This window comes from Drosophila mojavensis, unplaced genomic scaffold (assembly GCF_018153725.1).
Source record: "Drosophila mojavensis isolate 15081-1352.22 unplaced genomic scaffold, ASM1815372v1 contig_72, whole genome shotgun sequence".
Lineage (NCBI taxonomy): Eukaryota > Metazoa > Arthropoda > Insecta > Diptera > Drosophilidae > Drosophila > Drosophila mojavensis.
The window spans coordinates 3,154,336-3,262,180 of NW_025318897.1; the positions used below are offsets into that span (position 1 = coordinate 3,154,336).

Below are 107,845 nucleotides of genomic sequence, written 5' to 3' on the forward strand. Positions count from 1 at the left end.
AATGAAATACAAAAGTCACTTAATAAAATATAAAAAATATTTTGAACCAATAAATTAACATAAGTTGCACCGCTCGGGATTCGAGCCCGCGACTTCTCGATCGAATGTCACGCAGCTACTCACTACGCCACCTCACTTGCGAAAGCTGCGTTGGCAAAAGTCAAATAGATTCACTGCTGCAGCGCCATCTACCAAAACTAAACCAAATTAACTGCTGATGTAAATCTAAGAATCTGCTAGAATAACCAAACTTTTAAAAACGCACATTTAGTATGGTTAAAATTTCAATTTCGGTGTATTTAAAAATAAAAATTAAATAGAAAACTCATTTATGAAAATATAAAAATATTTTGAAACAATTAAAAGAATTAACCTCAGTTGCACCGATCGGGATGCGAACCGCGACTTCTCGATCGATTGTTGTGCCGCTAACACACTACGCCACCTTACTTTTGGAAGCTCCGCTGGCAAAACTCGAATAGATTTAGTGCTGCAGCGCCATCTACCAAAACTAAACCAAACTAACAGCTGTAAGACACATAACCCACTACCCAGCACTAGCTAAGGCAAAACCCAGTGTCCCACACCCAAGCACAGAAGAAATCATGGACGCGAAGCAGGTGCAAGGACTGATCATGAATGCTGTTAGCGAAGCCCAGCAAGAAGAAAAGTTCAATTCTCAGCAAAACGATGACAACGAAGATAGATAGATGGAGGATTGAAACTCCGAAAATTAAAAGTTATCAAAGAATTTTAGTTCAGCCAAGAATTCAATGCGATATTCCTCTTGAAATAATAACATCTGTCCACAAATTTTGTGGCGGCTCCGACGACTACATAGCATGGTGGCAGTCAGCTTGCGATGCTTATGAACCATTTAGGTCCTTTAATGGCATGCGCACATTACCAAACAGTCGTGATAATCAGAAAGAGGATTAGAGGGGCAGCAAGGGCAGTCTTGGTGCCCCACAACACAGTGCTAAATTTCGACGCAATAATAGCTCTTTTGCTAACAAGACGTCGCTGCGTCTCTTAACCCAAGGACTTCAGATGTTTAGATAGGGTGATATAAGCCTTGCGCAGTTTTATGACGAGGTAGAAATGCAACTACCCATTGTTACAAATAAGATTGTCATGTCGCATGAGCCAGAGCAAGCCACAGTACTCAATGAGGAAGTGAGACCAGATGCGCTTCACGCATTTATATCAAGCTTGAGGAAACCACTTAAAACTGCGGTTTTCCGTTGTTGTTTGCCACGAAAGTCGAGTGAAGCATAGAGCGAAGCATGTTTTTGGATACGTATACCAAGGCTATAGCTGACAGAGGACAATCGTGGGAAGCAAATAAATACCACCCACAAAACTGTAAAAAAGAACAAGTAAGAAAACTCTAGTCGAGAGTGCTCGACTAGATACTACCCTGAACCCAACAAATAAAAATGCCCATTTAGTATGTCTGGAATTTCAATTTCGATGTATTTAAAAATATAAATAAAATACCAAACTCATTTAATAAAATATAAAAGTATTTTGAAACAATTAAAAAAAGTTACCATCAGTTGCACCGATCGGGATTCGAACCGCGACTCCTCGATCGATCGTCATGCAGCTAACACACTTCGCCACCTCACTTCTGCAAGTGGTGCTGGCAAAACTCAAATAGATTCACTGCTGCAGCGCCATCTACCAAAACTATACGAAACTAACAGCTGATGTGATTCAACGAATGTTTCTAGAAGAAGTTTTAATGTATGTGTGCACACGCATACGATGCTGTTGTAGCTGTTGCACGTGCGTTTGTTAATTGGCCAAATATTTGATTATTTTTTATTAATTTTTGACTGAACGGAATTTAATGAAACTTTCAGCATATGATCTATATATTATATTGAATATTTGAGAAATTTAAAAAAAAGAAAAATCATTCACAATTAGCTATAGTGGCATCTGACTTGAACTTGAATGTTTTTACTCGATAAAAACATAACGGGATGATTTATCGAATTTTAAAAGCAAACTCGACGTCCGCGCTGTATATACGGTCATTTATATCTTCGGAAATCGACGCGTTCAAACATACGGACAGACGGACGGACGGACAGACGGACAGACAGACAGACGGACAGGGCCAAATCAGGGCCTCGTCGCCCTGATCAAGAATATATATACTTTATGGGGTCTGCCCCGCCTCCTTCTGCCTGTTACATACGTTTAACAAAACCATTATACCCTGATTTCCCATTGAAAATGCCGCGTCCTAGAAGATCTAATTTTCCCGGCGGACCCATAATGCAATTAGGCAACGGAATATCGCGAGTCAATTATCTGACGAAGAGCGAGAAATCGCCCGGTTTTTTTTTTTAAATAGAGCCACGCCCCCACCCCTTTCGCTTATAGCATCCATCCGGTTATTTCAACGAAAATTCTAGTCCCAGACAAGCTTTTACCGTGAATATTATTTTAGTTATAAGTTTCTTATTCCAACTCAATACAATTCATTTAATATTTTTTTTCATAGGTGTCTTCAGTATCATCTTCCTCTTTTTCGCTTTTGGTTGAACTAGGAATTCTTTCAAATGTTTCAGAAGGTTCGAAACTATATGTGTCTAGAAGTGCAATATCTTCTGTAGGCATTTCTTTTTTTCTCATTTGGCGAGCTCGTTCTTTCAAACTGAGACTAGAAATAAGTGGGTCTGATGAGTCTAGTGCTCTATTGAATACGCCACTTATAATTTGTAATCGCCTGCACTTCCTAGCATGGGATTTTCGATTGTTTTTGTAATTTTATTTAGTCCTTCAAATGTGCTCACTCAAGCTCTCAACTGGAAGTATACAGATGTCCATGCACCAAAATGTGGTGGATAGTTGCGGGCATTGGATAGCAAAAATATTATATATAAAATATAATATAACAAACACAAATTGAATGTTTTCTCACACAGAGCTTTAAATTTCCCGGAGTTCACCATATGCTCGCAAGAGATAGCAATTAATATTATAGAAACGGTTGATAAGATTTATTGGTCAAAATTTAAAGTGATAAAAAAACAACTCAACATTTCCAAAAGCTCTTCTTGCTGCGTTGTCGTCATTAGATTTACCACTTGAAAACTAATGTTGTATCCTTTTCCGTTAATTTTTTAAACGAAACTAATGCAGAGAGGCGTCGTGTTATCATACTCTGAGGCAAGCTCAGAAGCCGATTTCTCTTTTAATCGTGGACCAGCATCGTTATAATTTAATTGCTTCCAACCTGCTCTTTTAGGTGATCTGGCGTACGCATTGACCTTGATACTTGACTCTAATCAGCAATCGATTGCATTTTGTTAAATGATACTTGATAAATCCAACAATTTTTTTTGCTTTATAGTTAATTGATTTATATTTATCGTCCGATATTTTCTCTTTACTTATTTTTTAACGAAATAATCTTTTGTCTTTGTTGTCGCTTGTTGCTGCTCCACACTTCTAGCAGCATGGAATTGCAGAGCTCATCTGTAATTGCTCATCTGTAATTTTGTGAAGGAGCAAGAAGTCTTTTTATTATTGGATTTAGCAAAGATTTATACACAGCTTCCAATTTAATCATTTCAAATACCTTTGAGAGATCAAAAGTTATATCTAACGAAGCACACATATTAATGTTAGTTTTTATCTACCAATGCACAATAGCAACACTTTGCACAATTGGACTATAAGTCACAGAACTACAACAAATTTTTCACTCATCTTATTTAATAAAGCTTCCTGAATCATTTCCATAAAAAATATTGTATACTATTTCAAACACCAAAAGATTTACACACGTTTAAAGTAGAGCATCATTTCCCGCGCTTTCTTCAATTTACCATGTAACCTTAAATCAGCTACCTTTGACGAAGCTTAAAACTTTATGGGTAGTCCGCAAAATTTTATAAAAATTGTTTTTAAGTCGGCTGGAGTTTTCTAAATGAGAATATGAAAACAGTTGGCGGATACTAAAAAAACAATTTTTTTGATTTTTGCCAAAAAATCGGACTTTTTACCCATAGTGTATTGGTCCAATGGACGTTGTTTGCCAGCATTGTGGCGCATCGAAGTTTGCTGGTGAAACGACCGGTTTGTGCTGCCTTAGTGGTAAAGTGACATTGCCATTAGTGGTCCCGCCACCAGAGCCATTGCGTTCCCTACTTTTCTAGCGAGCACTCAAAAATACAATGCCTGTTTCCAAATGACTTCATTTGGGGCGAAAATTATTGAAGAACACGGATATAATCCAACAATCGATGAAGTGGCATTCCTAATTGTTGCTGAAAACTTGGAAGCACGTGATATTGTGCTTACACGACGCAATACTGGGCAACAACAAAGAATATATGAAACGCACCGTTCATATGACGTGTTACAATACCCGCTGATGTTTTGGCAAGGAGACGATGGATATCACTTTTATATCAAAATGATTAATCCATTGAATGGTAAGATCAATATCATTGTTTTCATTTTAACTTGATATACTTTTTATTCTGTTTGCTCTTGGTACACAAAAAAAGTTGTCACTCTTAATTTAGTAGAGAGTAGCTTATTAGGGGTTCTAAAATACAATTTTTACTGTATTTGTTTCAGGTGGGGAAACTACCAAGAAGGTTAGTTCGATGAATTATTACGCATATTGTTTGATGATTCGTGAAAATTCTAACAATTATCTATATTAATATTTTTTGTATTATTGTATTACGTTCATAGAAGCCTAAATTAGTTTAGCTAAAAGATAACACGACATTACTTACTGATATTATTACAAAAATTTGACAGCTCCGAAATTAAAGAACTTTTAGGGAAAATAACGTATTTTTCAAGTATTCCCAAATTTTTCAGTATTTATACTCATTCACGAAAGTGAATCAGTATATTGGTTTTGTGCAATGTCCGTCTTGCTGTCCGTCCGTCTGTCCGTCTGTCCGTATGAACGAAATCTATTTCGGCGCTATTGAAGCTAGAGACTTGAAATTTGGAACACATACTCCTGTATATCTCCGATTTATAAAGTGTTAAAATTTTCCCGATCCGCCCACTAGGGGCGTGGCAAATCGGAAAATGCATTTTCCGATATACCAGAAATCATGTTAGTTAAAGAGCTAGAAAGCTGAAATTTGGAATATAGATCCGCATCGACCACTTAGGATCACGAGCTATGGCGGATATATCTACGCCCATTGGGGGCGTGGCAAATCGGATAAAACTGTATCTCCTAAAGTTGTAAACCTAGAATGCTGAAATTTTGCACGTCAGCTAATGGTATGATTCTATAAAGTCTGAAGATAAATTATAAGTCTACACCCATTGGGGGGGAAAATCGGACCTGAAGATATAGTGATTTTTTAAATTCTCCTATATTTTGGACACTATTGATGGCAGAGACCTCAAATTTTGTATATATACTCGGACTGATCACCCAAGACCAAAAGGTTTTGTCGGATATATGTCCGCCCACAGGGGGCGTGGCAAACCGCAAAAGTTTATATCTCCTAAAGTATAATAGTTTTTGGATAGTTGAGTTACTGGTAGCCTCCTCTATCGATTCCCCAAAAATAATTTTTACGCCTCTTTAGGGGCATGGCATATCGAAAAATACCCTGTAATTTTCACATTTTTTGAGGGTAAGCATTCAAACTTTGCAGTTAGGGTACCGTTATTTCTTTCTAAAAACTGACCAAAAATGAGGTGTCTACGCCCAGTTGGGGCGTGGCAAATCGGAAAAACGTGTATATTCTACAGTATTAGAGCGAAACTTAACTACTAAATTGTTGATGGGATGTGAATGAGTATTCCGCAGTCGGTAACGCCCGACTGCAACGTTCTTACTTGTTTTAAAATACATACTGCTATTCGGGGCGGAGACAAATCCAACAAATCAAAAAACCATGAAAATTGGTGCAGCAGATCTCGAATTATAAGTTTTGTAACAAACTCGACTTTGTTTTATACATAGCTCGCAAATAACTGTTAACACATTTTCGTTGTCTGCGAAAAAGTGTCTTTCACTGACACAGTCAAAAAAAACTCAGACAGAAACTGTTTTTGTCGCGTCTGGCTTAGCTCTCTCGCGCTCTGAGGGAGACAGTTGTTTCTGTTTTCGTTTCCTCAAGTCAAACGCTGATCGTTTGCTTGAGTTAAATGAAGTAACGGTAAGTTGCGTTTGTATGGGTAATCACGCGCGATTGCTGCGTTCTTTTTGTATGTATGTATGCGTGTATTTACATGCACACGAAGGCAAAAACATTTTCTGCTGAGTTTTTTAGTCAAAGTGTTTTTTGCTTGTTTTTTGTCTTTGTGTGAGGGAAAATCGTGTTAGTTTTACGCGACACTCATGTGAGAGCGTCACACGAATGAGTCATTGCATTGCGTCTGAGCGAAACAGATGCTAAAGAAAACAGAAAGTGACGCTCAGAGCGAGACGTGTCTGCACAATTTTTTTGGTTATGATGCGAGGAAGGGAATAAACGAAAAAACGATCAACTCTCATTTGCAAGCTCTGGTTTTATATATACATGTATAGAGACTGTTAGGCGGTACGAAGTTCGCCGGGACAACTAGTAATATATATTTATATCCATATATTGGATACCGGCTTCAAGCTAGCAGCAGATCAGCGCGATTTTCCTATACGTGTGCACACACTCATCGTCTATTCTATGCGAACAGACAGAAGCGCGCCTTTTCTCACATTCTTAGAATTTTGATTGATTTCTGGACTTTCTAGCCGTTACTGTAGTTTTGTCTGATGACGCTCTCTTAATAAGCTATTCTATTTTAGCAATTGGCTGGTCAAGCAAAGCAGTGGTGCGGGTGCTAAAGGCGAAGTAATGTTAGAGTAGGAGGCTCGAACCTCTTCGGTGTTATTTTTTTTTTTTTTTCATACATATTTCGTTTTTTATAAAATAGACATTTTATTGGGAAGGTGCGAGCTTGAATGAATGGCACTTAATACTGTTCTTTTTCTTAGTCGAATAATTTTATAAGTTTAAATGTGTTTATTTTTAAATAGCCCTCAAATACATATACGCAAACACATACATATGTATATATGTATATATGTAAGTCTGCACGCATAGCATCAAGCATTCCAGCCTTATACACGCGCTCATTTGTACGTGGGTATGTATGTACACATAAATGCGTACTCTAGCATATTCTAAGAATCTCAGTTGCGATTGATTTGTCTTTGCACTGTTTTTTAATTTCCAGCCGCTACACTGGCTTTTCGTTGCTATGTGACGCGGTGGTGCTGTAGGCTGAAGTGCCCGCGATCTTTAGTTTAGATATTTTGACATGAACATGCTATTCGGCTTGGGTGCGAGTTCAAATCCCGCGGAAAACTCGTTTTTGTAAATTGAAAATTTTTTTGTTATTTTAGCTTTTTTATATTTTATTAATTTTTATGTGTACAAATACATAAATAGATGGCTGACGCATATAAATGCCGCAATATGGGCATTATAAATGCCGATTGCCACGCCTCTAGTGGCCGTAGACTTCTCATTTTTGGCCAGTTCTTAGAACGAGCAACCGGTAACCTAAATGCAAAATTTGAATTCTTACGCTCAAAAAATGTGAAAATTACAGGGTATTTTTCGATATGCCACGCCCCTAAAGAGGCTTTAAAATTATTTTTGAAACATCGATATAGGAGGCTACCAGCAACTCAACTCAGCTTCTAGCTCTTAAACTGTAGGAGATAGAAACTTTTGCGGTTTGCCACGCCCCCTATGGGCGGACATATATCTACCATAGCTCGTTGGACGTGGGTGGTCAACCCGCGTATATATTCCAAATTTCAGGTCTCTAGCTTCAATAGTGTCCAAAATATAGCCGAATTCGAAAAATCACTATATCTTCAGGTCCAATTTGCCACGCCCCTAGTAGGCGTACATTTATGATTTTCACCCATCTTTATAGAATTAAAACATAAACTTACGTGCAAAATTTCAGCATTCTAGGTTCATAACTTTAGGAGATACAGTTTTGTCCAATTTGCCACGCCTCCAATGGGTGGAGATATATCCGCCATAGCTCGTGATCTTGGGTGGTCGACGCGGACCTACATACCAAATTTCAGCTTTCTAGCTCTTCAACAAATATGATTTCTGGTATATCGGAAAATGCATTTTCCGATTTGCCACGCCCCTAGTGGGCGGATCGGGAAAATTTTAACACTTAATAAATCGGAGATATACACGAGTATGTGCTCCAAGTTTCTCTAGCTTCAATAGATTGCGTTCATACGGACAGACTGACAGACGGACGGACAGCAAGATGGACATTGCACAAAACCAATACACTCATTTCTCTTTCGTGAATGAGTCTAAAAAGTACGTAGATCTATGTACGTATTTCAGCAACGTAGATTTTGGAGCCTGGCTACGTAATTTTCAAATTTTGACTTGACATCGCTGGTGCTTTCATATGCGTACGAGTGTATATACATACATACATATGTACATATGTATGTGTGTATGTGCATTATTTGTTCCTCCACGGATTGAGTTGATCTCCAAGTCAAGCTGTTTCGAGTACACCTTTCATAGATGTTTTTATTTTAAAAACTTTATAAATAATTTAGTACATAAATGTTGAAAATTTTGCGTAGCATATGTATGTATGTGCATACATATCTAGTATCGATTTTCACAACAGCAATTCTTAATAAGGGCATGTTCATAGCAGGACTTCGCGTACAAAAGTGAGCAGTTATAGATTGCGCATTGAGTGGGATGCAACTGATGTCCTGCGGATAAAATATATTTAAATGGTTTGTGCTTTGCCACAAAATATAGACACTCACCTGGAATAATACAACAACAAGCATCATGTTCCACCTGGTTCGAGCAGTAGGAGTAGACGGAAGAGTCACACAGTGGACAGTTCAGAAATATCCCGATACCAGGATATCCTAAATTTAATTGCAGTCCAGTCGGTCCTAGGCTTTCAATACCCATTGTGTGACCCCAATATTCACGTACTGAAAAGGTGTTGTTCAAAGTGTTAGAGGATTGAAATAATATGAATAAACAGTAATAGTATGATATAAATGTATTATATAGTAGGATACAAATATATTATATTATATATATAAATAATAATGTTAAGTGAATAACTTTTTAACATTTTACTATGAATTTATAATCTCAAGCTGTTTATACACACATTATACAGTAGAATTCGGTTATAACGACGCATAGTTGGACCTTTGCTCATTTTGTGTTACATAAATCATAGCTTTGGAACCAAACAATATATTTAAACAAGTAAGAAAGCTCTAGTCGAGACTGTTCGACTACGAGATCCCCTGAACCCTTCGAGCAATAGATATTTCAATCATTTTTCGCTTCTTTCTGCTTACACAAGACACACGCATACACACACAAACACACACCTGCGTACACACACACGCATACACACACATATACAGACACATACACACATACACACACACACACACACACATAAACACGCATGGGCTGCAGTGTGCGCTTACTAAGATAACTCAATTGTTTAATAACTTTCAGATTATGATTATAGCATGCTTATGCAAGTATTTGCCAAAGCACAAGCTCCTAGTATTTGAAATACGCCTTTCACAGATGTGTTGGTGAGGCGGTGAATTAGAGGTGGGGATTATATTTTGACAAAAACCGAAATTGTATAAAATGCATATAAGTATACATAAAAAATTTGGAGAGTCTAGCTTTAACGATGTAGCAGATATGAAAGCGTTGGTGCGCATAATGAAAATATTTTCGCGATGAGCATGCATACACACTCTCGCTTGCTACATGTACTATGAGCATTTGTATGCCTGTGTGTGAAGCTCTTGCTGTCTATAGCAATTTTAAATCCCAGCATTTGCATTTGTCGATCTTGTGAAGTGCTCACATATATATGTATGTATGTATGTACATATATACATTTGATGGTGTGTACGCATGGGATGCGCTGCTCACAATTATGGGATATAACTTGTAGAAGCATTTGTATGCCTGTGTGCCTTTACATGTGCGTGTGTGTATGTGTTTGCATGTATGCATGGGAGATGAACATTGGCGTATGCCTCCCTCAACTAAGAATGGTGTAAGCGATTTTGGTTTTTAATTGAAGAGGCGCGCTTACATTTAAGTATCTGACTAACTAAAGTAACAAGTGCACTTCCCATTACTTTTATAGGTGTTTCTTAATTGCATGATTTTTATTACATCTAACTGATGCACCCTTTAAAATGGGTCCATTTCGCCAGTATATGTATGTATGTACATACATATGCTCTTTATACCCTGAACCCATTGAAAATGGGAAATCAGGGTATAATGGTTTTGTGAAAAAAGTATAAAGTATAAATATTCTTGATCAGGACGACGAGCTGAGTCGATTTAGCCCTGTCCGTCTGTCTGTCCGTCCGTCCGTCCGTCCGTCCGTCCGTCCGTCCGTCCGTCCGTATGTATGAACGCGTCGATTTCAGAAGATATAAGAGCTAGAGACTTGAAATTTTTTTTCCTAGGTCCGTGTATATCACGCGCATATCAAGTTTTTCTTTAAATATCGATAACTACTCCCGATATTTTATTATCGATCAAAAACCTTATCGAATGCTAGTTATTTAATTATATCTCCTACACCTTTAGAGCTAGAGCTTCCAAATTTTAAATGTAGACTTATATATATTTTATATAATTTCGATTTTTGTTGTAATTTCCCCCCCACCCTTATATCTACCCCCTCACCATCACCTTTGTAAAAGACGTATTTCAAGTACTAGAGACTTGTGCTTTGGAATGTACATACATTTAAACATTATGATTATGTTCTGAAAGTTTCATTAAGATTGTACGTCTAGAAATTAAAGTATTCAACAAAGAAATTCTTATAATGTTGCCCACACTACAGCGCAGCCCAAGCGCAGTCGCTGCTTACTGCGCAGTTAGCAGAGCGCGTTCTAATACGTGCGTGTGTATGTATGTGTGCCGAAAAGAAGTGCAGAGTGAATATCAGATTAGAGGGTTTAGGGTATCTCCTAGTCGAGCAGTCTCGACTAGAGTCCTCTTACTTGTTTAATTTATAGATTTTGGATACCACGCCCCATTTGCCCCCAATTTGTAAAAAACGCATTTCAAGTACTAGCGACTTGTGCTTTGGAATGTACACACATTTTAACAATATGATTACGCTTTGCAAGTTTCATTAAGATCGTATGTCTACAAAAGAAATTATTAAAGAAATAAATTCTCATAATACTGCTCACACTGCAGCGCAGTCCAAGCACAGTCGCTGCTTACTGCGCAGCTAGCAGAGCGCGTTATTATACGCGCGTCTGAATGCATGTGTATGTATGTGTGCTTAGAAGAAGTGCAGAATGATTAGAATATCAGCTTGGAGGGTTCAGGGTATCTCCTAGTCGAGCAGTCTCGACTAGAGTCTTCTTACTTGTTATACCCTGAAACCATTGAAAATGGGAAATCAGGGTATAATGGTTTTGTTAAAAGTATGTAACAGGCAGAAAGAGGCGTGTCAGGCCCCACAAAGTATATATATTCTTGATCAGGGCGACGAGCTGAGTCGATAAAGCCCTGTCCGTCTGTCTGTCTGTCCGTCTGTCTGTCCGTCTGTCTGTCCGTCCGTCCGTCCGTATGTATGAACGCGTCGATCTCAGAAGATATAAGAGCTAGAGACTTGAAATTTTTTTTCCTAGGTCCGTGTATATCATGCGCATATCAAGTTTTTCTCTATATATCGATAACTTATCGAAAGCTAGTTATTTAATTATATCTCCTACACCTTTAGAGCTAGAGCTTCAAAATTTTAAATGTAGACTCATATGTATTTTAAATAATTTCGGTTTTTGTTGTAATTTACCCCCACCCTTAAAATCACCCCCTCACCTGTCTGTGTGTGTGTGTCTGTGTGTGTGTGTGTCTGTGTGTGTGTGTGTCTGTGTGTGTGTGTGTGTCTGTGTGTGTGTGTCTGTGTGTGTGTCTGTGTGTGTGTCTGTGTGTGTGTCTGTGTGTGTGTGTGTCTGTGTTTTTTTTTTTTTTTTTTTTTTTTTTTATATTCATTTATTGACAAAATAACAAATTGCAAGTTGCGTGGCGGCTAGGATAGCGCGCGGTGCTTGCGGGACGGCCGTAAAGCATTGCTTCGCAAGCACTATGCGCTACCTTAGCCTGGGACAGCTCGTCTTCTCAGTCGCTCGACTCTGCGGAGCTCCATCATCACCGTGGCCGCGAAGGTGCTTGTTAGTTCCCAAGCTTCCTCCGATTCCAGCATAGCGTTGACTAAGTTGTCCGCTCTGATGGAGCGGCCCACTGCCGCTTCCAGACGACGCCTCTCCTCCAGGGAACCGTCCACATTCGAAAAGAATGTGGTTGGCGTCTTCCACATGCCCTCGCTCGCACCAGGGGCACTCGTCAGATTCCTCGTGGCCAAAGCGCTTCAAATAGCTCCGAAAGCATCCATGACCCGAGAGGATCTGCGTAAGGTAGAAGTTAACCTCGCCATGTTTGCGGTTAACCCATGGTTCAAGCTCCGGAATGAGCTTGTGCGTCCACCGCCCTTTAGCTGAGCTATTCCACCTTCTTTGCCATCGTGCGATGCTGTTCGCCCTGACAGCGTTGAGTCGCGTAGGCCCGTGCGAATTCCGCTCCACGGCTTCGGCGACCAAATACTCCAGTGGCACCATACCGGCTATGACGAGCGCCGCGTCATCGGAGATAGTCCTGAAAGCGCAGCTGACTCTGATTGCGCTCAGCCTGTAGATTGCGCAAATGCCTCGGCTGTAGCTCGGCGTTGCCATCGGTCTTGCCCATATTGGCGCAGCATAGAGGATGACAGACCTAATGACGCTCATTAGGGAGGAGACGTCGTTGCTGTTTAGGTCCCCGCGTGTTAAGCATGATTCTCGAGAGAGCTCTACAAGAATCAGCTGCCTTTTTATGCACATATTCTAAGTGCTCGCGGAAAGTTAATCTTGTGTCTATCATGACACCAAGATATCTTATCGCCCTCTTTGACGCAATGGTGACGCTGCCGATCTTTATATTGGCAGTTTCCACTCTTTTGCGACTGCTGACTAGTACAACTTCGGTCTTGTGTGCCGCAAGCTCGAGCCCAGCTCCTGTCAACCAGCTTCGTATGCGATTGATACTTTCGCTGCACATATCCTCTGTATCTTTGAGCTCCTTTCCTATGGCTACGACAGCTACATCATCAGCAAAGCCAATGGTGTGCGCGCCTGCTGGTAGTTCCAAGCGCAGTACGCCGTCGTACATGATGTTCCATAGGAGAGGCCCCAGCACTGAGCCTTGGGGTACTCCAGCTGACACTGTATGAGTTTGGGGACCCTCACTCGTGTTGTATACCAGTGTTCTTCCTCTGAAGTAGCTCTTTATTATCTCTCTTAGATATTTAGGGATATTATATTGTGACATTCAGTATCATATCCCAACTAGCTGTGTTGAAGGCATTCCTTACATCCAGGGTCGCGATAATACAGTATTCCTTCGTCCCGTGCCTCCATCTGGTGCCTTGAATAGCGGAAGTGGCCAGACCAACAACTTTGTTAAGCGCGTCCGTTGTTGACCGGGCCTTCCGGAATCCAAATTGGTTTGGTGACAGGCCTCCGGCGCTTGCAATCGCAGTCTCCAGCCTAGAGCAGATCAGTTTCTCAAACACCTTTCCCATGGTGTCTAAGAGACAGATCGGTCTGTACGAAGATGGCTCATCTGGTGGTTTGCCAGCCTTGGGTAGCAATACCAGATTCTGGGCTTTCCATTTTGCCGGGAACGTCTCTTGGATCAGGCATTCGTTAAATAATTCGGCGAACGTACTTGGGTGCAAGGCGAGGGCTAGCTTTAGCGCACGATTTGGGATCCCGTCCGGCCCCGGAGCTGTGTTGGTTCTAAGACCTCGGAGAACTACTGATATTTCTTCCTCTGTAACTAAAACAATTTCAGCAATTTCAGTGCTCGTTGAGCCCTGATCAGCAGACTCGGACTCAGGGGCGTGAATGGAGCTTAAACTTTCTGGAAAGAGTGTTTCCACAATCGATTTAAGCTCCAGACGATCCGTAGGCTGCACCTGTCTACCTGCGTATAGTCTTTTAACTACTATCTTATATGCCCTGCCCCAAGGGTCATATTCGGCTGAGTCGCACAACTGTAAAAAACATTCTCTTTTGCTTGCCCGAATGGCCTTCTTCAGCTGTCTTCTAGCTGCCTGGTAAGCTAACTGTTTCTCAAGGAACGTTGGCCTACCGCGAGCCCGTTGGTAGCTTCTTCTCGCCTGGATGCATTTGCGACGAATGTCACCTATTTGCGTATTCCACCAATACGTAGGCTCATGTTGTCGCGTGAACTGCTTGCGGCGTAACATGCTGCTATTGCAGGCACTCTGTATTTGGGCTACCATTTGGCATGCTCTGGCCTCAGCATTACCAATTGTACCCAGAGACTGAATGGCCTCTGAAAAGACCGCGGGATCAAAAGTATCTAGCCGATACGACTCCCTCCACAATGTTGACGCCCTGGCAGGTGGCTCACCTATTGTGAACAGAAGTGCCGTATGATCGCTGCCTGTATAGCTATCGCAATGGCTCCATGTTGCTCCCCGAAAGAGGGATGAAGTGACAAAAGTAATGTCGATAACAGACCCGTATCCCGCCCGACTGAAGGTGTACTTATGGCCAGTGTTGAGCAGTGCAACATCTAGTGTCGCGAAGATCTCCAGTAGTATACGACCTCTGGCATTTGTTGTTGGGCTACCCCATTCTAGCGCCCAGGAGTTAAAATCTCCAGCTATAATGGCCTTCCGACCCCTAGCATCCTCGGCAAGCTCGTCGAGCACCGTCGTGAATTCACTGAGCTGCATGCTGGGGGCCAGATAGCAACTGTAAAGCCACAAGCTACCATATCGGCCACGTACGAACCCATTGAATGACTTAACATTCGAAAGTACGTTCGTTGAGTTGCCGCATACCCACAACGCAGCTTTGCCATTAACGTCTGTTGACCATGTCCTAGGGCAGCTGGTTCTACAGTGGTGAGGCTCACTGAGAAAAGCTACATCTATACATTTGTGTGTGTGTGTGTATGTATGCCTGTGTGTGCGTGCATGCGTGTGTATGTGTGTGTGTGTGTGTGCGTGTTTCTTGTGTAAGCTGAAAGACGCGAAAAATTATTGAAATATCTATTACTCCAAGGGTTCAGGGGATCTCGTAGTCGAGCAGTCTCAACTAGAGCTTTCTTACTTATTATACCCTGAACCCATTTTCATTGGGAAATCAGGGTATAATGGTTTTGTTGAAATGTATGTAACAGGCAGAAGGAGGCGTGGCAGACCCCACAAAGTATATATATTCTTGATCAGGGCGAAGAGCTGAGTTGATTTGGCCCTGTCCGTCTGTCTGCCCGTCTGTCCGTATGTATGAGCGCGTCGATTTCCGAAGATATAAGAGCTAGAGACTTCAAATTTTTTTTTAAATGTCCGTAATTACAGCGCGCATATCAAGTTTATCATTAAAAATCGATAACTCCTCCCGATCTTTTTTATCGATAAAAAGCCTTATCGAAAACCAGTTATAAAATTATATCTTCTACACCTTTATTGCTAGAGTCCAAATTTTTAATGTATGCTTATATGCAATTTATACAATTTCGGTTTTTGTTAAAATTTACCCCGACCCCTATATCCAACCCATCACCCAAATATTTATAAAAAGCGTATTTCAAATACTAGAGACTTGTGCTTTGGCAAAAGCATGCATATCCATGTTATAATCATAATCTGAAGATCATGAAGATCGTATGTCCATAGGAAAAGTTATTATACAATTAAGTTCCCATAGTAAACGCACACTGCAGCCCATGCGTGTTTATGCGTGGGTGCTTGTGTGTGTGTATGTGGGTGTATGGCTTGTGAAAGCAGAAAGACGCGAAAAATGATTGAAATAGCTATTGCTCGAAGGGTTCAGGGGATCTCGTAGTCGAGCAGTCTCGACTAGAGCTTTCTTATTTGTTTTAATTGTTTCAAAATATTTGTATATTTTTTTAAATGAGTTTTTTATTTCATTTATATTTTTAAATGCATCGAAATTAAAATTTTAACCATACTAAAAGGGCATTTTTATTAGTTTGGTTCAGGGTAGTATCTAGTCGAGCACTCTCGACTAGAGTTTTCTTACTTGTTATACCCTGAGCCCATTGAAAATGGGAAATCAGGGAATAATAGTTTTGTTAAATGTATGTAACAAGCAGAAGGAAGCGTGGCAGACCATAAAGTATATATATTCTTGATCAGGGCGACGAGCTGAGTTGATTTAGCCATGCCCGTCTGTCCGTCCGTCCGTATGCTTGAACACGTCGATCTCAGAAGATATAAGAGCTAGAGACTTGAAATGTTATACCCTAACCCATTGAAAATGGGAAATCAGGGTATAATGGTTTTGTGAAAAAGTATGTAACGGGCAGAAGGAGGCGTGGCAGACCCCACAAAGTATATATATTCTTGATCAGCGCGACGAGCTGAGTCGATATAGCCCTGTCCGACTGTCCGTCCGTCCGTCCGTATGAGTGCGTCGATCTCAGAAGTTACAAGAGCTAGAGAGCTGAAATTTGGCATGCATATGAGTTTGCTTTATTTTTTCGATAACTCATCCGATAACTTTTTTATCGAGAATAATCGAAAAATTGATTTTGTTTTTTTTAGCCTATTTTTAGACCTGGAGTCTTCAAAATTTGCGTTGTTTACAGATTTTGGATACCACGCCCCCTTCTCCCCCAATTTGTAAAAAAACGCATTTCAAGTACTAGAGACTTGTGCTTTATAATGTACACACAATTTAACCATATGATTACGCTCTAAAAGTTTCATTAAGATCGTATGTCTACAAAAGAAATTATTCCAGAAATAAATTCTTATAATATTGCCCACACTGCAGCGCAGCCCAAGCGCAGTCACTGCTTACTGCGCAGTTAGCAGAGCGCGTTATTATACGCGCGTCTGAATGCATGTGTATGTATGTGTGCTTAGAAGAAGTGCAGAATGATTAGAATATCAGCTTAGAGGGTTCAGGGTATCTCCTAGCCGAGCAGTCTCGACTGGAGCCTTCTTACTTGTTTTCCTAGGTTCGTTTATAGCACGCGCATATCGAGTTTAAAACCATTATCGAAAATCAGTTTTAAAATTATATCTCCTTCATCTTTAAAGCTAGAGTATCCAAATTTTTATGTATACTTATATGCATTTTATCTAATTTCGGTTTTTGTCAAAATTTACCCCCTACCCCTAATTCACCCCCTTACCATCCCATTTATTAAAGGAGTATTTCAAATACTAGGGACTTGTGCTTTGGCAAATACATGCATATCTATATTATAATCATAATCTGAAAGTTTCATGAAGATAGTCCATCCACAAGAAAAGTTATTAAACAATTAACTTCCTATAGTAAGCCACCACTGCAGTGCACTGCAGCCAGTCTCGACTAGAGCTTTCTTACTTGTTTGTCGTTAAAAACCCATATCGAAAATCAGTTATAAAATTATATCTCCTACACCTTTAGAGCTAGAGTCTCCAAATTTCAAATGTAGACATATGAATTTTATACAGTTTTGGTTTTTGTTAAAAATTACCCCCCCACCCCTATCCACACCATTGTAAAAGGCGCATTTCAAATACTAGAGACTGTGCTTTAGCAAATGCATGCATATCCATGTTATAATCATAATCTGAAAGATTCATAAATAACGTTCATCGACAAGAAAAGTTATTAAACAATTAAGTTCCCATAGTAAGCCACCACTGCAGCCAATGTGTCTTTGTGCGTGCGTGCGGATGCCTGTTTGTGGGATCTCATAGTCGAGCAGTCTCGACTAGAACTTTCTTACTTGTTACTTTTACCATAGTTGGTACTTCAATGTCATTAACGTCTGTGAAGTTTACACTTTCACATTCGTGGTACTTTAACTGCTCTGATTTGATTAGTCCTCTTACAAATGCAATGCTACTTTCGCTCGCGTTAGCAAGTCAAAGCGTATACTGGCCCAATACATTCAATTGACATTTTTTCCCTATCTTGCTCAAACCGTGAATCGAGTTTACGGTGAAGGGATTATCAACGGGAGCTACGCTTTTCAACTCCCTTACAGGCGTGACGTAGTTTTTTATCGCCCATGTGTCTATTAGGCTTTTTATTGTTTTCCTAGGGAGTGTTCACTAAAAAATTAATTGAGTCATTTTCTGCCTCACTTTTGTCTTCAATATGAGTAACATAGGCCTCTGTCGCTTCTGTGTTTCTGCCCTGTGACTCGATCGAACGTATTTGGTCTTTTCGACGCCTGTTCTGCATTGGGCTTGGGCTTTCCCATAGTTAGTTCGCTGCCTGAATCTGGAGGACGAGTATAGCTCCATTGGTTCAGGGCTTAGGCCCGCCTCCTCTCTTTTGTTTTTTTTCTGATACTTCATACCTGGTGTTCATGCTTGCTGTGTTTTTATACTTTATAATGGTTTTGTTTAAGTGTATGTAACAGGCAGAAGGAGGCGTGGCAGACCCTACAAAGTATATATATTCTTGATCAGGGCGACGAGCTGATTTGGCCCTGTCCGTCTGTCTGTCTATCCGTCTGTCCGTCTGTCCGTCCGTCCGTCCGTCCGTCTGTCCGTATGTTTGAACGCGTCGATTTCCGAAGATATAAGAGCTAGAGACTTCAATTTATTTTTTTAAATGACCGTATATACAGCGCGGACGTCGAGTTTGCTTTTAAAATTCGATAAATCATCTCTTTATGTTTTTATCGAGTAAAAACATTCAAGTTCAAGTCAGATGCCACTATAGCTAATTGTGAATGATTTTTCATTTTTTTTTAAATTTCTCAAATATTCAATATAATATGTAGATCATATGCTGAAAGTTTCATTAAATTCCGTTCAGTCAAAAATTAATTAAAAATAATCAAATATTTGGCCAATTAACAAACGCACGTGCAACAGCTACAACAGCATCGTATGCGTGTGCACACATACATTAAAACTTCTTCTAGAAACATTCGTTGAATCACATCAGCTGTTAGTTTCGTTTAGTTTTGGTAGATGGCGCTGCAGCAGTGAATCTATTTGAGTTTTGCCAGCACCACTTGCAGAAGTGAGGTGGCGAAGTGTGTTAGCTGCATGACGATCGATCGAGGAGTCGCGGTTCGAATCCCGATCGGTGCAACTGATGGTAACTTTTTTTAATTGTTTCAAAATACTTTTATATTTTATTAAATGAGTTTGGTATTTTATTTATATTTTTAAATACATCGAAATTGAAATTCCAGACATACTAAATGGGCATTTTTATTTGTTGGGTTCAGGGTAGTATCTAGTCGAGCACTCTCGACTAGAGTTTTCTTACTTGTTCTTTTTTACAGTTTTGTGGGTGGTATTTATTTGCTTCCCACGATTGTCCTCTGTCAGCTATAGCCTTGGTATACGTATCCAAAAACATGCTTCGCTCTATGCTTCACTCGACTTTCGTGGCAAACAACAACGGAAAACCGCAGTTTTAAGTGGTTTCCTCAAGCTTGATATAAATGCGTGAAGCGCATCTGGTCTCACTTCCTCATTGAGTACTGTGGCTTGCTCTGGCTCATGCGACATGACAATCTTATTTGTAACAATGGGTAGTTGCATTTCTACCTCGTCATAAAACTGCGCAAGGCTTATATCACCCTATCTAAACATCTGAAGTCCTTGGGTTAAGAGACGCAGCGACGTCTTGTTAGCAAAAGAGCTATTATTGCGTCGAAATTTAGCACTGTGTTGTGGGGCACCAAGACTGCCCTTGCTGCCCCCTCTAATCCTCTTTCTGATTATCACGACTGTTTGGTAATGTGCGCATGCCATTAAAGGACCTAAATGGTTCATAAGCATCGCAAGCTGACTGCCACCATGCTATGTAGTCGTCGGAGCCGCCACAAAATTTGTGGACAGATGTTATTATTTCAAGAGGAATATCGCATTGAATTCTTGGCTGAACTAAAATTCTTTGATAACTTTTAATTTTCGGAGTTTCAATCCTCCATCTATCTATCTTCGTTGTCATCGTTTTGCTGAGAATTGAACTTTTCTTCTTGCTGGGCTTCGCTAACAGCATTCATGATCAGTCCTTGCACCTGCTTCGCGTCCATGATTTCTTCTGTGCTTGGGTGTGGGACACTGGGTTTTGCCTTAGCTAGTGCTGGGTAGTGGGTTATGTGTCTTACAGCTGTTAGTTTGGTTTAGTTTTGGTAGATGGCGCTGCAGCACTAAATCTATTCGAGTTTTGCCAGCGGAGCTTCCAAAAGTAAGGTGGCATAGTGTGTTAGCGGCACAACAATCGATCGAGAAGTCGCGGTTCGCATCCCGATCGGTGCAACTGAGGTTAATTCTTTTAATTGTTTCAAAATATTTTTATATTTTCATAAATGAGTTTTCTATTTAATTTTTATTTTTAAATACACCGAAATTGAAATTTTAACCATACTAAATGTGCGTTTTTAAAAGTTTGGTTATTCTAGCAGATTCTTAGATTTACATCAGCAGTTAATTTGGTTTAGTTTTGGTAGATGGCGCTGCAGCAGTGAATCTATTTGACTTTTGCCAACGCAGCTTTCGCAAGTGAGGTGGCGTAGTGAGTAGCTGCGTGACATTCGATCGAGAAGTCGCGGGCTCGAATCCCGAGCGGTGCAACTTATGTTAATTTATTGGTTCAAAATATTTTTATATTTTATTAAGTGACTTTTGTATTTCATTTATATTTTTAAATACATCGAAATTGAAATTTTAGCCATAGTAAATGGGTATTTTTATACCCTGAACCCATTGAAAATGGGAAATCAGGGTATAATGGCAGAAGGAGGCGTGGCAGACCCCACAAAGTATATATATTCTTGATCAGGGCGACGAGCTGAGTCGATTTAGCCCTGTCCGTCTGTCCGTCCGTCCTTCTGTCCGTCTGTCCGTATGTTTGAACGCGTCGATCTCAGAAGATATAAGAGCTAGAGACTTGAAATTTTTTTCCTAGGTCCGTGTATAGCACGTGCATATCGAGTTTTGCTTTAAATATCGATAAATTGCCCCGTTCTTTTGTTATCGATTAAAAACATTATCGAAAACCAGTAATAAATTTATATCTCCTATATCTTTAAAGTAAGAGTCTCCAAATTTTTTATGTATACTTATATGCATTTTACACAATTTCGTTTTTTATCAAAATTTACCCCCCACCCCTAATTCACCCCCTCACCCTCACATTTGTAAAAGGCGTATTTCAAATACTAGAGATTTGTGCTTTGGCAAATACATACATATCCATGATATAATCATAATCTGAAAGTTTCATGATGAAACTTCATCCACAAGAAAAGTTATTGAGCAATTAAGTTCCCTTAGTAAGCCACCACTGCAGCCAATGCGTGTTTATGCGTGCGTGCGTATCTCTGTGTGTGTGCGTGTGTATGATGTGTGTGTATATGCCTGTTTGTGTATGCGTGTGTGTGTGTGTGTGTATGTGTGTGTGTGTGTGTCTTGTGTAAGCAGAAAGACGCGAAAAATGATTGAAACAGCTATTGCTCGAAGGGCTCAGGGGATCTCATAGTCGGGCACTCTCGACTAGAGCTTTCTTACTTGTTATACCCTGAACCCATTTTCAATGGGAAATCAGGGTATAATGGTTTTGTTGAAATGTATGTAACAGGCAGAAGGAGGCATGGCAGACCCCACAAAGTATATATATTCTTGATCAGGGCGACGAACTGAGTCGATTTGGCCCTGTCCGTCTGTCTGTCTGTCCGTCTGTCCGTATGTTTGAACGCGTCGATTTCCGAAGATATAAGAGCTAGAAACTTGAATTTTATTTTTTTAAATGACCGTATATACAGCGCGGACGTCGAGTTTGCTTTTAAAATTCGATAAATCATCTCTTTATGTTTTTATCGAGTAAAAACATTCAAGTTCAAATCAGATGCCACTATAGCTAATTGTGAATGATTTTTCTTTTTTTAAATTTCTCAAATATTCAATATAATATGTAGATCATATGCTGAAAGTTTCATTAAATTCCGTTCAGTCAAAAATTAATAAAAAATAATCAAATATTTGGCCAATTAACAAACGCACGTGCAGCAGCTACAACAGCATCGTATGCGTGTGCACACATACATTAAAACTTCTTCTAGAAACATTCGTTGAATCACATCAGCTGTTAGTTTCGCTTAGTTTTGGTAGATGGCGCAGCAGCAGTGAATCTATTTGAGTTTTGCCAGCGCCCCTAGCAGGAGTGGGGTGGCCTAGTGTGTTAGCTGCATGACACTCGATCGAGAAGTCGCGGTTCGAATCCCGATCGATGCAGCTGATGTTATTTTTTTTTAATTGTTTCAAAATATTTTTAAATTTTCATAAATGAGTTTTTTATTGAATTTATATTTTTAAATACACTGGAATTGAAATTTTAACTATACTTTATGTGCATTTTTAATAGTTTGGTTATTCTAGCAGATTCTTAGAATCACATCAGCAGTTAGTTTCGTTTAGTTTTGGTAGATGGCGCTGCAGCAGTGAATCTATTTGAGTTTTGCCAGCGCCACTTGGCGAAGTGAAGTGGCCTAGTGTGTTAGCTGTATGACGCTCGATCGAGTAGTTGTGGTTCGAATCCCGATCGGTGCAACTGATGTTAACCTTTTTAATTGTTTCAAAATATTTTTATATTTTATTAAATGAGTTTAGTATTTTATTTATATTTTTAAATACATCGAAATTGAAATTCCAGACATACTAAATGGGCATTTTTATATGTTGGGTTCAGGGTAGTATCTAGTTGAGCACTCTCGACTAGAGTTTTTTTACTTGTTTTTTTTAAATTACTTCAAAAATTTTATTAGAAATGGAATTATAAAGTTGTTTAATATAATTCAAGGATATAGTTGACCAAGCGTGCTCAATACCTTCGATTAACCCTGTCTTTGGTACGCCGGACCAACCATCCCCAGACGTTTCAATGATATTAAGGTTGAGTGAGTATGGTGGCCACTCTATGAGATCAATTTTTTGGCTCTGAATCCAGGACTTCACGGATCGGGCGGTCTGAATTGGAGCATTATCATGCTGGAAAATCTAACGCCCGTTTTCAGACAGGTTATAGAAATGCGAAACAGCAAACACGGTGTTATAATCCTATGCGTTCATGCGCGATGTCAAAAATTGAAGTTTGCAAGTGATGTAGTAATATATTACTACTAACACCAATGCCACCCACCCCCCCGCCGCAGCGGCTTGGCAACCGTTCCAAATAATGTTTTTCTATGAGTAGGTCATGGATATAATAATTCTAGCCATCAGTTCCTTCCAAATTAAATTTTTCTCATCAGAAAAGACAACATGCTGCCATTGCAATGGCAATTTTGCACGTCAGCTAATGTTATAATTCTCAAAAGTCTTATGACAAAATTATATGTCTACGCCTATTAGAGGCGTGGCAAATCGGACCTGAAGATATAGTGATTTTTTAAATTTTGCTATATTTTGGATACTATTGATGCCAGAGACCTCAAATTTTGTATATATACCGCAAAAGTTTATATCTCCTAAAGTATAACAGCTAGAAGAGGATAGAGGACTTTACTGGCATCTTAACTATCTAAATTAGAAGCTTCTAGCTATTATACTTTAGGAGATATAAACTTTTGCGGTTTGCCACGCCCCCTGTGGGCGGACATATATCCGACAAAGCTTTTTGGTCTTGGGTGATCAGCCCGAGTATATATACAAAATTTGAGGTCTCTGGCATCAATAGTGTCCAAAATATACCAGAATGTAACAATTCACCATATCTTCAGGTCCGATTTGCCACGCCCCCAATGGACGTAGACTTAAAATTTTATCTTTAGACTTTATAGAATCATAACATTAGCTGTCGTGCAATTACAGCGCTCTAGCTGTAAAACACTTGGAGATACAGTTTTATCCGGTTTTCTTTTCTTAGTTAAATATTCTTATTAAATTTCACATAATTGCGGTTCGGTTGAATATTGCAAATATCTATATTTTCCTGTGCAAGGTTTGATCCGTTGTTCTCTGTGTTTTTAATAATTTGCTTTTTTAATTTGTGAAGTTTTGTGTGCAACGTCGCCTCATTAGATTCATTATTTTCATTTTTGCTTTAGTGTTTCTATTTGTTGGCGCTCTCCCCAGTTCACTCTTTCTAAGTTTGTTAGTGTGACTGTGTGCATAATTGCTCTCACTATCTACTGTTGTTGTATTTGCCTCTCTCGAATCTTTGATTTTTGATCCGCTCTGTAACGGCTGTATTTGTTGTTGACTCGCTCTCTCAACATATATTTTCGTTGCGCTCTGTAACGGCTGTTTGTTGTTGGACTCGCTCTCAACACATTTATACCTCTCTTGGTTTTTACATTTCTGTTTACATTCAGTAATTTTGTGATCTATCCCAATTGCCAATATGAGTTGCTGCAAAAAAGCTTGCACTTTCAGGCAGACAGTTGATTCCGCACAAGCGCAATTTATAAGTTGCTGGCTGTGTGATAACATGATGCATACTAAGTGTGTAGGTCTTACTGGTCGTGAATATGACAAGATTATGTCTACTATTAAAGCTGGTTGTGGAGGCGTACGCTGGTCTTGTCCGATTTGCTTGGAAAAACAGATAAGCTTTTCTAAAATGTATAGTGCTGTGAGGGCTCAATTTTTAAAACTGAAGAAGATTTCTATGCAGTTGACCAGTGACATGTCTGCTGCTGAAGAAATATTAAATCAGTATGGCTTTGAAAGTCCTCTCTCTCAATTGGAGACTCTTTTGTTGTCGGTAACTCCTTCTGTAATAGTACCGTCACCTAATTCGCTTGCTCCTCCCTCACCTTGCGCTTCTGTTTTGTTGTCGGCTCCAAATTCACTAGATCCTCCTTCACCTGGTCACAAATCATTTTCTCCTATTGATGCTTCTATTGAAACTCAAGCCCCTGTCCCAAATTTGGTTACTACTTCAATTGTTGCTCAAACAAAGAGTGACAATAAGTCAGCCACTGCGGGCATCATCTTATCTGTCGTCGCTCCTCGAAAGCAAATATTTTTATCTAGGCTTTCATCTGATACGACATGTGAGGCAGTATCTGCTTTTATTGCAAGCAAGACTTCGGCTAATGTTTTTATATCGAAGTTTAGTTTCGCAACTCCGCGAGAAATTGCTTCATTCAAGATTAGTGTGCCGGTAGAATATTTATTTATTTAAAGCTTTATGTGATCCTAATTTCTGGCCACCCCATGTAGTTGTTCATGAGTTCAAACCTAAAAATCGTACAGATCGACTCCTATTTCAGTAAATTTACCTTCGGTGCAATCTTCATCTATCATTGTGCCAAAAAACTAAATAATTTACAATCTTCTTCTCAGCTGTCTCTGATCTATCAAAATGTACGTGGCTTAAATTCTAAACTTAAAAATCTATTCTTGCACAATTTCAGTGTACAACATGATATTATTGCATTCACTGAAACCTGGTTAAGTAATAATATTCATAATAGTGAAATCCTTTCAGGTGGTTTCACTACTTATAGACTCGATCGTTCGGTTTGCAGAAGGGGTGGGGTGTTAATTGCTGTTAAATCTATTATCCTCTCTGAATCGTTTACCTTTTCGTCCCTTCATGATGCGGAGATTATAGGGGTTAAATTAACTCTCCAATCGTGCTCATTGTTTATTGCATGTTCTTATATCCCTCCCTCTTCTGATGTACAAGTTTATGCTCAACATATTAACTGTATTAAAGAATTTTCCGATTTGCCACGCCCCTAAGGGTGGATCGGGAAAATTTTAACACTTTATAAATCGGAGATATGCACGAGAATGTGTTCCAAATTTCAAGTCTCTAGCTTCAATAGCGCCGAAATAGATTGCGTTCATACGGACATACAAGAGTCGGAGCCAGACCTTCGCAAGCTTCAAGAGGTCAAGTCAGCCCCGATGTCGACGTTGAGGCTAAAGATGTCTGTCGTTGATGAGGTAAGAGCGCCGAGCACCCCCCTATGCGAGCCCATGTCCTCGTTGCTGCCGCAATATTTTGAGCGCCTGTAGGACTAAATACGGGCTCATCATCAGCGACAGAGAGAAAGTTTTAAAGATTACTTGATCTAACTCAGGCTATTGATGCGTCAGGCGAGATACAGCACGGCGCAAGAGCTACATAGGGTATATGAGAACGCCACCCCTGAATATGGAATGTACGTAAAGCGTCATGACTTCACGACGTTGACACAACTGACTCAGATGGCGACGGAGTTTGAGAACGTCCAAGGCCAAAAGAGACCTTGGGAGAAGAAATCTGTGGCGAGCCATTCGAAGGGCGCCTTAGGCGGGGTCGGCACAGAAACCCGTTCCGTGTGCAAGCGCCGGAGCCGCGGAGCGAACGGCAAGTTTTGGACCACGTTGCGGCGACAGCAACGCCACCAACGGAGGCGGTGCATCGTATGATGGCCCAGGATGCCGGATTCGGTTTCGATCCGCGCTGGGTGTGCTACAGATGCGCGCAGGCTAGACACTTCGCAAGGGAATGTCACAGCGCGCAAGTACTATGTGGTCGACGATGCGGCAGAAAAGTGGGGGAGCACAGAAGAGTGTTGCCTTCAGACGGATGCGGGAAACAGACAAAGGCGCCCTCCCATCGAGCGGAGTGGCGCCAATTAGCTCCAGAAGAGGGAGGCGGATACCCATTAAGGGTAAAAGAAGGGAAGATCGTCGCGGCGGTGAGGCAGAGTATGACCACCACAATCGATACCAGGGCCTTGCGCAGTCTTATGAGTGAAGACTGCGTGCGCCGACAGGCGGTTCAAGGAGAGTCACAGGAGATACGGTCACGAATAAACCTGGCCGACGGGTCGTTGCTAAACGTGACGAGAGCGATGAAGATGGTCGTGAGTCTCGCGGGGAACAGTGGAGATGACGGTGCTCATCATGCCGACCCTGGTGGATCACGTCATATTGGGGATGGATTTCCTGTGCGTTGTGGGGGCGACGATGTGGCGACACAGAGCTAACGATGAGGACAGAATGACCGTCGAAAGAGAGCAGCCACTCTGGGGAGGAGGTTAAACCACGAGGCACCATGCTGGATCCCGCCATCGGAGAAGCGGAAAGCTCGGACAGACGCAGGATCGCAGAGGGCGCCGAACTTCTGCGCGAGTGCTGACAGGAAGGGGGACGAGAGGCTCGAAGGGGAACCAGGAGAGCACCCCCCGATACAAGAAACTTTGGGCCTTCCCCCGAAGTCGTGGAGTGGCCGGAGAACTTGGAACCCAACTTAAAGGAGTTTCTGGTGACCGAGGTGGCACTCTTCGAGAAGCTCGAGGAGGTGTCTCACATCACGGAACACAGCATCAGGATGCGAGACGATAAACCTCTCAAAGGTATTACCCGAAGAACCCGGCCATGCAGAATGTAATCAACGAGCAGGTCGACGAATTGCCCAGAGTCAGAGCCATTGAGCCGTCGAGGAGCCCGCACAGTGCGCCCATAGTCTTGGTCAAGAAGAAGGCAGGAGAATGGCGCATGTGCGTGGATTACCGACAGCTCGATTGGATTACGCCCACTCGATACCGGACGCCTACCCTGTTCCTAAGATTAACCACATCCTAGAATGATTACGACAAGCCCGGTTCATATCCACCTTAAAAGTGGTTATTGGCAGATCCCGATGGCAGCAGACAGTAGAAAGTGTACGGCATTCACTGTCCCGGGAAGAGTCTTGTTCCAGTGGCGAGTAAGGCCCTTCGGATTGCACTCGGCGGGGGCAACGTTCCAAAGAGCGCTGGATACGATTATCGCACGCAAGATGGACGGCACGCGTTCGCCTATTTAGACGATATAATCGGAGCTACAAAGGAACTGCAGGAGGTTTTCCAGCCACTAAGAACGGCTAACCTCAAGGTCAATAGGAAGAAGTGCAGTTTCTTCCCGATCCCGCAAAGCTCGAGGCGATACGGGACTACCCGGCTCCGAAGAACCTGAAAGAGTTTCGGCAGTGTTTAGAGATGGCGTCCTGGTATAAGCGGTTTGTGCCAGGCTTCGCATCGTTAGTCCAACCGATGACAAAGTTGCTCAAAAAGGGAAAGAAATGGGCCAAGACCGAGGAAGAAGAGGACGCGCTGCAGAAACTAAAGAAAAGTTTACCGATGGCACCAGTCTTGGTATGCCCCGACTTCTCGGAGAAAATCGTGATGCAAGCCGACGCCAGCGACCCCAGCTTGGGTGCGGTACTGACCCAGAAAATCAAGGGACAAGAACGAGTCATAGCCTACACCAGCCGAAAATTGTCAAAGGCGGAGATGAACTATTCGGCCATGGAGAAAGAATGCCTCACGATCGTTTGGGCGATCAAAAAGATGCGTTGCTATCTGGAAGGCTACAGGTTCGACATGGTCGCGGATCACCTGGCACTGAAATGGCTTAACTCCATAGAGAGCCCCACAGGCAGGATTGCTCGATGGGCATTAGAGCTACAACAATATAAATTTGATGTCCGTTATCGTTGAGGACACCTGAACCTGGCCGACGCACTGCCACGCCAACCCTTAAAGAGTTTTCAACAAACGGAGGTCTGTCCCCTTTATAAATGGATGGAAATGGGTTCAGCCCATCGTTTCTGATGCAGGGGCGGGAGCCGCGATTGCCGGCTGCCCTGTACTTCACCCGGACGCCAAGAAGGACAAGATGAGGAAAGTGTTCGCGATTGATCGCGATAACCTGCAGCGCGCCTCGAAGGATCAAGGGCAATATTATAACCTGCGGCGACGCGAATGGAGGCCGAAGCCATGCTCGTCAACCCTATTGAAGCAGCATCAGTTGTCCAACGCGGCGGACGGTTTCGCAGCAAAACTGGCACCGAAATTCTACCATTTTTTAGAATCGTTAGCTTCGTCTCCCACACAATAGTGCGGCTTGCCAAACGCGGCGAACGCAAAAGAAGGGTGGCCAACATCTCAGAATTGAAGCCTTTCCATCATGACGGCGATGAGAGCGATGAGAGCGAGGAAGAACCAGACGAGAGTCAAGGGGCGATCGATGCGGGTTTCCAAATCACTGACGATGACACACCTCAGTCTCAATAAAGTCCTTACCTAACATGATAGTTTGAGGGCCATTCTTAAAAGAAACGTGTTATTTAATACTTGGGTTTACAGATAGACATCGAAATGGAAAACGAAATCAGCAGGAGAAAGAGAGATGGAAAAAGAAGAGACGGCCCGTGTCGAGGACATGAGCGACACCGACACTGAACCATTCCCCGGGGCACGAACGGCGAGGCGACCCAAGGATGAGCCGGGACAATTACCGGCCCCGCGAGGAGCGACCCCCACCCAATTTCCTACACACGGTCCATCAGTTCTCGATTAACATCGCGGAAGAGTAGCAAGACCACGGTCCCGAATAGGGACCGCACGAGCCGTAGACGGAACCAGACACCGCGCCAGGACCAGGGGAAGATGAGGCCCAATTGCTGGCCGATATCTTGGACGGCTGGGAGCCCAATTTAATCAACATCCTCATGGGAGAGAATACCCTCGTTCGGGTCGGCACCAGCGATCTCGGCCGGCAGGAGGATCCATCTCGGCGGCACTACATTTAACGAAGGGGTAGTCCAGGCAGTACAGCGCGAGCTAAGAGCACGGCAATTACCAAGCAGGAGAACGAATTTCCGCGACAGGGTCGATACGGTCAAAGTGACAATCGCGGCATCGGGGGCGTGACCATCTCCCTGATAAGTAAAGGGGGGTGTAAGACGGCGCATTGCACACAATAATGGGATGCTGTCGCAAGGAGCGCACCGCACAATTAAATGAATTCAAATGCAATTAGGGAACCCGCGCAAATCGCAGCGATCGACAGTGCAACCGTGCCCTTCGCGGTGAAAGCTCAAAGGGCCGACGCCTTGGTGAGGTTCACTGCCGATGCCGAAGGGGATCGCGTGGCCGAGATGTGAAAGCGGCTCAAAATCGCAAGAGATGATTATTGGTTCGTAAGCGGGCAAAAGAAGCAGGTGCGCGTCGAGTGATAAAGAGCGCGCGCAATAGCTCAGATGTTAAGAAAACAGTGAAAACAAGTAAGAACGTTGCACTCGAGCATTACCGACTGCGAAATAATCATTCACATCCCATCAACAATTTAGTAGTTAAGTTTCGCTCTAATACTGTAGAAAATACATTTGCCACGCCCCTACCAGGCATAGACACTTCATTTTTGGTCAGATCTTAGAACGTGATAACGGTACCTTAACTGCAAAGTTTGAATGCTTTCCCTCAAAAAATGTGAACATTACAGGGTATTTTTCGGCATATCGCCCCTAGAGGCGTAAAAATTATTTTTGGGTCATCGATAGAGGACTTTACTGGTATCTTAACTATCTAAATTAGAAGCTTCTAGCTATTATACTTTAGGAGATATAAACTTTTGCGGTTTGCCACGCCCCCTGTGGGCGGACATATATCCGACAAAGCTTTTTGGTCTTGGGTGATCAGCCCGAGTATATATACAAAATTTGAGGTCTCTGGCATCAATAGTGTCCAAAATATACCAGAATGTAACAATTCACCATATCTTCAGGTCCGATTTGCCACGCCCCCAATGGAAGTAGACTTAAAATTTTATCTTTAGACTTTATAGAATCATAACATTAGCTGTCGTGCAATTACAGCGCTCTAGCTGTAAAACTCTTGGAGATACAGTTTTATCCGATTTGCCACGCCCCCAATGGGCGGAGATATATCCGCCATAGCTCGTGATCTTGGGTGGTCGACGCGGACCTACATACCAAATTTCAGCTTGCTAGCTTTTCAACAAACATGATTTCATTTATTATTTTCCGATTTGCCACGCCCCTAGTGGGATCGGGAAAATTTTAACACTTTATAAATCGGAGATATACACGAGTATGTGCTCCAAACTTTTAGTCTCTAGCCGAAATAGATTGCGTTCATACGGACAGACGAACAGACGGACATTGCACAAAACCAATATACTGATTCACTTTCGTGAATGAGTATAATAATTGATATTTTAACATTATACATTTTAAATGTTTACATTAATAATAAATCTGCCAATAGATATTCTACAGACTCTTCGGTCTCATAATTTAAATATTCCTTGGTTGCGATCGATTTGAGGCAGTTTAGAAAAACTCTGTAATCAAACCATCATCTGTTATCTCGGCTCAATTCGGATGTAAATTTTTAAAAATATTAGTTTCTGTTTTAATGAGACTGTAATTCTTTAAACCTTTACCTTATGGTTGATATTGAGTTTAACGTATCAAAGTTCATCCTATTTTTATACCCTGAACCCATTTTCAATGGGAAATCAGGGTATAATGGTTTTGTTGAAATGTATGTAACAGGCAGAAGGAGGCGTGGCAGACCCCACAAAGTATATATATTCTTGATCAGGGCGACGAGCTGAGTTGATTTGGCCCTGTCCGTCTGTCTGTCCGTCTGTCCGTCTGTCCGTCTGTCCGTATGTATGAACGCGTCGATTTCAGAAGATATAAGAGCTAGAGACTTCAAATTTTTTTTAAAATGTCCGTAATTACAGCGCGCATATCAAGTTTATCATTAAAAATCGATAACTCATCTCGATCTTTTTTTATCGATAAAAAACCTTATCGAAACCCTGTTATAAAATTATATCTTCTACACCTTTATTGCTAGAGACTCCAAATTTTTAATGTATGCTTATATGCAATTTATACAATTTCGGTTTTTGTTAAAATTTACCCCCCACCTCTAAATTCTCCCCCTCACCCTCACTTTTGTAAAAAGCGTATTTCAAATACTAGAGACTTGTGCTTTGGCAATTACATGCATATTCATGTTATAATCATAATCTAAAAGTTTCATGAAGATCGTACGTCCATAAAAAAAGTTATTAAACAATTAAGTTCTCATAGTAAGCGCACACTGCAGCCCATGCGTGTTTATGCGTGGTTGCTTGTGTGTGTATGTGTTTGTGTATGTGTGTGTGTATGTGTGTGTGTGTATGCGTTTGTGTATGTATGCGTGTGTGTGTGTATGTGTGCCTGTGTTTGCGTACGTGTGTGTGTGTGTGCGTGTTTCTTGTGTAAGCTGAAAGTCGCGAAAAAGTATTGAAATATCTATTGCTCCAAGGGTTCAGGGGATCTCGTAGTCGAGCAGTCTCGACTAGAGCTTTCTTACTTGTTTATTTAATATTTTATTAAATTGACTTGGCTAAAGACCCTTCAACTTCGGCATTCCACCAAGGTAACGAATGTATGCGAAGCGCAACAGCAAATATATTTAACCACTATATGTTAGAGATGAAAGTATTGCAGAATTTGTGATGTCAGCCTTTAATAATTGCCAGCTTGTTAGTTTGTCTATTAATCGGTAACTAATATCAGATATTAAACAAAACATGTATGAACTAATTCGATTCATACATAAGCCAGATTTTCCGCTATCCGCGATTTCCAAATTTTTCCCGCAATCGCACTTGATCTGGCCGAAAATAAGCCAAAACGGCAATACTGATGTACATATACCCAGTGGCGACGACCTGAATGAGGTCTGTTGAAATAATGCATTACATACGACAAAAAAGTAATGCATAACCTATGAACATTTTTTTCAGCGCATTTGTAAATAAAAAGTGCTACTCATACGACAGAATCGAGCTCTTGTCAACTTCGCTTCTGTATGCCCCTTCCCCGCTAACCAACAAACGATTTTCGTCTTTCATTGCGTCGCGACGAAATCGCCGAATTTCGTTTTGGACTTTACCGTTTTTTGCATGGAATGCGTGCCTTCTTTCGTTTGGTTTTTTTGTCTATGCCTATTCCTTTTGTGTGTATAGTGTTAATGAGTGTAAATACAAGTTCAAAAATGCATATGTGTGATGATTTCTGTTTTCGTTTTACCCGCCGCGGCGCGTCACTTTTCTGCTATTGTTGAGCCGTGCGGACGTAAATTTAAAGGGAAGTATCTGGTATCATCTTACATGTATTTTTAATGACAAAAAAATTAATATTGTTTAATTTACAGATGCTATAAAAACCGAAGGGTCCACTAAGAAGACCTATGTATATAAGTACAATAAGAAACTGCTTTCGGGTCCAGAAAGGTCGACTGGCAAAGCAGAAGTTCGATAATAAGGACAAACTAGATAATAAGACATAGCTTTAGATTTAGATGTAGATAGATATAATAAAATAGTAATAATACATAGTTTAAGACTATACATTTATTTATAGATATTAAGAAATAATAAATAATAATTTTTAAATATTAAAACAAAAAATACTACATTACTCAAGCGTTTCTATCTTTCAATTAGTAATCAATTATTTCTCCAATTACATTGCATTAAGAAGTAAGCCATTTTATATAGTGGGAAAAATGGGTTGCAGGTATATTGTGTTGTAATGTACGCACATTACTAACCCATAAGCGATTTTGAAAATGTATAAGGCGTTTTCTTCAGGTTGCGGAATTTCTACATTACAATATTTAAAAAGTATACGCATGGGTAATGGAGAGCCGAAGGAAACTTCGTCACCTCATTACTTTCTGCATTACAAAATCCAATAATTTCAGGCACCCGGGAGAAAAAGCGGCCATTCCTTAAAAAAGTAAGGCAGCTTGTAATCGATCTTTTCATGCACACAGGCGACAAGTAATCCATGAGTAATGGACAAAATAATGGGCATTTGTGCCACTGGGTACATATTTGAGAGAGTAGAGAGCATCGGAGAGAGAGAGAGAGAGAGAGAGAGAGAGATAGAGAGAGCAACGGAAACATTCAGCGCAGAGGGATCTTTTGTTCAACAGTCGACCATCTCGGCCGAGCGCATGAAGAGAAATGATTTAGTGTTCCCATCAGTGTTACCAACTTTTGTTCAGCAAAAAAAGCTGTTTTTAGTGGGAAGATACTTAAAAAAAAGCTGAAATTTTGTGAAAAAAGTCGGACAAAAAAGCTGATGGTTTTTGCTTTGCTTTGATTGATATTTACTTATATTTTTAGTAACTAGAAGTCATGGCTGCATTTCTTCAACCGTGGCAAGCCGTATCTGTAAAGTTTTACGCTATATAGGTTTTACCTGACGCTTAAAATTGAGTAAGCATATCAATATTCATTTTATTGCGTTGTTATGTTTTTACAGTATTGACCTGACTAAAACTTTTCGCCACTTGCGCGTTCGACCATGGCAAGGAAAGCAATGTCATTGCAAAAGTTGCCAAGTCCCTACATTTTTTATTTCCTCCCGAATTCTTATAAGCACACCTCTTACCCTAAGCTATGTAGAGTCTTAAGAATTTCTCCATTGAACTGGGAGAATATTCTTATATTGGTGTTCAATACTTTCAAAATTCTTTGAATAGAATAACTCTAGTATTGGAACGATACTATTTTTATTTACTCGCAAAATATATATATATATGCAAGAAACAGAATTTTACACCATTTGAAAATTTGCCGGCAGCCTATTAATTAAAACATATTTAGTTAACACAAACTACTACTACATGTTATCAAATGAGTTGCATACATTCTTTTTAATTGCTTTATAAGATCTATCAGAGAATTTCAAGTTCGATATTCTTGCTTAAATAAGTTATATTAAATAAAATATAAATCATATTTTAGTTCAGTTAGTTCCACTCTATTATCGGTTGGTTCATTCTCAGAAAATTGACCTAATTAACTATTTAGTTTTAATTAAACTGCATTGACAAACACTTCTACATACGATAAATCGCTACAAATGATGATAAATTGATCAGTAAAGAAAAAAGCTGAAAAAAAAACAAATTAGTTTTTTAAAAATCCAGAATTCCCGCTGCCCGCTGTTTTGTAATTTTTCCCGCAATTAGATTTTCAAAAAAGTCAGATTTGACGGGAAAAAAGCTGATTTGGCAACACTGGTTCCCATATTTTCATAGCCCGAACCTAAAAGTGAGGAGACGAGCAAATACGAAGTGGTCTGGGAACTAATGCTCGAAAAGAAAGTGTGCAAAACGCTTTACACTACTTGTCCGGTCTATGTGTTCTGTTGTTAGTGGCGGAACCTACTGTCAGTGCTGCCAACTTTTATTGAGTGTATATATTATAAAATATAAATAATAATATAATATAAATAAATATATTTTTTGTGGCTCATAGTCATTTCTTCAACCGCCACATTTGTAAAGTTTTACAATATACATATGTATATACTTGACACTAGAGTTAAGCATATTGTTTTGCGTAGTATTGTTTTTGACAGTATTGACCTGACTAAACATTCTTTCTACTTGCGCGTTCGACCATTCCAAGGAAAGCAATCCCATTGCAAAAGTAGCCAAGTCCCTAAATTTTTTATTTCCTCCCGAATCCTAATAGGCACGCTATTCAACCCAAAACTTTGTAATGTCTTCAGTATTTTCCAGTATTCACTGTACAATAATCATATTTCGTTAAGACATAAATTCTTGTACTACATGCAACCAAATCATTTGCATACCTTCTTTTTAATTGCCTTATAAGCTCGGTTAGAAAATTTTTACGTTTCTTTTACAGGAAATCACAAAGTTTAATAATATTGCTCAAAATAAGATCAATTGAATAAATATAAATCATATTATAGTTCAGTTAATTCCACTCTATTATCGATTGTTTCGTTCCTTGGAAATTGAAATACTGAACTGTATTTAGTTTTGAATTCAATCCGGAATTCCCGCTGCCCGCTGATTTGGAATTTTCCCGCAATTGGATTTTTAAAAAGGCCAGATTTAACGGAAAAAAGCTAATTTCGCAACACTGTCTACTCCGTCTTTTAACAGCGGAGTACTATGAAACTATGTTGCAACAGCCTTATCGACAACATTAACCCTTTATATGGCACCACGTCCGATTTTGATGCGTTTTGTTTTATTAGATAGAAAACTGAAAATAAAAAATACAATTTTTTCGTTTTTCAAAATTTTGATTCAGTACGATTTTATAAAGGAAAAAGGATTTGTTGCAGATATGCAACAGATGTGCTTAAGGGGAAAAAAAATTACTGATAGTTCTCTGGGTATTTAGAAGAACGTAATATTTAATTTGGATATTCTTAAACTATTTAACATATTATTATATTTATTTAATGACTATACGACTATTTATCTTAATAATATATTTATTAAACTTTACTTTAAGTGGAAATTTTTAAAACAATTGTTTCTCTTGTTGAAACATAAGGCCACTTCACATTTCCCACCCATTACTTGAGAATCCCGTACACTTCGGGTACTTGCACCTTATTCGTTTTTCACCCCACAAAGGCCAATGTCCAAAATCATCCTGCCGTACCATTCGATTTGGCACGCGTTGCGTAGGACCTCTTTGTTTTCTTTGCTGCAATTCGTTTTCGAGCATAGAACTTCTTTTTCCTATTATTGATTTGGTATCAATTTTTGTTAGCACCTCTGCAATATTTATCCGAAACTCGGAAGATCCTAAGAGTTTAGTGATTGATGCATTCACGTGAACGCGTTTGTACAAAAGCCAAGCATTACTCACTGTCAAGTCGAGTAGATGGTAAAAAATGCGAACCTGCCAGCGTCTACTTCTTAGTAAAGTTTTATATCTTCCAATAATGCTGTCGATCAGATCAACACCTCCCATATAGCTATTGTATTGTGCTACTGCAAAGGGTCGGTCAATCTCTACGTATTCCTTTTTGGCTTTGTTGAATCGACGTGCTTTGTCCTCTAGTAGTATTCCAGCATAGTTGGATGCCAATGATACGACTTTATTATCCAACCATGATGTTACTGATATGTCAACTCCGTCAAAATCAGCGACATATTCTACAGACGTACCACTTGGATGCTTCTTCAAATTAATATTATCAATTGTTTTGTTATTTGGAATTCTTTTTCTTCGAATAGTACCCAAAGCTAAAATTCCTTCATCCGCTAAGTATTTCAAAATGGGCAATGAATTGAAAAAATTGTCAAAATAAATTCGAAAGTTCTGATGCCTGGGCACTTCTCTGACCATTCTAACAACACAGTTTGATGCCGCACCTAGATCTGGTTCGTTAGGCAAAACTTTGTTTTCATTTCCTGAATCTATCTCAAACTTATAGCAGAAGCCTGATTGACCGCTAAGAACATAAATTCTATATCCCCATTTATGAGGCTTGTCCTCATCCGTACCATCCAATTCTTCTTTGTCTGGCTCGAAATCACTTTCTTCATTGGCAGAAAACTCGAATTCGTCCTCGCTCTCCAAACTATTAAAAAATCTTGCGATTTTCGAAGGTGTCAATCCCCTTGCGGACATTATTCCTAAGTAAGAAATACTGTCTACAAAAATATAAGTATGTGTAGGTCGGCCTCAAAGAACATAAAAGACATAAGACAATCCAAAATAAATTCATAGCAACACATAATGACACAAAACAATAAAAGAATTATATAGTGACATATACAACATAAGCACAATAAATGGTATGTTGCATAAATGCAACAAAATTGAGAGTGCAAAAAAGAAGTCCTAATAGTACTTTGTTGCATATCTGCAACATACCGATATTCAAGAGTTACTCACAATACACAACAACAAACCCAAAAACTTGATTACAAACGCATTATTAATATAGTTACCTTATTTAAAAAGTAGTTGTTCGCAAATTAAAAATTTTTGTTATTAGAAAAATTTGCAAATATAAAATTGATTTCGACACCATATACACAATTCACTAAATTGGCGGGAAATTTTAATATTTGTATGGCAAGACATGTGGACAAGTGCGACCAGCTACAAAAATCGAAAAAACACATATTTCTGACTTACAAAAAAATTTGCTATACCACTTTCTTGATACCCATTGCGAAATAACTCAATTTAAACGGTATGTTGCAGATATGCAACAAGGCCGTATAAAGGGTTAAATATTCAATAAAATATGCCATCCTTTGAAAAATTAAGCGAAAAAAAATATTAATATAAGTGGTGGAACTCTGGTTTAAATGAATGTTCGAGAATAGTAAGCGATAACGAGTGTACCTTTCAGATGATCTATCGATTTTTCAATAAAACATCTTCAGCGAAAATGGCAAACGATGTAAGCTAAAATAAATTAATTTAAAATAGTATTTTACAATATTTTTGCATTTTTGTAGGAAATCCCAACTAAAAATTGTCAAGTTAACGCGAATGTAAACAGCGCAGATATTTCTGAAGAACAACGGCGTATCTGGGTTGGTAATCTTGATTCACGCATTACCGAGTAAGTTGTGAGCTGTGCATTTGTATATGATTTGCTTTCATTCCTTTGAATTGTGCTAATATATACTTTTTCTTTGATAACAATCGGTTTCAACTTCTCAAACTAATGCAAAAATGCGGTGCCGTTGAAAAGTTCGACATGTTATTTCACAAGGGTGGCCCAATGGTAGGACAGTCGCGAGGGTATGCCTTTATCACATTTAAAAAAAATGAAGGTGCCACAAATGCACTTATAAAACTAGACGGATCAAATATTGGCAGTCGTTCTATAGCTGTTCGTCTTGCTAAGAACATAAAATATGTAAATAAATTTCTCATCTTGCTGGAAAACAGGTTCAGCTTATTTTTTACTTATCATTTATAGGATGATCTGCAGCGGCCCAAGCCTCGACTTGAAATACCCGCGCTGGGCCGAGGTAAGCGCGAGGATAAAATTAGCAAGTCGGACGCAATTCGTGCCATAGAAGCCAAACTTAGGACTCTAGAGCGACAGACAGATAACAATTTGGAACTCGACACCGCACGAGAGGAAAATATTCCCTTTATCTATCGTTACCAATTCAACAAAAGTCGTGATGACACACAACGTACTAGACCACACGGCAAATATAATAAACCTAAGCCATCGGCATCATATTTGCGTCAACTTCCCAGCCGACGCTAACATGGAACTAAATCACATACCCTACTACTTACACAACTCACTTAAATTGAATATATTATTTTCTCGCTGTTAAGATATAACGAAATTATTATTTTATTTTTGCGCAAATTTAAATTTTCCACGCATTTCCTTTGGTAGTGGCTCTGTTCCAGGGCAGTACACTTGACCGGCGATTTCACATATGCAGTGGCGTTCGCAACTGTATCCAAAATTGGCCGGGTTGTCTTTGCTCTCTGCCAAACGCGCCTCGGCGACAAGTTCCTCACTAAAATTGATGATAATAATTAAAGGTACTGATGATATGGTTTGTCCGAGTTTTACCGAGTTTTTCCAACAACGTTGACAAGATGTTCAATGATTTCCTCTTGACTTTTAGAATCAATATCGATCATCATGTCCCGTCCATCCTCAAAGAAACAGCGTACAAAGGGCGACGGTGTCATATTCTTAAGAGTGACGACCTGCACATCTGGATTTCTGAATTGAATCTGTGGAACGTTCCAAAACACGAAATCCCTGTAAGAAGATAATCACTTATATCATCATCACCCTATTATAATGTACGCTTACCTGGCACCCGCATGGTGATTACCATATGTATTGTAACTAACGCTGAATATACGCACCCTTTCCTTTAGAACTAATTTGCCAGCATTTAAATATTTTAATGTGCGTCGTAAAGGCTCTCTTCCTTTCATAAATGGCATTTTATAAGGGGATTATTATTTTTAATTAATAAATAAAGAACGAATTGGCCGCTTGTGTAATCTAGTCCACCAAATATCGATATATCTAAACACAATGCATTCCGATAGATACTTGACTCTTCACCACGATTGAGTGATAGTAGGTTATGCAAAGCGAACAGCTGATTTGGCAGCGTGACGTCATTATTTCAGAAAATGGTGGGCGCGCGTTTGAATTTGTATGAAAATCAAGCAACTTTGACACTGTTATTTGTCTTAAAACTAGTAGACTAAATAAAACGAGTTGGGCGGCTAATCACATGTTCTATATAGATTCACGAATCGGAAAATATAAAGGTTTTTGCTAATTTTTATACTCTAAATTGTTTTCTAAGCAGTTATTGATCATGCAATCCCTTGACCACTTTTACTCTTGCATATAATGGACTTAACCTTACTATCTAAGGCTTGAATTTGTAAAGCTAAAAGTTACTACTAAGTATTATGCATTTCCCATCAATCCGCATAATCATACGTACTAATTTCATTCTTTATATTACAAATCCGATGGCCATAGATGATACGCAGCATTGTTAGCTTCTGTCTAAGTTTTAAGAGCTGATTCAGGAGGATTATGTGTTTCCTTAGGTTTCAATACTTATAATCATACAAGTTTACGACTTGGCAACTAATACACAAATATTAGTTCATTCTACCGGATGTTTCTGACATGACAGCAGGGGTGAGCAGCACCTTTATTGATGCAGCTTCAACGTGTACTATATTTAAATGTGTAGGTAAATTGGCATAAATAAACAATACTGATGGCGAGAACCCAGTTAACTATGTCCATCAACCATTCCTGCTGACTTATTGGCCATTTTTGCTGCATTCGAGAGGCCTCCCAGTTCATTCCATTATATACTTAATTTCTTTATTGTATGGTAATAAAATTAGTGATTGACCATTTTTAAGGTATTTACTATTTAAATTTTTTATATATAGTTAGTTTTGGTTGTTTTGGACGACTTAGTCGATCTCTGCTGAAATGCCTTCCAAGCTTCAGCCGGGATATCATAGCAAAATCTGATAATGTGACGTCACAAGAGAGCTGTTAGTTAACATTAAAAGTAACGGGACTGCTCTTTGCGCAACCTACTGTGTCTTTTAACAGTGACTCTTCACTAAGTAAATTCGTGTTTCAGATATCGTTGGTAATGTAAAATCACAAACCAGAGTACACATAGATTAGACATGTAGAACAAATGTTTTCAACGACAAAAAAATGCGTTGAAGAGACTAGACAACTTCGTATTTGCTCGGCTCAGTCATTTGAGGCTCGAGCAGTGAAAATCTTACACGACGGAGTCAGTGCCAGCGTGACCGAATATAGTATTTTAAATACTTTTTGGTATTTTATCAGCTCTGATTTTGCTCAAAATCATGGTATATAGGTATTTAGTAGCATTTTTCTTCGATTTTACGGTATTATATGGTATTTTCGGTTTGGTCACTCTTTAAGTCTTAATGAATCGAATGCTTAATGCTTAAGACTTGCTTAATTTTAAAACAAATAAATAGAAAACATGAGCAATAAGCAAAAATATAGAGCTGAGTGGAAGACTATGCCGGAAAATGAAAAATGGCTGGGCAGGAGCGCAAATAATATGGATGCGCTCTGCAAAGCGTGCCAGACTGACATTTTGAGTAGGCTGGCGTCACTTAAGCAGCACGCGGCTACACAAAAACAAAGATAATATGAAATACTTCTGTGGAAAATCAAAGGTGAGTTCTTTATATGCTTTTAAATTATATGTAAATAATAACTATTCTTTTTTCATATTCAATCGTTTTTTAAAGAGTCGGACAACACTAGCTACCTCTATCAAAAAGGCAGAAATTATATTTGCTGCAGCCATTGCTGAACACAACATACAGGGTGACCGCGCCGGACCAAACGAAAAATACCAATTTGGTCTCAAAAATATACTATAAAATACTATTTCATATATTACAAAATACCATTATAAATACCATAACAAATAAATCGTCTGGAAATTCAAATTATAATAAAATAATAACTGACTTATTATATATAGAAAAAATAAGGGTTTTCCCATTGCAAAATATGTTTGTTGTTTATTTCAGTCCAACATAAAACTTGAACAATATGCATTCGTATTCAATTCCATATTCCAATATATATTTAAAGTCTTAAAATTAATTAAATGCTTAAAATTCATTTTGTAACTTTTTCTTAAAATAAAATAATAAAGGAACTTCTTTGTTCAGTCTTGCTAGTTTCTCTTAAGATCATTTAATTATATTTACTAGCCTTCTTCGTCAGAGCAGCTTAAATTCAATTTGTTGAAATCTTTACATCACACTTGTTCACTGGGCTTAAAATTATTGCACCCATTTTCGCGCAATGATTATTGTACATGTAATATATGTGATATATTTACATTTTTAAAGCGGTTTCGATTTTTCGTTTTGATTAAATTAATTTGAGAGAATATGCGTTCACACGACGGATTAGAAACGGGCAAAATTATTAAATCTTTGTTTTTGTGTAGCCGCATGCTGCTTAAGTGACGCCAGCCTACTCAAAATGTCAGTCTGGCACGCTTTGCAGAGCGCATCCATATTATTTGCGCTCCTGCCCAGCCATTTTTCATTTTCCGGCATAGTCTTCCACTCAGCTCTATATTTTTGCTTATTGCTCATGTTTTCTATTTATTTGTTTTAAAATTAAGCAAGTCTTAAGCATTAAGCATTCGATTCATTAAGACTTAAAGAGTGACCAAACCGAAAATACCATATAATACCGTAAAATCGAAGAAAAATGCTACTAAATACCTATATACCATGATTTTGAGCAAAATCGGAGCTGATAAAATACCAAAATGTATTTAAAATACCATATTCGGTCACCCTGACAACATATCAATGAGAGAACTGGACCATATTAGCGATGTGATCAAGCATGCGTTTTCCGATAGTGCCATTGCGCAAGGGTTTTACTGCAAACGCACAAAAACAGCTTCGCTTACGTACAATGAATTTTAAGCATTTAATTAATTTTAAGACTTTAAATATATATTGGAATATGGAATTGAATACGAATGCATATTGTTCTAGTTTTATGTTGGACTGAAATATTATTAATTTTTTTAAATGAAATAAACAACAAACATTTTTTGCAATGGGAAAACCCTTATTTTTTCTATATATAATAAGTCAGTTATTATTTTTACATATAATTTGAATTTCCAGACGATTTATTTGTTATGGTATTTATAATGGTATTTTTTAAAATATGAAATAGTATTTTATAGTATATTTTTGAGACCAAATTGGTATTTCTCGTTTGGTCCGGCGCGGTCACGCTGATTGGCATATAAGGATGCTAGCCAGTGTTGCCAAATCAGCTCTTTTCCCGTCAAATCTGGCTTTTTTGAAAAGCCGATTACGGGAAAAATTCCAAAACAGCGGACAGGGGGAATTCTGGATTTTTTAAAGAATAATTTGCTTTATTTCCGCTTTTTTATTTATTGAAGAAATTTTCGTATTTTGTATGGATAATTCGTATGAAGAATGAAGTTTTCTTCATTGTAGTTAAATTAAAACCAAATAGATCAGTAATTCAATTTTCAATGAACGAACCAAGCGGTAATAATATGGAACTAACTAAACTAGGATATAATTTATATTTAATTCAGAACAACCTATTGTGAACAACAATATCGAACTTTTTGATTCTATGTAAATGAAACGAAAAGATTAAAAAATGTATGCAACTCTTTTGATAGAGTGTAGTACAATATCGAACTTTTTGATTCTATGTAAATGAAACGAAAAGATTAAAAAATGTATGCAACTCTTTTGATAGAATGTAGTACAAGAATTTATGTGTTGCCGACAAATTTTCAAATAGTAAAAAATGTTGATTCCTTTTCATGCATAAATATTTTTGGAGAACATTGATAGTATTGAGCCCCAATATAAGAACATCCACCCAATTCAGTAGGAAACTACTCAAGACGCTACAGAGTTTTGAGTTGAGAAGCGTGTTCTAAGGGTTTGATAGGATATAAAAAATTTAGGAACTTGGCCACTTTTGCATTGTTTTCTTTGCCAATGCCCAAGTGGGTAACATTTTTCGTCAGATCAATACTGTGATGCTTAACTCAATTTCAAGCATCTGGTGAAACATATATTATAAAACTTCACAGATACGGCTTGCGGTGTTTGAAGAAATGATGCCATGATTATAAGTTGTTAAAAATATATTGAAATATCAATCTAATCAAAGCAAAAAACATCAGCTTTTTTTCCGATTTTTTTCACAAAATTTCGGCTTTTTTTTAAAGTATCTTCCCACTAAAAACAGCTTTTTTGGCTCAACAAAAATTGGCAACACTGATGCTAGCACTAACCACTAACCAGAGACTCTAACTAGTGTCTCTATCGATAGTATAAAAAACAATCGATATGGACGCAGAAATATAAATATTCGATAGATCGATAGTTTTACAGCACTACTGTACAGGAGTCCTGCAATTCATCGATGGAAATATCGATAGTATCGATGGACTTTCTTTTGCTAGATAGATCGATGGAATTTTCTCAATGTCGATAAATCGCTACAGACGCCAAACCACAAGTAAGTTCATACGTTGATACTCAAACAAGAACGTTGCAGTTGGGCGTTACCGACTGAAGAATACTCATTCATTTTTGGTCAGTTCTTAGAACGTGATAACAGTACCCTAACTGCAAAGTTTGAATGCTTACCCTCAAATAATGTGAAAATTACAGGGTATTTTTCGAAATGCCACGCCCCTAAAGAGAAGTAAAAATTTTTTTTAGGTCATCGATAGAGGAGGTTACTGGTAACTTTACTATTTAAATTTGAAGCTTCTATTATACTTTAGGAGATATCAATTTTTGCGGTTTGCGGGTGGTCGACGCGGACCTACATACCAAATTTCAGCTTTCTAGCTCTTCAACTAACATGATTTCTGGCATATCGGAAAATGCATTTCCCATTTTCTATTTACCACATTATTTAAATTAAAACAAGTAAGAAGGCTCCAGTCGAGACTGCTCGACTAGGAGATACCCTGAACCCTCTAAGCTGATATTCTAATCATTCTGCACTTCTTTTATGCACACATACATACACATGCATCCACACGCACGCATAAGCCTGTGCTCTGCTAACTGAGCAGTAAGCAGCAACTGCGCTTGGGCTGTGCTGCAATGTGGGAAATATTATGAGATGTTATTTGTTGAATATTTTCTTTTGTAGACATACGATCTTAATAAAACTTTCAGAGCGTAATTATATGGTAAATATGTATGTACATTCCAGAGCACAAGTCTCTAGTACTTGAAATTTGAATTTGAATTTTTTACAAATTGGGGGAGAAGGGGGCGTGGTATCCAAAATCTGTAAATTACAAAATTTGTATCGATTAACTTTATATACATCGCAAATTTGAAGACTCCAGGTGTAAAAGTGTTCAAATTAGGCTGAAAACACAAAACATTTTTCGATTATTCACGATGAAAAAGTTATCGGATGATTTATCGAAAAAATAAAGCGAACTTGTACTGCGTATGGTACACACGAGTATGCATGCCAAATTTCAGCTCTCTCGCTCTTATAACTTCTGAGATCGACGCACTCATACGGACGGACGGACGGACAGACGGACAGGGCTATATCGACTCAGCTCGTCGCGCTGATCAAGAATATATATACTTTGTGGGGTCTGCCACGCCTCCTTCTGCCCGTTACATACTTTTTCACAAAAGCATTATACCCTGATTTCCCATTTTCAATGGGTTCAGGGTATAAAAAATTAATTAACATTTTTGATCCCATCTGGTAAGACTCATACAATTAATAGCAAACGCGTTTTTTCTAATTGTTTTGGATTTTAGATAAAAGTGCTTCTTCGCCTGCAGACGCCAATGAGGAATCTTCATTTGCTGTTGCGGTAGACACTGAAAATATTGTGCCTCCGAATAAGCGAAAGAAATGTGAGAGTATGGAAGTTTTTTGAAAAATGCAAAGTGAAATGCCTGTTGTGTGGGCAGCAATATAAAACGAGCGGGAACACATCAAATATGCAAGAGCATTTAAAGCGTGCACATCCTCTCAAAATTGTTGAACACAAATCGCAGACAATTGATTAATTTATTGAGCACACGGATTTATATGAACCCTCGTCATCCAGAAAGGCGTACCTAGACAAAAAACTGGCCGAAATGGTTGCAAGCGACTTGCACCTCAAAATATAAGCCCACTGGATTATTGGAAGGTAAATTTGTAATAAATAAATTTATTTCATATTATTGTCGTACACTATCATCTAGATTAACTCCATTCAATTCGAATCATTTGAAAAATGTGCAAAAAATTACTGATCATTCTTGCTAGCTCCACGGAGTCTGAACGTATTTTCAGCAAAGCAGGAGAAATTACTGCGCACAAACGGAGCAGTCTAAAGTCAAAAGCTGTCGATATGCAAATTTTCTTAACGCACAATAATTGGCTACATAATGGATCTCACGATAATTAATTTCAGTTTTAAGCTCAAGACTTTTGTGAAAGATAGTCAAGCTTTGTTTTTTAATTTTAAGTTAAATTTTAAGACTTGTTAATTACAGTCGAACTTTTTGTTTTTTAGTTATAAGATAAATATGAACCAAAGTTTAGTTTTAGGATAGACTTTTTTGTGATGGACTGGAATACAAATATTATTTTTATGAATTAAGACGAAAAATCGTGAATTGTTTTGAACTTACTAAGTATAAATGTTTATAAAGTTGATTCTTTTTTCTATGAATTTTCAACAATTTTTGAATGACGGAGCTATTTTCGATGGAACCATCGATACTATCGATATTTTAATCCATCGGACTCAAACAAAATCGATGGACGATCCATCGATGGTTTTGCAGCACTGCTGTACAGATATGGATTGCGCCGTCTTGGCAAATGTTGCCATAATAGCGAACTGCCAGAAAAATATATTAATCTTATTAGTTGCATCGATAAATATGCAACTTCTTCAGACAGTGACTTAGATAAAATAAGTGCACAATTACACATTTAATATTTATGCTTTCTTTCATGTTTGGCCGTTTTTTAAGCCTGTTTTTTAGAATCTATTCTAGCTTATATTTTTTAAGGAATTTGGCCTATTTTGTCGTTCAAAATCTGGGACCACTGCTCAGCATACATACATATGTACACATATAAATTATTATACAAATTCATGTTTATAAATGCGTATATTGATAAAATACTGTAATTACATATAATTAAAATTAGTTTACACACATTTTCAACAGAAAAGATGATCGTGGTGCACTAATAAGTTTATTAAATGCTTTGCAATATATCGGGTAGCGGACTGTAAAAACATTAAATGAACTACTCATTACTGTACTCATTATTGCCAAAATTATTGATGTAAGTCATGAAGGCTCATTTGAAAGTCACTCTAAAACTGAAACCATACAAAATTGATAATCTAGTAAATCGCGAGACAATTATCATCCCATCTCATACATACATATGTACATACACATATGTATGCAAGCTTTGTATGTGTATGTGCTCACTCAAAGGCCAATCAACGGTAAATTTTAGGCATTACAATTTGCTCAGGCAGCAAAAATTACGCACACAGGCCACAAATGCTCACACATTTTTCCAGAGACTGCAAGTATGTGTGTGCTTGCCCGTCGCGAAATCATATTCTTTATGCGCATCAACGCTTTCATACCCTTCCCACGAATAACCATCGAAACGCTTACATTTTGTTTGCATGAGCGTGATAAACGCTTTTATGATTTAGGTATATCCTTCACTCAAAAGTAAAAAGCTGGGATCGTCGCGAGCAAAATTCAATTTTTTTGCGCTGCTGAGTTGAGAGACCATAGAGAGAGATAGAGTGAGAGAGAGAGTAAGACAAATAGCGCATAGCCGTGCTTCATATATGTAAGAATGGCACCATTTCGTTTGAGCGCTTGCAGCGCACTGACTCTGTCGTGCAATATTTTCACTGCTCGAGCCTCAAGAGGCTGAGCCGAGCAAATACGAAGTTGCCTAGTCTCTTCAACGCATATTTTCGTCGTTGAAAAAATTTGTTCTAGATGTCTAGTCTATGTGTTCTCTGGTTAGTGGTAAAATAAAGCAGAGATTGGACAGAGTTTTTGGGATATTTTTTACAATATCGTTTACTATACGCTACTTTTAGCGACAGAATTCTTTATGTAGACTTTATGTATTTTAGGCTAATACATTTATTGACTAAAATACGGAGAGCATTCGCTGTCCAGAACTCAAACCAAAGAGTACATGCCTTTCAATTAAAAACGTTGTTTACATGGCCACCGTGACAAGTGTCACTTTTGTGCATTTTACATGGCTGCATACCTTTTGGCTGTTCGAGGCGGACAAGATGGCCCCGCCAATGAAGATCTAAAGAAAATTCTCAACTCTGTGGGTATGGAGGCCCACGCTAAGCGTCTGTCCCATGTCGTCAAGCAACAGCGACTGAAAAAGTAGCAGCAACTGCAGCAATAACAACAACAACAGCAAAAACAACAAAAGCAGCAACAGCGGCAGCAAAAGCAACAGAAACTGCAGCAATAACAACAACAACAGCGACAGCAGCAACAGCAACAACAAACCAGAATAACAACAAAAAAAAAGCCTGTGCGAAACCTGCACCGGCCACACCCAGCGCGCCAAGCTGGCCCCGGAAATCGACAGCGCTACTTAGGGCGCACACCGAAAACCAACAGAGGATGGAACCGACAGTGATACAAGGAGCACACAACTTAATATTATTATAGCCAGGAAGACCACTGCGTTGGTCGATTAGGTATGAGAAAATAACTAACAAACAAAAATATTACAAATAATTACAAACGCGATGCAATTATATTTGCTCATTACATCTATATATCTATATCTATATCTATATCTATATCTATATCTATATCTATATCTATATCTATATCTATATCTATATCTATATCTATATCTATATCTATATCTATATCTATATCTATATCTATATCTATATCTATATCTATATCTATATCTATATCTATATCTATATCTATATCTATATCTATATCTATATCTATATCTATATCTATATCTATATCTATATCTATATCTATATCTATATCTATATCTATATCTATATCTATATCTATATCTATATCTATATCTATATCTATATCTTATATCTATATCTATATCTATATCTATATCTATATCTATATCTATATCTATATCTATATCTATATCTATATCTATATCTATATCTATATCTATATCTATATCTATATCTATATCTATATCTATATCTATATCTATATCTATATATCTATATCTATATCTATATATATATATATATATATATATATATATATAAAACAGAGTTGTGTAAAAGTGTACCGAGACTTATAACTTGATATGTGCTGTACCAATTTTCATGGTTTTTATACCCTGAACCCATTTTCAATGGGAAATCAGGGTATAATGGTTTTGTTGAAATGTATGTAACAGGCAGAAGGAGGCGTGGCAGACCCCACAAAGTATATATATTCTTGATCAGGGCGACGAGCTGAGTTGATTTGGCCCTGTCCGTCTGTCTGTCCGTCTGTCCGTCCGTCCGTCTGTCCGTCTGTCCGTCTGTCCGTATGTATGAACGCGTCGATTTCAGAAGATATAAGAGCTAGAGACTTCAAACGGTAAATTTTAGGCATTACAATTTGCTCAGGCAGCAAAAATTACGCACACAGGCCACAAATGCTCACACATTTTTCCAGAGACTGCAAGTGTGTGTGTGCTTGCCCGTCGCGAAATCATATTCTTTATGCGCATCAACGCTTTCATACCCTTCCCACGAATAACCATCGAAACGCTTACATTTTGTTTGCATGAGCGTGATAAACGCTTTTATGATTTAGGTATATCCTTCACTCAAAAGTAAAAAGCTGGGATCGTCGCGAGCAAAATTCAATTTTTTTTGCGCTGCTGAGTTGAGAGACCATAGAGAGAGATAGAGTGAGAGAGAGAGAGTAAGACAAATAGCGCATAGCCGTGCTTCATATATGTAAGAATGGCACCATTTCGTTTGAGCGCTTGCAGCGCACTGACTCTGTCGTGCAATATTTTCACTGCTCGAGCCTCAAGAGGCTGAGCCGAGCAAATACGAAGTTGCCTAGTCTCTTCAACGCATATTTTCGTCGTTGAAAAAATTTGTTCTAGATGTCTAGTCTATGTGTTCTCTGGTTAGTGGTAAAATAAAGCAGAGATTGGACAGAGTTTTTGGGATATTTTTTACAATATCGTTTACTATACGCTACTTTTAGCGACAGAATTCTTTATGTAGACTTTATGTATTTTAGGCTAATACATTTATTGACTAAAATACGGAGAGCATTCGCTGTCCAGAACTCAAACCAAAGAGTACATGCCTTTCAATTAAAAACGTTGTTTACATGGCCACCGTGACAAGTGTCACTTTTGTGCATTTTACATGGCTGCATACCTTTTGGCTGTTCGAGGCGGACAAGATGGCCCCGCCAATGAAGATCTAAAGAAAATTCTCAACTCTGTGGGTATGGAGGCCCACGCTAAGCGTCTGTCCCATGTCGTCAAGCAACAGCGACTGAAAAGTAGCAGCAACTGCAGCAATAACAACAACAACAGCAAAAACAACAATAGCAGCAACAGCGGCAGCAAAAGCAACAGAAACTGCAGCAATAACAACAACAACAGCGACAGCAGCAACAGCAACAACAAACCAGAATAACAAAAAAAAAAGCCTGTGCGAAACCTGCACCGGCCACACCCAGCGCGCCAAGCTGGCCCCGGAAATCGACAGCGCTACTTAGGGCGCACACCGAAAACCAACAGAGGATGGAACCGACAGTGATACAAGGAGCACACAACTTAATATTATTATAGCCAGGAAGACCACTGCGTTGGTCGATTAGGTATGAGAAAATAACTAACAAACAAAAATATTACAAATAATTACAAACGCGATGCAATTATATTTGCTCATTACATCTATATATCTATATCTATATCTATATCTATATCTATATCTATATCTATATCTATATCTATATCTATATCTATATCTATATCTATATCTATATCTATATCTATATCTATATCTATATCTATATCTATATCTATATCTATATCTATATCTATATCTATATCTATATCTATATCTATATCTATATCTATATCTATATCTATATCTATATCTATATCTATATCTATATCTATATCTATATCTATATCTATATCTATATCTATATCTATATCTATATCTATATCTATATCTATATCTATATCTATATCTATATATCTATATCTATATCTATATATATATATATATATATATATATATATAAAACAGAGTTGTGTAAAAGTGTACCGAGACTTATAACTTGATATGTGCTGTACCAATTTTCATGGTTTTTATACCCTGAACCCATTTTCAATGGGAAATCAGGGTATAATGGTTTTGTTGAAATGTATGTAACAGGCAGAAGGAGGCGTGGCAGACCCCACAAAGTATATATATTCTTGATCAGGGCGACGAGCTGAGTTGATTTGGCCCTGTCCGTCTGTCTGTCCGTCTGTCCGTCTGTCCGTCCGTCCGTCTGTCCGTCTGTCCGTCTGTCCGTATGTATGAACGCGTCGATTTCAGAAGATATAAGAGCTAGAGACTTCAAAATTTTTTTAAAATGTTCGTAATTACAGCGCGCATATCAAGTTTATCATTAAAAATCGATAACTCATCCCGATCTTTTTTTTATCGATAAAAAACCTTATCGAAAACCAGTTATAAAATTATATCTTCTACACCTTTATTGCTAGAGTCTCCAAATTTTTAATGTATGCCTATATGCAATTTATACAATTTCGGTTTTTGTTAAAATTTACCCCCCACCCCTAAATTCACCCCCTCACCCTCACTTTTGTAAAAAGCGTATTTCAAATACTAGAGACTTGTGCTTTAGAATGTGCACACATTTTTACCATATGATTACGCTCTGAAAGTTTTATTAAGATTGTACGTCTAGAAATTAAATTATTCAACAAATAAATTCTTATAATATTGCCCACACTGCAACGCAGCCCAAGCGCAGTCGCTGCTTACTGCGCAGTTAGCAGGCGCGTTCTAATACGTGCGTGTGTATGTTTTGAAAAGAAGTGCAGACTGATTAGAATATCAGCTTAGAGGGTTCAGGGTATCTCCTAGTCGAGCAGTCTCGACTAGAGCTTTCTTACTTGTTGATTTGTTGGATTTGTCTCCGCCACGAGTAGGATAGTAGATCTTAAAAATACTGAAAAAATTTTACGAATACTTGAAAAACGCGTTTTTTTCCCTAAAGATTCAAATTTCCATTTATACTAGTAGGCTTGATAACAGTGACAGTTTTCGGTCCTGCTCTCATATTATACAATAGTATAGAAGTAAATAAGCAAATGTAGTCAGTCAGTCTACGGCACAGCCTCAGGCGAACCTGACTATTCATAAAAAAAACACATTTGATAAAAATAATACGCGTGCGTACAAAAGCTAAATATCTCGAAAGTTCAGGTATTTGTTTGTCTCAAACATAAATTTGTGTAAATTATTGGTATTTATATTTCTCGATTGTTTTATGTGGTTTTGTGCGAGGACATATTCAGTGTTACTATTGATAAAAATGCCGCGTCCTAGAAGATCTAATCTTTCCCGGCGGACCCATAATGCAATTAGGCATCGGAATATCGCGAGTCAATTATCTGACGAAGAACGAGAAATCGCCCGAGAAGAGCGCCGCGTTAGTACCCAGCAAAGAAGGGCCTTAATTCGTGCTTCTCAAAGAGAGGCAGCCCGTGAAACGGCAATAAGAAATGGTTCAAGGATTTGTTTGAATCGAGCAGCCTTTCGATATGATTGCACCATTGACTACAGCTTGAATCGTTTAGTTTGCATTGGTCCAATGGACGTTGTTTGCCAGCATTGTGGCGCATTGAAGTTTGCTGGTGAAACGCCCGGTTTGTGCTGCCTTAGTGGTAAAGTGACATTGCCATTAGTGGTCCCGCCACCAGAGCCATTGCGTTCCCTGCTTTATGGCGAAACACTAGAATCACGACATTTTCTAGCGAACACTCAAAAATACAATGCCTGTTTCCAAATGACTTCTTTTGGGGCGGAAATTATTGGAGACGGATATAATCCGACATTTAAGGTAATTTACGTTAAAATTTTTATTTTCTATGATTGTAAAAAAAAAAAAAAAATTTGGAATGATGTAGTTTGCTAGATTTCTGTAAAAAGTGTTTGTAAATCTAACTATAACTATGGCTGTGAATTTAAAGATTCAAGGCCAGATTTGCCATCGCATTGGATCATTGCAACCTATTGAAGATGCACAGCACAAATTCTTGCAAATATACTTCATGGGCAATATGGAAGAACAACTTGACCGGCGTCAAGAAATCAACACAGCTATGAAAACAGCAATTCTCCAAAATTTGCAGCAAATGCTTCACGAACATCATGCATTGGTCAAGCTGTTCAAGACTGCTGTAGAGCGCATGCCAAGGGATGACTATAAAGTAGTAATCAGAGCAGATAAAACACCAGCTGGAACACATGAACGCACATTTAATGCTCCAACAATCGATGAAGTCGCAATCCTGATTGTTGGTGAAAGCTTGGAAGCACGCGATATTGTGCTTACACGACGCAGTACTGGGCAACTACAAAGAATATCTGAAACGCACCGTTCATATGACGCTTTACAATACCCGCTGATGTTTTGGCAAGGAGACGATGGATATCACTTTAATATCAAAATGATTAATCCATTAAAATCAATCATTGTTTTCATTTTAACTTTATATACATTTCATTCTGTTTGCTTTTTTTATACACAAAAAGTTATCACTCTTGATTTAGCAGAGAGTAGCTGTGAGAGTCGTAAACCTATTAGGGGTTCTAAAATACAATTTTTACGATCAACAAATCACAGGGCCAATCTTTGACTATTTGTGGCCTCAATCTAGAAAATGCGTGTTTTTCTCATGGTCAATTGTACGTGGCATACTCACGTGTTGGCAAACCATCCGTATTATTTGTTCTTGCACCTGACCAAAAAACGAAGAATGTCGTTTACCACAAGGTGCTTGAATGAAAATCCGATTAATAAATTAATCAGAGTGTATCCCAACCTGAACAACATAGCTTTCAACAATTTTTTACCTAGAAATGATGAATAGGGCAATGCAACGTTTGCCGGGCCAGCTAGTATAAGATATAAAATTGAATGGAAAGAATTTTTACAAAAATATCTCTATATATAAAACAATCTCATTTTTAAACATATAACGATAATTAGATATACAAATCTTTAAGAATTATGAAAAATGAAAGAAAAACTAGACGCAGTGGAGTCTTACATCGAATAAAAAAACTTAGGCTGAACTGCATAAGATACTGTACGGATCCCATCAACTAAGTTGGGATAACATACCCAAACCCAAAAAACAATTGAATGTACTAAAAAAGAAGTGTCCAGCAGACTGCGAGGGCCCTCTTTTTAGTCCTCATTGTGTTAATTACAGCGCGGATATCGAGTTTATCATTAAAAATCGATAACTCATCCCGATCTTTTTTTATCGGTAAAAAAAACCTTATCGAAAACCAGTTATAAAATTATATCTTCTACACCTTTATTGCTAGAAGCTCCAAATTTTTAATGTATGCTTATATGCAATTTATACAGTTTCGGTTTTTGTTAAAATTTACCCTCCGCCCCTATATTCACCCCCTCACCATCACTTTTGTAAAAGGCGTATTTCAAATACTAGAGGCTTGTGCTTTGGCAATGCATATCCATGTTATAATCATAATCTGAAAGTTTCATGAAGATCGTATGCCCACAACAAAATGTTATTAAACAATTAAATGCTCATAGTAAGCGCGCACTGCGCCCATGCGTGTTTATGCGTGGGTGCTTGTGTGTGTATGTGTTTGTGTATGTGTGTGTATGTGTGTGTGTATGCGTTTGTGTTTGTATGCGTGTGTGTGTGTATGTATGCCTTGTGTGCGTGCGTGCGTGTGTGTGTGTGTGCGTATTTCTTGTGTAAGCTGAAGGACGCGAAAAATTATTGAAATAGCTATTTCTCCAAGGGTTCAGGGGATCTCGTAGTCGAGCAGTCTCGACTAGAGATTTCTTACTTGTTAAGTTAAATTTATGAAATGAGGAATGAATTTCAATCGAATATATATATAATTTAATTTTGTTAAGAATATAAACATTAAATACATATATAAACAAGTAAGAAAGCTCTAGTCGAGACTGCTCGACTACGAGATCCCCTGAACCCTTGGAGCAATAGATATTTCAATACTTTTTCGCGACTTTCAGCTTACACAAGCAACACGCACACACACACACACACACGCACGTACGCACACACAGGTATACATACACACACACGCATACAGACACACATACACACACACACGCATACAGACACAAACGCATACACACACACACATACACATACAAGCAACCACGCATAAACACGCATGGGCTGCAGTGTGCGCTTACTATGAGAACTTAATTGTTTAATAACTTTTTTTATGGACGTACGATCTTCATGAAACTTTTAGATTATGATTATAACATGAATATGCATGTAATTGCCAAAGCACAAGTCTCTAGTATTTGAAATACGCTTTTTACAAAAGTGAGGGTGAGGGGGTGAATTTAGAGGTGGGGGTAAATTTTAACAAAAACCGAAATTGTATAAATTGCATATAAGCATACATTAAAAATTTGGAGACTCTAGCAATAAAGGTGTAGAAGATATAATTTTATAACTGGGTTTCGATAAGGTTTTTTATCGATAAAAAAAGATCGAGATGAGTTATCGATTTTTAATGATAAACTTGATATGCGCGCTGTAATTACGGACATTTTAAAAAAAATTTGAAGTCTCTAGCTCTTATATCTTCTGAAATCGACGCGTTCATACATACGGACAGACGGACAGACGGACAGACAGACGGACAGGGCCAAATCAACTCAGCTCGTCACCCTGATCAAGAATATATATACTTTGTGGGGTCTGCCACGCCTCCTTCTCCCTGTTACATACATTTCAACAAAACCATTATACCCTGATTTCCCATTGAAAATGGGTTCAGGGTATAAAAAAAAATTTTCCGATGTTTGTTTTTGATTAAAAAACATCGATGTCATCAAACTAGTGATGGCACGATTAATCATTTGATACACATTTATCGATTATTTTGTTTCAATTCACGATTTAATTGTATCGCAAAATGGGTTTTGAATAATCGAGACAATCGATGATTTGCTCAAAAAAACGCATCGCTATAAGCAACATTGGCGCGCAAAAGTTGGAAAGCGAAGCGTAATTATGGCACCAACAAATAGTTAAGTTATGAAGCGAATACGACAAGAAATGGCGGAGCTTTCAGATATAAATGAAAGTTTAGGAAGCACTAGTGACGGCTCATCTACTCGCGAAGTTGAGTTCGATTTATGGACCCACCGCAAGGCACTGGCCCACAAAACCAGTAGGAAAGACGGTAACCATTTTCAAATTCAAGACGAGCACAGTCTTTTTTTAAATGCTCCTGTTTTTGAATTGAAGCGTAATGTCGTCAACGCCTGGGAGGAGATGCGTCCTGTATACCCTAAGCTATATCACTAACCAGAGAACACATAGACTAGACAACTAGTGGAAAGCTTTTTGCACGCTTTTTTTGAGGCTTCAGAACCCCTGACAGCTTTGGACTCGCTCGGCTCCTTACTTTTAGGCTCGAGCTACGAAAAAATACGAACGCACAATCATTTCGCTTCATGCGCTCGACCGAGATGGTCAACTTTTGAACAAAAGATCCCTCTATGCTCAATGTTCCCTTGCTCTCTCTCTCTCTCGATGCTCTCTGCTCTCTCGAATGTGTATATGTATGTATGCATGTGAGCACAAGCAGCAGCTCACGAAAATTGAAATTTCTTCGCAGCAAGAACCCATGCCTTCCCTTCTGAGTGAAGTGTATTCCAAACTCTTCAAGCCGTTTGCCATGCGTTTGCGTTATTATTTGTGGGAAGAGTATGAAAGCGTTGGTGCGCATAATGAAAATGTTTTCGCGACGAGCATGCACACACACACGTACAGTATGCTACATGTACTATGAGCATTTGTATGCCTGTGTGCAAAGCCCTTGCTGGCTATAGTAATTTGAAATCCTAGCATTTGCATTTGGTCGATCTTGTGAAGTGCTCACACTTACATAAATATGTTTGATTGTGTGTACGCAGGGGCCGCGATGCTCACAAATGATGGGGTTATCATTGTAGAAGCAGCTCAGTGCCTTTATATGTATGTGCGTGTGTGTATGTTTATAAGTATATGCATGCGACATGAGCATTGACGTGTGCCTACGACAACTTAGAATTGTGCGAACGATTTTGGGTTTGACCGGAAGAGGCGCGCTTATAAGTTGTCAGGGGTTCTGAAGCCTCAAAAAAGCGTTGCAAAAAGCTTTCCACTAGTTGTCTAGTCTATGTGTTCTCTGGTTAGTGGCTATATGTTATAGCTTGTCGGTATTGTTTTTTAATAGGCACTTCGGTACCATCCCAACGTCTTTTTTCCATGGTGGGTGCCACATTAACCCAAAAAAGGAACAGGTTAACAACAGAGCACCTTTCACAACTACTATTTCTTAACTCAATTTTAAATAAATAAACATTTATATTCTTTACTGTTCTTGTTGCTATTGTTGCTTCTAAAAGGAGTTCATAAAAAAATAAATTAAACGCATTCAAAAAAATCATTAGATTAATCGATTTTTTTTCCATTTTTCCGCGATTAAATGCAATTAATCTTTAAAGCACCTAAAATAAATCATATGATTAAATAATCGAACAATGATTTTTTTTCACTACATCAAACATCAATGTTTCTCCAGTACTAGATTTTCGCGCAACAAAATTTGTGTATAAATTAGTGATGAAATAAGCATCGATGCATCCAGCATCGATGATTTATTACAAATGTTTACCGATGTTTTCGCTGATACCGATGTTTAATGATGCATCGATGTTTTGCAAAACATCGCAACCTTTTTCTTTTTGAAAGGGTGAAAAGTACCTACCCTAATTTATTCAAAATTGCAATGACATTTTTTCTGTTGATTGTATCTTCTGCTCCTTATAAAATAGTATGTAATTCAGTATAATTTTTTGAAATGTATAAGACTGCTATGAAAGCATAAGATATCTCTCCTATGTTAAAAATTTGAAAGTTAGATCTTATGCAAAGTACTGCTATGAAAGCTCATTTGTATTTTTATAACCTGAACCCATTTTCAATGGGAAATCAGGGTATAATGGTTTTGTTGAAATGTATGTAACAGGCAGAAGGAAGCGTGGCAGACCCCACAAAGTATATATATTCTTGATCAGGGCGACGAGCTGAGTTTATTTGGCCCTGTCCGTCTGTCCGTATGTTTGAACGCGTCGATTTCCGAAGATATAAGAGCTAGAGACTTCAAATTTTTTTAAAAATGTTCGTAATGACAGCGCGGATATCGAGTCTATCATTAAAAATCGATAACTCATCCCGATCTTTTTTTTTTATCGATAAAACACCGTATCTTCTACACCATTATTGCTAGTCTCCAAATTTTTAATGTATGCTTATATGCAATTTATATAATTTAGATTTTTGTTAAAATTTACCCTCCGCCCCTATATTCACCCCCTCACCATCACTTTTGTAAAAGGCGTATTTCAAATACTAGAGACTTGTGCTTTGGCGAATACATGCATATCCATGTTATAATCATAATCTGAAAGTTTCATGATCGTATGTCCACAAAAAAAGTTATCAATCAATTGAGTTCTCATAGTAAGCGCACACTGCAGCCCATGCGTGTTTATGCTTGTGTGTGTGTATGTGTGTGTAAATGTTTATGTGTATGTGTGTGTGTGTGTATGTGTGTGTATGTATATATGTATGCCTGTGCGTGCGTGTGTGTGTGTGTGTGCGTGTTTCTTGTGTAAGCTGAAGGACGCGAAAAATTATTGAAATAGCTATTACTCCAAGGGTTCAGGGGATCTCGTAGTCGGGCTTCTCGACTAGAGCTTTCTTACTTGTTTATTTTTATTTTTGTTAAATAATGTTGAATACTTTTAAGTTTTGTTTTATTTTTAAATAATAAAAATACCATGAGAGCACCAGTAAATAAGTAAAAATATGAAAAAAAAAAATACATCGATGCATCGAATATTCAATCCGATGTATTAATCCAACATCGATGCTTGATTTTGAAAACATTGATGGACATCGACATCGATGCTTTCATTCAACTTTACATCACTAGTATAAATAAGTTGTATGGTTAGTGGTGGTACTGATATTATTCTTCTAGTGTTAATGACAATCGATAAAAACGCAAAAAGATAATATTGGATATATCGATAATGATATCGAAAGCTCAAGTCAAAAGTGTAATTAAGTTGCTTACAATTTATGCGCTGCAAAGTAACGAAGTTTAAATCGTACAAACTAAGTAGTTAGAACTCTGTTTCCTTCGAATATATTTTTTTAATTATATTGTCGAAAAAGTAGACTAACCAGTTGCTTTAAATGTATAACATGGAAATTACTTTGGCACTATTGAAACCGCATATTGTACGTAACACATATGCGGTACACCAGCTAAAAGCCCAAATGGAAAGCAATTTTAATATCTTAGCAGCTAAGGATTTGCGTGTTACTAAGGAGCTATCAGAGTGTTTTTACGTGGAACACAAAGACAAATTTTTTTATTATCGTTTAACTAGTTTCATGCAAAGGTATAGTAATTCCATTGAAATCAATATATTTTTACAGATTTTCGTTTTAGCGGTTTCTGCTCCGCTTTTATACTACAATCTGAGTCATGTATACAAAAATGGCGTCAGCTTATGGGCCCCACCAAAGTGTTTAAAGCGGTGTATACCGATCCCAACTGCATACGGGCGCTTTACGGTCTATCAGACACTCGCAATGCCTGTCATGGATCAGATAGCACAGTTTCGGCGCTGCGAGAGATTGGCATAATATTTCCAGAATTCGATATAAGCAGTGTCAATAATCAATCCAAAGTAATAAATAAATGTGTACATATCAAGAAAGCATAACAAAGTTGTTAATATGTACTTTATGTAGTCTGTAACAAATTATAACACAGTCAATATTTAAATATATAATAAATTAAAAAAAATGCGTGAATCTGTCTGAAATAGCTCTTTTTATGTATCCATCTGAAAAAATTGAATTTAGAATTAAAATGTGAAACAAATGATTTTACCACCTTTTTTAAACATGTATGTATATCAAATGAATCTAATTTCAAAATTTCATCAGATTGATGCATTTTTAAAGTTTTTACAGGCATTTTAACGTCGAATTGGCCAACATGTATCCAACATGCTTCTACGTACATAACATTGACATGTACACGTACATATACATATGTACATATGTAAATATTGATTCTCATGCACATGTACATGGACTTAAATATAAACCTTATTTTTATTTACTTAAAACCCGTATTTTTATCATTTTATGCTACATCATATCACTAACCAGAGAACACATAGACCGGACAAGTAGTGTAAAGCGTTTTGCACACTTTTTTTCGGGAGTTATCTCCCAGACACTTCGTATTTGCTCGGCTCCTCACTTTTTGGGTTCGGGCTACGAAAAAATACGAAAGCACAATCATTTCGCTTCATGCCGCATGAATCATGCGCTCGACCGAGATGGTCGATTGTTGAACAAAAGATCCCTCTGCGCTGAATGTTTCCCTTGCTCTCTCTCTCTCACGATGCTCTCTGCTCTCTCAAATATGTATATGTATGTATGCATGTGAGCACAAGCAGCGCTCACAAAAATTGAAATTTCTTCGCAGCGAGAACCCATGCCTTAACTTCTGTGTGAAGAGTATACCGAACTTTTCAAACCGTTTGCCATGCGTTTTCGTTATTATTTGTGGGAAGGGTATGAAAGCGTTGGTGCGCATAATGAAAATGTTTTCGCGACGAGCATGCACACACACACTTACAGTATGCTATATGTACTATGAGCATTTGTATGCCTGTGTGCGAAGCTCTTGCTGCCTATAGCAATTTTAAATCCCAGCATGGGAAGCGCTGCTCACAATTATGGGATATAACTTGTGGAAACATTTGTATGCCTCTGTGCCTTTACATGTGCGGGTCTGTATATCTTTGTTTGTATGTTTGGGAGATGAACATTGGCGTGTGCCTACCTCAACTTTTAATGGTGTGAACGATTTTGGGTTTTAATTGAAGAGGCGCTTTTATTTAAATAGCTGACTATCTAAAGCTGACTAAGTTATTTTACTTGCATACACCTGTATATGTATGTACATATATGAACGGGTGCTAGGGATCGAAAATCGCATCCCATTTTGCCCACTGAGTTTAATCAGGTATTACATTTCTTTAAAAATGCATTCTGATAGGCAAAACCACAATCATTGACATGAAATCAGGTGCTTAACCCTTTATATGGCCGTGTTGCATATCTGCAACATACCCTTTAAAATGTATTTTTTCGCAATGCAAATCGAAAAAATCGAATTTTGCTTTTGGTTGTACATCTGAAACATACGCATTTTATATATTATTTGCTTTGGGCACTCTTCTAGATGTTTTGAAAAACATATGTTCACTTTCCCACCAATTTTGTGAGAAGCAAATGTTGTGTGGGGTGATAAGATTAAAAATATAGATATTTCTTTACGAAAAACTTAAGAAAAACAAAGGTAAATATGTTTCAAATGCGTGGGTTATCAAGTTTTCATGTTGTGTATTGTGTGTAGATTCGAAAAATCGGTATGTTGCAGATATACATCAAACAACTATTCGAAGTTATATTGTGCAGAATTTATTTTGTTGTATATATGCAACATAGAGTATTTCTGTTTATATTATATGTTTTTATGTGTTTATACATATGGTTATATGTTGTTATGTGTCATAGAACTTGTCTTGGGTCTGTTGTATGTGTTTTTTGAGACTACATATATACAAATAGCACTTCTTACGCAGGAAATATGACAAGAAAAGGTTTAACACCTTCACAGGTTGAAAATTATTTCAACAGTTTAGATAGCGAGGATGAACTTGACTTTTCTGCTGATGAGGATAGCGATTTTTATCCAGATGAGAAAGAAGCAAGAAGTACAGATGAAGATGACATCGATGACCAAAATCCACCGAGTAATGCCTTAGACGTTTCAAACTCAAACCTCATGAATGATTCTGAACCAAATGTTACCAGTAATGACCCTGATCTGAAAAGAAAGTTGCTATGGAGACAACGCAGTTTAATTTTGAAAGAAAATCAACTGCAGTTTCTCGGGAGTACTATGTTGCATCCGGAACTAATGGAACTATCTATGAAATTACAATCGAAACAAATCTTTATATTCGGCAAAAAGACCTTAACGCAAATTTCAATTTTACGTCCTTAGATATCCGACAGTTTGTTGGAATAAAATTATGCATGTCAATTTCGCGTCTTCCAATAATTACTCAATATTGGTCAACAATAATTGGAGTGCCAGCGATACAGAATATTATGTCGCAAAAAACATTTGAGATGATTAGGCGTCACATTCACTTTAACAACAATGACAATGCCCTGCCATTGTCACACTTCTGTCATGATCGGTTATTCAAAATCAGGCCAATAATAGATGAACTAAACAAAAATTATAAAAAATAAAAGGAGCAGACGTTGGCAAGTCCGGGTTTTTTAATCACCTGCTGGACTTGACAGTCAGCAACGCTTGGTTGTTTTATAAACGAGTGCAAAAAGAAAATGCATCGACAAAAAAACTTTTAAGCTTATCAGAGTTTCGGCTAGACATCGCTGAAGTTTTGAGAAAAGTAGACACAAAATCTAAAACTGGAAAGCGAAGTTATTCTGTTGAAAATGAATTGCAGAAAAAAAAGCAGAGTGGTCCAACTCAACACGTATCAAATCAAATGGTGCGTCAAGATCAGGTTGGGCATTGGGCAACGTGGACTGATAACAGAAACAGATGCAAATATCCAAACTGAACTGGTTTTTCACAGATAATGTGCGAAAAATGTGGCGCAGCACTCTGCTTTAACAAAAGAAATAATTGTTTCAAAAATTTTCATTTACATTAAAATAACTCCACTTTTTTACTTAAATGTGTTATATAATTAATTAATAATATTATTAAACTAACTTTGAAAAATACTTGGTTTTACTTCTTACAATACACTATGAAATACTTCAATTATTTTCACCACAAGCCTATCTGTTGCATATATGCAACAATCCGTTTATCCTTAAATAAATGTCTATAAAAGTAAAATTAAAAAAAAAAAGAAAAAAAAGTTGAAATTTTTATTTTTATTTTTTTATTTAATAAAAGAAACCGCGTCAAAATCGGACGTGGTGCCATATAAAGCTTAAAGATAAGCGCGAGTTCCCCGCCAGTCAGTATACCACACACATACATACATATGTGTATGTGTATGAGTTACTCGCCGGCATAATAGTTTGGGGCTGGTTTTCATGGCAAGGTGTTGAATTGCACCATCGGATTGACGGCATAATGGACAGATTCCTGTAAAAGGAAATATTGAGTAGTGTTATGCTACCATATGCCGACGACAACATGCCTTTAAAATGGAAATTCCAACAGGATAAAGATCCTAAATAGGGCTCCCCAGTAGTTAAGGATTGGTTTCATGCAAATAGAATTGACGTTATTGAGTGTCCAAGTGAGTCTCCAGATCTCAATCCATTGGAGAACCTTTGTGGACGCCTGAAAAGGGAAATTTCCAAGACTAGCTGCTTCAATGAGATCCCAATTATTGGAAAATACTCAAAAGGAATGGAGCACCATTTCTGTGGAAATGTGTAGAGATTTAATGTCCTCTTTGCCCCGAAGGATTGGCAAAATCTTTGCGAATATAAGCGGACATACAAGGTATTACCCACATTCATCTAAATATATTCTAAAAATTTCATGATATTTCGGAAAATTTAATTTTTATACTCATTCACGAACGTGAATTAGTATATTGGTTTTGTGAAATGTCCGTCCGTCTGTCCCGCCCACTATGGGCGTGGCTAATAAAAAAAATGCATTTTCCGATATGCCAGAAATCATGTTACTTGAAAAGCTAGAAAGCTGAAATTTGGTATGTAGGTCCCCGTTGACCACCCTAAATCACGAGCTATGGCGGATATATCTCCGCCCATTGAGGGCGTGGCAAATCGGATAAAACTGTACCTCCAAGAGTTTTACAGCTAGAGCTCTGAAATTTTGCGCGTCAGCTAATGTTATGATTCTATAAAGTCTAAAGACAAAATTATATGTCTTCGCCCATTAGTGGCGTGGCAAATCGGACCTGAAGATATAGTGATTTTGAGAATTCAGCTATATTTTGGACACTATTGATGCCATAGACCTCAAATTTTGTATATATACTCGAGCTGATACCCAAGACCAAAAAGTTTTGTCGGATATATGTCCGCCCACAGGGGGCGTGGCAAACCGCAAAAGTTTATATCTCCTAAAGTATAATAGCTAGAAGCTTCAAATTTGGATAGTTGAGTTATTGGTAGCCTCCTCTATCGATTCCCCAAAAAAATAATTTTTACCCCTCCTTAGAGGCGTAGCATATCGAAAAATATCCTGTAATTTTCACTATTTTTTTGAGAGTAAGCATTCAAACTTTGCAGTTAGGGTACCTTTATCACGTTCTAAAAACTGACCAAAAATGAGGCTTCTACGCCCAGTTTTTTTTTAATTCTGTAAGGCACACCTATTAATCTGGCCAGCCAAATTTTGAATATTTTGTGAAGTATGCAAAATTCTGTAAAACATTATTTTATATATATTTTTTAAACTTTTTTCGAATACAAGTTGAATTTTTAAGTTACATGAAAAATATGGACGTTATTACCATTAAAAAAAAGAAAACAAGTAAGAAAGCTCCAGTCGAGACTGCTTGACTACGAGATCCCCTGAACCCTTCGAGCAATTGATATTTCAATAATTTTTCGCGTCTTTCAGCTTACACAAAAAACACACACACACACACACACACACACACACACACACACACACACACACACACACACGCACGCACGCACACACATGCATACACACACACACACACACGCACACACACACACACACACACTCTCCGATGATGCGGCGTTTGTCATAGCCGGCATGGTGCCACTGGAGTACCTGGTCGCCGAAGCCGTGGAGCGGAATTCGCACGCGTCTGTGCGACACAACGCTATCAGGACGAACAGCATTGCACGATGGCAAAGGAAGTGGAATAGCTCAGCTAAAGGGCGGTGGACGCACAAGCTCATCCCGGAGCTCGAACCATGGGTTAACCGCAAACACGGCGAGGTTAACTTCTATCTTTCGCAGATCCTCTCGGGCCATGGATGCTTTCGGAGCTATTTGGTGCGGGCGAGGGCATGTGAAAGACGCCAACCATATCCTTTTCGTATGTGGACGGTTCCTGGAGGAGAGGCGTCGTCTAGAAGAGGCACTGGGCCGCTCCATCAGAGCGGACAACATAGTCAACGCCATGCTGGAATCGGAGGAAGCTTGGGAATTAACAAGCACCTTCGCGGCCACAGTGATGATGGAGCTGCGCAGAGTCGAGCGAATGAGAAGACGAGCTGTACTCTACAAGAATCAGCTGCCTTTTTATGCACATATTCTAAGTGCTCGCGGAAAGTTAATCTTGTGTCTAACATGACGCCAAGATACTTAATCGCCTTCTTTGACGCGATGCTGACGCTGCCTATCCTTATATTGGCAGTCTCCACTTTCTTGCGACTGCTTACTAGGACGACTTCCGTCTTGTGCGCCGCAAGCTCGAGCCCAGCTCCTGTCAACCAGCTTCGTATTCGATTGATACTTTCGCTGCACATATCCTCTGTATCTTTAAGCTCCTTGCCTATGGCGACGACAGCCACATCATCAGCAAAGCCAGTGGTGTGCGCACCTGCTGGTACTTCCAAGCGCAGTACGCCGTCGTACATGATATTCCATAGGAGAGGCCCCAGCACTGAGCCTTGGGGTACTCCAGCTGACACTGTATGACTCTGGGGACCCTCACTCGTGTTGTATACCAGTGTTCTTCCTCTGAAGTAGCTCTTTATTATCTCTTTTAGATATTTAGGGATATTATATTGTGACAGCGCATTCAGTATCATATCCCAACTAGCTGTGTTGAAGGCGTTCTTAAAGTCCAGGATCGCGATGATGCAGTATTCCTTCGTCCCGCGCCTCCATCTGGTGCCTTGGATGGCGGAAGTTGCCAGGCCAACAACTTTTTCTAGAGCATCCGTTGTTGACCGGGCCTTCCGGAATCCAAATTGATTTGGTGATAGGCCTCCTACGCTGGCAATAGCAGTCTCCAGTCTAGAGCAGATCAATTTCTCAAACACCTTTCCTATGGTGTCTAAGAGGTAGATCGGTCTGTATGAAAATGGCTCGTCTGGTGGTTTGCCAGCCTTGGCTAGCAATACCAAGTTCTGGGTCTTCCCTTTTGCAGGGAACGTCTCTTCTATTAGGCATTCGTTGAATAATTCGGCGAACGTACTAGGGTGCAAGGCGAGGGCTAGCTTTAGGGCACGATTTGGGATCCCGTCCGGCCCTGGAGCTGTGTTGGTTCTAAGACCTCTGAGAGCTACTAAGATTTCTTCGTCTGTAACTAAAACAATTTGAGTGCTCGTTGAGCCCTGATTAGCAGTCTCGGACTTCGGGGCATGAATGGAGCTTAATCTTTCTGGAAAGAGCGTTTCCACAATCGATTTAAGCTCCAGATGATCCGTCGGCTGCACCTGTTTACCTGCGTATAGTCTTTTAACTACTATCTTATATGCCCTGCCCCAAGGGCCATATTCGGCTGAGTCGCACAACTCTAAAAAGCATTCTCTTTTGCTTGCCCGAATGACCCTTTTCAGCTGTCTTTTAGCTGCCTGGTAAGCTAATTGTTTCTCAAAAAACGTAGACCTACCCCGGGCCCGTTGATAGCTTCTTCTCGCCTGGATGCATTTGCGTCGAATGTCACCTATTTGTGCATTCCACCAATACGTAGGCTCTTGTTGTCGCGTGAACTGCTTGCGGCGTAACATGCTGCTATTGCAGGCACTCTGTATTTGGGCCACCATTTGGCATGCTCTGGCCTCAGCATTACCAATTGTGCCCAGGGACTGAATGGCCTCTGAAAAAGCCGCGGGATCAAAAGTATCCAGCCGATACGATTCCCACAAGGTTGACGCCCTAGCAGGTGGCTCACCTATTGTGAACAGAAGTTCCGTATGATCGCTGCCCGTATAGCTATCGCAGTGGCTCCATGTTGACAAAAGTAATGTCAATTACAGATCCGTATCCAGCCCGACTGAAGGTGAACTCGTGGCCAGTGTTGAGCAGTGCAACATCTAGTGTCGCGAAATTCTCCAGTAAGATACGGCCTCTGACATTTGTTGTGTGGCTACCCCATTCTAACGCCCATGAGTTAAAATCTCCTGCTATTATGGCCTTCCGACCCCTAGATTCCTCGGCAAGCTCGTCAAGCGCCGTTGTGAAATCACTGAGCTGCATGCTGGGGGCCAAGTAGCAGCTGTAGAGCCATAGGCTACCGTATTGGGCACGTACGAACCCATTAAATGACTTAACATTCGAAGAGCATTCGCTGTGTTGCCACATACCCACAACACTGCTTTGCCATTAGCATCTGTTGCCCATGTCCTAGGGCAACTGGTTCTACAGTGGTGATGCTCACTGAGAAATGCAACGTCTATACATTTTCCCTTATGGCCTGCTCTAGAAGATCTTGGGCAGCAACACAATGATTTAAGTTAAGCTGAAGGAACCTTAACATTTCATTTTACGAGCAGCCTCGCGGTAGGATGGGCACTTGAAGCTGCCTGCTGAGTGGTCCGTCTGCTTTTCACCTTTCCGGATGCAGAGGCTACATTTTGGTGGCTTAGTGCATGCTCTCCACACCTAAAACAGGCGCCCTTTAGGTCACAGTCGCTGCCGCAGTTTGCTGCCATATAACCGTAATCAAGGCACTTGAAACAGCGTTTAGGCTGTTTCATATAACCATACATACAACACATCCAATTCTGATTTTGGACAGCTCGAGGAGAGTTTTAGCTTTTCCAATTGGAACAGCAACTGTAGCTCTTTGCTGTCCACCAAAAGCCGGTCGAAGATACTTGATAGCCTCAATGGGGAGTGAGCTATCCTTCAACTCCGCCCTAATTGACTCCAAGATCTCCTCTTTGCTCGCTAACTCATCTAGGTCACGAATCTCAATTTGAGCCGATTCGGTAAGTGTTTTAACTACCGCTCGGTCACCCAAGGCCTTGCCTACAGCTTCGAGAAGGGCCTCAGCACTATGCTCCGGCTTTCTGCTCAGTTGCAACAAAAGGTCCCCCTTAGCTGTCTTCCTAATGCCTTGAACGTCGCCGCTCAGATGCTTTAGATTTGGGTCGGTCTTGACTACACGAAGCATGTCCGCATAGCTGCAACCACCCACGCCTGAAATCGCGATTGCGTCACTTCTGGGTCGTTTTTGCATGGGCTTGCGTCCTTTAACGACTGTCCAGCTGTTCGGGTTTGTCTGTCGACCTGTCTGATTTGAACTTTCAGCTGTAGCCCGTAGAGCCATTGGCTCTTTTGGGCTCGCTGCACCTTTATTAGGCCTCGGCTTTTTTGAGGGTGTTTTCCTCTGATCGGTGGCAACTTCCCTCGACCGCTTGGGCGTATTGCTACCTGAGATCGCACTAGTGCTCGCTTTCTCCACTACTTTCTGGAGCTGCATGGTCTGCACATTGCAGTTTTTAACCGGTCGGTTGCAGAGCTTTTCGGCCGTCTTATGGAGATTGACCAGCCTAGCCAGCTCCTCTCTCATTAAGGCATTGATATGCCGCTGACCCCCAAATAAGGCAGTCAAGCCTTCTAGAGTAACTCCTATTTGGGCTAACGCTTCTTTTAGTGAGTTGGGTGCCTGGCACTCAGCCACTGGGGACTGATTGAAGGTCGACGGCTGCGGCAGCGCCCTCTGTTGTTGCTGCGGTGATCGCTACGAGGAAAGAGGAATGACGCGAAAGCTTGCAGCTCGTCCTCCAACCTGGCATCCATTTTTTGCTCCGACTACAACGACGTGAAGCCTGTAGTGGGCAATGGCTACTAATATAATTTGAGTTTACAGACCGCAGTACCTTAAACTCAGCTTAACTACAGCAAGAGCCCGCAAGTATGCACTACTTTTAGTAACTGCGTCTTCACTCCAGATGTTAGGTTGCTGTCTTTGCTAAGATTTAGCAGCTCACCAAACTTAGTGAGCAGCTGATTGTCCGCTGCAATTTCCAGCACTACTAACAGCTGTTAGAGTGAATGCACCTGATTTTTATACCCTGAACCCATTGAAAATGGGAAATCAGGGTATAATGGTTTTGTTAAAAGTATGTAACAGGCAGAAGGAGGCGTGGCAGACCCCACAAAGTATATATATTCTTGATCAGGGCGACGAGCTGAGTCGATTTGGCCCTGTCCGTCTGTCTGTCCGTCCGTCCGTCCGTCCGTCCGTCCGTCCGTCCGTCCGTATGTATGAACGCGTCGATCTCAGAAGATATAAGAGCTAGAGACTTGAAATTTTTTTTCCTAGGTCCGTGTATATCACGCGCATATCAAGTTTTTCTTTTTATATCGATAACTACTCCCAATATTTTATTATCGATTAAAAACCTTATCGAAAGCTAGTTATTTAATTATATCTCCTACACCTTTAGAGCTAGAGCTTGCAAATTTTAAATGTAGACTTATATGTATTTTATTTAATTATACCCTGAACCCATTGAAAATGGGAAATCAGGGTATAATGGTTTTGTTAAAAGTATGTAAAAGGCAGAAGGAGGCGTGGCAGACCCCACAAAGTATATATATTCTTGATCAGGGCGACGAGCTGAGTCGATTTGGCCCTGTCCGTCTGTCTGTCCGTCCGTCCGTCCGTCCGTATGTATGAACGCGTCGATCTCAGAAGATATAAGAGCTAGAGACTTGAAACTTTTTTTCCTAGGTCCGTGTATATCACGCGCATATCAAGTTTTTCTTTTTATATTGATAACTACTCCCAATATTTTATTATCGATTAAAAACCTTATCGAAAGCTAGTTATTTAATTATATCTCCTACACCTTTAGAGCTAGAGCTTGCAAATTTTAAATGTAGACTTATATGTATTTTATATAATTTCGATTTTTATTGTTATTTACCCCCCACCCCTATATCCACCCCCTCACCCTCACCTTTGTACAAGGCGTATTTCAAGTACTAGAGACTTGTGCTTTGGAATGTACATACATTTTGACCATATGATTACGCCCTGAAAGTTTCATTAAGATTGTACGTCTAAAAATTAAATTATTCCACAAATAAATTCTTATAATGTTGCCCACACTACACCGCAGCCCAAGCGCAGTCGCAGCTTACTGCGCAGTTAGCAGAGCGCGTTCTAATACGTGCGTGTGTATGTATGTTAGTCGAAAAGAAGTGCAGACTGATTAGAATATCAGATTAGAGGGTTCAGGGTATATCCTAGTCGAGCAGTCTCGACTAGAGTCTTCTTACTTGTTTCGATTTTTATTGTGATTTACCCCCCACCCCTACATCCACCCCCTCACCCTCACCTTTGTACAAGGCGTATTTCAAGTACTAGAGACTTGTGCTTTGGAATGTACATACATTTTGACCATATGATTACGCCCTGAAAGTTTCATTAAGATTGTACGTCTAGAAATTAAATTATTCAACAAATAAATTCTTATAATGTGGCCCACACTGCAGCGCAGCCCAAGCGCAGTCGCTACTTACTGCGCAGTTAGCAGAGCCCGTTCTAATGCGTGTGTATGTATGTGTGTCGAAAAGAAGTGCAGACTGATTAGAATATTAGATTAGAGGGTTCAGGGTATATCCTAGTCGAGCAGTCTCGACTAGAGTCTTCTTACTTGTTATTAATTGCGCAAGTGTGACGCCTAGTGATAAAACTTTTCGCGCCTGCAAAAAAAAAGGAAAGAGAAAAGCCCTGACACCAAAACAATGACGCTTTTGCCCCCCTCTCTTGCACCACTGGATTCTACCACCGGGGTACTCCACGAACCGCCGCGCAGTAAGTCTCTGGTAGCTTTCGTGGTCGCTGGGTACGTTGCGCCCACAGCATACACGTTTTCTTTAGATATTTAAACTTTCGCAGGGAAAAACTCGGAACAAGCTATAGTCAACGATGGATCACAATAACATCGACCGCACTCCACGAAAACGCAACGCTCTGTGTGTGTGCGTGTTTCTTGTGTAAGCTGAAAGACGCGAAAAATTATTGAAATAGCTATTGCTCCAGTCCAGTCCAGTCTCGATTATAGCTTTCTTACTTGTTAGTATTTTATTTTGTAAAATCTGAATTTTATTTATATGTACATTGGCAATATCAGCCCATACCGGAGCCCCATAAAATATTGTGGACTGAAATATCAACCTGAAAAGGTACATTTTATTTTTTAAGCTTAGGCGAGAATTTCTATTTATAAATGGATATAAGGTACGGACTAGTGTATACGATTTCTTAATGACATGTTGGACGTGGTCAGCAAAGTTTAATTTTGTATCTAAAATTATGCCTAGGTACTTTACATTGTTGTCCCAATTAACGTCTGATTGGTTGAGGTTAATGCCTTGGGTGGGTGTTCAAAGCTTCTTGGAGGGAGTATGATATATCCACAGCATGGTTTCCAGTCGACAGAATTGCAGTATCATCTGCAAAAATTGATGCGGTACATCCATTTAATGCTGGAAAGTCGGATGTATATATATAATATAATGGGGGGGAAAGACAGGATCCCTGCGGACACCCTGCGGGTAATATGATTGTTCTTGAATGTGAACCACTCAAGTATACGGAAAAAGTTCGATTTCTTAAAAAAAATTGGATTATTTTAATTATTGCTATTAAGAAATGTAATAGATTAAGTTTTTATATAAGACCATCATGCCACACTGAGTCAAAAGCTGATTTTATATCTAATAGTCCCATATCAGTAGATTTAGAAATATTAAAGTTGGATTTAACTATTTTTTATACCCTGGCGTTGACTATGTTGTCCGCTCTGATGGAGCGGCCCAGTGCCTCTTCTAGACGACGCCTCTCCTCCAGGAACCGTCCACATACGAAAAGGATGTGGTTGGCGTCTTCCACATGCCCTCGCCCGCACCAGGGGCACTCGTCAGTTTCCTCGTGACCAAAGCGCTTCAAATAGCTCCGAAAGCATCCATGGCCCGAGAGGATCTGCGAAAGATAGAAGTTCACCTCGCCGTGTTTGCTCATCTCATGGCTCAAGCTCCGGGATGAGCGTGTGTGTCCACCGTCCTTTAGCTGAGCTATTCCACTTCCTTTGCCATCGTGCAACGCTGTTCGCCCTGATAGCGCTGTGTCGCACAGGCGCGTGCGAATTCCGCTCCACGGCTTCGGCGACCAGGTACTCCAGTGGCACTATGCCATGACATGCCATGACAAGCGCCGCATCATCGGAGATAGTCCTGAAAGCGCAGCTGACTTTGATTGCGCTCAGCCTGTAGATCGCGCAAATGTCCCAGCTGAAGCTCGGCGTTGCCATCGCTCTTGACCATATTGGTGCAGCATAGAGGATGACAGACCTAATGACGCTCATTAGAAGAAGACGTCGTTGCTGTTTAGGTCCCCGCGTGTTAAGCATAATTCTTGAGAGAGCTCTACAAGAATCAGCTGCCTTTTTATGCACATATTCTAAGTGCTCGCGGAAAGTTACTCTTGTGTCTAACATGACGCCAAGATACTTAATCGCCTTCTTTGACGCGATGCTGACGCTGCCTATCTTAACTTAACAACTAAAGCACTGGCTACTAAGGCCTTCGGCTTGCTTATATATGCATATTTACATAAGTGTGCGATTTTTATTTACATTTGTATAAATATTTTATCTTTTTGTTTAAATCTATATTTTTAAATTAGCTGATATCTGTTGCTGTATTTTTAAAACTTTATTATTTTGTGTATGTTTTCGGGAGATGGGTTAGTAAGGAGCGACATGGGACAGTTGTTGTGGAAGATTTGGGTTTTGAGGTCTGATGTGGCGGGGCAGTTGAGCAGTATGTGTTGGATGGTCAGATCTGTGGTGGTGTTGCAGCTAGGGCATGGTAGTGTGTTACCGGGGTTGAAGTGTACTTGTTTAGAGAATATTGTGTGTCCTAGTCGGAGTCTAAGTATTTTGATTTGATCACGACGTGTAACAGTTTTTGGGTTAATATTCTTTAAGTAGTTATTTGTGTGTATTAGGTTTGTATTTATTTGTCGGTACCAGTCGTTGCATAATTGAATGTTCTTCTTTAATTTTTGAGCTAGTATGTTTGTAATGCATTTGTTAATGTCTACTGTGTTAAAATTGGGGGTACAATGAAGGGGCATTTTTATTGTGTCTTTGGCTGTAGTGTCGGCTAGTTCGTTCCCCTCAAAGCCGCAATGGCTGGGTATCCAGAGCAGTTTAATTTTTGGGGAAGATTTGGTAAGGAGTGTTCTTATAAGTACAGGGTATAGGTTGTTGTTGTTGATGTTGGACATGGATTTAATGGATGAAAGGGAGTCTGAGCAGATTATGTATATTCCTGCTTTTTCCTTTCGAATTATTTCTATTGAATGAAGGATGGCTAAGGTTTCGGCGGATAGAATAGATGAGTAGTGGGGTAGGATGGATCTTTTTAGGACTTCGGTCTCTGTTGTGATGGCAAAGGTGGCTGTGTCGCTTTGCAGCGATCCGTCTTTGTATATGAATGTGTGTTTTTTGTATTTATTTTTATGTAATAGAAATTCTTGTCTGTATATGCTTGGTGAAGTATTGGCTTTGTTAAATTTTTGTAGTGTTGTATTGATGAGAGAAGTTGAGCCATTTTGGGGTGATTGTTTTAGTTGGAGGTGGGAGGTAGGGGATATTTTTTACATGATGTTATGGTTTTTTGTAGGGCTGATGTAAATTTAGAGTTTTTTTTTGGTTACTATTTTGTTTTAGGTATTTATGGAGTGGTGAATTTGAGCTATGCAATAGTGTTTTATAAGTTTTAATTGTTAATATGTCTCTTTTTTGCTCTATTGTTGGTATGTTGGATTCAAATAGTAGGTTGGGAATGGGTGTTGAGCGTAGTGCTCCTAGGGACATGCGGATTGCTGCATTAAATAGTGATTTCAATTTATTGAGCGTTGATTTGGGGGCATGGCCATATATAAACAAGCCATAATCTATTTTTTATATGAGTATAGCTTTAGTTACATTTAAAAGGGAGTGTGTGTTGGAGTTTTCTTTGGGGCTAGCTAGGTATTTTATTATATTGAGTTCTGTATTTAGTGCTGGCTGTATTTCTTTGATGTGAGAATCCCATCTATATTTTTTGTTAAGGGTAAGACCTAATATATTTAGGTTCGATGGAATGGGGGTGTTGTTTGACAGTATTGTACAGGTACAATTATGTCTACGGCAGATGTGGAGGTGCTTACATTTATTCACAGCTAAGGATGCTCCTAAGTACGTGCACCATTCATTTATTTTGGCAAAGAGGTTGTCGAGGTTGTGTGTTAAGTTTTTTTGTTGTTTGAGGGGGATGAAGAGGAAAAAATCATCTGCATAGGCACAGAATTGTAGCTCCCTATGTAGGCCGATAATGCTGGAGATTTTATTGAATGCTATTAGGAATAGAATTACAGATATTGAGGATCCCTGGGGGATGCCGTTATGGAGTGGATAGGGGCGGGTTATAATGTTTTGTATTTTTGTTTTTATTTTGCGGGTTACCATGAAATTTTTTATAAAGTTAATTATTTTTGGGCCGACTTTCCATTGTATCAACTGGTGTGATGGTGTGCACTCCAACTCTGTCGAATGCCCTTGAAAAATCAAGGGTAATAATGATGTGCTTTTTGGACTGTAAGGATCCAGTTATCAGATGGTCTACAAAGATCAGACAGTCTGTAACTGATTTACCTTGTTTAAAGCCTGTCTGGTTTGGATGTATCAGTCTGTTTTGTGTGACGAGCCACGATGTAATTGATTGATTTGTCTGTGTATTTGTTAATGTTAAAATTTGACTTGAAGTTGGTGTCTTTGGAGAGATCAGACCAGTGTAGAGCAAAAAGATGGGCTATTTGGGTTGTGTCGGTAGTTGCCGTGTTATTGGTTGTGTCGATGACGGAATGTATTGATTTGTTTGGGTTCAGTCCACAGAGGCGTCGAATATTTGCCCAGATTTTGTCGGAGGGGGTATTTGGGATCTATTGTGGTTGTGAGTTCGGTCATGGCTCTTGCTTTAGAAATTTTTAGCTCTCTCCGGAAGAGTGCATTGTTTATGGATGCGGCTTCTTTATTAATGTTTGTGCTATAGGGTATAATATTGTTGATGTCGTCAGTTAGTTTTTCGAAGAGGGGCCAGTTGGCTTCTTTTATTTTGAAAAGTGGGCGAGAAAAGTTTGTTATTTGTGTTTGTGGGAATAAGGAGATTAGGATTGGAAAGTGATCACTTCCATGTAGGTCGTTAAATATTTTCCAGTTTGCGAATGGGGTGAGTTGTGGGGAGCATAATGAGAGGTCTATGTGGGTGAATGTATTGTGGGTAGAAAAATGAGTTGGGGAGCCGTCATTGAGTATGGTAAGGTTGGAGTTTTGAATAAATTTTGATAAGATTCTGCCTCTTCTGTTTTCTTGAGGTGAACCCCAGCTGTGGTGTTGACTGTTAAAGTCTCCTACAATAATTTTATTGCTGTTGATGTTGTGTGTTTCAAATTGATCGTGTAGGCATTTGAGGGAAAAGGGTTTACTGGGAGGGATGTATGTAGATAGTATGTTGATTTTTGTCTTTGATGTTGTGTTCAGATTGGTTTAATTGTTTGTGTTGTATGGATTTATGTATTATTATGGATACTCCGCCAAATCGGTTGGTGGCTCTATTGGTGTAAATTTGGTAGTTTATTGGGGTGGGGATAAATGTGTTTTTGTTGTAATAGTGTGTTTCTTGTAGACATATTATTTGTGGTGAACATTTTTTAATAATGGTTAAGAGTTCATTGTAATTGTTTGTGTAGCCTTTGATGTTCCATTGTAGTATTTTCAGCATTGATGCAGCTTTTAAGTTTTAGTGTATGCAATTGAGTGTTAGTTTTGTTTGGAGTTTAAGTTTTTTTTTTTTTTTTTTTTTATATGGAGTCGCTTTGTGGTTTGGTGTAGTTGTTGTTGTGGGTTTATCGTTGTTCGGGATGTAGTTGGTTCTGATGTAGCTGTGTTCTGCCTCAGGAGCTTGGGTTGGTGTATGGCACTAGTTTGAGTCTGTGTATATTGTGCAGTGGATGGTGTGTGGGTTGGTGTGCGTGTTGTTGATGTTTGTGTTGTTGGTTGTGCAAGCGTTTTAGCATAAGTATTTTTCAGCTGTGTATTATGTCTTTTGTAGTATATATCAGTTGCAGTTTTGTGATCTACTTTTTCTGTTATTTTTATTGCTGTCAGTTCTTGTTGTTTTCGGAAAGTAGGGCAATTACGATCAATTGGGCTGTGTTGGTGATTAAGCTCTGGGTTGTTTTTACAATTTAGGCAGCTTTGTGTATTGTTGCATTGTTCCCCTTCGTTAATGTGTTTGTTTACTATCTGAGCAGTTTTTACATGTTTCTTGGCTTTTGCTAGTAGGGTGTCCAAAGCGAAGGCAGTTTTTGCAACGTAGTGGAAGGGGAATGTAAGGTCTTACATAGACGGATTCGTATCCAATTTTTATTTTTTCGGGCAGTTTGTGTGATTCGAACGTAATTATGATGAGCCCAGTTTCTACGAGAGTGTCTTCTAAGCTTATGTTACTTGCTTGCCTTTTTAAGATTTTACGTACTTCAGTTACTTTTTGTGGTTTCAGTTCTTGTTGGATTATATTTTCACTTATGTTGCGTAGATCATTACTGTATATAACGCCTTTAGAAAAGTTTAATGTTTTATGTTCTGTTGCTGTAATATTTTGGTGAGTTTGAGTAGTTTTAAAGCTTGCAAATTGTTTTTGGTTTTAATTAGTAGGCAGCCGTCTCTTCTTTTTGTTGCATGTCTCCACTTCTCCTCCGCAAGCATAGTCAATAGTTTTTTTATGATGAACGGTGAAACTTTTTCGAACGATTCATTGTCGTTTCGCTTTAGAACAATGTATTTTGGTTCGCTTAGATGTGTGTTTTTATACCCTGAACCCATTGAAAATGGGAAATCAGGGTATAATGGTTTTGTTAAAAGTATATAACAGACAGAAGGAGGCGTGGCAGACCCCACAAAGTATATATATTTTTGATCAGGGCGACGAGCTAAGTCGATTTGGCCCTGTCCGTCTGCCTGTCCGTCCGTCCGTCCGTCCGTATGTATGAACGCGTCGATTTCAGAAGATATAAGAGCTAAAGACTTGAAACTTTTTTTTTTCCTAGGTCCGTGTATATCACGCGCATATCAAGTTTTTCTTTTTATATCGATAACTACTCCCGATAATTTATTATCGATCAAAAACCTTATCGAAAGCTAGTTATTTAATTATATCTCCTACACCTTTAGAGCTAGAGCTTCCAAATTTTATATGTAGACTTATATGCATTTTATATAATTTCGATTTTTGTTTTAATTTACCTCCCACCCCTATATCCACCCCCTCACCATCACCTTTTTAAAAGGCGTATTTCAAGTACTAGAGACTTGTGCTTTAGAATGTACATACATTTGAATATTATGATTATGTTCTGAAAGTTTCATTAAGATTGTACATATAGAAATTAAAATATTCAACAAATAAATGCTTATAATGTTGCCCACACTGCAGCGCAGCACAAGCGCAGTCGCTGCTTACTGCGCAGTTAGCAGAGCGCGCTCTAATACGTGGATGTGTATGTACGTGTGCCGAAAAGAAGTGCAGAGCGATTAGAATATCAGATTAGAGGGTTCAGGGTATCTCCTAGTCGAGCAGTCTCGACTAGAGTCTTCTTACTTGTTGTATTTGCTTATGTCCGGTGGCTCGTGCATATTAGTTGTTTTTGGGCGCAAGCCCGATGTAACTGTTTGTGGTGTGTGTTTGTTTTTATACCCTGAACCCATTTTCAATGGGAAATCAGGGTATAATGGTTTTGTTGAAATGTATGTAACAGGCAGAAGGAGGCGTGGCAGACCCCACAAAGTATATATATTCTTGATCAGGGCGACGAGCTGAGTTGATTAGGCCCTGTCCGTCTGTCTGTCCGTCTGTCCGTCTGTCCGTCCGTCCGTCTGTCGGTCTGTCCGTATGTATGAACGCGTCGATTTCAGAAGATATAAGAGCTAGAGACTTCAAATTTTTTTTAAATGTTCGTAATTACAGCGCGCATATCAAGTTTATCATTAAAAATCGATAACTCATCCCGATCTTTTTTTATCGATAAAAAACCTTATCGAAAACCAGTTATAAAATTATATCTTCTACACCTTTATTGCTAGAGTCTCAAAATTTTTTAGGTATGCCTATATGCAATTTATACAATTTCGGTTTTTGTTAAAATTTACCCCCCACCCTTAAATTCACCCCCTCACCCTCACTTTTGTAAAAAGCTTATTTCAAATACTAGAGACTTGTGCTTTGGCAATTATATGCATATCCATGTCATAATCATAATCTGAAAGTTTCATAAAGATCGTACGTCCACAATAAAGTTATTAAGCAATTAAGTTCTCATAGTAAGCGCTCACTGCCGCCCATGCGTGTTTATGCGTGGTTGCTTGTGTGTGTATGTGTGTGTGTATATGTGTGTGTGTATGCGTTTGTGTATGTATGCGTGTGTGTGTTTATGTGTGTCTGTATGCGTGTGTGTGTATGTATGCCTGTGTGTGCGTACGTGCGTGTGTGTGTGTGTGTGCGTATTTCTTGTGTAAGCTGAAAGTCGCGAAAAAGTATTGAAATATCTATTGCTCCAAGGGTTCAGGGGATCTCGTAGTCGAGCAGTCTCGACTAGAGCTTTCTTACTTGTTTTGTTTTGTTTTGTTTGCTTCGCGGTTTAATTTTTGCTTGTCGCGCGTTTGCTGATAAGCTTTTGCTGTTGCGTTGGTGTAGCGAGGTTTCAATGCAGCATGTCTTATCTCCAGAGATGTCGAAGTGATACTGCGATCTCTTTTAGATATTTAGGGATATTATATTGTGATAGCGCATCCAGTATCATATCCCAACTAGCTGTGCTAAAGGCATTCTTAACGTCGAGTTTCGCAATAATGCAGTTGTCTGAGTTTTGTGTTCAATCTACAATCAACAATCTACATAACTCATCCTAAACAAATTAAGATAGTAGGTAGAATGGTTATCTGCAGTACCAGAACAATTAGCAAATAACCCATCATTATCGCTAGGTATAAGTATTGGGTTATCTGTTATAAGATAGCCTTTTCTGACCGTAATAAAACCTTTTATATATTTATTTAAGTTTATTGAATAAGTAAAATTCCATAATCACTATCTTGTATTGATACCTACCACCTAAAAATAGTATATAAGGCCATTACGTTCATAAAATAAATTAGTAAGAAAATAGCACTTGAAAATAGAGCAACGAGTCTCGTCTTTCACTATTTGATACTCATCTCCGTTGTCCAACTGGTTCAAGTACTTGTTGCGACGCCCGTAGTCACTGGTTCTGTACTAGAGGCTCACAATTAAACACAAATACAACTACCTAGTCTTGGTTTTGTACCAAGGTCTAATAGATACTCAACATTTTGGTGACCCCGACGTGAAGGAAGACGAATTTTTAGAAATCATAGCGTTCATTTGGCGAACCCTATTTCTAAATCACCCGGTAGACGTGGTCAACTTAACGACCAACATCTTCATAACCAAACAAAATACAGTGGATTCATTTGGCGAATCCTATATCTTCGAATTGATCAACAAGTGGTCAAACTAAGCGCTGAATCGGCCTCAACTCAATCAACCAGACTCACCAGGATTGTCATCTTGGCGACAAGTCAGCATAGGCATCAGCACTACTGCATCATTCTGATTAATCAAACATCAGACAACAAGAATTAAGAAAAACAAGTAAGAAAGCTCTAGTCGAGACTACTCGACTACGAGATCCCCTGAACCCTTGGAGTAATAGCTACTTCAATAATTTTTCGCGTCTTTCAGCTTACACAAGAAACACGCACACACACACACACACACACACGCACGCACGCACGCACACACAGGCATACATACACATACACACACATACATACACACATACACACACACACACACACACACACACAATTACATACATATACACACACAAGCATAAACACGCATGGGCGGCAGTGAGCGCTTACTATGAGAACTTAATTGCTTAATAACTTTTTTGTGGACGTACGATCTTCATGAAACTTTCAGATTATGATTATGACATGGATATGCATGTAATTGCCAAAGCACAAGTCTCTAGTATTTGAAATACGCTTTTTACAAAAGTGAGGGTGAGGGGGTGAATTTAAGGGTGGGGGGTAAATTTTAACAAAAACCGAAATTGTATAAATTGCATATAAGCATACATTAAAAATTTGGAGACTCTAGCAATAAAGGTGTCGAAGATATAATTTTATAACTGGTTTTCGATAAGGTTTTTTATCGATAAAAAAAAAGATCGGGATGAGTTATCGATTTTTATACCCTGAACCCATTGAAAATGGGAAATCAGGGTATAATGGTTTTGTTAAAAGTATGTAAAAGGCAGAAGGAGGCGTGGCAGACCCCACAAAGTATATATATTCTTGATCAGGGCGACGAGCTAAGTCGATTTGGCCCTGTCCGTCTGTCTGTCCGTCCGTCCGTATGTATGAACGCGTCGATTTCAGAAGATATAAGAGCTAGAGACTTGAAATTTTTTTCCTAGGTCCGTGTATATCACGCGCATATCAAGTTTTTCTTTAAATATCGATAACTACTCCCGATATTTTATTATCGATCAAAAACCTTATCGAATGCTAGTTATTTAATTATATCTCCTACACCTTTAGAGCTAGAGCTTCCAAATTTTAAATGTAGACTTATATATATTTTATATATTTTCGATTTTTGTTGTAATTTTCCCCCCACTCTTATATCCACCCCCTCACCATCACCTTTGTAAAAGACGTATTTCATGTACTAGAGACTTGTGCTTTGGAATGTACATACATTTAAACATTATGATTATGTTCTGAAAGTTTCATTAAGATTGTACGTCTAGAAATTAAATTATTCAACAAAGAAATTCTTATAATGTTGCCCACACTACAGCGCAGCCCAAGCGCAGTCGCTGCTTACTGCGCAGTTAGCAGAGCGCGTTCTAATACGTGCGTGTGTATGTATGTGTGCCGAAAAGAAGTGCAGAGTGAATATCAGATTAGAGGGTTTAGGGTATCTCCTAGTCGAGCAGTCTCGACTAGAGTCCTCTTACTTGTTAATGATAAACTTGATATGCGCGCTGTAATTACGAACATTTAAAAAAATTTGAAGTCTCTAGCTCTTATATCTTCTGAAATCGACGCGTTCATACATACGGACGGACGGACAGACAGACGGACAGGGCCAAATCGACTTAGCTCGTCGCCCTGATCAAGAATATATATACTTTGTGGGGTCTGCCACGCCTCCTTCTGCCTGTTACATACATTTCAACAAAACCATTATACCCTGATTTCCCATTGAAAATGGGTTCAGGGTATAAAGAAACGAATTTATAAAAAATAAAACAAATTAATTAAAAATGGAGAGTTTAATTAATAACCAAACCACGCTTGGTGAGGAGATCCAAGCTCTAATTAGGAACTATAAAAAGGATCCTCAGGAACGGAAGTCAAATGCAACATACTTCCATAATAAGGCTGCTCAGTTAAATCAGCTTTGGAGTGCCTTCGATCAAGGAAATGAGAAAATAAGGAATCTAATGGCGGAAAATCCTGTGGAGAATCCTTATGTAAGGGAAGGTTACTTCTCAAAGATCAAGGACATCGTAATTAAATATCAGGGGGAATTTTCCACAAAATTGAACGAGCTAAGCCCTCCAGATACAGCACGCTCGGACTTGATACCTCTCCAAAGGCATCAAACCGCGTTACTAGCAGCGCTACAAAGACTGATTGGTCAGATAACACAAGAGTCACAGGCCCGATTCAGGCCCCTTGTAACAGAATATTGGGAAAAAATAAACCATATTCACTTCGAGATCTTCAGACTGTTCGAAGATCCAATAGCTCTTGGATACAACATGGAAAATTATTTGAATGCAGAAGCAGCCATATTCCAAATTCAATCCACGCCTATTGATGTGAAGCCATCAATTAATGCTGCAGCCGCCCAAACGCAAGTACAGCTACCAAAGGTATCCATACCACAATTCGACGGATGCTATTTAAAATGGCAACAATTTCATGATCTATTCACAAAAATGATTCATGAGTCAACATTGCCAACAGTACAAAAAATGTGGTACTTAAAATCAAACCTCTCTGGAGATGCTGAAAGACTGGTTAGACACTTGGATCTAACAGAGTCCAACTATGAAACTGCCTGGACGATGCTGAAGGAGCGTTTTGACAACAAGCGAGTCCTGACTACAACGACTCTACACAAACTTTTGGATCAACCGTCAGTGACAAACGATGCATCATCAATAAAAGGTTTCCACGATATTATTCAAGAAACGTTAGCTACGTTGAGAAACGGCGGCATAGAAGTCAACAATTGGGATCCACTTTTGCTAGTGCTACTGGCAAGAAAATTGGACAGGACTACTCATGTACTGTATGAGCAATCCTTTAAAGACACAAGAAAGCTACAACCCATCAAGGAATTCTTAGCCTTCTTAGAACAAAGATTCTTGGCACTGGAAGCGATAGGAGGGAAACAATACGTCCCTAAAGAAAAGCAAAGGATATGCGCGTCTGCCTCAACAGAAAAGAATAAAGGCTGTCAATTCTGTGATTCAGCAGAACATAAAATTTATCGATGTGACAAGTTCGCGTCAAAATCTGGAGACGCACGTTTAAAATGGGCACTAAACCAAAAACTGTGCCTAAACTGTCTGCGGCCCAATCATATGGCAAAATCATGTTTCCTACGCAATTGCATGAAGTGCAACAAAAAACATAATACGTTGCTACATCTGGAGAACAAAGATGACGTCAAAATAACTGCCGCAGCACACAATAAATAATTATGTGCTACTCGCCACTGCTCGAGTCGAAGTGCATGGAAGCAACGGCCAATATGGAAGTTTCAGAGCACTCCTGGATTCAGGCTCTCAGATAAACATGATCTCTGAAAGAGCTGTAAAAACATTATCACTTGCAGTCAAAAACTTAACCATGCGAATCGAAGGCATTGGAGGAAACCCAAGTTCAATGAAATCCAGGGTCAATGTCCTCATAAAATCTCAAAATGGAAGTTACACGACACGAGTAGAGGCGTTCGTGTTACCACATATTGTGGCGGATCAACCAAACCACAAAATAGACAACATATCTTGGGTACCAAGCAACATACCATTGGCGGACCCAACCTTTGCGAAACCTGGAAAGATTGACTTACTACTCGGAGCCGAACATTATTTCGAGCTCATACTACCGGAGCAAATCAAAAGGAGCCCAAAATTACCTGTGATGCAAAACTCTAAACTAGGCTGGATAATAGCTGGAAGAGTTAACAGATCAACTTCGACAGTCGCCACATGCTCGGTAGCAACTACAACTGATGACTCAACTACTCTATTGGAACGATTTTGGAAACTAAATAATCTGGAATCAACACAGCCCTATCGGACACCAGCAGAGTCACATTGTGAAACACATTTTAAAGAGAATATACAAAGGGCAGTTGACGGAAAATTGATAGTAAAATTACCTTTTTCTGAAGATGTGTCAGAACTGGGAGAGTCTCGGGAGCTAGCTATAAGGCGTTTCTTAGCATTGGAAAAGAGACTGTGCCGTGATCCAGACCTACAAGGCAACTACGTGGAATTCATGAAGGATTACGAAAAACTCGGCTACATGAAGGAAGTAACACCGCAGATGGTTCAGAAATCACATTATTTCATTCCGCATCACTGTGTGTTAAAACCAGATAGCAGTACCACAAAACTACGAGTTGTGTTTGACGCTTCTGCTAAATCATCGTCAGGCAAGGCCCTAAATGATATACTGTACGCTGGGCCTACGGTACAAAGTGAATTATTTTCAATTCTACTGCGTTTTAGAACTCATAAATATGTTTTTACCGCTGACATTGAAAAGATGTATCGTCAAATATGGATGAATCCGGCAGATCAGTTTCATCAGATGATTGTCTGGAGAAACTCACCTCAGGAACAGCTTAAGTACTACCGACTAAAAACTGTCACATACGGCACAACATCAGCCCCATTTTTAGCGACAAAATGTTTGCAGAGGCAGTAGAATATGACTTTTATGTTGATGACTGCTTAACGGGAGCAGACTCAATAACGGAAGCCATAAGACTTCGAGATGAAATCAACAAAATACTTCTACCAGCAGGATTAAGGCTTCGAAAATGGTGTGCTAACCATGACCAGATTCTCGCGAGAATTTCTAAGGAAGATACAACACAAATGGTGAAATTGGATAATACGGAAGACAACAGTATTAAGACATTGGGCCTTACATGGAGTCCAAAGTCTGACAGCCTGCATGGACGAGCTGAAGCGGCAAAGGCAACGAGAATCACAAAAAGAACGGTATGCTCTGAATTGGCAAAAATATTTGACCCTCTCGGAATCTTTGCCCCAGTTGTGGTAAGGGCAAAAATATTCATGCAACAACTATGGGAATCAAAAATTGGATGGGACGAGGAGTTATCGCCAAGCCTTCAGCAAGATTGGAAAATATACCGAGACGATCTACAAAGTCTTAACAAGCTCAAGATCCCTCGACACATGTTTGACGGAAAAATTCCAGTAGCACGGGAAATACATACCTTCGTTGATGCCTCGGAAAAAGCATATGGAGCTGCAACGTACATTCGGGCGACATACAAAGACAATGGAATAACTGTACGCTTGTTATGTGCGAAATCTAAGGTAGCACCATTATCAAGGCAATCACTGCCTCGTCTGGAACTCTGTGCAGCACTATTAGGAGCGGAACTTACTGCTCGAGTACGAAAGGACCTTAATATGAAGAGCAGCGGCAATCCAGCATATTTATGGACAGACTCAAGAATTGTACTATCATGGATAAATCCACAATCATCCAGTTTGGAAACCTTTGTCGCAAATAGAGTTGCAAAAATCCAGGAATTGACTATAGCAACTCAGTGGCGTCATGTCTCCTCACAATACAACGCTGCAGATATACTGTCACGAGGAACATTAGCGAAGAATCTGGATTCAACGACCTTGTGGCTACACGGGCCATTATTCCTTCATGGATCACCATCAAAATGGCCAGAGCCGTTCGTCAAAATTCCCAGCGCTAACGACACATTGGGACGAAAGGGAAACCCAAGGGCTGTAGCAGCTCCTGTCGCAAAAACATGTGATGTAATCTATTCCATCAATCACTATAATTCCTTCCGAAGACTACAACGCATTATAGCATATATAATGCGGCTACGACACCCAAACAAAAATGGTAATACACTCACACATGAGGAGTTGGAACGTGCCAGGATTGTTATATTACGTAAGATTCAACAGGTAGACTTCCCTGAGGAGTTGACGAACCTCACAAAACATGGCGTAGTAGACAGCAAAAGCAACCTCAAATCTATGACACCGTTTCTAGACAAGGATAACATCATACGAGTGGGCGGTAGGATCGAAAAATCAGCTCTATCATTTGATGAAAAACATCCTATATTGTTACCATACAATGACCCAATTGTCAAATCACTGTTACGAGAACTCCACATAGACAACATGCACTGTGGACCACAAGCACTACTTGCAAGGTCAAGGCAAAATTACGGGATACTTAAAGGGAAAACATTAGCACGGAACATTACTCAAAACTGCGTCCGATGTACTCGAGCAAAACCAAAGATGTTTCAACAATTAATGGGCAATCTACCGGAACTACGCGTCAGAGACCATTTAAAAATGCTGGGGTCGATTACTGTGGCCCATTCTGGATTCATCATAAAGTGCGAGGAAAGCGCCCAGACAAGGCTTACATCGCGATATTCTGTTGTTTTGCGACTAAGGCCATCCATATGGAAACAGTAAGTGATTTAACCACTGACAAATTCATTGCGGCCTTAAAACGATATATGGGACGCCGTGGAAATCAGTGTTGCCGAAACTTTTTCAGCAAAAGTAGCAAAACCGAAGGTTGAAAGTAGCTAGAAGTAGCCAACTTTCTTCTAAAATAGCTGAAAAAGTAGCAAAAAAGAAAACAGTGCTGTTTTTTCAAAAAAAGTCAACTTTATTAATTTAATTCTGATAATATCTCATCTATGACCACCAGCTCGTCATTTTCACCATTGTCGCTTTTATAATTTTCCTTTTCAAGGTAGTTGGGTGGAACGCTATACTCATAGCAACATTTGCCATATCGGCGTAATCCATATGTTTTGTGGACATACAATCTTAATGAAACTTTCAAAACGTGATCATATGGCTAAAATGTGTGTACATTCCAAAGCACAAGTCTCTAGTACTTGAAATGCGTTTTTTACAAAATGATGGCGTCAATGGGTCAGGGTATAAAAACTGATAAGAAATGAATTTTGCATAGCATATTAGAAAGCTTACCTATTCTTCAGTTGTAGTATTAATTCTACACAAAGCTCAGTACATTTAAATCATTTACATTTAAAAAGTATCGAAGCGAATTTTGTTATAAGTTCGCTTGCATTTTAGCTAAATTTAATATTTGAAAATAGCCAGATTTGTAGCTAATAGCTGTTTGAAAATTTTTGTAGCAATTGGCCTTAAAAAGTAGCCAGATCTAGCTACAAAATAGCTGATTCGGCAACACTGGTGGAAATTGCCAAACACTACACTGCGACAATGCTACAAACTTTGTGGGCGCCAACAACAAATTGAAAGAGCTAGAAGACGCAATCTACAGCGACAAGGCAAAAGACAGGATATTAGCTGAATGCCACAAAACAAATGTAAAATTCCATTTTATTCCTCCCCGAGCACCACACTTTGGTGGGCTCTGGGAAGCAGCAGTTAAGTCAGCAAAACACTTACTATTGAAAAATGTATCGACCGCCTCATTAACGTATGATGAACTTGAAACCGTTGTCATTGAGATAGAGGCAATACTTAACTCTCGGCCAATAACTCCTATGTCAACCGATCCAAATGATCTTGCTGCACTAACACCTGGACACTTTCTGATTGAAGAACCGCTAACAGCACAAGCCCATGACGCAGAAAGGGAAGACGGAAGGTCGCTTGGACAAAGATTAGAGTTAATTCAACATCTGAAGCATACGTTCTGGACTCGATGGTCACAGGAATACCTCCACGAACTTCAGCAACGTACAAAATGGACGAGATCAACGGCAAACGTATCAGAAGGAATGTTGGTACTCATCAAAGAGGACAATGTACCATGTCGACAATGGCCTATGGGAAGAATTCAAAGAGTATACACCGTCCCCGACAACCATATACGAGTGGTCGATGTGAAGACAGCACATGGCACCTTCAAGCGACCTATACACAAATTGGCGCCACTACTAGCCATCGATGAGCCACAACACAAACATCCACTCGAAGACATATCACAAAATGATCCCTCGGCTAACCAAAAGGCGAAACGGCTCAGAACACCCTGGACGCCCTCCCTTACAACAATGCTGCTTACCATCATATTGTTTCTACCACTCATATTGACGCAATCTATCAACATTACATATTTTGAATCTAAGCCTGGTATCTACTACGAACGAATCGGATCAGCTCGACTGGCAGTTGCAGATTGGACCATCATTGCTTATTACGATCTGGAACCATATTGGAATGAAATGAAAACATTCTCTAAAGGGACCAACAGCATAAAGAAATTATGTGCCGACCTAAGTATCACAGTTCCATGCCAGAGCGTGTATCAGCATTTCAAGCATGTGGAGACCGAATTATTAGCTGAAAATGAGCTTCTACAACAAGCAAGACCTAAAAGAGCGCCACTGGATATAATTGGAAACATAGCGAGCAGTTTATTCGGGGTTTTGGATTCAACATATGCAAAGGAAATGTCCGAAACGATTTTGAAAGTGAAACAAAACGAAGACTATTTGGTATCAGTCTTAAAAAATCAAACCTCCTTTGTGGATTCCACATTCAACGTATTAAAACGTGACGAAGCCACAATGGAAAGACGTCTAAATAACATGGAAGACCAACTTAACGCCATGATTACAGAGAAAGCCCAACATAATCAGTTTCATTGGTATATATCTCTGACAACGCAACTTACATTAACGGCAGCAAACCTTCAACGAATGCAAACAGAAATTATAAAAGTACTGACGGATGTTCGACACAACACAATTAGTCCATTGTTACTATCGCCAAGCCAACTGCGAGATCAATTAGAACAAATGAAGGATCATTTAAAAATAGGACAACAAGTTCCTAGTACAAATGGAAATGTACTCCAGTTATATAAAATGATGCAAGCCGAAGGAGCCATTGTAAACAGGCACGCTGTGTTCAAAATAACATTGCCACTTATATCCACACAGATATTGGAATTGTACAACTTGATACCTATTCCAGTGGTATCCTCCCGAGGAATCACAAAAATATCAATAAGCGTGCCACTAATTGTCGTTAATGATCATCGCGATGAATTTCTGAGCCTTACACATGAAGAATTCAGACATTGTCATCCCCTTCAAACTAGTGAACACATATGTTATCACAAACAATCATTGTTCAGAATGGAACATTGCTCATGTTCAATAATAAAACGTCAGATAATTGCAAAACTTCAACAACAAACCACTCGCTCAGTTGGGCCAATATGTTTTTTAAAAATCCCCAATGGATCTCTCCGCTGTTTGTCCTGATGGCACCTCAAGCATTGGACTACGAGATGCTGGATTCCTCATCATGAAGTCAGGATGTAGCATCCGCAACGCAGATATGATCATAACGGGTCATAGCACATCAACCAGCACCATGTATTCATCTTACATGCGATTTGGCAATTTAACCACACAACCACCTCATCAAAATCCATCGAGAAATAAGTCAAGTGAGCTACTCGAGGCAACTAACCTTAAAAATATGCACTTGATACCAGCATCTGAAATTCAACTTTCACAATGGATCTCACCGATAAATCATTCCGTCATCATGTCGTATGTTGCACTAGCAGCGTCATTGATCTTGCTTGCACTATATTTCAGCAGAAGGATTAATCAAACAGGACCAACAACACCCAGGACACAAGACGGTATATCGGCCCCAGCAATTGGACAAGATGCCTTCCAGATCAACGTATCTGATAGTTAAACCATCGTTTAACGGCCGGGAGTATGTCTGAGTTTTGTGTTCAATCTATAATCAACAATCTACATAACTCATCCTAAACAAATTAAGATAGTAGGTAGAATGGTTATCTGCAGTACCAGAACAATTAGCAAATAACCCATCATTATCGCTAGGTATAAGTATTGGGTTATCTGTTATAAGATAGCCTTTTCTGACCGTAATAAAACCTTTTATATATTTATTTAAGTTTATTGAATAAGTAAAATTCCATAATCACTATCTTGTATTGATACCTACCACCTAAAAATAGTATATAAGGCCATTACGTTCATAAAATAAATTAGTAAGAAAATAGCACTTGAAAATAGAGCAACGAGTCTCGTCTTTCACTATTTGATACTCATCTCCGTTGTCCAACTGGTTCAAGTACTTGTTGCGACGCCCGTAGTCACTGGTTCTGTACTAGAGGCTTACAATTAAACACAAATACAACTACCTAGTCTTGGTTTTGTACCAAGGTCTAATAGATACTCAACAGCAGTATTGCTTCGTCCCTTGCTTCCATCTTGTGCCCCATTCGTTGTATAATTCAGCATGTATGCGTGTGTGTGTGTGTGTGTGTCTTGTGTAAGCAGAAAGACGCGAAAAATGATTGAAAAAGCTATTGTTCGAAGGGTTCGGGGGATCTCGTAGTCGAGCAGTCTCGACTAGAACTTTCTTACTTGTTGTACCCTGAACCCATTGAAAATGGGAAATTAGAGTATAATGGTTTTGTTGAAATGTATGTAACAGGCAGAAGGAGGCGTGGCAGACCCCACAAAGTAGATATTTTCTTGATCAGGGCGACGAGCTGAGTTGATTTGTCCGTCTGTCTGTCGGTCTGTATGTTTGAACGCGTCGTTTTCAGAAGATATAAGAGCTGGATTTTTGCATTTTTTTAATGACTGCATATACAGCGCGGACATCGAGTTTGCTTTTAAAATTCGATAAATCATCAGTTCTGCCAACGCAGCTTCCAAAAGTGAGGTGGTGTAGTGAGTAGCGACGTGAAGCTCGTCTGTCCGTCTGTCCGTATGAGCGGAAGAAGCTAGAGATTTGAAATTTGGAACACATACTCGTGTATATCTCCGATTTATAAAGTGTTTAAATTTTCCCGATCGGCGTCGACCACCCAAGATCACGAGCTATGGCTTATATATCTCCGCCCATTGGGAGCGTGGCAAATCGGATAAAACTGTATCTCCTAAAGTTGTAAGCCCAGAATGCTGAAATTTGCACGTCAGCTAATGTTATGATTTTATAAAGTCAAAAGACAATTTATAAGTCTACGCCCATTAGGGGCGTGGCAAATCGGACCTGAAGATATAGTGATTTTTTAAATTCGGCTATATTTTGGAGACTATTGATGCCAGAGACCTCAAATTTTGTATATATACTCGGGCTGATCACCCAAGACCAAAAAGCTTTATCGGATATATGTCCGCCCACAGGGGGCGTGGCAAACCGCAAAAGTTTATATCTCCTAAAGTATAATAGCTAGAAGCTTCAAATTTAGAGAGTTAAGTTACCAGTAACCTCATCTATCGATGACCTAAAAACAATTTGTACTCCTCTTTAGGGGCGTGGCATATCGAAAAATACCCTGTAATTTTCACATTTTTGAGGGTAAGCATTCATTTGCAGTTAGGGTACCGTAATCACGTTCTAAGAACTGACCAAAAATAAAGTGTCTACGTCCAGTAGGGGCGTGGCAAATCGGAAAAACCCGTATATTCTACAATATTAGAGCGAAACTTAACTACTAAATTGCTGATGGGATGTGAACGAGTATTCCGCATTCGGTAACGCCCGACTGCAACGTTCTTACTTATTAGTTTGGTTTAGGGTAGTATCTAGTCGAGCATTCTCGACTAGAGTTTTTTACTTGTTTTATTTTTGTTTTTAGTCATTTGTATTTTAATAGTTTTGCGCCCAACTGAAAAAAATTTCACTCATTAAATTTTTTTGTATTTTTATTTAGGGAATATATGGCACTATATTTTTATATTTTTTATCCGCACAATTTCATAAACGAAGTGGTCCCTGCTCGGGCGCCAGTTAAGGATCGTGGCGTCATACGACTCTAGTGGCGGCCACATCCAAGGGTATACTTATCGTGATTCAGATAAACCAAAAGAATAAATTAGATTACAATATTTTGATTTAAATCGTCTTAATTGTTAGTATTACTTTTTATGTAAAATATCGTCTGATTTGGTTCAACTGCCAGCGCGAACTGCCCTTCGTCAGGCGGCGGCTTCTATTTGACGCGCTTACGACGTCGACGTTGTAGCAGCAGAGCGGCAGCGGCCGCTGTCGCGTCAGTGGCTTTGGCGTGACTCCGGCAAAGTTGGAGGGAGTGGCAGGGAGCTGTATTGGGAAGCAGAGGCGTCAAGTCGGTGGTAGGGGAGAAGAGGAGGTGCTATGCACTGGTGTTAACTCCTCCCCCTTAAGTATCTGCGTCCCGCAGATTAGACGACCTTCTGGTCGACCGGAGTGATGTCTTCTGCCTGTGCAGCACGAGGTTCCGTATCACCGGTGGTTGTTGCAGACGTTCATAATGCGTTCAGTTCTTGCGCTTCATTCCTCGTCGCCTCGATGGCCGCTTCAATTTCATCCAGTTTTACTAGGTGGATCGGGTTGAAGTATCCATCCACTCTCCATCCGCTGCCCTGTATCAACGTCACTAGTGGTCCGTCATATTTGAAGACTTGAAGAGCTCGCGTTGATATTAAGCATATAAATGAAATTAATGGGATGCTGGTATTATTAGCACATTGTATACATGTGTTAGTAATACAACATTTTTCTTAAAATTAACAACTTTTACTTAAGTCTTTATGGGATTAAAAAAACTAACATAGTGATATTTTTACTTATTTTGTTTTATTTTTTTATGTGTGTTCGTGTGAGCGTGGTGATAAGGACACGAAATTCCCCGTTTGGCATTGTAAACGAAGTATCATTTATCGAACTTAAGACATGTTGGAAACTGTTTGCTATGAAACCCGCATCATCACTTTTTCACGTGTTATTTGCGAGGAACCTTGCCTGATCGCGTCTTCATTGTAACCTTTTTGTCCTGTTCGACTATTTCCCTACTGAATCGTTTCTTGTCTTTACTTTTAATCTGCCTATTCTTTATGAACACCTCCTGTCCCGGTTGATAAGTAACCGGTGTTGTTCCTGTTTTTGTTAACATTCGAGATCTGTTGTTTACGCTGTAACAAACCTCAAATATCCTCATGCTCTTTTTGTTTTACCTCCAAATCTAAAGACATACCACGGTTGAAGAAAATATCCGTGGGTTTCCTCTATGTAACAGAACCGTGCAGGTCATGAACCGTGCAGGTCGGATATTCCTGCCTGAGACAACGGTATATTTCCGAGAATGTGGAAACCTTTCAACTTAGCCGTTCACTTCACTCTTTTGTGAAGGCGCGTGCTAGACCTCAATACCCAAAGCTTTGAGAAAATATAAAACCGTCGGGCAGAGTAAGCCTCGTTCATTATCGGATACCATTGTCTTCGGCGCAGTGAAACCTTGATCAATTCTTCGCGCAAATGTTGCGCTGATTTCGACTCTATTGGGAATAGTTTGGCATACTTGGAAAATTTATCTATACAACTGAGGTTTATTTTTCGTTTTGAGAAAATGATTCCCGGTAGCGCTCTTGGAAAGATTGCAAATAGACATCAGGAATTTTTACCCCATTTATAATTATTGGGCGTAAGTATTTCCCCAGTATGGTGGTTAGAGATTGTCTCGTGTCATTTGTTAAAGGGATAATGTGCTTGGTATAGCCGGGGAATGGCGTTTTGAGTGAATACATTCTCGCCTCGGGGTCAAACACTATCTGATTTCTAAAGGCATTAATTAGTGCTTCCACATGCGGTACGAGGTCCGTTGCGTCTTGAAGAGCGCTATGCACGGTGGCTACAGAGTCTGAATCCGCGCGTGAAACACCATCGGCGAGAGAATCTGTATCGAGAGCATTTAATTGGGGTGGAAGGCACGAAAGCGCATCTGCCACGAAAATTGTATTCCTTGATACGAGCTTTCTACCTTTTCAACTTCGCGTTGTAATTACGATTCCCTAGGGAATACGTAAGTGGTTGGTGGTCTGTGCAGATTTTAATGCAACCGTGTAAAGGCACGAGCGCAAATTGTTCAAAGCCCATGTGATCGCCAGCAATTTTTTCATTGGCGGCATAGCTCTCTTCAGTTTTATTCAAGGACCTAGATATATCGGCTATTGGCCTGCCTTTTCCATCTTGAATTTGGGACAGAACCACCCCCAGCGCATACCTGGGCGCATCGGTAATCAAATGGAAGGGCTTGTGAAAATCAGGGAAGGCCAGTACTTCGGTAGACGAGAGGAGAGTTTTTAGTTTTTCGAACGCCTTCAAACATGACTCGTCTAGTTCAATGGGGACTTTCTTTGGGAAGCTTTAACTCCCGCGCCCTCACCTCTTGTCAAGTTGGTGACAGGCTTCGCGATTTTTGCATTATCTTGGATAAACTTCCTATAATAAGAAGTCATGCCAAGAAATCTCTTTAACTCCTTGACATTAGAAGGTGGTACTACTTTCTTAATAGCTTCCACTTTCTTGACATCCGGTCTTTTGTCATCGGAAGCTACGATATAGCCCAAGAAGTCGACGCGAGTAGACAAGAAATGCGTCTTCTCAAGGTTAACTTTCAAGTCTACTTCACGAAGCGTTTTGAAAATCTGTCGCAAATGTTCCCAGTGGTTTTCATAACTATCGCTGAAGACGATTATATCGTCTACATAAACGTAGCATATTTTACCAATGAAGCACATCGTCAATCATGCACTGTAATATGGCGGGGGCGTGCCGCAAGCCGAAAGCCAATCTAGTGAATTCCTACTTGCCGTTTAATGTCGAGAGTGCTGTCTTCGGCATGTTAGTTTCATTCAAGTGTCGTGAAATACTTTGCTGCGCCAAGCCAAGCCAAAGTTGAAGTAACGTCAGGTATGGGATAAGTGTCTGGTATAGTTAAGGCGCTTGAAATCAACCACCATGCGATATTGTTTTTTTGCGTTAGGCTTGGGTTTCTTAGGAACCATCCAAATTGGAGAATTATAGAGGCTCTTAGATGGCCGAATTATACCTTCTTTTTCTAACTCTTTGATCTGTCTCTCTACTTCTTCCCTCATATGGGCTGGGTAAGGGTAAATATTGGAATAAATAGGTTCTTGAGTTGTGGTACGAATTTCAGCTCTCACTGCCGCCTTAACTACACGACCTGGGCGAGACGCTGAAAAACGTCCGCGAATTCTTTGAGCAAAAGGTCGAGTGCCTTTCGCACTTCTTCTGAATGCGTATCCTCGAGTCGAATTTGCACCGATTTTGATTTTTAGCTAACAGTGGAATTCTCACTCCTGGTTCTATTGGTAAAAGATCACACTTCCTGTCTACAATCGCATTTAACTGCCTCGGACTATCGTCTCCGATGATTCCGTCAAACGACTCTAAACCAGGAAGTACATAAAAAGTGAGGGGGGTACTATTACCCAATGATTCGAAGAATGAGCCTGTTAGTTGCTGTTTTATTAAGATACTGCCTGCAGCGGGCTGTACTAACAATGGTCTTGCCAAATCAGTACACCCTGCGGCAAATAAAATTCTTATTAGCTCGACTGTCTATTAGAAACTGTAGCCCAGCACCGTCACTCGTACCATACTCTATATATGGTATGCTAGAGAGACGTTATTCATAAAATTTACTTGCTACTCGTCTAGCTGCGCTAATTACTCTCCACCCTGATCCAACTCATCCTCTTGTGATGAGTGTCCGGCCAGACTAGCTTCGACTACTTGGTTGGGCGTCTCATAAGACGTCGTCATATTCGCATGGCTTTCCTCTTCTAAAATTGCCTCATTACTGTGCGAGTGCGATGCATCGCTAGGGCCCTCCTGATGGTAAAGTCTCTGAGATTCCCTGAACGGATTAGAGTTACTACTAGGAGCTCTTTTGAAATTACCTGATGAAGACATATTCGACCTCTGAGAGTGTCCTGACTGGTTAGATTCAATTTTCAGGGCGGGTCTCGCCGGCTGTACTCCATATCATGGAGTGAATGGTGTCCGAGGAGAGGCGCTATTATTAGTATAGTATAGTGTGGCATCGTATACTTGCCATCGTTAGAATTCAATAGAGGTCGTGGAGGGCGGAATGTCGAATGGTTCGGTGCCGGACCCACCGGGCGTGGGTTTCCAGGAAAAACATTCCTATTCGTATCTCGCGGGGCCAGACATTTTGCAACTCATTAGACTCTATTGAAGCAGACATCGACACTTGTCGTGCCTTGAAACATCTTTCCCAACTGGAATTCTAACGTACTCAAATCACTCTTGTCTGCATAATGCAGAGCTAATGCGCGTTTCTATGGCTATGTCTGCCTTACCATCTGCCTGATGTACGTTATGATCGCCCTACACTTAGGTTTGTCTCGAATTAGCTCGAAATCGGTCAAGATGCTATCGACCCTATTAGCCCAAGACTCAAACTCGGAGACATTTCCTTCAAAAATCTGCAAATCTTTCACGCATTCGGGTATTTTGTTACACTCTGCTAAATCGAAGACATTCCTGGGACGAGGGGTCGCGGCTCTTCAAACGTAGGATTGCGAGTCTCGCGATCCCTAGCAAGGTCACCTTCAATTGATTTTGACAAGAGCCTCTTTCAATTCTTCCCTTTGCGCGGCATTTTGGTTCATTAACAACGATAAGGTTGCCTCAAATCTTCCTATGGACTCCATCATTTCGGACAATTCTCGCTCGGACACAGACATTTTTTTGAGTTTTTACTTCTTTTATAAAAAGGCGACAATAAAGACAATAAAACAATGGCAATAGTACAATAATATAACTTCAAGCAAACTGTCCTTCCAAAAGGAGTCTGGTCCGTCGATGGGCCAGTGTATAATATATTCTTTAAGATGTAGACTGCAACTTGCGGTCTCTCTAAATAGGCACGAACGAAGTGCTGGCACCGGTGTTCAATTTTGTACTACTTTTATTGAATTTTAACAGCAACGCAAGCGCAGCTTGCACAGCAGAAAGATCATCTAAGCGCGAGCAGCGGGAGAGCGATTGTTTGGCGAGCGACGCTCCCGTGCCAGCGTGTACAACAACAACTACTTTACAGTGTTTTCATTTCCATTCTTAACCTACACAATTTTGATAATTCAATTTCTTCATTTTTTTTAATTCTATATAATAAAGAGGGCATATATCCAAATGCCTCAACATCGGCCGCGTTGAAAGGCCGCAGGGCTTCAATAATATGGGGTATTAGTTGAGTGGCAGTGGGGCAACACGATGAATAGCCCTTTTGTATGTGCCATTTTTTGTCTTAACGACAATTACGCGGTAATTAGTAGTCCCTTGACCAGTCGATCCAAAACCGACGCTTGATGTTGGATATCAGCTGCCATCTTTTTAAGAGTGTCAGCTTGGCGTCGTCGACTGGTTCTGTGGACACGAGTGGCAGCGGCGCGAGCGTTCCCCCTATTAGGAAGTGCCCTGGCGTGAGCACTTCGCCGTCGTTGGGGTTGCTGCTGAGAGCGATCATTGACCAGCACGGTGGCCACCTCGTCTTGCCGTAATCGAGCGCTGCCCATCGCTTTCAGCAGCAAACCTTTCGCAGATTTCACCCCCGCTTCCCAAAGGCCGCCAAAATGCGGCCCTCGAGGAGGGATGAAAACAAACTCCATGCCCCGCTCCGCAGCAAACGTTTCCATAGCCGATGTGTTGCCATGAAAAGTTGCTTTGAGATCCAGCGTGCGTGCAGCACCCACGAAATTGGTGGCATTGTCGCAATACAGCTTCCGGACAAGCCCACGTCGACCAACGAACCTGGATAAACACATCAGAAATGAATTTGAGGTTAAATCGGTGACTAATTCAAGATGCACTGCCTTCGAAGTGAAACAAACAAATATGGCAATATACATTTTGACTGGCGATTTGCCACGAATTCCCAGCGAAACTAGTATTGGACCACAAAAGTCCACTCCACTGATCTCAAATGGCCTATTACCATGTAAGCAGTCAGCGGGCCCATTATTTGGGATAAGAGTTTCGGTTTGTAGCGAAAACAATGTACGCATTTTCTAACTACTGCACTGCAAGCCTCTCGAGCATTGACCAGCCACACCTGCTGACGAAGCAGGCCCATTCGTACCAGTGGATTGGCGTGGCAATGAGAGCGATGCAAATGGTCCAAATAAAGCGTCACAAAGCGACACCTTTTTGGAAGCAATAAGGGGAATTTGGCATTATGTGCTAGTGGTGCCTTCAATAGACGACCTCCGACTCGTAGCAACCACAACACACGCCTGCCATGCTGATGTGGGTGCAAAAAAGGCGTCAGTTTTTGTAATGACGGTTGCAACCCGATTGATTTCTTTACTTTCTTAATTTCTTCGCTGAATTCGATGTGTTGAATTACAGATATGACTGCAAGGAATGGGAAGCTTAACTCAGAAGCTGTAGGAACAAGTGAAGAATGACTCTCTTGTTTTCCATTGATAAAGCGGAACATATATGCAACGATGCGGAGTAGCTTAGAGAGTGACGAAGTTGATTCAATAAGTTGTATGACTGGATTTGTTACCTCATCGACCGCGATCATAGTAATTGCAGTTCTACGCTTCTCTAGCAGCTCTAACACTTTTGATAAGCTTTAAAAATCCTGGTCCGCAAAACCACAGTGATGTCTTAAGCTCCTCAACTGAACATCCCCGAGATACAATATCTGCTGGGTTATCTTTCGTTGGTACATGACGCCAAGATACATTAGTTGTCAACTCTTGGATGGTTGCAACGCGATTAGCAACGAATATATTCAAGCTAGATGAATGCATTCGCAGCCAATGAAGCACCACCTCAGAGTCTGACCAAAATGTGACTTGATTTATAGGACAATCAAGTAATTTCTTTACCGCATCCCACAAGGTAGCTAACAATTCTGCAGCACACAACTCCAGCCGCGGAACAGATTTTGTTTTCAAGGGCGCTACCTTAGATTTGGCGACTAGCAGCCTGGTAGTGATACCCTTATCTGTTTGCATTCTTACGTATAAACAACAACCGTAAGCTCTCGTTGAGGCGTCAGCAAATCCATGGATTTGACATCCCTTCGATTTAAGTGTGCCAACGTAACGAGGTATATGCAACGAGTTTAGATTTGAAAAACAGCTAGTTACTGCCTCAAATTCTTGCCTCATTTGAACAGGCAATTGGTCATCCCACCCAAGTTTGTGCAACCACATTTCTTGTAAAAGGACCTTCGCACGAGTTACGATCGGACTTAACAAACCTAAGGGGGTAAGGTTATACTTGCTACAAATGACAAAACGGATCTTTTGGTCTGTTGAACTTCTACTGGACAGTTCATGGAATATCTAAAACTGTAATTCATCGGATTCCAAATGAATCCCAATATTTTTGTGTCCTCTTGATGACCAATAACTATATCGCTTCTAGCTGGTTGTGCTGCAAGTTGTTTACAATTGGACGACCATTTTGTGTGAGGAAACCCAAACGTTTGAAGAATTGCTATCAAGTCTCGATGCAACAAGCACCATTCTTCAACGCTATCTGCTCCTGTCAACAAATCATCAACATAGAAATCTTGGACTAACGATCTTGCAGCAGATGGATGAGTGATGCTCAGATGTTTTAAACATCGAATTGCTAAGTATGGAGCAGTCGCTGTCCCATACGTTACTGTGTTTAATCGAAAGATTTGTAACGGATCAGTGGGCGTTTCCCTCCACACAATAAGTTGAAAGTTGCTGTGGGACTCGTCAAGCTCAATTTGACGGTACATTTTAGCGATGTCTGCTGTAGCAGCCCAAGGACGAAGTCGAAATCTTAGCAAAGTCTCCCATAACTGCGGCTGGATGGTCGGACCCACCATGAGTAGATCATTCAGCGACAATTGAGAGGAGGACTTGCTAGATGCATCAAACACCGGAGGTAGTTTGGCAAATAGTCTCCACAAATGACTTCTCGCACAGTTGTTGCTCTGGGGTATACAAATTCGAATTAATTGTATTTGGCTTTTCTTCCAACTCCCAGAATTTGCGAACTATTGAATCTATAGCTATGTCGTCGTTTACGACGCTAATGAAAGTCGACGAACTAGTAGCTGCATTCAATGTTCGGCAGCGACCAGATACAATCCAACCAAAGGCAGTCAATTGCAATGTTGGGCCGTCTTTATTCTGCCTTCTATATCAAAAAAGATATCAGCACCGAGCAGCAGATCTATACATTGGGGCTTGTGGAATTGCGAATCAGCTAATTGTACGTTATCAGTTACCTTGATCTCTTCAGTATGCTTCTCTGGTTGGTATGACGATATAGAACGTAACACACCAAAGTCTGTTCGGATTTCTAAGTCGTCCGTTCGGGACAATATCGAAGTTTGAACGTTGTGACAAACAGATGACTGACAGTTAGCAATGCCCAACAATTGAATCCCAGATCCTTGCCTCTTTAATGTCAACTGTTTTGCAAGCTCTTCAGTTGAAATTAACTTGCGAGCCCGAATCTAATAAAGCTCTAGCTGAATGATAAGATTCAGATTGATCTTTTATCTTCACAACTGCAGTTGCCAAAAGAACTTGATCAGAGGCTATTCGTGCGTTATATACAGATGAAATCTGTGACGAAGTGACACGAGGAACTGCTGATACAACTGCTGAGCTACTTTGAGCCGCCTCAGAACTGTATCTATGCAGTATGGTATGGTGCGGCTTAGAGCACACACGACAGTGGGCTGATTTGCAAGCAGCCACTGAGGGTCCTGTTCGCAAACAATTTATAAAGAGCGGATAGCTGTTTGCGAACGCAAAACGTTTCTGGCAGGGTATTGCTGCGAATGAGGAACACTAGTGAATGAAGTCATCATTCTTTTTACAAAACACGCATTTAGGACTCTGTGGCTGACTTGGCAGAGCGACAGCCAGCGAAGTTTTCCTAATTTTTTTCCTATTATCCTGGTAGCTCAGGTTACGAATTGGACCAGATGATTCTTCAGCACTTAAATGCTGATACCGTTTGTTTAAGGCAGCTTCACAATCTTGCCACAATAGAAGTTTATTGTAGTCAAGATTCTCTTCCCACCTAGAGCGCGTGCCAGAGTCTGCTTTCATCATTACTAAATGGATGAGCATGGCATTCGAAATCTGCTTATCAGATCCTAGCGATAATAGAGACTCGTAAATGGCACGTGCTGAGTCAATCAGCATGCGCAAAGATGATGCTGATGGTTCAGATATGAGTGGGGGTCAAATAGTTTCGAAATGCTGTTAAAAATTGATTGTGGTACACATTTTTTAAAGCAGGTAACGCTTTTGAGTAATTAGCATCACCTGATATGCCTTGACAGTACCTAATGCTTCCTTGTCCAAGCATGACAACAGGTGATTAAACTTCTCTATATTTGATAGCCCTGGCTCGTTGTCAACTAAACTCTCAAAAAGTCCAATGAAATTCTTATATTCCGAATATTCTCCGCTAAATCTGGGCAACTTTATATTCGGTAGATTCCTAGAGTGTGACACTGAGCTAATCATCGTAGAGTTAGCGGGACTCTCACTTTTAGGTTGGCTATCACTACCTCGCTTCATTAGGAGTGTCTTTGTTGACACACACAAATCCTCTAACGTTGACCGAGGCACTAAATCTGCGTTAATGTCGTCCAACTCTTGTTGTGTTTTAAAGGCCTTTTCTATGTAGCGGTTCAATATCTCAAGTCGACATTCAATTTCAAATGGATCTACTAGTTTAGTGTAATCATTCAATGATTTGTTTATGCGAGTTATATCGTTTGTAACATTTTTGCATACGGCCAACGGAGCTTCGACACACTCTGATGATGACTCGTCCATAGACCGATTCTTTCCTCGCTTGCTATAAGTGAAACCAATTTTAATCGAAAAAAATAAAAGTTCACAACAAGCGAAGAGCAACTCAAGAATGTTAACAAATACGCGCGATCGTAATAAATCTCAATATATTACGCTGGCAGAGTTAAACTATACTTGAGTGACTGTTACAGACAGCTGTTAACGATATAGCGAAGACAACAACCAGAGCAATTGAGTGCAATGCATTCACACATACACATGCACAAGCGAGAGCACGCCGGTATGTGCAAGTGAGAACGCAACGATATTGCAAGCTAGAAGGCCAAAGATTAGTACAGATCGAGCTCATACGATGAGCGCAAAGCGAGAGTGCAAGTTTTGAGCGACAATAAATCCAAATGGCGACCGCAATTAGTGAGCGCAAAGCAAGAGCGCTACTGTGTGTGCAAGCGAGGGTGCAAGCGATATTGCAAGTAATCATGCAATGAGCGCATAGTGAGCGCGCACTAATGTGTGCAATCGAGTCAGTAAAACGAGAGCGCAACCATATGTGCACACGCGAGTGCAAACGATATTGCAAGCGCGCATGCAAACGAAGAGCGCAACTTATCTGCGCAAGCGAGAGCGAAATTTTATATGCGAGCGAGAGCGCAACCCATTGAAAATGGGAAATCAGGGTATAATGGTTTTGTTAAAAGTATGTAACAGGCAGAAGGAGGCGTGGCAGACCCCCCAAAATATGTATATTCTTGATCAGGGCGACGAGCTGAGTCGAGCTGTCTGTCCGTCCGTCCGTATGTATGAACGCGTCGATCTCAAAAGATATAAGAGCTAGAGACTTGAAATTTTTCCTAGGTCCGTGTATATTTATTTATTTATTTTATTTATTTATTTATTTTTTTCTTAAAGCTTTTGAAAAAAACGAGTCAATTAAATTTAAAAAAAAGCCTAAACAAAGTACAGAATATAATTTCAATAGTACACCGACCCGATGAGGGTATTTTATTTGCCAGTCTGGCCAGCTATGCCCACATCTCACAGCCAAATATGGTCAGTGATACTAATGAAGCTATAACAAGTAAGAAAGCTCTAGTCGAGACTACTCGACTACGAGATCCCCTGAACCCTTGGAGTAATAGCTATTTCAATAATTTTTCGCGTCTTTCAGCTTACACAAGAAACACACACACACACACACACACACACGCACGCACGCACGCACACACAGGCATACATACACACACATACATACACACATACACACACACACACACACATACACAAACAATTACATACATATACACACACAAGCATAAACACGCATGGGCGGCAGTGAGCGCTTACTATGAGAACTTAATTGCTTAATAACTTTTTTGTGGACGTACGATCTTCATGAAACTTTCAGATTATGATTACAACATGGATATGCATGTGTTTGCCAAAGCACAAGTCTCTAGTATTTGAAATACGCTTTTTACAAAAGTGAGGGTGGGGGGTGGATCTGGCGGTGGGGGGTAAATTTTAACAAATACCGATATTGCATAAATTGCATATTAGTATACATAAAAAATTTGGAGACTCTAGCAATAAAGGTGTAGAAGATATAATTTTATAACTGGTTTTCTATAAGGTTTTTTATCGATAAAAAAAGATCGGGATGAGTTATCGATTTTTAATGATAAACTTGATATGCGCGCTGTAATTACGAACATTTTAAAAAAATTTGAAGTCTCTAGCTCTTATATCTTCTGAAATCGACGCGTTCATACATACGGACAGACGGACAGACGGACAGACGGACGGACGGACAGCCGGACAGACGGACAGACAGACGGACAGGGCCAAATCAACTCAGCTCGTCGCCCTGATCAAGAATATATATACTTTGTGGGGTCTGCCACGCCTCCTTCTGCCTGTTACATACATTTCAACAAAACCATTATACCCTGATTTCCCATTGAAAATGGGTTCAGGGTATAAAAAGAAAGTGTTAGTAAGAAAACTTTAAAAAAACAAGTAAGAAAGCTCTAGTCGAGATTACTCGACTACGAGATCCCCTGAACCCTTGGAGTAATAGCTATTTCAATAATTTTTCGCGTCTTTCAGCTTACACAAGAAACACGCACACACATACACACACACACACACATACACAAACAATTACATACATATACACACACTGAGCGCTTACTATGAGAACTTAATTGCTTAATAACTTTTTTTGTGGACGTACGATCTTCATGAAACTTTCAGATTATGATAATAACATGGATATGCATGTAATTACCAAAGCACAAGTCTCTAGTATTTGAAATATACTTTTTACAAAAGCGACGGTGAGGGGGTGAATTTAAGGGTGGGGGTTAAATTTTAACAAAAACCGAAATTGCATAAATTGCATATAAGCATACATTAAAAATTTGGAGACTCTAGCCATAAAGGTGTAGAAGATATAATTTTATAACTGGTTTTCGATAAGATTTTTTATCGATAAAAAAAGATCGGGGTGAGTTATCGATTTTTAATGATAAACTTGATATGCGCGCTGTAATTACGGACATTTTAAAAAAATTTGAAGTCTCTAGCTCTTATATCTTCTGAAATCGACGCGTTCATACATACGGACAGACGGACAGAGAGACGGACAGGGCCAAATTAACTCAGCTCGTCGCCCTGATCAAGAATATATATACTTTGTGGGGTCTGCCACGCCTCCTTCTGCCTGTTACATACATTTCAACAAAACCATTATACCCTGATTTCCCATTGAAAATGGGTTCAGGGTATAACAAGTAAGAAGGCTCCAGTCGAGACTGCTCGACTAGGAGATACCCTGAACCCTCTAAGCTGATATTCTAATCATTCTGCACTTCTTTTACGTACATACACATGCACCTATAGGCACGCGCTCTGCTAACTGCGCAGTAAGCAGCGAGTGCGCTGCTCCTTTTGCTCATACGGACGGACGGAGGGACGGAGAATATATATACGTTATGGGGTCTGCGTTGATTCCTTCTGCCTGTTACATACTTTTCACAAAACCATTATACCCTGATTTCCCATTTTCAATAGGTTCAGGGTATAAAAACGATGCTGCCAAATTAATATCAACCGACTCATATAAAATAGACCAGTCTGTTGAATTAACTAATTCGTTAAGCAAAACAAAATTGCATTTACGATAACAGCGACTAAAATTGGAAGGCATTGGAGTATTAGTGGAAGGATTATCAACAGTTAATAAAACCTCTAAAGTGGGGTGATGTATATCCTCTGGTAAGCAGAAAGGAGTTGATCTCGCGACATTAATGAGCGAATCATGATTAACAAACACAAGATCAAGAGTGCGATTTAGACGCTTTAAGATAGAGTTCATCTGAAACATAGACAGGTTAAACAATTCATCAAAAAGATAGTGATCAATTGTCGGAATAAAGTAATTTGAATTACAAATTGATGACCAAGAAGTGTTCGGAATATTAAAGTCACCCAACACAAGAAGCAAGTCTCTATTATTTACATGCTCATAAACTTTTTCAATACAATTAATATGTTGAGCATAAACTTGTACATCAGAAGAGGGAGGGATATAAGAACATGTGATAAACAATGAGCACGATTTGAGAGTTAATTTAACCCCTATAATCTCCACATCATGAAGGGACGAAAAGGTAAACGATTCAGAGAGGATAATAGATTTAACAGCAATTAACACCCCACCCCCTCTCCGAACCGATCGATTGAGTCTATAAGTAGTGAAATTACCTGAAAGGATTTCACTATTATGAATATTATTACTTAGCCCGGTTTCGGTGAATGCAATAATATCATGTTGTACACTGAAACTGTGCAAGAATAGATTTTTAAATTTACTGAAATAGGAGTCGATCTGTTACGATTTTTAGGTTTGAACTCATGAACAACTACATGAGGTGGCCAGAAATTAGGATCACATAAAGTTTTAAAATATTCTTCCGGCACACTAATCTTGAAAGATGCAATTTCTCGCGGAGTTGCGAAACTAAACCTCGATATAAAAACATTAGCCGAAGTCTTGCTTGCAATAAAAGCAGATACTGCCTCACATGTCGTATCAGATGAAAGCCTAGATAAAAATATTTGCTTTCGAGGAGAGACGACAGATAAGGTGATGCCCGGAGTGGCTGACTTATTGTCACTCTTTGTTTGAGCAACAATAGAAGTAGTGACCAAATTTGGGACAGGGGCTTGAGTTTCAATAGGAGAAACAGATATGGGACAAGGTGAAGGAGGATCTAGAGAATTAGGAGCCGACGACAAAACAGAAGCGCAAGGCGAAGGAGAAGCAAGCGAATTAGGTGACGGTACTATTACAGAAGGAGTTACCGACAACAAGGGAGTCTCCAATTGAGAGAGAGGACTTTCAAAGCCATACTGATTTAATATTTCTTCAGCAGCAGCCATGTCACTGGTCAACTGCATAGAAATCTTCTTCAGTTTCAAAAATTGAGCCCTCACAGCACCATACATTTTAGAAAAGTTTATCTGTTTTTCCAAGCAAATCGGACAAGACCAGCGTACGCCTCCACTACCAGCTTTAGTAGTAGACATAATCTTGTCATATTCACGACCAGTAAGACCTACACACTTAGTATGCATCATGTTATCACACAGCCAGCAACTTATAAATTGCGCTTGTGCAGAATCAACTGTCTGCCTGAAAGTGCAAGCTTTTTTGCAGCAACTCATATTGGCAATTGGGAATACTGAATGTAAACAGAAATGTAAAAACCAACAGAGGTATAAATGCGTTGAGAGCGAGTCCAACAACAAAAACAGCCGTTACAGAGCGGATCAAAAGTCCCCAGCGAGAGAGTATACTTGCACAGCACGAAAATCAAAGATTCAAGAGATGCAAATACAACAACAGTAGATAGTGAGAGCAAATTATGCACACACTCACACTAACAAACTTAGAAAGAGTGAACTGGGGAGAGCGCCAACAAATAGAAACACTAAAGCAAAAATGCAAATAATGAAACTAATGAACTCGACTACGGAGCAATAGCTATTTCAATATTTCAATAATTTTTCGCGTCTTTCAGCTTACACCAGAAAAACGCACACACACACACACACACACACGCACGCACGGTAATGCTGAGGCCAGAGCATGCCAAATGGTAGCCCAAATACAGAGTGCCTGCAATAGCAGCATGTTACGCCGCAAGCAGTTCACGCGACAACATGAGCCTACGTATTGGTGGAATGCACAAATAGGTGACATTCGACGCAAATGCATCCAGGCGAGAAGAAGCTATCAACGGGCCCGGGGTAGGTCTACGTTTTTTGAGAAACAATTAGCTTACCAGGCAGCTAAAAGACAGCTGAAAAGGGTCATTCGGGCAAGCAAAAGAGAATGCTTTTTAGAGTTGTGCGACTCAGCCGAATATGGCCCTTGGGGCAGGGCATATAAGATAGTAGTTAAAAGACTATACGCAGGTAAACAGGTGCAGCCGACGGATCATCTGGAGCTTAAATCGATTGTGGAAACGCTCTTTCCAGAAAGATTAAGCTCCATTCATGCCCCGAAGTCCGAGACTGCTAATCAGGGCTCAACGAGCACTCAAATTGTTTTAGTTACAGACGAAGAAATCTTAGTAGCTCTCAGAGGTCTTAGAACCAACACAGCTCCAGGGCCGGACGGGATCCCAAATCGTGCCCTAAAGCTAGCCCTCGCCTTGCACCCTAGTACGTTCGCCGAATTATTCAACGAATGCCTAATAGAAGAGACGTTCCCTGCAAAAGGGAAGACCCAGAACTTGGTATTGCTAGCCAAGGCTGGCAAACCACCAGACGAGCCATCTTCATACAGACCGATCTACCTCTTAGACACCATAGGAAAGGTGTTTGAGAAATTGATCTGCTCTAGACTGGAGACTGCTATTGCCAGCGTAGGAGGCCTATCACCAAATCAATTTGGATTCCGGAAGGCCCGGTCAACAACGGATGCTCTAGAAAAAGTTGTTGGCCTGGCAACTTCCGCCATCCAAGGCACCAGATGGAGGCGCGGGACGAAGGAATACTGCATCATCGCGATCCTGGACTTTAAGAACGCCTTCAACACAGCTAGTTGGGATATGATACTGAATGCGCTGTCACAATATAATATCCCTAAATATCTAAGAGAGATAATAAAGAGCTACTTCAGAGGAAGAACACTGGTATACAACACGAGTGAGGGTCCCCAAACTCATACAGTGTCAGCTGGAGTACCCCAAGGCTCAGTGCTGGGGCCTCTCCTATGGAATATCATGTACGACGGCGTACTGCGCTTGGAAGTACCAGCAGGTGCGCACACCACTGGCTTTGCTGATGATGTGGCTGTCGTCGCCATAGGCAAGGAGCTTAAAGATACAGAGGATATGTGCAGCGAAAGTATCAATCGAATACGAAGCTGGTTGACAGGAGCTGGGCTCGAGCTTGCGGCGCAAAAGACGGAAGTCGTCCTAGTAAGC

General features: G+C 39.7%; 5 protein-coding genes and 2 long non-coding RNA genes across 9 annotated transcripts; 5 read left to right on the forward strand and 2 right to left on the reverse strand.

Annotated features, from left to right (window-relative positions):
• Positions 1-32,539: 32,539 nt before the first annotated feature.
• On the forward strand, positions 32,540-33,756 carry LOC122757383. The gene is made up of 2 exons (XR_006357409.1): positions 32,540-33,045; positions 33,102-33,756. It is a non-coding gene; the product is annotated as an uncharacterized LOC122757383 (long non-coding RNA).
• Positions 33,757-36,107: 2,351 nt separating this feature from the next.
• Positions 36,108-37,819, reverse strand: LOC116804604 (piggyBac transposable element-derived protein 3-like). Of its 2 annotated transcripts, none has more exons than XM_032732961.2 (2): positions 37,692-37,819; positions 36,108-37,391 (listed from the first exon to the last, which is right to left on the reverse strand). In XM_032732961.2, the coding sequence occupies exon 2, from the start codon at positions 37,366-37,368 to the stop codon at positions 36,286-36,288; it is 1,083 nt and encodes a 360-aa protein (XP_032588852.1). In that variant the 5' UTR covers positions 37,369-37,391; positions 37,692-37,819; the 3' UTR covers positions 36,108-36,285. The 2 variants fall into 2 exon arrangements, with proteins under 2 accessions (XP_032588852.1, XP_043865262.1); XM_044009327.1 differs by having other exon boundaries at positions 36,108-36,536; positions 36,601-37,819.
• A 122-nt stretch (positions 37,820-37,941) lies between these two features.
• LOC6585867 (probable RNA-binding protein 18) lies at positions 37,942-39,065 on the forward strand. 2 transcript variants are annotated; one of them, XM_015160843.3, is made up of 4 exons: positions 37,942-38,152; positions 38,211-38,317; positions 38,404-38,617; positions 38,681-39,065. In XM_015160843.3, exons 1-4 carry the CDS (start codon positions 38,102-38,104, stop codon positions 38,978-38,980), a joined length of 672 nt encoding a protein of 223 aa, XP_015016329.1. In that variant the 5' UTR covers positions 37,942-38,101; the 3' UTR covers positions 38,981-39,065. The 2 variants fall into 2 exon arrangements, with proteins under 2 accessions (XP_015016329.1, XP_002011491.1); XM_002011455.4 differs by having other exon boundaries at positions 38,450-38,617.
• LOC6585868 (probable 28S ribosomal protein S25, mitochondrial) lies at positions 39,050-39,786 on the reverse strand. Its single transcript, XM_002011456.4, has 3 exons — positions 39,551-39,786; positions 39,302-39,496; positions 39,050-39,245 (listed from the first exon to the last, which is right to left on the reverse strand). The coding sequence occupies exons 1-3, from the start codon at positions 39,685-39,687 to the stop codon at positions 39,074-39,076; spliced, it is 504 nt and encodes a 167-aa protein (XP_002011492.1). The 5' UTR covers positions 39,688-39,786; the 3' UTR covers positions 39,050-39,073.
• Positions 39,787-39,872: 86 nt separating this feature from the next.
• On the forward strand, positions 39,873-41,685 carry LOC122757382. The gene is made up of 2 exons (XR_006357407.1): positions 39,873-41,451; positions 41,527-41,685. It is a non-coding gene; the product is annotated as an uncharacterized LOC122757382 (long non-coding RNA).
• A 17,555-nt stretch (positions 41,686-59,240) lies between these two features.
• LOC6585869 (nucleoside diphosphate kinase 6) lies at positions 59,241-60,054 on the forward strand. The gene is made up of 2 exons (XM_002011457.4): positions 59,241-59,625; positions 59,676-60,054. Exons 1-2 carry the CDS (start codon positions 59,417-59,419, stop codon positions 59,950-59,952), a joined length of 486 nt encoding a protein of 161 aa, XP_002011493.2. The 5' UTR covers positions 59,241-59,416; the 3' UTR covers positions 59,953-60,054.
• Positions 60,055-81,660: 21,606 nt separating this feature from the next.
• LOC122757404 lies at positions 81,661-83,164 on the forward strand. Its single transcript, XM_044009361.1, has one exon. The coding sequence runs from the start codon at positions 81,694-81,696 to the stop codon at positions 83,140-83,142; it is 1,449 nt and encodes a 482-aa protein (XP_043865296.1). The 5' UTR covers positions 81,661-81,693; the 3' UTR covers positions 83,143-83,164.
• Positions 83,165-107,845: the final 24,681 nt, after the last annotated feature.

Coding starts and splice junctions, on each gene's coding strand:
- LOC116804604 (XM_032732961.2), bottom strand. CDS start 37,368: ATGTCCGCAAGGGGATTGACACCTTCGAAAATCGCAAGATTTTTTAAT.
- LOC6585867 (XM_015160843.3), top strand. CDS start 38,102: ATGATCTATCGATTTTTCAATAAAACATCTTCAGCGAAAATGGCAAAC. Junction 38,153..38,210: donor CAGCGAAAATGGCAAACGAT/GTAAGCTAAAAT, acceptor GCATTTTTGTAG/GAAATCCCAACTAAAAATTG. Junction 38,318..38,403: donor CTTGATTCACGCATTACCGA/GTAAGTTGTGAG, acceptor TGATAACAATCG/GTTTCAACTTCTCAAACTAA.
- LOC6585868 (XM_002011456.4), bottom strand. CDS start 39,687: ATGCCATTTATGAAAGGAAGAGAGCCTTTACGACGCACATTAAAATAT. Junction 39,497..39,550: donor AATCACCATGCGGGTGCCAG/GTAAGCGTACAT, acceptor ATCTTCTTACAG/GGATTTCGTGTTTTGGAACG. Junction 39,246..39,301: donor AACGTTGTTGGAAAAACTCG/GTAAAACTCGGA, acceptor CATCAATTTTAG/TGAGGAACTTGTCGCCGAGG.
- LOC6585869 (XM_002011457.4), top strand. CDS start 59,417: ATGTATAACATGGAAATTACTTTGGCACTATTGAAACCGCATATTGTA. Junction 59,626..59,675: donor TTAACTAGTTTCATGCAAAG/GTATAGTAATTC, acceptor TTTTCGTTTTAG/CGGTTTCTGCTCCGCTTTTA.
- LOC122757404 (XM_044009361.1), top strand. CDS start 81,694: ATGGAGAGTTTAATTAATAACCAAACCACGCTTGGTGAGGAGATCCAA.